General features: G+C 32.6%; 7 protein-coding genes and 2 pseudogenes across 7 annotated transcripts; 4 read left to right on the forward strand and 5 right to left on the reverse strand.

The window, feature by feature from the left end:
* Nucleotides 1-12,085: 12,085 nt before the first annotated feature.
* Nucleotides 12,086-13,704, forward strand: LOC124838354 (protein LIGHT-DEPENDENT SHORT HYPOCOTYLS 4-like). The gene is made up of 2 exons (XM_047313944.2): nt 12,086-12,505; nt 12,676-13,704. The coding sequence occupies exons 1-2, from the start codon at nt 12,258-12,260 to the stop codon at nt 13,067-13,069; spliced, it is 642 nt and encodes a 213-aa protein (XP_047169900.1). The 5' UTR covers nt 12,086-12,257; the 3' UTR covers nt 13,070-13,704.
* Nucleotides 13,705-36,806: 23,102 nt separating this feature from the next.
* LOC124838339 (ARM repeat superfamily protein) lies at nt 36,807-42,089 on the reverse strand. Its single transcript, XM_047313911.2, has 5 exons — nt 41,838-42,089; nt 40,554-40,834; nt 40,232-40,348; nt 38,169-40,067; nt 36,807-37,389 (listed from the first exon to the last, which is right to left on the reverse strand). The coding sequence occupies exons 1-5, from the start codon at nt 41,845-41,847 to the stop codon at nt 37,321-37,323; spliced, it is 2,376 nt and encodes a 791-aa protein (XP_047169867.1). The 5' UTR covers nt 41,848-42,089; the 3' UTR covers nt 36,807-37,320.
* A 25,707-nt stretch (nt 42,090-67,796) lies between these two features.
* Nucleotides 67,797-72,145, reverse strand: RHON1 (Rho termination factor). The gene is made up of 2 exons (XM_047313926.2): nt 71,996-72,145; nt 67,797-69,100 (listed from the first exon to the last, which is right to left on the reverse strand). The coding sequence occupies exons 1-2, from the start codon at nt 72,033-72,035 to the stop codon at nt 68,022-68,024; spliced, it is 1,119 nt and encodes a 372-aa protein (XP_047169882.1). The 5' UTR covers nt 72,036-72,145; the 3' UTR covers nt 67,797-68,021.
* A 1,299-nt stretch (nt 72,146-73,444) lies between these two features.
* Nucleotides 73,445-94,681, reverse strand: LOC124838338 (mitochondrial ATP-independent inner membrane protease subunit 2-like). Its single transcript, XM_047313910.2, has 5 exons — nt 94,506-94,681; nt 92,998-93,167; nt 75,054-75,237; nt 74,276-74,382; nt 73,445-73,946 (listed from the first exon to the last, which is right to left on the reverse strand). The coding sequence occupies exons 1-5, from the start codon at nt 94,575-94,577 to the stop codon at nt 73,865-73,867; spliced, it is 615 nt and encodes a 204-aa protein (XP_047169866.1). The 5' UTR covers nt 94,578-94,681; the 3' UTR covers nt 73,445-73,864.
* On the forward strand, nt 75,271-81,614 carry LOC148194444 (uncharacterized; annotated as a pseudogene).
* LOC148194445 (uncharacterized) lies at nt 83,945-86,535 on the reverse strand. Its single transcript, XM_088097556.1, has one exon. It carries the CDS (start codon nt 85,549-85,551, stop codon nt 84,463-84,465), a length of 1,089 nt encoding a protein of 362 aa, XP_087953682.1. The 5' UTR covers nt 85,552-86,535; the 3' UTR covers nt 83,945-84,462.
* Nucleotides 94,682-102,215: 7,534 nt separating the features above from the next.
* TTN8 (Structural maintenance of chromosomes (SMC) family protein) lies at nt 102,216-119,847 on the forward strand. Its single transcript, XM_088097828.1, has 18 exons — nt 102,216-102,857; nt 104,302-104,538; nt 105,251-105,484; nt 105,837-106,075; nt 106,700-106,966; nt 107,075-107,345; nt 107,951-108,074; nt 109,021-109,131; nt 109,486-109,593; nt 109,665-109,804; nt 115,007-115,096; nt 115,177-115,385; nt 116,176-116,345; nt 116,542-116,651; nt 116,732-117,108; nt 118,833-119,084; nt 119,256-119,483; nt 119,567-119,847. The coding sequence occupies exons 1-18, from the start codon at nt 102,420-102,422 to the stop codon at nt 119,613-119,615; spliced, it is 3,654 nt and encodes a 1,217-aa protein (XP_087953954.1). The 5' UTR covers nt 102,216-102,419; the 3' UTR covers nt 119,616-119,847.
* LOC148194446 (uncharacterized) lies at nt 109,830-114,912 on the reverse strand (annotated as a pseudogene).
* Nucleotides 119,848-125,686: 5,839 nt separating the features above from the next.
* LOC124838352 (patellin-6-like) lies at nt 125,687-127,536 on the forward strand. The gene is made up of 4 exons (XM_047313943.2): nt 125,687-126,660; nt 126,733-126,857; nt 126,939-127,080; nt 127,166-127,536. Exons 1-4 carry the CDS (start codon nt 125,752-125,754, stop codon nt 127,424-127,426), a joined length of 1,437 nt encoding a protein of 478 aa, XP_047169899.1. The 5' UTR covers nt 125,687-125,751; the 3' UTR covers nt 127,427-127,536.
* The last annotated feature ends 3,051 nt before the right edge of the window (nt 127,537-130,587 follow it).

A 130,587-nucleotide genomic window follows, 5' to 3' on the forward strand; every position in this document is an offset into this window, starting at 1 on the left:
TTCAAAATGGTCATACCATTTGTAAAAATTCAGTAAGCCCCATATTTTGTTTAAAAATGTTCAATTCGGTCCTTTTCGTGGACACCGTTAAAAACATAACGGTGTTGATGCCACTATAGCCAAATCTGGGTGAGGTGTTATGTTGGATGATTACGTGGCACTGTGAAGTGAAGTGTGAGTTCTTTTATTAAAATCAAAGAAAATTTCAATCTAAAACCCCTAACGTTTTAAGAACCCTAAAGTGGAAATTAGAATCAGAAACCCTAAATTTGGGAAAAATCCCCAATCTTTTTATGCATTTTTGCCTTCCTTCCTTCTTCACCAACAGTGCGTCGTACATCGAACATGGCTAATCCTTTCACACTTTTAACCCAATGACCATGGGTTTTTCCTCTCTCTATCGTGGGTTTCATAAAACCCCAATCTTGATCCCTTTTTGGTGCGCCGCCATGTTTTCTATCGTGGAGCTCCCGCAGGCAGTGGTGATCATTGAAAACATAATGATTTTTGGTTGCGTTCGAAGTGATGGTGGTTTTGATTCTGGTTTTCTTACAGGTCTGGCGAGGCACTCTATTTCTTCTTTTCCCTAACAGAAGCTCCCTTATACATTCACAGCGGAGCTCTGTTTCAAGCAGTGATGTTCCCTTGTTAGTGGTCTACGATGGAGTCGTGATGGCTGTCTTCGAAAAGCACTTGCGACGGTGGTACCTTCGTAATGAAGGGTCGTTCTTTCAACAACAATCACTCCGGACAACTTCGGGGTGATTTACGATAGAGTCGCGATAGTGAAGCTCGTGAGCGACAACGACTCAAACACATCTTTCTTCTCAAGATTTAGTGGATTTGCACCGGTGGGGTTGCTTGTAACAAAGTGATGGAGATCCTGATGAACAAATCTGGTTTTGGGTATAGTGGCCTTCGTTGTTCTGATTTGGCCACGTAATCATCCAAATCCGATGGGGTTGCTTGCACCAACTCACTTCACTTCACAGTGCCACATAATCATCCAACATAACACCTCACTCAGATTTGGCTACAGTGGCATCAACATCGTTATGTTTTTAACGGCGTCCACGAAAAGGACCGAATTGAACATTTTTAAACAAAATATGGGGTCTTACTGAATTTTTTTAAAAGGTAGGACCATTTTGAACCAAACCCCTAAAAGTAGGGAGCAAATGATGTATTAAACCTAGAATTTATCTGCACACGAGTGTTAGAAATTAAATGTTTTGCAGGAAGTGAACTCTAGTTTTAAGAGAGTGAATCCATTAAATGAAAGTAAGACCTATACAAATTTATTATTCATTAAATGATAGAAATCGTAAAAAACAAGAGTTTTAGAAGAACAAACATGCTCTTTTTAAACCTAATATTTCTCAAACACGCAAATTCAAGATCTGCTACTAACATGAAAACTTGATTCTCGTATTCATGGAACTTCCCCTAAATCATTATAAGTTAAAGTGTGATTCACCTAAACTTTTTATCAAAAAAACAGTAAATAGCTTTAAAATCTTAATGATTTCACTTTCATATTTGTCGGCGAACATGAACACTTAACTGAGACAGAAATCTAATTGCTGCCTAGTGGTCACATGAGCAGAGAGATTCTTTCAATATTCTCCAACAAGATTTTCTTGTTTTTTATATGCGTACGTGTATATATTAAAATTATTTTATCCTACTTCCAAAAGAAAAAAAAATGAATCATTGAAGTGAATTTGTCTTTCTTAAAAAATCATTCCTTATATAGTGTTGGAAAAGAAATTGTAATGAGCATGTTTTTCTTTTTTTCTCAATTTTCTATTGGCACTATAATTATTTACAACATCTTCATTATTGATCTTCACTGCTTCATCCTTATTATCATATCTGGTTTTGAGTTGATAAAGACACTCGACAACAATGGGAGCATAAATAATTGAGGGGCGATGATTGAGGGATGCTAATTGATGACATTTAAGATCAAGAAATCACCATTATTGTTTACATTAAATCAATATCTTACTGATTTCGATCTATATTACACCAAATGTGTTAATCTTAAGTTCATAATGATATACACATGCAAACATCTGTATTAATGAAAAATATACTATTGAAAAATTTTTAAAATATGTATTCAAAATACAAATGTTTAGTATTATAAAATTATATATATATATATAAATAAAATCTTTAAGTTATGTATCTATATTTATAAATTTATATATAAAAAAGATTTTTTGTGTGGTAATATTTATTTTTCAATTTTACTCTTTAAATAAAATATTTTTAAAATTAAAATAATTATTTTAGTGACGGCATCTTCAATTTTAACTTTTCTTTTGATTTGACATTAAATTTAAACTTATTTGTTTGCATTGCCTCCATAGTTTCTAAACATATATGTAATTTAATTAGCATTATAAAAGTTTATAAATTTTAACCCGTTGATAAGTATTAGATTAAATTGAAAATTTTTTCGCAATAGTTGGTTAATTGTTATACATATTTGTTAAAAATTGATATAGTAAGTAGTAAAGAAACTTATGGAGAAAGCCAATTTATTCTAGTGAAGACATTGCATTAAAGTGATTTTTCAGAATTTAAAGGAACAAATTGAAACATAAAATATAAATAAGGCTAGTATAATTTTCATACATAATTGATAGATAATGACTTTAGATCCTTTTTAATCTATGTATATAGCTCCACTAATATGCAATGTTTTATCTCTATAAAACTAAACGTTTTTAACCTAACAATATTGGCTAATAAAAAGGATAACTTGTAATTGTTAAAGCTTATTGTTAAATTACGCTATAAATATTCCACATGAATAAATAACTAATTCCATCGATACTAAATGGAAACATCAATATTTTTATTACAAATTTATTGTATTACCAATAAATTAGAATTGCTTAATTAAAAAAAAATAAAAGAAGAAGTATGTAATTGAAATTTTATAGGGACCAAAACCATTAATTTACTTAACTAGGAGAATTAAAAGTAAATTTATGTAATAGATACTGGTGATCCTTAAATACGTGGTGAGGAATTAAAATTATGAAAAGTACATAAAGAAAAGGATTTGTTAGAAGAGATGAATGTCTTAAATAAATTTCAATAGCCCAAAATTATTTACAGATAAGTTATTTTTCTTAATTAAGCAATAAGGACCTCATACACAATTGTGTTACCTTAGGTAGGTAGGATAGAGAGCATTTGTTTCTTGAAGGTTGGGGCTTGACTTTGTAAGATTCTTTTCCTGGAAAAAAAAGGGAAAGGAAATAATTAAAAGTTTCAAGCCCAAGCCCTATGGCCCGCTAAAAAGTGAAACATTACGTGCTACAGTCAACAAATATCCAATTTCGGTTTCTTGGGAAGTTGGCAACCTAATCCCTTCAATACGTTTCACGTCATTCTTATTCTTTCACAATGGTTAACAACTGTTGCCAATCCCCTCTCTCTCTCAATCATCAAACTCTATATTACTTTAATAATTATTTACATATATATATATATATATATATATATATTTATACATATACTTATACATAACACGACGTAGTTGGGTAGAGAGGAAAAAAGGAGAAAGTGGGTATTATTGGGAAAGACTTTCACAAGGATGGGGTGCAATTATCAAATATACCCCTGTTATTGGGCCATCACCGAATGTGAAAACACGTGTATTTAAGCATAGTGGGCTTCTTCTTACACCTTCAAGCCCTTCTTCCTGCACCTCCAAATTTTGAATTAATGGTAAAAGTACTCTTCTCACTAGATAAAGGATTTTTTTACCTTTTTCTCTTGTTGCTCTCCACCATTGCACCTGCCGCCAAAATTTTTTCCTCGTTGCACTAATCAACCTTCGTTTATTTCACTCTTCATCCTTATACAAGCAACACCACATGTATATATTCGTTTTGCTTTTCGTTTATATCTATTGCTTTACATTTCCATTTAAAATTATTATGATAGAGTATATGGACGTAGAATAGGGGATCATGGGTGGATTTGGTTGAAGCCCTTAATTGGATTTTGAATTGGGTAAAGTCGGATTTTAAAATTCAGTATTTATTTTTTTTAATTTTTTTTTGTGTTTTTATATTTTTATCTATATTTGATATTTTAATATTTTATGAATTTGTTTGTTATAGATATCACAAGAGATACAACAAAGGAAGTTACTTTATATGGACTATATTATCGTATGGGGTAAAGCATTCAATGTTTGCTTCATGTAAGGGTGTTTTTGCTACATATTTCACAATGTGGGTACATATTTTTCAAGTATTACAATATCTTTTTTATAATCTGTTTGTTGATGAAGTGTAACATTTTTATTTCTTTTGTTAGTTATTTTTCTGCACCTACTAATGTCATAATCCTTCTTCAATCAATCAAAGAGAAGAATGTTTAAAATTGTGAATGTTGTTTTGGAATTTCATATTTAATTTTGGATCCTTACATTCCATAAATTAACTTGAGAATTGTTTGGTCTAATATGAATTGTCTAGTATTTGCAAGTAAATTGAATGGATATGAAAAATGGTAAAATGAAATGTATTTAGGCCTTGTATTTGGAAAAAACCCTTTGTTTAGATTTGTTTTAGAAGTTTAGTAGCTTTTGGAGTAAACTAGCGCATGTATATGCACATGAAATGGATCTTTAGAAGCCTTTGAAAGATGTCTCCTTCAAGGGGAGGCTCACGTACATTATATTTGGACGGAACTTGAGGGGTAAGGCTCTCATTCCTCCCCCTTGCCATAGGAAGCTCCTAGTTCCTTTCTAGTTCATTCAATGTTAGCCTACTCCTTCACCTATAAAAGGAGAAGTAACCTTGTATCATTTTTTAGAACTTAGTTGAGTGTAAAGTTACTTTGCTAAAATTGCAAGACTTCTCTTTCTTTAGTTTTCACCTTACAAAATGTCTTCTTTTATACTTTTTCATACTTTCTCCTTCATGGTTGCTCTCACCTCCTAGAAAGACATATACCAAGACCACACAACATCAACATCTTCATCTTTTCATCTCTATTTGTTTTCGCTGCTAACATTGATCACATGGAGTCCTCCTCTTTGAAGAAGCTTCATCAACTTATCTTAGAGATCATTTTATGTCGAAGGAGCCTCCTCAAAGCAATCTCTATTACTTTGTCTTGTAATTTTCTTTTGTTTTGTTTCCATTCATTTTTACTTTGATATGGGAAAAAGCAGCGCAATCTCTACCTTAGCTCACGTTTGTAATAACTTTAACCGTGTAGTGTGAAGGTGTGTTAAGGGGCTCTAAAGTGTCACTTGAACCTTCACTTAGGCCATTTGACAAGTGTTGTTTGCTTTTCTCATTCATTGATTTCATATTCTTTCATATTTTATCTTTTATTGTATTTTAAAGGTTGTGTTTAGGTCTCCATTATAATTAGGGAAGAATATTTTCTCACTTAGTTGTTGACTTTCATTTGATCTTAAGAAAATTCACACACTTGAAAAATTATTTTGAGAATTTTATTGAGAAATTTTGTGAAAGTAATCTAGAGATCTCTGCCTAGGAAAAACTTGGTTTCTATAAGCTTGTCCAAGTGATTCATCTCTCTTTCTTGAGAGTATTTATAGTGAACTTTTAACATCTTTTCTCTTCAAAAATTTCACCCAAATAAAAATTTTCTTTTAAGAATTTGTTTTTGCAAATTATTTTGATTACAAAATGAGTTGTTATTCTAATGTTAGTCATGATACTTTTGGGAATCATGGTAGTTTGCATTATAGATATGGTGAGGATGATTTACATTTTAGAGTTTAGAGTGACATTCCCTTTTTTGGTAGGGAAACTAATCTTATGTCATATTTAGCTTGGGAGAAAAAGGTAGAAAAGCTTCACCCCTTTATTCTTAGTTGTAGTCATAGGACATGCAAGTGAATTGTGGATAAGAAATATAGTGTTGAGAGTAGAAGAAAATCTCCAATTAGAGGTGTGAGCTGAGGACATGCATGAGAAGAAAAATTATTTCACCTTCTTTTGAAAGAAATCAAGAGCTTCAACATGAGATGAAATAACTTATTAAGAGGGGAAATTTTTTTATTAAAAGTAAAAAAGAGTTCTTTCGTAGAGAAAAACAGTTTAAAGAGAAGGTTGAAAAGCTCTTGAAAGATAAGGAGAGAAAATAGATTGAATGAAGGAGGAAAGATACGCTAGGTCATTTAAACAAAAAGATGGAAAAGTTAGAAAACAGAGCAAAAGAGGAGAAAGTTGAGAGGAAGAACAAAAGAGGAGAAAGTTGAGAGGAAGAACAAAAGAGGAGAAAGTTGAGAGGAAGAACAAAAGAAAGAAAGATTAACAAGAAAGAAAGGATAAGGAGGATGATTGTTTGTTCAAAACATTTTATCATTTGTCATATTATTAAATACATCGTTTGATAAAGCATACAACATATATGATCATAATATGAGATAAAACATTAAATGCTTTATCAAAATTGTTTGTAAGTGTAGTGTTTAGCGGTCATATATTAGACAATGTATTTCATAAGACGCTTTGCTTGAATTAACACTGTTTTGAATAAAACTTTCTTTTAGCTTCAGTGTTATCGTGAGATAGACATTTATGTTCATAAAACGCTAGCTCATGAGACGTTTTTCATTTAGGCGTTTAGATGTTGTTTATAAAACTTTATTTGTTGCCCATATCATCTATTAAAAGTTTCATTTAAGAGAGACATTTTCTTTTCTTAGACGGTGTTCATAAACTTTATTCATCAAAAAGTTCAATCTAGAAAACTTTATTATAAGCTTGATTTCATCTATCAAAGATATTAGAAAATATTTTTTGTTAGACACTATTTCTTTAAAACAACTTTTCATACATGTTTAATGTTTTTTTGTTAAATTTCAAAACCATATTACGATTTTGTCTTAACAAATACCATATTACGAGTTCTTACATAAAATATGGTTTTTACCCCTAAATTTAAATGTAAAATTGAAATTCGTCCTTGTTTTAAACTTTGATACATTTTGTTCTCTTTTAAAAATATAGTTATTTTAACTCAACGACGTTAATTAATTTTTCATGTTAATTAATTAATAGAATTTCTATTTACAATTTAACGTTTTAAATATTAAAATAATTTTAAAACTTTTATTATTCTTAATTATATTTTAGGTATTTACAGTGAAACTTGTTTATTAAGAGGTGGAGGTTAAAAAAGTTAATTATTACTTAAGTTTTTTTTTAATTTTGAACGGTAAAAGAAATACTATAAATTAGTGGTAAAATGTTTGTGAAGACCAAACAGTTATATATTGTGTAAATAATTTTATAAAGCATTCAAACAATTATACAAAGTAATGAAAGTAATTAAGTATTAAAAAAATAGAAAAGTCTTTAAAATGGGTGACAAACACTAGCAAGTGATAACAGTAAATTTTTCATTGCGTGTCGGCTAAAAATTTCGAAGAGTTACCGAACAATAAACACGTCTGCATGAGTTGTTTTGATCGAATTGATTACCTATTTTATTTTATGATGTGAAAGGCATTTCATGCATTGTCAAGTGTGCTTGAAAGTTACATTTACTTTGAAATTAAGACATTTAAAAATGCGATATACTCCCATATTCTTAGATCAACTAGCTAGAATGGTCCACGCAGCAATTAAAGTTTTTCTGCCATGTTTATTTTTCAATCTTGAGTCCTAAAAAATATTCAAAAACACTTGGAATCTCCACATACAATTTTGAAATAATGTCTTCCTTGTTTTCTCATTTTGCGGGTGTTCATTTCTTTTATTTGCTCAATGAATATATATAATATTAATGTGGGCACTGTTGTGACTGAAACTAATTAGGGAAAGAGTAACGAATGTAACACTTTGGATTGGGATTTATAGCATAGAAAAATAGTTAAAAGGCAAAAACAGTCAAAGAGCATAGTTCAAAAATTTTGATGACAGCAAAGCAAGAATTAAAAAAATAACGAGAGACAAAAATTTCCCTATCGAAGAGAGAATCATTGAAATTGCCCCCACTTGAATGTACCTCCATTGTAGGAAAATTAAAATGCTGGTGAAGTAAACCAGATTCGTCTGCCATTTCTCTTTTTCCTTTTAGGTGAACTCCATTAATGTCTTCATAAAATCTTCTATCCATAAGATGCACATGTATATTACTTCAAGTCACATTTTCTTTCATTGCCAAAAAACTAAAGTCTCGATTTTCTGTTCAACTAAACTTTCAATTAATTGCACAGTCACATAAGAAGATAGTATTTGAAGACTGATAAATTTAAAGTAAAAGGCATTCATGGCAATAAAGAAGGAGGGATTTTGAAGGGTAATAAAATTAATAGCAAACCAATTCCCTTTGTTATTTATAATTTTTAGAATACTTTTATATAGAAACTTTTTTAAATTTTATATTTAGACAACAAAAATATATACGTATAGTAGAAACTAAATGGGATAGGAAACAAGAGAAAGGTTGTTAAAAATAAACTAACGATCATAATTCTATGTTTTTATTAAATTATTAAGTATTAAACTATATATAACTAAATTGTGCTGCATTATTGTTTTAATACAGCAGTTCAATTTTATACTAATAATGTTTAGTTCAAAAACCATGCCTTTGTCTAAGCCCGACTTTTAGTAGATTGGTTATAAAGATTCTTGAAAGTATGACTTTTAATCATTCAAGACTTACTAATTTCCTCAATAAAAGTTAATCCGAATTTTATAGTATAATGTTATAATATATATTTGCAATTATTATTGGTTGCATGTCATATTTATAAGAGTTTAAATATACGTGACAAAAATGCAATAAAGAATGAACTTTTTAATTTTTCATAACTTCAATATTTATATTCTTTATTATGTATTTTTTAATTTTTTAAAATCTTATTAATAAACTATTTAAAATTAAAAAAAGTTAGTTGAAGATTAGTTGAACTTCAAACAATTCAAACTTTTATTCGTAATTTATTGAATAAATACAGTTCAATTTACTTCATTAAACAATTTATTTAATTGAGTTTGAATAAATTATTTTTCTAATATGATAAATTTATTATAGATGAAGGTGATATTTCTTATTAATGTTATTTAGTTAATATGATCACGGGTATTAAAATTTTTAATTAAGTGATATATACCAATATCAATAATATTTTTTATAAATTTTACAAAAACCTTATGCTTTATATAAGAACATCATTCTTGAAGAAGAGAGTTAGTATTAATTATCTATTTCTTAAAAAGAATATTGTTCTAGTGATGGTAACTCACCAAGCAACATTTGTCTAGATATTTTAACTATGCAAATAATTTCAAACGGTATTTTATTGATATATTATATATTAATTGTTTTATAATAATTTGTATTATGTAATTTTGTTTATAAGATTAATTATGTTTTTTCTCCTATACTAAATTATAAAATATTTAATTTTTACGTTTTATAAAAGATATGCAAAACATCATTTTTAACAAACATGTGAATGTTATATTATAGTTAAAGGGTGTTGCTCCCTCCACCACCACACCTTTCTCCTTCCACCTCCCCAATTTTTTTTAATTCCAATTATATCCTCAGATTAAAATTTTTTACTTTTACTATTTTAATTTATTTCAAACCTAGTTCTCCTATTTTACTCCCTGCACTCAATCTTTCCATCTCTCATTTCCGTTTAACAATTTGTCAACCCCATTTGTCTTCTCCGTTTCACTTCTCCTCCTCTGTTTCTTTCTTCTTCATTTTCCTTACATTATTAAAATACATTAAAAATATATTCAAAAATAATAAATCAAAACATTTAAATTAAATTATTAAAATATTTCCAAAATAAAGAATAAACTAATAAAACAAACCCTAAAATAAAAAATGTAACCTTTAAGTAGGGAGAATTAGGTTTATTCGAATACGCACCTGGAGGAAGAAACACACGCACTGCACCACGAGAGCGACATTGCACCACAAGAGGGAGACTGCTTGATAATTCTTTCCACCATCACTAACGTTTGCAACTTGTAATATCTCACAGCGACGAAAAAAAGAGAGAAAGAAATATAATGTTAAAATGAAAGAAAAATATTTTACTTATGTACGGAGGACTAAAATAAGTTATTAATGGAATAGGTTGTGAATGGGTAAAATTAAAAAATAATAACCCTAAAAATAAAATTTTACTTAGAGGCAAAATAGTAAATAAGAGGTGGAGGGAGAAAGGCGTGATGGTGGAGGGAATAACACCCATAGTTAAAATATAAAATTTCGTTTATTACATGAAAAACGCTTTATGCGTTGTTTGTGGAAAAATGTTTGACACGATTTTTATATAGTATGGAGATCAAATATTTTATAATTTATTTGGAAAAGAAAAAAAATATATATAATAATTTAACAAATACAAAATATATTTAACTCTTATTATATTAATAGTTGATGGAAATAACTAAACATTACAAAGAAATGTGATAAATTTATATGACGTGAGAAATTAGTAGTTATAAAAAAATTATGATGTATAAGTATTAAACTATCATATTCGACGAAATATAAAAAATATATTTACACCATATATATGAAAATATTAGACGGTGATAGTACATGATAATTTTCTATCATTAAGTCGAGGATGAATAATTATGGATACTTAATAAAACATATAAAAAATTATCTTTTTATATGATGTTACTAAATTATATTCAAACAAAGAGAATAAATTATCAATCTAAAATAATAGAATCTTTAAGTTCAAACTTGATGGCATTTTGTGGAAGGTGGTAAAATTTTATATTTTAATTGATGCTTGCGACCTATCTTTTGTAGGAAAAAAATTGACTGAATTGTAATTATTAACAGAATTTTACAATTATAGTTAATTTACGGTGTTTATAACTTGCTCTCACATATAAATATAAATGTTGGATAATCTTCATTGTGGATTAAAAGATGTAATATATACTTATATGATATTTATTTATTTTATTGGATCCTAAATAAAGAGAATTATGTAACCAATATATTTGAAATTATAATAGTAAAATAGAAATATATGGTTTTACAACACTAAATTAACCACGGAAGCAACTAATTCATGGTAAACTATATAATATCATGTATGCAGCGTCCAATATATCAATTTATATGTAGACATATGGTATTGTTTGAATTTATTAGGAGTTTTTGTATTGACATAATCAATTATATATTATGATAAAATGTTCCCTCACTGGGGAAAGGGCATAGCATGGTCTAAATTTGAATGAAAATACAAGAGTAGTGGGAACTGAAAACTTTCACATAGATAAGAATTATTGACTGTGTTTTTTAAGGAAAATTGTCTAGAAGATGATAATTTGTTATGCTTAGAAATGAAAAGGCGAAAAGGGGCATTAATAGGGGCATTGTAGTCAATGAATAAGGAACTGTCATTCAAAGTGGAAGGTATAGTGTGGAGAAAGAGAATCATGTTATTACCTAAATTTTTACCCTTCAAACTTTTATTCTGTCTCCATCCATCTCTTAACCTATTGTACAACACTCCTATTTTTTTCAAAAGCCCTAGCAACCTCATACATCTACTTCTAACTCAAACAACAATATTAATGGAAGCATTAATATAAGAGATGAAACTCTGAATTTGCACCACCCTTTTAAGGAAAAACAAAACCAAAATGTTATCAGTTCCTGAATTCAAAAACTTCTAAAAAAACCAACATTGCCCCGGGTAGCCTTAGTATTACTCAATATATAAAAACTGCAACTGCAAATAGTAGAGAGGAACAGTCCCCTCACACTCCCATCAATCTTATCACATCCTCAAACATAAAAAAAGAAAAATCTTCCTTTGCTTCACCACTTGGAGCTTCACTCTCTCTCTCTCTCTCTCTTTCTTCCAAAAAAAAAAAATTAGAAATCTGTAATATCAATCGTGATTCAGACTTTGTTTCCTTTTCATTTTCTTTCAAGGTTGTTTGTGTTCCTTAACACAAACCTCAAAAACGCAAAGACATTAGAAAAGAATATTTTTTAGAGAACAGCGTTGCTCCACCACTGTTTCCCAGATTATAAGTATAGTAATCCTTTATCCCGTCTAATCTCCATCCATCCATCCATCCATCCATCCATCCATTCATCGCTCACTCTCATTCACTCCCTCACTTCCCTTACTCACTCACTCACTCACTCTGGTCACTGTCTTAGGAACCCTAGAACAAGCAAACAGACAAAACCAACCTTGGATCTGCAAACCCAAAGCCTCAACTTCCATGGATTCAATTCAAGAATTTATGGACTCCTGTAACTCTCACATCACCACCACCACAACCGCTATCACCGCCACCACCAACAGCTTAGTCGGTACCTCCAATTCCCCTTCCGCTTCCCCCAACACCAGCAGCCGCTACGAGAACCAAAAGCGCCGTGACTGGAACACCTTTGGCCAGTACCTCAAGAATCACCGACCCCCTCTCTCCCTCTCCAGGTGCAGCGGTGCACACGTCCTTGAATTTCTCAGGTTCAAACACATCTTAAACATGTCATTCCATTCCAACATCACACTACTTTGCAGATACTCTTGTTTCTTGACCTTTGTGTTGAGTTTACCTGGGTGTATCGTGTCTTGTTGCACTTTTTCTTAATCTCTCTCTTTTGTTTTACTTGTTGAATTGTTACTGTGATGTTTAGGTACTTGGACCAATTTGGCAAGACCAAAGTGCACACTCCGATCTGTCCATTTTACGGGCACCCGAACCCTCCAGCCCCATGTCCATGTCCTCTAAGACAAGCCTGGGGAAGCCTTGATGCCCTCATAGGTCGTCTGAGGGCAGCTTATGAGGAAAACGGAGGGAAGCCTGAAATCAACCCGTTTGGAGCAAGAGCTGTGAGACTCTACCTCCGGGAGGTTCGTGAACTTCAGTCCAAAGCAAGAGGCATCAGCTATGAGAAGAAGAAACGAAAGCGTCCACCACCACCACCACCAACACTTCCACAACCACAACAACAACAATCATTGACTCTTCCTCATCACCACCACCACCATCACCACCACCACCTCCCTCCCTCAGGTGCAACTCAATAAGATTGTGAATAGCCATCCAGCTATGCTCATTCCATGGAAAATCCCACTCATCTGCCTCTCAACGCTTTTCCTGCCATTATTTATGATCTCTATTTTAAGTAGTATATCTAATTTAATTAGGGTTTTCGTTCGTGATTTTTTAGCTGAAAGTTTTCTAGCAGTAGTCCATGTAGACTGCTGCTTGTAGTTTTATCCTGTTTGCTCTGGCAGGAACAAAAAAGGTTAAAGATGAGGGATATATGATGAAGCTGCTTTTAAAGAATACTGTGTGGTACTGGGAGTAGACTACTAGTGGGGGTACCTAAAAAGTGGTAGTGCGAGTGAATGAACGAACCAACGATTGAATATACAAGGAAGCCATCATCGCCACTGTGAGGAACCAAAAGCAACGCATTATTCATAGTTTTCTTTATGTATGTATGTACCTTTTTATATCCTCCGTATATGTCAAGCTTATTAGACTTGCAGACTATATATATATATATACATCTCAGTTCTCACCTTTTGGGTTTTCTTCTTAAGTTCCTACTTTCAATGGTTGAATTATATGTACTCGTTGGCCGCTCTAGAAATTCAATGCCCCGAGTTGTTAATCGGGTGAAGCCATAGAATAGGTAGTGAGTCACTTCCGTACATCTTCTATGACACCTTCCACATTATTATGGTCTTCTACATGTGTCTCATATTCATGCTCATTAATGGTTTCGTAGACACACTTTCAATTTACATTTTTTCTTTCAACTTGACACTTTTTACTGCTTTAATGTCTCCTTGTATATCTGCTCTGGATCCAGAAGAATCATATGGCCCTTCATGCTTCATCTATCATCATCTCTGCGCTTCAGATCACTGACATGTTTTTTTAGGATTTTTCCCTTTAAGACTGTAGCCAACTGCTGACCGTTACCTTGGCCAATTTGATTCATGATATTTGTTTATATATATATATATATATATTTACATATGCAGTAGTGCTGTCTTTTCAACTGAAGGGAAATGTCGAAGAAAAGGAAATTAATGGCAGACAATGTAATTAATTCCTCCATGACTAAACTCTATTATTATTTGTGACCTCTGCACATGATCCTATTTAATCTCACCAGTTACCAAGACTTTGAAATGAATCAAATTTTCTTTCTTGTTCATAATATGTCTTCAATTCTCTTTGTTTCCCTTATAGTTAGGTTCTGTCATATAAATTGGGAAGCCTATACCATACCCTCCTGCAAATATGCATTCTATGGAACTAATTAACAACGATCAGATGTGATTAATTAAATTTTAAGCAAGCACTGCATCCACGAATGAAGTACTCAGCTTAATTAGGCAAACATGTCGGTGAAAGAATACATATAAAGGTGAGGAAGGTTTGAAGGGAAAATGAAAGTGAGAGGTACATAGAGAGAAAGTGCATTGCAAGATCCTGAAAATGTATAGGAAATATTCTTAATCTATTCATCGAGCGGACAAACTTGTCTGTCTAATAAAACTATAGTTTGGGTCATCTCATCTTGGTCCTTTTTGGCATTCTCTGTATTCATGAAGAGGCACCTATTGTAGCTGAATTTGGTGAAGGCTAGGTGAATTATGCCAATAGGACACATTGTGTGATTCTAGTGGGGTATATGAGATGCTATCACTTTGAGACACAGAGGATCTATTCCTTCCTCGAATAATATTTTAGCATATATTATTTGGTTAAGTTTAGACTTTAGGCTGTATATAAAGTGTTTGTGATTGGAGCTTCCCTTAAAATAAAGACTATACGATTAAAGCATTAGCTTTGTTCTCTCATCGTTTATTTGTTTATTAACCGGTAGGTGGATGCTGTTAACATCGTACCATGTTTACGAGGACAACTTCTTTATTGTTTTTATTAGTCTTTGATTCTCAAATCATTATATTCTTAAAATCCTACCTAGCAACTTTTACATATGCTGCTTCATTCTTCTAATTTCTATTTATAAATTCTCAACTGCAATTTCTGTATCGGCTTTTCTTTTTAATATATAAATATGATTTTGGTTAAAGTAAAATCTCAAGTCCCTGTACTGAAATGTTAGAGAAAAAAGAGAAGCTTACTATAATCATTTTTAGCTCTCTATGTTATATATATTCTATCAATCTAATACTTAGATTAATAATTGCGAAAAGTATATGAAGTAAAATAATAATTTACTTGATTTTAAATACAAATTCTTGAGTATTATAATCTATTCATTATTATTTGGTTCTAAGAGCAGAAAATGTGTATTTTTTTTATATTGGATTTTTTAGAATATTATTTATTTTTATTATAATTTTTCTTTTTCTAAAAAACTTATTTAATAAGTATTTAAATAGGTATGAGTGCGATGTATATTCTAAGCATAAATTTTACATCCATGAAGTATAGAAAAACAAGATAAATACGCTTTTACTTGAGAAACGAAAACGGATATGGAAGCCGAAGTTATATAGTTTATATAATTTTTTTACTCTCACCAATCTTTCTACGAAATTTTATAATGTTCAGAGCTTCGAAATCAAATGTCTTTTACTAACACATGTGTTTGTCACCAATATGAATACTTAGGTACTGTGTGAATCTAGAATAAAAATTATTTTGAAATAACAATAACGATATATATTATAGTACTCTATATTCTTTTTCACATTTTTATCTTTCTTTTTTATTAAACATTTCTTTTTTTGCTGTCTCTATATCATTTTCCATTTCTCTTTTTGTTTCCCTTTTGTTTTATCCAAACACCCTTATATACATCACTTTGGCACTTTATTTGTTTGCATAAAAACCCAAGATCAACATTTTTTTACTGCTCACTATTTTGATCCAGAAATTTTCATCTGTACTAGGATTACGAACATGAAAATTATATATATATATATATATATATATATATATATATTCTAAATCTTTTCAACTATTGAGATTATATTAGACCTATAAAAACAAGTTTCTGATTAATGAAAAAAATTATCTTTATTTTCCATTGGCACTATTTCCATTGGGATACCAAAATTATAAAAATTACAAGTAGAAATAAAAAGTAAGCTTTGGTCGAATAAGAAGGTAATGTTATTGAAGTGGGTGATTTATCACTGCCACCAATCCCACATTCTCCAAAGTAAACTATTTTGAGAGAAGGTATTCCTCGTAGCAGAATTCTTCGTTAACGAGTGATGACAAAAAGGACTACTGTACCACAAATGTTTCTCAATAAAATTATTATCAATAGAAGATATATATTTATGTATACTTTAAATCAGTTTTTGTCTACTTGTTTCAAGATGGAAGCAGATATCCGAGTACTGTCTGCTATGTACTTACATATTGTTTTTATTAATATACATGAAAATAATATTTTCATATTTTTTTGTGAAAATAATTACTTTTTTTATTTACTTTAGATAAATATTTTATTTCTCTTTTATATATAAATTGTATTTTTCGCTTTCAAACCAACTATTTAATTTCTTTTGTTTTAAACTATTATGTTTTATAATTTATTATTACTGTTTTAAAATATATTATAAAGCTTTTATATATAAGCTCTCTTTTAATTTGAATATATTATGTACATATATATGCTATAGAACTAGAAGAAACATCATAGGATAATCTTTTTAAGGATAATCTTTTTATTAGTTTTCCAATTCATTGTGAACACACTATTAATCAATTGAGATTAAAACATAGTTTATTTTAACTTCTTACTAAAAATTCTTTCTCAAATTGTTGAATGAACAAAACAATAATATTTGTATAAAAAATATCATCTTCATAATTAGATTTTCTCATAAATTTACTTGTAGTAGTTCTTTTATGTATTTTAATATACTTTGTTGTAAAACATGTAATTCTATAACCTTTGTCATTTCTGATACATTACATCACAATAACTTGGAAAAATTTAATTTCCTTTCTTTGTCTGGCTCCCCACCAATCTATTAATTACAATTAATTGCTATTGTCAAACTAAAGGATTAAAACATTACTTGTAACTCATATTCAAACATTCATAGATTGTTATTACTAAAGGAAAAACTAAATGCATTCTTCTTATAGGTTACACAATAATCATTATTTTCAAAATTAAAATATTGAGTTTTTTAACCAAGAGGTCAAGCAATAATACTAACAATATATAAATGACATATTAGCCATTACCTCACTTTAGCTTTGATGATCAGGAATTCAATTTAATGAAACAATTATTTCAAAACTCAAATACAATTTAAACATAGTAAATGAGTAATTTTTAATATGAAGAAGACAATCTAACTTTTTTATTTCACACCCGACTAATTCTCCTTCCACTATTTTCTCACTTTTCGGGATAAAGTGACATCTTTGACTGCAGCTTCATGCCCAAGTCATCAAGGATCATACCCTGGAACTTAGTTAAACAATCTAACTTCTAACTGCCGAAGCATCACACCATTAGTCTATTCTTATTTGATTATTTAAACATTTGTTTATTATATTAAAAATCATGTAAACTATTGGTAAAATTAAATTACAATAATATATAAATAATCAAATGCAAATCTCACTTTATAAATTAACTTTTTAATTTTAATTAAATTAAAAATTTATATCATAAAATAATATTCAAGTTTATCTCCATGAGATCTGTTAAAGTTATTATATTATCTATTTTCAGACCCTATCAAATCAACAAATATATAAATTTTCATTTAAGATGTACAATACTCGGCCTGAAAATTTCAAATCCACTAAGCACAAACTTAATATTCTTTTTTCATAAACCAAACTAGATATTAATGATGATTGAAAAACTCTAATTCTCTAATTAGCGTAAAGAGTTTATTGATAGATAATTACTATTTTTTTCTATAGAAGTTGATGCAATCACTTTATGTCCACCATTAGTCCATCTTATTTATTTATGGCAACTTCTTTTTCTCTCAAAGTCTTTTTTCCTTTCTGGCTGTTAATTAGAAATAATGCCAATATTTTCTCAAATCAATGTATGTTTTTACAACCTCTAACCAATATTATGGTGTTCCTCCGGGAATGTGTAATTGTTTTTTCTTCCATTATTGTTATTTACAAATAGTTTATATTATTAATTATGAAATATTATACATGATAAATTATTTGTAAGAGCTTAGAAAATTGTTCTTTTTGAATTAATAGTGTGTTGAAGATAGTGAGACTCAATTATTTTAACATAAAAAGTTTAAAGTATAAATAAAGTTTTTATAAACTATTTCATTGTTTCAAAACACACTATCTCTTTAAAATCATTTACTCTAGAGCTCTCTCCCTTCTCTTTAGGTTTTCTCATCGAATGTTCATTTATTTGAAGATCGAAGACCGTTAGGGTGATTCTTGCAGCAAGTTCTCCATTTCTATTTGATTAGTTTCTTCAATATAGTAAATTGGTTTTCTACCCCTTTTTTTGGTGGTATCCTTCTTTCTTTGCATGCGACACTTTTTGGTTCGCATTTAGTGTTTAAGTTTTCTCTGTTAGTCTTTGTTGATTAATGGACCTAATGGTATGCTCTGATCGTATTTGTGTTGTTCCTAGGAACAAGTGGAGCTTCATGTGCGTTAAAGGCGCTTTAAGTATTTTTTATCAGTTTAGTCTGTCTCTCAAGTAAGGGAAGCTAATTACACAATTTTCATGTGATTTGTTCATTGAAATTGATAATTGTATGTTTGTATGATGTTTTGGCTGTATGATTGAGCTTTGTGGATAAAAATTGGTGAGTGGAATTGATATTAAGATTATAAATTGGTTACTTGAATTACACGATGAAATTGAGAATATTGTCTAATTGGTATTGCACATGATGTTGTTTAATTCATTGAATGTGGCGTTAACATTTTTGTTTGCTATTGGACTAAAATTGCAAAGCTAGACTAGTATAAATCTATAGAGTTATGTTCAGCAGAATTATGCAGACTCGCTTGGTGAAGTCAAAGTCAGAGAGGTACTGACTTGGTAGTTGTTGGGTGACAAAATACCCGTTGGCCAAAATCAAAGTCAAAGAGCTCACTTACTTAACAATGGCTGGGAAAGAAAAGTTTTGTTGGGTGAATTATGTGACATTTTAAGCTTATGAGTTCTAGTGATGATCTCGTTGGGTGAGCCATATGGTCATTGGGCGAGTGTGCTTTCTACTCGCTGAGCAAATAGATATTTTCACCAAGCGAGATTAACAAAGTTTAACTCTATTTTTATATGTTCTCTTCTAGTATATGTTTTTAATGTGAGATTTTGTGAATGTTAATATGATGATGATGTTTATCTGAGAACGGTTGGAATCAATCCAAGGATGATTGGTTGTGGCTTTATTAGTGGATGCATTGACATATGGGAGGTCAGAAAGGAGGCATCATAAACTCTAATAACTATTCAAACTCAAATAGAATAGAATGAGTTATGTAGTGAGATTCGCAATAGGTCCTAAGCATTGAACTGTTAGTCCTAGACTTGAAGGGTACTAGCTTTGTAAGTGGTAAGGTGATAACCCCTTCGTTTATGACTCTGTAGAGCATAAACACCACTTCAAGTGCAGGACACATCTACTTTGAAACCCTCTATCAAAGACATGTATTCGCATAATTGAGTCTAATGTCAACTGTTTGTGTGAATATAGGATTTGTTGTATGATATACATAATTAGTTCATAAATTGGTATATTATGATTATAATAAACCAATTCTTTTGCACATGAGCTTGCACTTTTACTCTTTTATGTTTTTGTGCTTTTGAAATGATCATTTCATAGTGTGAGCAGATGTTGAGGTAGGTGACTATATGCCTCTAATGGAAGGTGAAGAATTAGAAGAGTATTTTATAGCTCTCTTTAGTTGTTTTGTATAGGAGTTCTTTATTTTCGAAACACTCATGTGATTTTCAATGGAAATGTATATATTATATTACTATAGTTATGATGATGGATCACTGTATTAATATCTTACATGTTTCTAACTATATGTTTTGTTTTTATCAATTTTATAATATTTTATTTAGAAGTTTTATTCTATTAAATGAGATGCTACATTTTTTGTATCAAAATAGTAGTTCCTTTAGGAGATTTTTCAGCATAGGTTGTTTAGGCTTTATTGTGTGTTCTTTGTGATGTGTTAGTAAGTCGTATGATTGTCTTTTGATAGAATGATGGTTTCTTTTCTTTGTGTGGTCAGAGTTATAGGACCTAGGCCACCTCCTCATCCTCTTATAAACCCAGATATGGCTAATATGGTAAGGTTGATGGAGTCCTTTGTAGTAGTGAAGCAACAACAAAAATGCTTCTATGGTGCAACAACACAATGTAGACATGCAACAAATGGAGTCTGTTAGGCTATTAGCTGAAGTTATGCACAATAGTATCTGGTTGTCACGCTACAGTTGCGGGAAACCCATGTATCAACTAGACCTTGTCAAGCTCAACCCCCTCAAGTTCAAGACTAGAGTTTGGAGAATTTTCTACAACACCATATGACTAAGCTTAATGGGAGAACAAGCCCACATGAGGCGAATCAGTCAGGGAAATCTTTGGTGGTAAAAGGTTTGCAGTAGAGAACATGTTGGCTTATTTAGAGTATATGTTTTTTGGAGAAGCAATTCATTGATGGACTAGTATGAAGATGATAATTAATATCACCTGGGAGTTGTTTAAGAAAAAGTTTTATGTTGAGTTCCTCAACAGTTTGAAATATGCAAAGGAGGTAAAGTTTTTATAGCTTATGCAAGGGAGCATGTCACTATCATAGTATTTAAAGCAGGTCCAACATTTGGGAAGGTTCCAAAGGTTTCATACCTTAAGGATCAATGAAGAATGGAAATGAACAAAGTTTGAAAATGGATTGATGGGAGATCTCAAGTTGAAGATAACCCCTTACTCTATTAAAGAATTCCCTACTTTAGTAGAGAAGGCAAGAGTGATCGAAAACCGAAAAGCTAAAGTAGAAGGTCAACTGAGGTTGTAATAAAAGGTGGAAGGACCCTTTACATCAAAGTCTAGACAAGAGGAAAGGAAGAAACCATATTTTAGGACTCAACCTCAGGGGACTAGAGGGTTTCATCCTCAGTAACAATCTCATCTACCTAGGATCTAGTGCTTTCAGTGTGGAAGGGCACATCTAAGGAATGATTGTCCGTAGTTGGTTGGTCCTAGGAGGTGGTTTAATTGTGGGAAAGAAGAGCATGTTCTTAGAGACTATCCTTCTAACAAGGACACATTGACGAGACCCTTATTGTAATCTTAGTCTCAACAAATAAAAGGAGGTGATAGACCTCAAGCTTCAAGGAGAGTTTGTGCTATTACAAAAGTAGAACAAGTCAAATCAAGTAACCATAATTAGGATTTATGTGATACATTGTAAAAGTTTATTTGTGTTTTTTAATACTAGAGCGACACACTTCTTTCTGTCAAAGTCTCGTGTTCAAGAGTTGATTACGGATTCTCTAAGATAGTGACGTCATTGATACAAATAACCCGCAAAGATTAGTTGTTTGCTTGGATGGATCAGTGTGAGGAAAGCTTTCAAGAATTAAACCAGAGGTTGACAAGTGTTCTAGTGTTGTAATCCCTAATACAAGTAGATCTTTTAAGATGCTTCACATAAGGGATTAGGTTGCATGCTCATGCAAGAAAAAAGAGTAGTTGTTTAAGCTTCAAGACAGTTAAAGATTAATGAGAAGAATTATCCTACTCATGATTTGGGATTGGCAGCAATGGTGTTTGCTTTGAAGTTTGTAGGCACTATTTATATGGTCCACAATTCCAAGTATTTAGCGACCATAAGAGTTTGAAGTATTTGTTTGTTAAGAAGGAGTTCAATATAAGGCATAACAGTAGATAGAGTTCCTGAAGCATTATGATTTTGAAGGAAAAGATAATGTGGTTGTTGATGCTTTAAGTAGGAAGATGATGCATGTATCTTACATGATGATCAAAGAGCTTGGATTGGTGAAAGATTCAAAGATAAGCAATTATAGGTGTTGTAGACAGTATATATTTCATTAGATGTAGTAATGTGACCATATCTAGTGATTTCTAAGTTTGATAAAAGAGAAACAATTGTTGGATCCTAGCCTACAAAAAACAATGGAGTGGCTTGGCACAAAACATGCTAAGGAGTTTGTGATGGGGTTAGACGGTGTTTTGAGGTTTAAAGGTAGAGTTTGTGTACAAGACAATGCAAATTTGAAGAGGTTAGTCCTTAAGGAAGGACACAAGAATTATTTTAGCATGCATCAAGTATGACTAAAATGTATCAAGATCTTAATGAGTCATTTTGGTTGTTTAGTATGAAGAGTGATGTGGCTTAGTTCATGATAGCTTGTTTAACCTGTCAAAAAGCTAAGGTAGAGCCTTAAAGACCTAATGGGATGTTGTAGTAGTTAGAGATAACAAAGTGGAAATAGTATAGCATTTCCATGGATTTTGTTGCTCATTTACCATGGTCAGAGAAAGGTCACGATGTTATCTGGGTTATAGTTTATCAATTAACAAAGGCTGCCCATTTCTTGCCAGTTAATGTGAGGATGTTTATGGTTAAGTTGTTAGAGTTGCACATAAAAGAGATAGTGAGATTGCATTGGGTGTCATCTAGCATTGTGTTAGATAGAGAGATGCGTGATTCACTTCTAGATTTTGGTAAACCCTCTAAGAGGATATAGATAGTAAGTTGAGGATGAGTTATGCCTATCATCTTCAAACAGATGGGCAATCTAAGATAACAATCCAACTGTTGGAGGATCTATTGAGAACATGTGTGTTAGATCATCTAGGAGGTTGAGATGAAGTGCTACCTTTGGTTGAATTTACCTATAACGAAAACTATCAAGCGAGTATAGCCATGACACCTTATGAGGTTTAGTATGGTAGGGAATGAAAAAGTCCTTTATGTTGGTACCAAGATGGTGAAACAATGTTGGCAAGATCTGAGATGTGGCAATAAACCACAAATAAAGTGAAGATGATACGAGAGAGGATGAAGGCTTCATAGAGTAGGCATAAGTCTTATGTTGATAAGATGAAAAGACGTTGGAGTTTGTAGTTGAGGATCATGTGTTCTTTTACAAATAAAGTGAAGATGATACGAGAGAGGATGAAGACTTCATAGAGTAGGCATAAATCTTAGGTTGATAAGATGAAAAGACCGTTAGAGTTTGCAGTTGAGGATCATGTGTTCTTGTAGGTGATATCAACCACTAGTGTGGGAAGGGCAATCTGTTCAAGAAAGCTTTCTCCTAAGTTCAATGGTTCATATCAAATTTTGAGATGAATTGGACTATGAAGTACCGAAAAACAATAGGAGGGGGGTTGAATAGTGTTGAATTTTTCTAATAAACGCTTAGACGCTCAACCTATTAAATGATTATAAAAGATAGTTGCTTTTAACGTGCTATTCAGAATGTACACTTCAGAGTTTGTAAGAACTTCCTTTATTCAAGAATAATCGTTTAATGCGGAAGGTTCTTGTTAATGAAGAATAAGAGTTTAGAGAAGAGAAGAGGTAATTGCACAAATATTTTTCTCATCAGGTTGCACTTTTACTCTTTTTTGTTTTGTTTTGTTTTTGCAATGATCACTTCACAGTATTAGCAAATATTGAAATAGGTGATGATATGTCTCTTTATTTGATTTGTATAGGAGTTTTTTTTTTAAAAAAAAAAAAATTCATATAGTTTTTAGTAGACGTGTATATATTATATTATTATAATTTTGATGGTATATAACTATGTTGATATTGTATTGATATTTTATATGTTTTTAATTATTTGATTTATTTTTTTCAATTTTATAATATTTTATTTAATAATTTTATATTATTAAATGAGATGTTAGATTTTTAACTTTTATAATGATTATTTCAAACGTGTCTTTAAAATAATAATATAATATGATAATATTATGTTCAAAATTAGATAAAGAATAAAACCATAAATATAGTCCTCATACTTTTAATTTAAAATAAGAAAACAAAGGTATGCAGTTGTGCAGCAATTAGCTACATCTACATTTTGGCCTCATTAATGGGAGCTGAAATTATTTGTGTTTGTATTAATTCTTGCCCCGACAGAAATTTATAGAGGGACCTATCAATCCAAGCAACAAATGAACCACTAAATCTTACGAATCTTTTCGATTGACTGCAAATTTGTTACTTCATACAGTTTAATAAAAATATCGTTACATCACATTAATAGTTAAATAAATAAATAATATTTAATGTAATGAATGCCCGAAATCATTGCTGAAATTGAGATTGCTCTTTTACCATTGAGATAGGGTTTGTTCTTGAGTGATATGAGCTTAATTGGGAAGAGAAACTTCATATATTAAATAACTGGGTACAATCAGAACTTCTTCTAAGTGTAATTTTGTGAAGAAAAAAAAGGGAAATGGGTTGAGTAGAAGGATGTTCTGAACCATGTTTGGTCATTTATGTGAAATGTACGAGAAGGTACTTCAACAGAATTCATACCATATAAACGTGATGTTCTGAGTTGGAACATCGCATCCAAACAACCTCGAATTATGGCAAACGTGCTACAGTGTTTGTGTATTAGTTTTGCTTATGTCACCCAATATGTTCCACTGATGTAACGCTGCCCGTCTTACGGATCATACTTTTCAAAAATCATAATAAACTCTAAATTCACTTAAGCGCTATTGTTGGTTTTAAAAATTGGAACTTCTATCTTGAATTTATTTTTAAAAAATATTTCAGAAGATTAAAAATTAAATATATATTTGGATTGTTTTTTTTTTCAATTCAACTATTGTGTATATTGAAAAAATTATTATCCACAAGTGCCCCAGTCATTTAGAAAAACAATAAATAAATAATAGCGTTGCTTATGATATGTTAGATATTTCAATTCAATAAATACAGTTAAAGTATGAAAAAACATTTCAGAATAAAAAGTTTAAACAAAAAAATCCAGTTCTGTTATAAATATGGGAAACAGATTAAATAATATTTTTCAATATTGCGTCAAAAGTTAAAATGTCTTTTTTTTTACTTGAAATTAAATGAATAAAAATCATGCTAACTAAAAGTTTATGTTTTCTTCATACATATCGTTTGAAAGCATTTCATGGTTAAGCTAAATTGTCAATTTAATTGAGATGTCATTATCTCATAATGACACTATATTAAAATAAAAATGTTATTTCTCAATAGAAAGTATGATGGCCAATTATTTGAAGTAAAAAAATATAATATTATTATAATTTAAATATTGAACACCTACAAATTTAGTTTTAATTATTAATAAAAAGTATAAAAATAATAATTCTCTCAAAATAAGAAACATCTATTGGTCACTTATTATTTCATGAATGAGTATAATCCTCGGTGCATCTCAATTATGACAAACTAACCCGTTCCATTCCATTTTTATATAGACCAATGAGACAACAAAAATAAGACAATTTACATGTTTTAACATCTTTAATCGAATCAAAATCATCTGATAAAAGACATTGAATTAACTTTCGTTTTCCAGATTTTATTTCTTAAAAATGAATCGTTTCATTCATATGTTAATTCCTAAGAGTCAAATGTTTTAACAATAGTTTATATACTTATATAGATTAGATAAAAACAAGTAAAATATATTAAAATAAATAAATAATCAATTTGCACGTGAACATTGAAACGAAATATTACTTAAAATAAATTGTTATTTTAATCTCACATGTGTTTTATTTTATAGTATTAATGTAATTCTTCAACAAAATACATATTTACCATAGAACAAAAATTATTTTTAATAAGAAAAAATAGACAATAATTATTTAATTTGAGTTTGATCATGGTGGACTTGTTCCAATAGACGTCTTATAACTAGTAAGTCTCTATCAAGTGAAATCTTGTATTCATCCTCACTTGAGAAAGAAGAAGAACGAGAAGTATGTGAAGGTGAAGAAGGAGGAGAATCATTGGTGATAACCTCTTCTCCTATAATGCACATTGTCTTTTGTTAAGGTATGCAGATACAATATGACCATGTCCTAAGCACTTGAAACATTTAATTTGACTAGAGTGTGAATGGGACTTAGGCTTAGAATGTGCATTATTAGAAGATAGTTTGCTTAGGTTTATTAGAATTCTCCTTAGAAAAATATCTATCCTTCTCCCTTGATAATGACTTTTTGTAAAAATTTTCTTTGGAAGAGTTTAAGAACTTGTTGTGGTAGGACTCTTTTCTTAAAATTTGTTTTTCAACTTTCATAGCCCTATGTACCATAACATCCAAAATTTCATCATCATGGAGTTCAACAACAACTTGTATGTTTCTATTGAGATCACTAAATAATCTAGCTATCTTTGCTTGGTCACTCTCAATTATATTACTACGATGTAGGAGCACCTCGAGCATACTCCTTCACACTTCGTCTACATTGAATAAGCCACTAGAACTTAACCAAGAGTTCCCTAAGATAGCGAAGAGGTACGAAGTGTTCGAACAAAATGTCCTTAAAATGTTCCCAAAAGCTTGCATGTAAGCCCATGGTGGTTAAGTGCATCTTATTTAGCCATTGCATGGTGTACTCCTTTAAAGCTAATGAAGCTAATTTTACACACAAAAAATTATCTACACTATACAAATCAAAAACTTGCTCTCATTTAGCTGGTCAATCTAAAAAAATAAAAGAATATTTTTCTCCTTTGAAAGGTGGCAAGTTCAACTTTGGCAATTGAAGACATTGATAAAAACTTTATCTTCTTGATGCTTCTTGGAAGAACATGACCATGAGGAGAATTTTTTGCTCTTGTTGTCCATATGTTTGCTTTCCTTTTCATCTTAAGCTCATTATCCATCCGCATATTAAGAGAGTCAAGTTGATGCTGAATTTGTTTATGTGTTTTTGCCATGTCCAATTTGCTACATGCACTTCCATTATAATTATCTCCTTCAGAGGAGGATTGCCTTGAACCTGTTGATATGTTTAAAACCCAAAACAACAACAAACTCACAAGGAAACAGGTTAGAAACAACAAGAAAAATCACACAAAATAGCAACACACTCATTTAGATGTTGCTCTCGATTTTGGCCAAAAGGGAAGGGAGGATCACTCCAACTCACTTGCAATCTTCACTCAAGATAAAATTGTCTCTTAAAGTTAGATTTCATAATTCTAATCAATGAACAAGACAAGTGAAAGGATGTGCAATCAACCTACACACATAGACACAATCCAAGAGACATACACTTCTAGAGGCCAACGTTAAAAATGACCGATGGCAGTTTTGTAAATAAATGCAGTTATTAAACGTCGTTTAGAATTGTAATTCGACGTAAAGGGATATAAAATGTCGAATGCCCCAGCGTTAGATGTCAAAAGGTTAGTGAATTCAATAAAAATATGAGCAGGATATTGAAAATTTATTCACCTTACTTAGCGCGCGAGACCCTCTTCTCTTCTCAAACTTTTCTCGAACGAAGTTTGACGACCATCACATGTAATCTTTCTTTCATTTGATACAAATGCATGTTAATTAACTACTTTATGTTTTCGTTTGTTTTTAACGATTATTTTCATGTTCTTGTCCTTCATAGGCGTATTCTGCTTTCTCTCTCACTGGTGACGACACTTTATTCCAACGAACCCACCTTCTGAAGGTTAGTTTTCGTTTTTGTTTTGAAGAACTTAATTGTTTGTTTATTGCTTTTTCTTCTTGAACTTGTTTGTTGTTGTTGTTTGGTTGAACTTGTTTGTTGTTGTTGTTTGATTGAACTTTTTTGTTGTTGGTTATTGTTGTTTGTTGTTGATACTACACTACACATTCATAGTTCATGCTTTATAAAATACCAAAAACTGAAATTTGTTGTTTTTCTACTTTTCAGGTCTCGTAGAATTGTAAAAAAGGATCACAATTATTTAAAAAACAAAAAATAATTATTAACGTCGAATTTTTTAAATTCGACATCAATATAACGTCTTTCGATATGACATCGACCTCGAATTCGAAGTGAAAGGCCCAAAATATTCGATGTTGTACATTGTTTTTGTACTAGTGTAAGGTCACCATGTCTTGGATCAAAGTATACCTAGGGTCCGTGATAGGATGAAATTGGTCATACCTTTTAGCAGCCAGATATTATGGCTCAGCCTACGACACAAGCAACACAACCTTCTTACCTTGTTCCACCTATTTTTCTTTTCTTCTTCCTCGAGGGAGCCCAAAATACAACCCCCGAAGAGACCACTAGAGGAGGAGTGACAGTAAGAGGCTTTGGTGATGAAACCCTCTTGTCAAAAGAATAGGAAAAAAAACCATCACTCATGGGGTAATTTTCCTAACCAACAAGGAGTAGAACCGCCTATATCTGATATTAGGAGAAGAAGAAGAAGAAGACATGCCTATAAGAACAAGTAAACTTGAAGAGAAGACAAGAGACACAGAGGACAAATGTGAAGAGTGCTCGAAGAATGGCATGAAGGACGCTCGAAAGGGATACTTAAAGTGAAGTAGCGATGAAGAACGAAATCTAGTCTAAAAGTGTTTAAAACAAAATAACCTTTAGTAAGATGACACTTCGTTGAATAACGTTTGACGTTTTGTTCTCCGAGTTCAACCACTGTGATGCAACCATGTCAGCCTTGAATTAGAGTCATTTAATGTAAAACGATGTTTCACACTATAAGGCAATGATTGCGACATTTTCAGAAAATCTCTCATTAATACTTCACAATTACCAATAAAGTCATCATCAACTCGATCAAACGAGTAGTTGAGCCTGCCCAAGCCGACAACGCTTAACAAAGTCTGCCAAAGCCAACAACACCTAATAGAGCCTACCCAAGTCGGCAGCCCAACATAAAGTTAATCTAAGGCGACAACACTTGTCAAGTCAGCAACATAAAGCAAAGATTCTCCTTAGACAACAACATTCAAACAAGTTGGCAAAAACGGTCAATCCACTTGCAAACTCTACATGTCAGTCATAGCCTTAACCAAAAGATCAATCATGATCACCTCTCATACAATAAATCAAACTATCGAGACTGGAAGCTTACGTACCTACTATACACAATAGATATACTAAAGAGCACGACCTAACAAGGCCCATTAAACCTCTTCATTTTGGAACAGTCCAAGATATATCTATTGGGAGAATATCGTTGGTTTGACATTGTTTATTATTTCCGGTTTGTTATTATTATCTACTAGAAATAAGTATTATTTGATATCATCACATGTATTTCCGGTCTATGTTAATCCTATAAATATAATTGACATTCTAGGGATTACCCACTCAACTCATACACACTCTCTCTCGTATTCACTCATAGATTTTAAGTACTCTTATTGATTTAAACTTGAAAAATCTTTTAGATATGAATCTTTTCTCGTATTTCAACTTTCAAAGAATACAGAACTTAAAATCATCCACATTACACAACATATAAAAAACCACGTTCAAAACACTGATAAGAACAGGAAAAAATTTATAATTCACGAACACGTTTCTTCATCATAAATTATAAAATATAGCCTGGTATAATGCTATATGAAACAAATGATGAAAAAATGAAAAACAAAAACAGAAAGCTACGAAGTGTTAAATATGGCACTAAGAAATAGTGTGACAAAAATTAAGTCCGGCGAGAGAACTCCGGTGACGTATTCAGTGAAAATAAGCTAGTCTCCCACGCCAGCTTTCACCATAATCCGAATATGACCCGACACTGACCTTCATCACATATTCACAAAATAAGTTTTTCTAATGAATTCAAGTTAGGTTGAACGTTATTCGAATGAACTTGTAATGAAATTACTTCAATGTCACTGCTCCAATGCATCAGAATCTACTGCATCAGAATCTGTGCAAAAGTGGAGTGTTGCAACATTACACCGTAAGTTAATCAAGGAATTCACCACAAAAGCAGCACTTTAGCACCAACATGATTATACGAATGTTTAACATCAAAATCATATATTTATTTGACTTAAACATAAATATTTTTATAGGAAGGAAACACGCTGAAGAAAACCTGGGTTGGCTTGTCAAACACTACACGAGACTAAAAACATCTGCTACAAATATTCCTCACTCTGTATCTTGAGGTGATGCTGAGCGACAATCAAATCAAACATAGTTAGATAGGAATAATTTTTTACAAAGTTGAGAGTATGAATCTTGTTGGGTGTACTACTATGAGTAAAATATAAAATATAAAGTTTATGATTAAAATAAATAAAAAATGTAATGAAGTTTTTGAGTGATGAAGGAGATAGAGACAGAAAGAGAAAGAGAGAGATATGGCAGATTGAGTGGCAGTAGTATGAGAGAAACAGATCGGGCAATAGAAGCCAAAAGGGACAATAAAGCTGCACAAAGTTTACCTTCCCCGTAACTGCGTGATTTAAGCTAGTGACTGCCATTTCTGATTAATGAAAGAGAGTTTCTCCAATCCAAGGGACTAGCCACTGAACCCTGCACATCTCTGAACTTCTCCCACGTTATCAACAGTATTTTGCAGATCCAAACACAATAATTGCATCACTAAATTCACCTCTCTTTCTCTCATCTCAACAAAACAACACACTTACACAAGACGTGAAGAAACTACCACAATACATATATAATTATTATTACAAGCAAGCGTTACCGTATGCTACGTATTCTTCAATCCGCATGCATATGTCAAACACATATGCATGATCTCTCTCTTTCTCTCTCTCCCTCTCACTGCTTCGTTTCATTACTTTGTGTGTACTGGTATGCTAATTGACTAGGCTTGTCATCATCAACTATAGTGCTCCACTACTATACCAAATTCTTTTGTCGCTATTCCTTGCTTCATAGTTTCACGCAAGAATGTAATAATGCCCACGTAATTTCAAATGTATCCCTCTTTCTATCACCAAAAATTGTTCCCTTCACTCCATATTTATCTTCTCTTATAATATATATAGCTAAGTAGGATTTACTCCATTCGTGAACATCTAATACTAAAACACATTCACTATCATAAATCAATCCACTTGGTATCTAAATTGTACAGACAAACCTAAAAAGGTAATAGGTTTTCATATCTCAATATGATCAACCCGTAGTATACTTGGCATACTTTAGGGCATGTTTACCAAATCTACTTCACGAGGAAACCCCTACACACAGACTCGTGTAAAGGTTTCTCTACACTAAATTAATATATGTTATAATTTATACGATGCTTTTATCCATTTAAATTAGATTATCTTATTTATTTTAGATTTTTCTTTCTTGTCTACATGGTATTTCTTTTCTATTGTAATGGACATAATAATCAATTTCTTTTTCTTTATTTTGAACTTTAAAGTTTGAATAACTATTAGATAACGATTTCTTTTATTATCGAAGAAACTTTAAATTTTAAATAAATTTAATGATAGATTAGATTTGTCCTCTTCAAGAATACTTGTTATCTCTAAGTCGGATAAGGTGTTGTGAGGTTTGTAAAAGACCTAAGACAATAAGTGTGTCATAAAGTAATTAATGTTTTAATAATAAACATAATTAATATATCTTGTACGATGTGTTATTTATAGTATTATTCATGATTCTTATCTAAATGAATTGAGTCACATAACCTAATTAATTGTTAATCGTGAATTAATTTTTATTATAAAAAATTACAGAGAATATCAACTTTCTTTTTTTAAATATAAAAGAGGGTTGTATCTGATTTAAAATTAAAGGAAATGCAATATATGCTATTGTTTAATAACATTTCTATTACTTTAACATCTTTCTTCAAATTAATGTTGTTAATGATTTAGTGATTCAATTACCATGACTTTTATTTATTATTAGATCAGTCTATTCAACTTAAATAATCTTTTCTAGAAAATTACCTTTCCAGAAAAATATACATATTTCTTGATTTAAATAAAAACTCTAAGCGTAAAGTATTTCCACATATATGATGTCTTTCTCCATGACATTAAACAAATAGATTTACAACAACTCCATTCAACATCTTCTAAAAAATTTAACTGTTTCCTTAATCCACCAATAATTAACCTACAAAATTATAGAAAAATAGTGCAATGAGCTTTTTATTGGACATCTGGCGGATCAATTCACCGGTGTCAAATCATAATAGGACCAGATCAATGTTTTCACACTTGAAATATATATGTTTAATTTTTCTAACCAAATCTAACCTAAACTCAGTGACCAGGTTATCGTGTGAGTTTCCAATAAGTTCAGCATTTTTATTCACAACCTTTTGTTTTGATTCCTTTCTTATATTAAAGACTTAAATATTGAGTAGAGCTTTCACAAATACTAATATTGGTAGGACTTTAAACCTTAACAATGGACCTTACTAGGATCGCGGGTAGCCTTGACCCACTCAACCCTATGGCTGGATACAAAGTTTTTTACATTTCTTTCTTCAAAAGTAAAAATAAGGTTTAGTATTATTGATAATTAAGGATAATATAAATTCTCTGTATCATTTATTGATGTGCAAGATGAGAATTATACAATGTGAAAGGAAGATAAACTCACTTTGCAATATATAATATATAGAAAAGAAATTTTAACTGTTTCATGTAGAGATTACAAATTAAAATTACGATTAATTTGAAAATATTATTTTGAATTCAAAATTAATGGTGAAGATATCATGATTTACAATCAAGTTGTCTATCGAAATTTGGCAAACATCTTTTCTTTTGAAAACTCGGTTAGATATTTTTCTACAAGAATTTTCCCTCCTATTTCTTCAACTTCTTCACATTTCTAAATGACTCAGAATATTCTCTTTAGTTTCAATGAAAGTACACTTTCTCTTTGTAAGGGAGTTCGTTCTTGACTCTAAAAATTTTGTATTCTTGAATATATATATAAGCTCATATTCATCTAGAAAATGTGTAACGAGGGTTCTTGTGTTGATCTTGATCACCAAGTCTTAATAATGTAAGGCATGTTATAGATAGATGAAGAACAAATTTCAAGTTTTTACAATTTAATAAACACAGTATATTTGAGTTGTAAGCTTTGTTTATTTATTCATTAACTGTGATAGCTAAAGTAATTAGGATACTAAAAAATCTGAATCATATTATAATAAAATCTTGTCCAAATAAATTATCAAGTCTCAAATTTTGTAAAGAAATTAGAAAAAAAAATGAAAATTTCATTGATATCTGAAAAAAAAATCTCGTCACAATGACTAAAGCTTCCTTTATTTATATCAAAATAAAGGGTGCAAAAATCCTATTTTAGGCGATGCTCCGATGTACCAATGCCAGCCTATGATCTGTTGTGCTTGTTAAGGTTGGAGGATAGCAAGAATTATGCAATATAAATGGCTATTATAGCCAATAAATCATGTGAAAATCCAATTTCACCCAAGTAAATTTTTTTTATTCTTTCGTTGTTTTAATAATTTAGTATATGATGATATCAATCATGCCCAATTTAAAATGAATGGAATGGAAACTAGAGGAGATACCACTTTTGTAAAATAATTCATGGCTCTTTGGATGAAATTAGTAGTAAATACAAACATACAAGAATATCTATGTGCTCTTACAAATAACAAAAACACGATCTAAGTATATCGTTAGGACCACTGATCAACAGAAAGTTTAATAGAAGATTCAAACGTCACATGCAACCACAACAAGTTTGCATGCAAAGGAAAAACGAAACAGACCAAAGAGAGGAGTAGAAAATTAACTTACTCTATCTAAGAAGCTGATCGATTTAAATTGAAGAACTCGTCACTAGGATCTGTGATCTCGATTTTTCAATTAGACGAACATGAATGAGAACTCCTAATGAGAAGTAAGATAATCCTAAAAAAGTGATTTTTAAGAAAAAAGAATGTATTTTAAAATAATGAAGCTCATTCATGACAAAACTATCTATTTAAGTTAAAACTTTTTATTATTAAAATAGTTGAGTCTCATTAATTTTTAAATCATTGTCACTTTTAAAATATCGTTTTTTAGGTCTATAAATTAAATTAACGTAATTTTTTATAAAATATGTTCTTAAATTTTATAGTTTTGTATATTTTGTGTGTTTATTACTTTATGTGTATAAATATAATTTTATAGTGATTAGAATATGAAATTACGGGTAAGTGATGCAGTAATGAATTAATACAGAGTAAAAAGAGATGCATGGATACTTGATGAACCACTCAGAACTAGAAGTGGAGAAACCCGTACAGTTATGCGTTTTCGCTAAGTCCAATTCAATTTTATTTTTTTAACCCAAACTAACATTCTAAAAAAATTTATTAACTTAAATAAATATTAATATTCTCTCCCTTCTTTTTCAAATGTGAAAATTTTTAAATTTGAAGATACCATAATTTATTTTTGAATTATATTCTTAATATATATATATTCTTAAAAAAGTTATCTTTTATGTGATAAAAATATATTTAAAAACAGATACTTTAATAAGTATTTTTCTTCTTATAATGAAAAATTATTGAAAACCAAAAATTTAACGACTATTTCTTCTCATAGTAAAACATTTTTAAGGATAATGTTTAATGCTCGTATTACAGACATTTTATTCTAATGGTCTTTTTTTTCATTTATTAAATGATATTATAAATTTGTTTTGCATATATTTAAATGAAGTTATGAATTTGTGAGAACCTAAAATATTAGATGCAATAAGATGTGTTAAATAATGAGATTCTCTTATTTTAATATTAAAAGTTTAAATATATAAATAGAATTTTAATTAACAAGTTTTATTATCTAGAAGAGCAAGATAATAAAACTTAATTTCTTGATAATTTGTTGAGCAAGATAAAGTGTTAGAGCTTTGGCGCTGAGCGCTAGACTTGGTGTTGAGTGTTTTCCTATTGCAAAGGTTGTGCAATTTTTTGTGTTCAATGAATTCTATGTTGTTTGAAGTAGTTTTAAATGAACTAAATGTATGCTTATTTCGAAATTTAGGGATGATTTATGGACTGTGAATATGTATAACATGTAGTATGAGAAGGACTTTAAGGAGAAGTTCTTGTAATGGTTCTATTTAGTGTATATATTGATGTAAGAACTCGGTATTGGAGATTATCTTGATACTTTAATAATCATCCAGTCTCAAGTAGAGAATGATGGAATATGTCGTGAAGAGTAGAAAGAGGTCATTAGTCTAGTGGAAGGTTGTTCCTTAACCATAGATGTTTGACAGATTAATTGTGTGTGTGGTAGCTTGGGTGGACATAGGTGCTAGACTTCTAGAGTTTGACATCAATATATGTATATGGATGGTCAAGTCTATAGTCAATGTTTGTATGCTTACAATTTGTTCGATTTAAGAGTGTTTCATTGCTATATTTATAATTCAGTTATATGAATGTTTATTTGGTAATATTAGTTTATCCTTTTGTCTTTGTCTGTTTGTGTAATTGTATCTCCTTTTTGCAAATATATTTTAATGATTTAAGTAAAGAAAAATGTTTCAATGGAATAGACAGTGGATGTCAAATGTACCGATGCTTAAGATAGTACAATTAGTTTTATGTGTATAGAAATTTTTTGTCCAACTCTATTAAAACATTCAGTTTCAGTATATTAGATATGTAATATTTCTATATTAGTGCTAAAACTATTAGTTGTTATAGATCTTATCTTATATTTTCAAGTGTCTTGATTTGATCTTTCTATTTCGTTATTTCCAGGTGAAAAAAATTAATAAACATGTAAAGAAAAACAAATATTAGATATTATATATGATTAGCTATTAGAGAGAACAAAGAATATTTTTATCTTCAATTAATATAAAAAAAGTTGCTGAAAAAAAAATAAGAGTATAAAAACTGAAAAAACATAATTTAAATTTTATTGTAACAAATCACTCCAACTAAATCAATTTAATTAAAATTGGTTTGTTTGGTTCAAAAAAAATTCAAAACTCAAATCAAATCAATCCAATATGATTAAAAAAGTTTGAAGAATTTTATTTTCTCCCAGAGCCAAACCAAGCTAGGCTTTTACTTCCCGCACGCTCCTTCAATTTCTTCATACAGCTCCTCAAACTTTCAAAATGACCACTTTATGTCCTTGGGAAAAATAATTTCTGGGAAAAGTAATTTCTGGATTATATATTCCAGAAACTTATCAGAATGAGTTTTCCAAAATTCCTCAAACAATAATTCCAGAACAAAATTTTCAGAACAAAATCTTTGTAACATATAAAATGTATTCCGGAATAAATTTTTTTGAAATGAATTTTTTGAAATAAATAAAAAAACCGTTCCAAAACTCATAAAAATGTCTTCAGAAATAAATTTTCCAGAACACTCATATGAAATGTGTTCTGAAAAAAACTTTCCGAAACCATGGAAGATGATTCAGAAATTTTTTTTGAAAATGAGTTTCTTTTCTACATTTTTTCTCTTCTTTTTCCTGTGCAGCATTCTCCCTCTCTTCTTCCTTTACAGCATCAGTGTGACGGTGGTGGTGGTGGAAGCGGTGGTGGTGGAAGACTGGTAGTGGTGGTGTGTAGTACAATAGTGAAGAGTGTTTAAGTCTTTTCCTTGTATTGAGGGGTGCAGTTATTAATTGTGGGGTTGCATGAAGCAATAGCCACCAAGTTATGACGGGTCCAAGCTGTTGCCCCAATTGCACTGAGTAGATGATTATGTCCATTCTACCAGTCTGCAATATTAAAGACAAAGAGCTACAATTCCATAACATTTTTGCAGCATAGCCTATGAATCATGCATGGTAAGATAATGCAAGGGGTCAACCTTAAAGTGTAGATCACAAAGTTGACATGGTTGAATATATAAAAATAAAAGCTCAGCGAAGAGTGTAAGGTACAATGATTTATAGTAGATAACAAAAATCTATAGTATATATACAAATATATACAACACCGACTTGGGACCACATCAGCTATGGTCTAGCAGAATATCATTGTGTAAATGTTGCCAAGCTTAAGCTTCAGAAATGTAGCCTATCTCCTCCCAAGAACAGCTACCAAAGTAAGAACAAAATTAGAAGTCCATACAAAACAAAACTTGGAAAATACTAATACCCCAGAAGAGGGGAGGAAATGAGCAACCAGGAAATGGTGTCCCAATCCTATTTTTTTAACCTGAGAAAAGCAATGACATGCCACTGAAATATGACAAGAACACAGCTTTGCAAATGATACATGTAAAAATCAAAAGAATGCAATGAAACAAAAGTCCTATAGGTCTAGACAGCAGCTATCACATGTTATTAGGCAAGAAAAATGGGGCAATAAGATAACCAAATTTGCCATGTTCATGATTTTCCCTTCCCAGAAGCAGCTATTTCCCGCTGATTGCGAAAATGGCTGAGAAGCTGTTGTGCCTGCATCAATACGTACATGTCAGAATTTTTTTCTCTCGATTTTCAGATTATGCCCATTACAAGGTACACTGCATGCAACTATGATCAAACTTTCTCATGATAGCTATAGTAGTTGCGACTATAGAAATTTTCAAAGTAAAAATAAAAGGGGAAATCTTATTTTGGACAGCAGGGGTTTAGGATGAATAATTCACTTAAAATGCACAAATACAATATTATCCAATCACACTATTATGTATAATAAGTTTGCTAACTTGTATAAATTGGTTAACCATGTAAAATTCTTTACAGTGATACTGTTAGGAAGTTAAAAGTATATGAGGGGAGGAAATTAAAGGCGGGAAAGGAGGATAGTTTGTTGGTAGAAAGAGAGAGAGTATAAATAAGAAACAGAATAGAGGGAGAAGGGGATTATCATATATTTTCCTTTTAGGTATAGAGTGGACATTTTCCAGTGGAGGAAGGAGGCTTCCTTGGGACGTATAATTGTATTTCTCTTAATATACATTACAGATTCAATAATATACATACACATACTTTCATCTTTTACTGTTTAGAGTGTTATTGTGAGAAGAGAGTGTTCTGTTTGGTCTCCTGAACAAATGAACCTAACAGATACTGCATGAAAATTAAAGTCGTAGGAAAATATTAGAAAACAAGGTTGCTGCCCTTAGTTTCAACTTTCAACAAAATGAGTGCATAATTATGATTGACCCCAAGGCTTCAACACAATTCTACCGACAAAGAATTCGGGTAAATGCAGAAAATAAGCTCCATACCTTTTCCTTTGCTCTTGGTGTACCAGATACTGACAATGCAACTAGGGGAGGGACAGCGCCTTCTTGCAAAACCAGATTACAGAACTTAGTACTATGAAGGCATATTTGCAAGAGAATGGAGGCAGCATTTTCCTTTCCCCTCTGAGAACCTGACTCAACAACTTCAACAAGTAAGGGGATACCCCTTTCCCTTGCAATTTCTAATCGGCCCTCTGGAATGGTTGACAGGTTTGACAGAAGAGCAACAGACTTGTCAACCATTCCACCAGCATCATCTAATAACCGAACCAGAAATTTCACTGCTCCAGCTTGAACTATACGAGCTTTATTCTCATGAAATATTGAAAGGTTAAATAAAGCAGTAGCAGCATCCTTCTTTCCTCTAAGAGTCCCTGAGGCAAGAAGATCAACCAAAGCTTTAACAGCCCTGGAACGGCCAATTCTTGCCTTATTGTTCTCAAGTACTGAGAGGCTGAATAGTGTTGCTGCAGAATTCGCCTTGGCATTATCATTTCCTGTCTTCAAAACATGGATAAGAGGCTCTATGGCTCCTGCTTCCATGATCAAGGCCTTGTTCTCTTCATTAATTGACAAGTTTAGTAGAGCTGTCACAGCATGCTCTTGTGTTACCTTCACGTCTGAATGTAGCAATGAAAGCAAAGGCATGGCAGCCCCACACTGCCCTACAATGACACGGTTTTCCTGGTTATGCTTTGTAAGGAGTCTCAATTCTTCAGCAGCAGTAGTCCGTGTTTCAACTGATTGACTGTGAAGGTCTTCAATCAATCTAATGACATGAGATGTGGTGGTCAATTCATCTGACCCGGAGTTTGAAACAGAATGTGAATCATATCTTGACAGACTATCACTATTATTATTATCATTATGATTTCCATTCTCCAACAATCCCACATTTGATCCAGGGTTTTGAAATGTTTTTCCAGATAACCAAGGAGATATCCCTGATTGTTTGTTACCAGGAGAAGGACACGTGTTTGTGATTTCTCCAGAGAGCACCTTCACATTTTGATGCCTGTTGGATATCGACACCTCTTTTGAAACTGCACAATCAGTACTAGAAATTGAACTTGAAAATGATTCACTTCTGCTGTGAGTATATGGGGACTCTTGCTCACACCTTTCAGCTGCTCCACTCTGGCATCCATTGTATTCTCCACATAATCTAAAAGAGTTATCAGCCTTTTGCTTTTCAAATGCATTTTCAGTTTGAAGAGATGATCTTGAAATGGAATTGCTACTAGAGAGAGACCCAACACGGCAATCATGAGTTAAATCTTGAGGCAATAAATTATCCATGGAGGATGTGACACAGGCATATTTTTTGTGGTCAGAGATACCAGAAAGTTTAACATCATTTTCCTCACACCAAGTTGCTATCATGGCTTTGACAGTGTAATTAGGAATGAGATTTGTATGAGTAAGTCTCTGACGAGTTTTGGGACAAACTGTCAGCCCATGATCAAGCCACTTTTGGATGGATTGCCTCTCATATGTTTGACCTGAAGCCACAATAACAGGATCCAACATGAGTTCCAACGATAAAGGACAGAGGAAGTATGGAGGGATTGAGAGACCACTCTTGACTACAGGGCACTCAGTTTTGATCATATAATCGCGCAAACTACGGACAAGATTCACAATTTCATTAATTTCTTCTATGTCCGCTATCATTTTATTGGCTTCAGTGTTCAACCTTTCCTTTTCCACAGCAATGCTTTCTTTTAAGAGCTCCTGATTTGGTTTCAATTTAAGTAACTCGATAATTTCCGTCAGATGCTCCTTGCATGGTTCAATATTGTCTCTTTGGTTTCTCAGTGCTTCTTCTATATGGACCATTGCAATTTCCTTCTTGAGACACTGAAGTTCCTGGATATAGTGCTGAAAAAATTGGTAGAAATTAATTTCATGCTTAAACAGATCAACAAAACACCAGAAAACTGACGATTTTCTTTTCCTGTTTATACTTTTGGAGGGCATATGTATCAGAATAGTGATCAGGAAAAAGAGATAGAGAGTTAGTTAACTTCCAACATTGCACATACCTGGAGATTAGCCAAAACTGATACAGATGGAGGTGACTGTAAGGATCTAACTATCATGTGACAGATATCTAGTGAAGTGCTTTGTAACTTGATCAACAATGTACCACCTTGTAGAACCTGGAAATAGAATAATCCCGGCAAAAAGTTAAGAAGTTGCAACTAACCTCATCCAATGAAGACCAATGGTTGAGATATTGAACTTATTATTGGTTCATTCAATTTTAACTTTCAAATGGAAACAAAGATGCCAACGATCTTAAAGAGGTTGGAAATACAGTTTGGATATGGTATTAATTTGACAAAAAGAATAAGAGATTCTTACACTGTGAATCCTGCTCATCTTTGGACTCCATTTTTCAATGAAATCTCTAGCTTCATTAACTCGCTTATCCAATTCCTCACACTCTTTACATAGATTTACATCTGATGGAATTTGGTGATCCATAACGTCATCAAGCACCGGCTTCAAACGCTTTAACACCCCAACCATATTATTACAGATCTTCTGAAAGGGCATAGGTTTCATTGTTTGACATGAAACCAGATGAATGAATCGAGAAATGCTGTTGATCAGACATTTCACAGAAGTTGTATCTGTCTGACCTGCAAAAGTGAAACCATATAACAAACTAATATTACACAAGCAAGAATTCCAAAGGAAGACTTAAAACATATACTGGGAATCACTTAGACAAAATAAGATAGTCCCCTATTTAGTCCTATTATCTTTAAACAATTAAAGAGGACTCAAGTGCATGGTAGACACCAATATTGATTAATATTTTAACTGCACTACCACAAGCTTCTCTTCAAGAAAAAACACAACATGAATTATGTGATCGAATATCACACAGAAGGAGACACTCGACATAAACTTTGATGAATCCAACAGCAAAAAAAAAGAAAAAGAAAAAAAAACATACGTAGATGGAATCAACTTGCAGGAAGAAGGGTGTAGTACAAAATTGCAAAGAAGTTATTATTGATCAACCAAAGGGTGCATGCCCCCCATCTTTGCTGAAATAGTAACATAGGCCTTTCGCCAATGAAAATGGTGCATGCAAGACAAGTCAAAGTCCACTAAAGAGGAAAGAATTTTTGGTTCATAAATCCCAGTAAAATAATCATGGAAAGACAGCACCGTCAACTTAAAAGACCCTAATTCAACTATAATGCTCAAAAGAAAATTCTTCATCTCCGGGAACCACACAAATAAAATAAAAAATCCAAATCACCCTCTCTTTTAGACAACTTCTCCACAGATTTTCCCCCAAAACCCAAATGGAAAGCATGTATCTTTCCATTAACCAACTCAATAAATCACTAACAAAAAAACTCTAACCATAACATAGCGAAAGTTAACTACTTAAGGAGATTTCATCAAACATTCCCAAATTCATAGCTCCCCAATTAATCCACAGAAACCCAGAAGCCAGTCAAAGCTCAGATTTTCAGTACAAGTGATGATGGGAGAACCAATTCGATCCACCAACAAATCAGAAACAGAAAAGGGCACCACAGAAACCCACATAAAAAATTATGGGAAAAAGAAGCATTTTGCGAGAACGAAATACAGAAGCTTTGGATCATTCGTATGCATACACACCTATATGCATGGTTCTGAAACTCAAACGGAACAGGTAAAATAGATCCTGATCAGCCTCAAACCATAAGGAATGGAATGGAAGGTTCCAAAAGAAAAAGCATGTAGTGATTTAAGAAATTCAACGGTTGTCCCAGAAGAGCATCATCTTCCTCCATTCATTCATTCATTCATCATTCGTCCTGCATTTTCTCCCAACAAAGCTGTCTGAAAAGCCTGGGTGAAAGGAGAGGGTCCAACACCACCAACAACAAGGGAAATTTTTTTTAGAAAAATAAAAATGGGTTAATGTGGTGGGTCCTTGATGTCATGCGGATACGGTTGCAAATTTGTTGTGTTTCGTGGCAAAATTTAATTAACAAAGTACTAATGAACAGTTCCAGTGGTGAGAAACAACAATATTTTTGGGATATAATAACAGGACACTGTAACTCCAAATTTATTTTTCTCGTAAAATTTGAGGACAGTATAACACAAGAAATAAACACCTTTTTCTTCTCTACCATAAAAGACCTTTTCTTTCAACTAAAGAAATGGTTTTTTTATCTGGGCATATGCCAGCTCAAATATGCACCACCATTTCCCATATTTTCTTTTTTAACATTTTTTATTAATTGAAATTTATGAGTTTCACTGTTTTCCTTAAAAGACTTTCACTAATTTGAATTTAAGAATTTACCAGATAAAAAAAATTAACAAGAACAACATAAAAAAATGTGGCTAAAAAGTTATATTAGTATCTCCATTTCTTTTTTAATGATAATATTATTCCTTTGTTACTTCTTTTTTCTGGTTGGAACAACGGTACAATACTGTATCTTCTACCTCGAAACTAGTATGAAAATATGGAATCTGGAATTATTATTTTCTTGTGTTTCTGAAGATGATGAAGGATAAGGGGACTACAAATCCCATTTTTGCATTTTCTACCCAAACAAAACCCATCTTTTCGGCAACCATTTTTTTCTATTCAGGAAAAGTGGAAAATCTCCAAGTACTTGAACTGTATGATACGCTGTCTCTCATCTTTGGACAGTTGCACTGAAAAGGTAAGAGAAATAATTGTTTTTGAGAGAAAAAAAGTGTGTACCTTGTTTCTTTAATTAACTTATTAAATACTGGCATTCGTTTAATTTATATATTCGACTTTCATCATGAGGAATGTGAAAGATGAATATGTTGATGTTTTTTTTCTTCTTTTAACAAAGCTGTACATGGTATTTTGCATCTACTACATAAATCTTTTCAAATATTGATAAGATAAATTTTAAAATATGTATAATTAGAAATGTGTTCAATTAATGTAAACATATTGATATATAAATTTAAATGGAAAAATTCAATTTTTAAAATAATTTATTCGTACGAGTAATTGGCAATAGAAAACTAACATAAAAATAAAAAATACATTACTGTAAATAAAATACTATCAAAAACGTGTTGTATGAAAAGAAATGTAATGAGACCTTTATACATTATCTTTACTTAATTTGAGAAGGCTTTTTTATCTTCATCCAGCGTATATGCAAAAATTTCAATATTTGTAAATATATTTTTCAAAATTATATATATATATATATATATATATATATATATATATATATATATATATATATATATATATAATAACTTGTCATTCTTACTAATTCAACCTTTTGCATGCAGTTGTTAGTCGTTACCACTGATAAATGTCCAATTTACATTATTTGATATAGGCTATTCAAATATAAAATGTGTGAATTTGATAAAATTTAAGTAAAAACACCAACAACTGCTTGCATCATCTTTTGCTCAAGTATATTATACAATCATAATAGATAGATATCACAAACTTACAAAAAAAAATTGGTTTAAGTTAGTCTTTTTTACAAAGTTTTACACATGTCTTCACTACACTAACATTAAGAATTTTCTACACAATCAACCATCATTTAAACATACATGAAAAAATATAAATATATTCTAGACATTTTCGAGAGACATATAATTGAGTTGGATTTATACGAAGTTTTGTGCATGTCATAAACTCTCCTACCCTGTAGAGCCATTGCATTTTGGATAAAATCTTATCCCTATGACAGGATAATTACACGAACTTTTTCATGTTGTCTCCCCAAACAAAGGAACATTCATCAACTCTTATTACCTAAACCTCATTTTTTATGAGAATATAGACATTTAACCGAGTTAGAATGATGTCACATCAGAATCTCTAATCAATATATACACTAATATTATATTATATGGTAATTCTCCTTAAAAAGGACCATATTTACACATATAATCCACATATAAAGTAAGATAATAACAAATTCAATAGATTTATGGCATAAAATGGATCTAGTTCTACTCAACCTAATGCCTAGTTTATTTATAGCATAAAATGGGGTTGACTCTACTTAACCTCATACTCAGGAGATTTGTGGTACAAAATGATCCTAACTTTACTCAATCTCATACTCAATTCCACCAACAAAACTTACTTTTGGTTCTTAAGTTCTTTTCTCGCTTATCCATCAGGAGACTCGCCTGATGCCCTTAAATTTGTTCTCTACTCCCTCTTAAACTCGCTCAACAAGATCATTTTTCTCACTCAACAAGATCATTTTCTCGCTTACTGAGATGTTGATTTTCCGATCAACCCACTCTCCCTTTAACACACTGGTTTTTCATTTTAGATATTCATTAGTAAAGTGTACTTTCCCTATGAATCAAGCACCTATTGAAATTGGTAGCATACAACTCAGATTTTTTATGAAGTCTGATCTCTTTCGAGCTAAGTTGATGATGTCTGAGCTCTTCCGAGAACAAGCAAGTGAGCTCTTCCAAGAACAAATGAATGATGTCTGAGTTCTTCCAAGAACAAGTAAATAGCGTTTGAGCTCTTTCAAGTTAAGAAAGAGATGATCGAGCTCTTCTAAGATAAGAAAGGAATGACCAAGTTCTTACAACCTGGATTAATGATGACCGAGCTACGCAAGCTACACCAGCAATGTCCGAGCTCAATCTAACAACTCTACAACTCAGCAAGACCACAACCTGACAAGGACGACAACCCAAAAGTTGGCAGTGGGAGATTAGCCATGCACCTACATGAACTACATTGGCATATTAGACTGTAAGTCAAACCGAAATATCATTATCAAATTAAATCATTTGAAAACATCTTTGGCACAAAAAGAGTATGTTGTGAAACGCATAATAGTCATATAAATTGTACATACTTACAAAATCAATTAAAACATAGTCAAACTTTTCACAATCTACATTTTTATGTTATTAATCGATTAAGACAATTTCAAAATCGATTAATAACACCACTAGTCTAGGTGTTTCCCATAAATATGTCTTCTCTCATTTTCAAAAAAATCGAAAAAAATGTATTTCAAAACGCTAATTTTGTGGAAGGAGGGATATTTTTTTGAATTCTTGAAGAGTGCAAGAGCTGAGTATTTGGGAAGTCTACCAAGAAATTGTCAAGACGCATTTTATTGTGTGATTTCTTGCTTGATGAAGGCTTGAATAGCGTAATTTTCACTTCAAATGTACATTATCCTTTGTCTTTCTGTATTGTTCATTAAGTATTTTTTTCACTGTGTAAGTGAGTGCTTTAAATGTAACTGTGTGAAACATTACACCTAAATATTAGTTTTTGGGTTTGAAGAGTTTAGGATTATTAAGGTGAACTTATAATTTTATAAACTTTGTGAATATAGTGGAAAATCTTCCAAAATCAAATTGTTTGGAAGGAGACTAAATGTATATTCAAGTTTAATCTTATGTTTCTTGGAAAATTTGTAAAAGTTTAAAGATTTAGCATCTCAACACTTATTTTAAAAAAATAAATTAAATAAATTCTCCTATTGGTTGAGAAATATTAATTACAATAGTTTTTAACAGCATTGGGAGAAATTCCTCGTAAATTCACCATGCAAGGACTTGGCAAATCCAATAACCAACTTCCCCTAAAACTCACTAGATTTTTCAAAAATATCTTCATCGAGCAAGGGGTTCAATCGTTTAGCAACTAAGACACTAGAAATTGGTTTTACCAACTAGCTAATGAGACCATATAAGCATTGATGAGCGTATTTTATGAACTCGTAATGATAGTTTTCTTGTATAATTTTATGATTTTATACTTTTATATTTTATATATTTTTAGTTTTATAATTTTATAATTTTGGTTAACTTTAAAAATATTTCTCACTAAATATACAATAAATCTTTGTGGAAGATTTTTGTTATTTTGGTTTTTTGTTACAAAAATGTTATGTGACAAGATAATTTTCATGTTATATAGTTAATAAAAAAAATCTATCGACAAGAAATCAATTGAAAAGTTTTAAAACTTTGAGAACTCAACTAGAATACAAAATTTTAAAATTTTAAGAGATACTCAATAAAAAAATTTCCAAATTTATTAAAACTCAAAACTTCATTAAACCTTTATTTAAAAATTATCCAATTTAACACGTGCAACACTCATAATTATACTTTTGGAATATAAATATTTACTTATGACAAGTTAAAAGGTAAATGACTTATTACACTCATTTTAAAATTGAATAAAGACCTAGGTATTTCTTTTTAATATGTTAAGACTTTTCCAACTCCTTGCCTCAACACTAATAGCATATCACCCTAACCTATGTTAAACCTAGCTAAAAGTGTAAAGTTAAAGAGTAAGGTTTTTTTTTTTCAACCAAACATGGAATTAGTAAGAACAAGTTATACTTTTAAAATACAAATAGTAAGCAATATATTGAATTACAAAAGGTTAGACTTTGTTCACTTGAATGTATTTAGGGGAGAGTGATTGAATGAATTTGAGAGGATTTGAAGATAATTTTTTTTTGTTTATTTCAGTGGATTTGGAGTTAGGTGAGAATGGATTTGGAAATAAATTTTTTTAATCTATAACATTCATCAAATTATACATTAATTCTCACAAACATTGCTTCCGAATTCATTCTCACTTACCTCCAAATTCACTCAAATAAACAATAACAAAAATTATCTTCAAATCTACTCAATCATTCTTCTCTAAATTTATTCAAGTGAACAAAGGTTAGAGATAATAATATTTTATTTAAAAATGTTATTAAGTACCTTTATACTGATTTGTAACATTTTTTTTATATAAATTCTAATGACAGATTCTATTTTGAATCCGTCGGAATCCAAAAATAATTTTTTTTCGTCTACCTTGTGGCAAGTGAAATTATGAGATAATTACCTGTTATAAAAATAAATATGAATTGATTTTTTAGTCCTGTAAAATTAAGTAAATTTTTTTTAGCTTTTAAAAGTATATTTTTAATCTATCCAAAAATAATAATTTTAAGTTTTGAAAGAATTAAAAATTAAAAATATTTTATATCCAAGATTTAAAACCAAATTTCACTTAAAATAAGAGTTAAAAATAATGTTTTTTTTTTCATTTTAAAGAAACTATTTAAAAAAAGTCATAAAGCTAAAATGAAAACTTATTCACTTCACGTCTACTAAAAATATATTTAAATAATATAAATTTAGATTAATAATTCTTCTTATATAGTTTTTTACTTAAATACATTTTAAGCTTCTTATAAATTTGTGTACTTTTGTTGAGTCTCTATTAAGTCTTGTGTTATTTTTCTTCTCTGACTACGGGTATTAAGAAATATAATATTTTTGCGATTTATATGAAATAATAATACAGTTAATATAAAATGATAATAGACTTTTATATTATTAATCATATTATTTTATATTTTTAATATAAAAAAATAAAGATGTAATATGATGGTCAAAATAATAGTTATATCATTCAATAACAAAACAAATTAAACGATAGAAATTCAATTACAAAAAATAAAAGTTTTAAATATCCCATAAATAAAAAACTTAATAAAAACTAAATTAAAATATACGAAATTGATAAGAGACTTAGGGTGTGTTCGGTTGAAGGAAATTCACTGTTTACAGTGATTTGCGAGCGACGATGGAAAGAGCGAACGTGTTCGTTTGCAGCGATTGTCGAAGACGGAAAAGGATGGATTTGCGGGATGACACGGTTTGATCGATCTTCGCATTACTGAGATGATTTGAGCGGATTGTTACCACATTTACACATTTGTCCTGAGCCATTTCCATAATACCCAGGGAGATGCACGGTCAAAGGTCATGCGAGTGCATGTTATTAACTTTGGCACAGGGATGACTGGCAAACGCGTAACCGATTACGCGAACGCGTAACCGGTTACAAAATATATATTTTTCAGTTTTTTTTTATAATTATTTTAATATTATAATTTAAAAAGATGTACATTTTAATAAAATTAGGTATATTATATTTTCTAATTTATTAAAAATAAGTTGATTATTTAATTTTTATAATTTTTAAACATTAATTTTATAAATTATTCATATTTTTTTTTTCTTTATAAACATTTTTACAATTAAATGTAACATTTTATATTACTTTTATAACTAGGAGCATTTTGGTAATCTTTAATTTCTACCAATTAAACTAATTTTTAAAATCTATCACATCAATCAAATTCTACACTAATTCTCACAAACTTTACTTCCAAATCCACTCTCAATTACCCACAAATCCACTAAAAAAAACAACTAAAATATTATACCCTCAAATTCATTCAAATCATCTCCCCCAAATCATTTCCCCCAAATCTATCCAAAAGAACACGACCTTAAGCTTTTAGAATTTATTTGGTCTTAATTCGAAAACTATGGTTAGGATTCGAAGCCACAGGTAGTATATTGTGGACTACCTAATACCAACTCCAATGAAATGAATGACCCAAATTTCCACCTTTCAAACTGGGTTGGTCAAATAAATTAATTAAATTCATCTGCAATATGTTGTTCATTAAATCTCACTATCCTTTAGCACTGTCCCTTGACATTGACAAATAAAATTTCCATCCGCATACACATATAAAGAAATGGTTAAAAGTTCACTTTAAGATTGCACAAAAAGAAAGTAAAAACTCATAAAAAAAAATAAGGCATCAAAACCAACCTTTTTTTCATGCATAGATACTGACGGAGACAAATAACAACTCCAATTTGGCCACTGTTGCACTGTAATACAACCAAATTACCTAGCTAAAGCAAACTTGGTAACTTTTCCTCCGTTGGTGTCATGTGATAATACTAAAACATGTAAATGAGTACTTTTTTCCCTTTTTTTTTAATTTTCTAAGATATTATTAATGAGTAGTTCGATAGTGATTCGATAACTGATGAAACAATATGCTTAACACGAATCTCGTTAGAATAAACTTTAATCTGATTCGGATACCATGTTAAGAAGTAAACTTTAAACCTAATTCAATCTTACAAAATCGATTTGTAAAGTGAGTTTTACACCCAGTTATATATTATAAATTGATATTTATCTCTAATTGATATAGAACTTATAACCCATTAACTTTCACATTAGTATACGTGTGAATTATTTATCGTTAAAAATAGATATAAAGCATGAGTATATATAAAATTAGTTTTTTCCTTTTCGACATAACTTATTTTGTATTTGATATATAATTACAAATTGAATCAAAGATTGTATTATTAAGATACAGAAAGAAAGGCTACCTATGTCAAATAAAGTTGGTTCATAAGTATAATGAGAATTGAATAAACAACTAAATAGTACTTTTAATTTGAAGTTAGGGATTTTGCATCTTGTATTTGGATATAAAAATGAAAGCTACTTTGTACTAGCTCCATGACATCTTTGATTTTGAGAAATGAATATAAAAGATTAAAATAGAGAAAAAAATTGAAAAAAAAAGATAAATAGATAATAAATAAAAGTAAATATGTTTTTTGGTAATATAAAAACAAGTATAAACAAATAAATGATCGTTTTTGAAATTTTTGTGATTTTTTTTATATAAGAGATAAATAGAAATATATAAAAGAAAATGGAATGATAGATTCCAATTTTTTAAAATTAATTATTCTTTTTGTTGTTCTTCAATTAAATTAATTAAATTATTTTTTCTTTCGTCCTTCTTAATCAAATAAATAATTTTTGAATTTCACAAGTAGACATACCACAAAAAATTGATATGAAACTTGAGAGTGTAGATCTAATAAGTTTTAAATTATGAGTCAGTTATATATAAAAAATCTTAATGTAATCTTTAACAATGTAAAGAAGAAAAAAATTTAAGACAATAAATATAAATCTTTGTTCTTATATATTACTTACAATTTCATCTCTATTTAGTATAAAACTTTAAAATCTAAGATTAAATTCCTCGCGCATTTAAATTAATTTTGAACAAGAGTTTCATATTCCCTTGATTTTTAGTTCTTGAAAGAATATATGCTGATTATTAAATAGATCCGAGTGAAAAAGGTGTTACAGATCCCATCTTAAATTAGTGTGACATAAATTTACGAAGTACTAAGTACCAAATTCATAAATAACGTATATGTATGAATTTAGAAACTTCCCTTTTTCAACCAAAAACGAAGAATGCTTTTATGTGATAGCAACCAATAGAGGTTGTACACGTGTGTTCAAATTCAGAGTTATTTGTGGCGAACATGTGAGCCTACAATATTCCGTGACACTTTCGACAGCTTCATCTTTTTTCTCTACAAACAAGGAGGACTTAAAGATGCCTCTCATTGTATTGTCACTCACTTCAAAATCACTTTATCATAATAATAGTAATAAAAAGTTAAATATATTTTTGATGTTTTTAGTTTTTATTAAAATTGAAACTAATTTATATTCAAGACCTAATTTAATTTTCTAAACTTTAAAAATGTATAAATTTAATTATTTTAATTAAATTTTATTTTGTTTATTTGATGTGTGTATGATAATGTAACACTCTAAAGATATAGCTGTAAATTATATTTAAGCGTACTTACATTTATAATAAAATATAACAGTTACAGGAAAAAGATTTAACTTACAGTTATCATAAAATAACCATAAATTTAAAACTTACTAAAATCCTACACTGAATACAAACCATAAGAGCAAACCGAACGGTCATACAAGAGATGTATCAACCGAACGGTCCTATCCTAAGGGATTGAAGACTCCTCGCTCAACACCTACTCCAGGGAACCCTCTCCGCACTCTGCTCACACTCACAGGGTGATCATTGCAAGGACGTAGATGACCAAACAGACAACATGACAAGACAGGAAAATAAGGGTAAGCTAATGTAATTAAATTAACCATGTTAACATATAATTCAGACAAACATATAATACAATCATACATATATAGAAATCATACGATCATATTACAACCGATCACTTCACTTTGCTCTCAAAGTTCTGCATAATTCTACAGAATTATGAACAACACCTAATTTTACCAAAACTGAATATTTTTCCCAACTTCTAATACCCCATACTTGAATCATATACCAATTTATATTATTCCAAGGATGTCTAAACCTTTATAAACACTTTCTAAAGAGTCTGCTACCAAACTCACGATCCAAAATTGCATCACCATCAACTTAAAGACTCAAATTCGATTCTACTGGTTTTAGCACATTTTGAATGACTTAGGGACTCTAACAGATCCTAAATAACTCCTCTAAGCTCTCCCAACCGGTCGATTTAACGTCTGACCCCAAATTCTCATTTTCATTATCTCATTTCCTCAAAACTCACTGTAAGACAGTACTAGATAATTCTGCAGAAAAGCTTCACACGATCACAGTCCATATTATTTCAAACAACCATACAAATCACCCAATTATATATACATGCAAATCTTCTAAACCGCATTATAAAATATCATAATTCAACAACACATCAATTAATTAAATTAACTAGCTTCCCTTACCTCTAATCGAACCGGACAACTTCCACAACCTTCAAGAATTTGCTCTCAACACCAGAAAATCCTAAGAATACCTATAGTTCACCGATTGGTGATAAAGACCACCCAAAGAACCAAAATGAAGTTAGAAAGGGGAAGAGAATACAGTTAAACACATGCAAACAACAAAGCTTTATTGCATGTACCAGAAATCCCAAAAGTTCACGAGAATTTAAGGAACGACACTTACCCGCTCTAAACATAAAATTGATCGGGGGAATAGAAAGCTTGTGATGCCAGGATCACTCAGGTGCCCCCTGATTGCTGAACAGATGAATTATGGGTGAAGAAATCTAAAGAGAAGGGAGAGGGAAATTAGGAAATAGTGGTTCTAGAGAGATAAACAGTTTTAAAATAATGAACTGAGTATTTAGAAATTTCTATTTATACTGTTGGTATTAGAAGCTCAGTTAAGTTATTTTAATACCTTTGTCTACTCTATTATTCTATTTTATGGGTCTTTACGGATAACATTTTATTTGTTTATGTTTTTACTTTAATATTGATTGAGAAATACATTTAAAATATTAAAAAAATTTAAAAAATTGATTAAAATAACTAAATTTATTTAATTTTAATCATAAATTCTTAAACATAAATTTTATGAGCATTTCCAATGGAAAGTGAAAGTTCTTAGTCAATAATAGTATTATTTTAATATGAAATCCATAAAGATAGATTACTTTTTTTAAAATTAGATGGACTTTCTAAAAATTCATATTGAGCTGAGGATGTTCTAGATATATTATAAAATAGGTAAATTTACTATCACAATGTGATGTTTATTATATTATAAAATAGGTAAATTTACTATCACAATGTGATGTTTATTGTGCTACCGTTATGCTCTGATCAAAGATGCCGACATTTTGTTATTTATCAAGTTTGATGTATTTTTTTATTATTAGGTAGTTGTTTTAATATTAGTTTGATTCTAAACTATAATATTTTTCCAATCTAATAGATAACATTTATTATGTTTTTCTATATGATACCTTTATTTATATTTACTGAAGTTTTACATTTAATTTTTACAAAACTTCTACATTAAATAAAGACACTTTAAATAAATATAATAATTAATATCTTTGACTGTTCTGTATTGAATTAAAGTAATTATTTCATTTATTCTTCAGAGATTATGGGTGTTGCATCGAGTTTTTATTTCATAATTTTCATGATATGTAATTATTGATAATAATAAATAAATAAATAATAAAGATATTAAAGTATAAAAATAATACATATAAAAATTAAATAACTTATAGTTTATAGTTAAAAACTTTTAAAAAATATTATATTAAGGTATCTTACACTTTTAGATAACTTAGATTATTTTATAAATTAATCAAATAAGATAATATCCAACTCGTTACCTTATCATTCGTAATACCTTTTACAATTGCTTTTTGTATACTACATGGATTAAGAACAGCAATAAATATAATATCTTTACAAACTTCTTTTATTAAACAAGTATTATTTTTGTAAATACATTATTTTAAAATAAAAAGAAAAAATAATTAATTTACGATATTATAGGAAACACAATTAGTAGTGGTAGTAGTCGTCGTAGTCGTAGTAGTCGTAGTAGTAGTGGTGGTAGTCGTAGTAGTAGTAGTGGTGGTGGTGGTGGTAGTAGTAGTAGTACAAATTATCACTCATGAACCAGATTGCAGTCTTGAACATTGTTAACGGTCAACGACAAGTGTACAAAATCACTCAGGTAATATAAACTGGTAAGTCAAATATTGTTTCCCAAGAGACTCATGTAATACTAAAGAATTATATGATTAATAGAGCTGTCAAAATGTGTCACCCGACCCGACCTGGCCCGGCCCACCATAAGTTGATCACTTAGTGGGTAAACCCAACACGGCTCATTTATTAGCGAGTCAAAAAAATTCGAAGACTCGACCCACCACGGGTTGATGGGTAAATGGGTTGGTTCACTGGCCCACTTAATTACATTTTTTTAAATAAAAAAATTACAAACTTTCTATAATTCAAATCTAAACAAATTTTACTTCCAAATTTCACTCTCAACATGAGGTGTTTAATTAATTTTGAAAATAGGGAACTTAAATAATTTTTTCAAGCAAAAAAAATAATAAATATTTTTTTATAAAATTAAAATTAAATTTTAATAAAATAAAATTAAATAGGTGGATTGGTGGGCCAACCCAGCCCACCACAGGTTCAACCCGGATGAGCCGGATTTAAATCTGTCCCGCATAAAAAAATAAATTTTTTTAAACCCAACCCGGCCCAAACCCGTGGTGGGCCGGATTAGCCTCCGGATTGTGACCCATTTTGACAACTCTAATGATTAATGACTCATATAGACTAAAGAATATAAGATTATGTGCAAGAAGATAAATTAACAAAGAAATAAAAAGTGGACTAAGAGTTAACTTAAAAGAAAGCATATAAAATGTCATGACAGTTATCCGATCATAACCATAACACCAAACTTTATATACAATGATACTCTAACACTAAGAGTTTCTATACAAAGGCTAAAGGTTTAACTAGAGTTTTACATAACATCTACTAAAACATATATGTTAACACATCAATACAGATAAATCAAACAATCCTAAGCATATCAACATATACTTTAGACTTGACTATCCAGATACATGTATTGATGTTAAACTCTAGCGAGTTCTGGACTTGTAGTGGTGAAACAACTTCTCCACCCAAACTACCACACAAGGTTAGTTCATCAACTACATATAACCAAGGAAAAGGTCATAGACTAGGACCTCCTACTACTTCTCACGATATAACTCACCTTTCTCTACTTGAGATTGGATAGTTATTGGAGTATCAGGATAACCCCCAATATAGAATCCCTACATCAATACATCACACTACTAAACAACAAAAATAACTTCCCCTTGGAATTCCTTTCATAACATTCTTTAACCATACCTACATTCATGTGTTTAAAATCCATAAAGCATCAACAATTCTAAATAAATATGCATTGATTTTATATAATCCAATCCAAACCAATTAGGAATCATGAAATCACAAAAAACATAGACCAACCTTAAAAGAACGAGTGCTCAGTGTCGGCTTGATGCCTAACGCCAAAGCTCTTGCAAATTTTCTCGCCCAGCTAATTATGGAGAAAAGGTTCCAACCCTACAAGGAAGAAATGGTGCTTTGTGCCCAAAAGCACTGTCCAACGCCATGCCAGAAACTTTATTACATGATCTGATTGCACTCAAGATCTATCCAATTGACCAAATTGGTATTCTTGACATTATGATTGATTCAAAAACATGTTTATATTAGATTGAATACCAATTTACTCAATTGGCCATCAACTCAGTCCATCAGATCAAACCAATCTCAACTAGATTCAATACAATAGTTCAACATTCCAATTGACTAAAATTCAGCAATAAGAATAGGTAACCAGGTTCTAAATTACATAAATTCAGACCACCAACATCAAGTTCATTCAACAATCAATTACCACAGAATTTTACATGTCATACCACAAATTCTAGAGCAATTTCTAACATGTCAAATTACATTTGATCATAAGTCTCAAAAAAATTTACAATGATGAAATCAATGCAAACATATATTCAACATCAATCACAACCATCAAATCATGCACACAAATCAAATTACATTATAACTTAAGAACAACCGTATTTAGCTTCCCTTACCTTTTAGAAACTCAAATAGCTCTATAAAACCTAAATTGCTCTCACATATCATAGAACTCTATCTACACCAACAAACCATAGAATCGTTATCAGAGTACACCGCTAGGACAATTGATCAACAAAGAGTCTTATAGAAGACTCAGACAACACATGCAAAACACAATTACCTCACATGCAAGGGAAACAAAACATACTAAAAAAACAGCATAAACTAACTTATTATTTTCAAGAAACTGATCGGATAGACTTAAAGATCTCACCTCAAGGATCACTCAAGCAATCTCTAATCTTCAAACAAATGAACAAGAAGTGAGAACTCCTAGAGAGAAGTCAGAGAACTCCTAGAGAGAAGTTAGAGAACTCTTGAAAAGTGGTTTCTAAAGAGATAATGTGTTTTAAAATTATGAAAATATTTCATAACAAAATTATTTATATTAAAAAAAAAAATAGTCGAGTTTCACTAATTTTAAACCACTATCACTTCTAAAATGTCAATTTCTAAGTCTTTACAAAAATGGTGTCTATTATTATAAACAAAAAATTATAATTGATTTTTGAATTAAAGTCCAAATTAATCTTTAACATTAGCTATCAATGTTTTAATAACTTACTATTACTAATTCTAAATTAATCTCTAATTTTAATCTAAAGACTAATTTAAACATTAATTCCTTAGTAGCTACAAATTTGGTAACTAATATTAAAGACCAATTTAAATCTAACTCATAAATTAATTATAATTTTTATTCATAATAAAATTTATTTTAGTTTATAAAATAAAATCTAAATTAGTCAATACGGCTAATACTTTTTATCTTTAAAATTAATTGTTATTTAATGATTTTGTTGTAATGAATATTCATGGTTAACTTGATTAGGGTCAAGTAAATTTGTTGATTTGAAATGTTTCAATGTTTAATATTGTTTTTTATTGAAGTTGACTAAAGTTTCTTTCATATTAATATTAATAATAATTATTGTTTTTTCACCATTATAATTAACTTTTTTTACTAATGCTAATTAAAATATAAGTTTAAGTTATTTCATGATAAATATTAATCAGTATTTTCTTAGCCAACTTTGACATAAAGTTTGTATAATTTTACCTATGAGACTTTTTTTCAATTGATATTATTAGTATTGTTGTTCTAACAAAGTTAAATATATTTTACGAAAGACTTTGATAAACATTTCAAATGCTTCAAGTCTTCAATTTCAAGGATACTTGTCATCTTTTTAGTCGGATAAGGAATTATATATGTAGAAGATATGTTGATGTTCAAGTCAATCAAGTTCATAAGAAGGTAATTAATATTGTAATAATAAACATAATTAATATATTTTGTAAAATGTGTTATTTATACTTATTGTTCATGGACTCTTATCTAGATGGATTTGGACCACGTGATCTAATTATCTATTAATCTTGAGTTATCATAATTGATTGTGAATCTTATTGTTTAACTTGTACATTAATATGACTAATAATGCAAATGGTATGACATTATCATGACTGAATAGGTATGAGCCGGATATATATCGACCTAGTCGACATATATTTTACTAGGATTAGGTTTTGTATTATCATTGTGAAAAGATACTTGAATTGTATACTGCACAATTATTTTGTGATGAATGAAAATTGTGCTCAAACAAAAAATATATAATAAATTATAGTTGATTTAGCAAGCAAAATATTTTGAAAATGAAAGAACTCAAAATAAATAAATAAAAAATCAACGTGTTTTAATTTTTTGAAAATTATAAAAATTTTCAATTAAAGAAAATTGCAATAATAAAAAAACAAGAAAATGGAAGTTGGTGTATCATAATAGTACTTAAATTGTTTAATTGATGTGCTGATACTGCCATTCTTGGTGTGAAGGAGAATAGAGTAATTTTGATGATTAAATTGGCATGTTTAGATGTGTTAGAAATGTGAATTTTATTGAAATGTGTTATGTGTAGATTTAGTTAAACTCTGTTAAATTGTGAGTTTGATTTATCAAGTTCACCAAGTGAGTATATTTGAGGTGTTTTTAAACTAACATGTAGTTATTTTGATATGAGAAACGAATAAAATGGCTCAAATAGGTAGTCATTTTCTGTGAAGCCAGATCGTCTTTAAAACGAGTTAACCAAGAGTATTTCCACATTTATTCAATTTAGAGTATGCTATTTAGCCACTAAAATTTAAAAAATAATTTAAAATAATCAATTTAAAATATATTTTTTTATAGAAGTGAACGTGTTTTAAGCATTGTTTAAAAAAATAATTTGCTGTCTTAAAAACACTTTTTAAAAAATGGAAATGCTTTTTCGTTAAATATAATAGAGAAGTGTATTAAAAATAACAAAACAAAATAAAATATATTTTATAGTGCCTGTCTCAAGATTATTTGTTTTTTCAACTTAGCATTTGCACTTCTATATTTACTAAAGATAATTTTTAACTTCAAGAATAAGAAACCAGTTCCTTCTAAAGTGGAGAGATAATCGAAGTTAGTTTAGGTTCTCAAAAAATTCCTTTTATATATACAAATAGAAATGTAACCATTTAGCAACACAGAGGGATTGGTTTTACGATAATTATTTTGAATTCACATTAGATACTCACTAATCACAAGCTGTTTGATAATAATTTCTCGAATAATAATAATAATTACTACCGCTTTATCATTTTGTTTATAGCTGTATATCATTCTCACAAAGTTGCCCAAAAAGGTCTCTACCTACTCCCCACAGAAAACAAAAGCCTCATAAATTCTTTTTTGTTTTTTAGGTGAGAAGGTTCAAACATTATAGAAGATAATATTTTAATCTTTATAAAAGCTTCAAATTGATTAATATTTGACAATTATGAGCAGAATTAGGAATGAGAACGGATCAGGTCGGGTATGAATAGTATCTATCTGTAATGTGATATGTAAAATAAAAATTCATCCGCAACTTGTTTATTATTTGTATATATACTTGTTTCAAAAATATTCGTGAATATTTTAAAACTTGTGGATATCCACAAATACCCGCAAATATTAAAAAAAATATTTTATATATTTTTAAAATAAATTTAATTAAAATTAAAAAATATATATAATTAATATAAATAAAATAAAATATAAATTAAATTTTAATTTTAATTAAATTAATCTAATACAATATAAATTAATTTTATTTTAAATTTAATTTAATTAAATATAATATAAATTAAATTATTATTTTTATTTTTTGCGGGATACCCGCTAATCGGGTAGTATAATACACACATCCGATCATTTTATAAGGGGTATTAAAATATTCACTACCTACAACCTGCAGATAGTAAATATCGGTAAGTATCAATTATTCGTCACAGATTTTATTCACAAATTACTCCACCCGTTTATAAATGTTCACAACCCGTAAATAGTAAATATCCACATATATCAACTATCCGTTAGAAATTTTATTCGTAGATATTTCTCTCTAGGAAAATTTTTGCCATTATTCTTAGGCAGAAAATTAATTGTTAATAGCTTGAAGCAAAATACTATGATTGAGGCGAAAAACTAAAAAGTGAAGCATGATTAAGGTGACTGAGATCGTAACATTAATGTGTGAAAGATTGAGTATTAATTTAGGCATATTGTTTGCCGTATACGTTATGGTTTGTATTATAGATGAGAAAATGAATTGTAAGTGTAATTTTGAATTGTGGGAAAAGTGGAATTGGAAGCAAGAAGAAAAAGCATGCACGTGGTGGTGTTTCCATGGAAAAGGAAAGGAAAGTTGGACTTGAATTATGGGCTCCAGTCCAAATTATAATTATGGTACTGCGTTTCAGAGTTGGGTAATGATTATGGGCCTATAACAAAAACTCATCACATTTGGTGTTGTATTTAGATTGGACTACTTGTTGTCTCCTTTTAAAACTAAAAAGATGCTGCCGACATTCTAAACAGTGCTTAGGTTAGCTTAACACAAACAAACAATGCTCTACTTAAACCCTACCTAACTCAGGCTAAAAATATGTTACCTTTATATTTTTCTCTCACTTCGTGTCAGTTAGATGATGTGACCAATTTTCAAGTACACCATATATATATATATATATATATATATATATATATATATATATATATATATATATATATATATATTGAAGTAATGTTCCATTTAATTTTTTGTTTGACAAATATTATCACACTTGCATCCAAATTGGGGAAGGGTATAGGCTCAGATTTTAAATATCCGTTGAGGGAGGAGAAGGCTATTCTAACTTATTAGATTAAAAAATTTAAACGTATCATTTGATTATTAGAATTTTCAAGTCAGAAAACTTTATTACGAAAACTACTGATATTAAATTTATTAAGATAATAAATTTTATGTATTAGAATTTGTTAAAGTTAATTATTATATTTTATGTATTATTTACTTTACAATTTAGAGTTTCATTATGTATTTATTTTTAAAAACTTAATTGGAGAGTTGAAAGAGAAACGCACGTTTTAATTGTCTTTATTCTTGACTTTAAATGATATGAAATTATTAAGGTACAAGATCAAGTCTACAAATCAAAGGATAAGAGAAACATGGATTCATCTTTGAAATTATTTTTCTATTTTTTCAATTAAGGACTAAAAGAATCACACTTCATCTTTGAAACCATAGTTTCATTTGCTTGATAAACAAGAATTTTTCTTTAAAACTAGAATAATTACAACAAATAACGAAAGTATGCTCTACATGTCTAACTTAATTTAATAATAAGAAGAAGAAAAAGAAGATAAGGAGTTAGAAGTAACATTATTCTAAAGATGAAATGATTGAGGTGAACAAGACTTACAAATTTTCAAAATAAAGTCATATTAAACATTACAATGAATTTTGACATCTAAGTTATGTTGACATTCCAAAGTTTATCAATCATTTGTCTTCCTTAAATTGAACTTAACATAAAAGAATTAGGGATTATTCGAAAGTTGTTATGGTGAGAAACAATTTGTTGTAATCCTTGAGAATTATTTTCAATAGAAATAACATCATCCAGAAAAGACATATCAATTAAGGAATCAGAATACACTAGCACATGATTACTGTTATTATCATGATTATGTACAGAAGACCCATCCTCAACACTAAGACCATCAAGATTAACCACCTAGCCAAAAGGTAAACATAGTGCTGCAAAATGGGTTGTAGGCTAAGACTGAGCAGTAGGCAACACCACAACAGGTTGCATCATAATAGACTGAACCATAGCAAGATGCAACACAATAGGTTCTATAACAGGTTGTACCATAGTAGTCTCAACAACAAGTTATATCACAATAGGCTTCACAACAAGTTGTACCATAATAGCATGTTGCACCAAAGAAGCAGGTTGCATCATAGTAGTGTGTTATTGCATCTCATTAGTAGGTTGATGAACCATAAACTACACTATAGGATGCTCTACAAAGTTGTTTTAGAGGCTGCTTAGGCTGCACTACAAGTTTCACCATCACAAGAGTCGAGTCTTGAGGACCATCCGAAACACCAATCATCTTAGGACACTAATGTTGTTGGATTTTTGCACCAACTATTTTCTCTCACTATAATTGATGTTTGCATTTTGTGATAATCTTCCACAATTAGATAGGTCATGACCAATCATTTTATAATTAGAACAAAATAAATACAATTTTTTATAATCCACAACAATAATCACTATAAGAAAAAATTATATTACCTACAACAAAAATATATAAGTAATTCAAAATATTAGTAGGTAAGACAGTTTTACCTATTGATATAAATCTTGCCTTTTCTACTCGAATTTGATTAGATAGATCATATTAGAAATCAATATATACTAAAACAAGGATAAAGAAACTTATTTATGATACAATTATCCAAAGATAAAGATGTAACAATGATAGGTGGTGTGGAAAAAATTTCCAGTTGTCAATACTTTAATAGAAGCTCATGGATATAAATCCGTTTTCATAATTTCATAGAAGCATGAACAAAATCCTTTATCCATGCAAAATCATAACCAATAAACAAATTCCAAATTTCAAAAAGTAAACCCTTCTCATCTCCTTTAGCGAAATGAAATCAATTACAAATTTATTGTTATAATATTTTATATTAATAATGATTTGATATTTCTTATGTAAAATGGCCTGTACAAGTCATTCAATTAAAAATTTTCTTATTGTAATTTTCTCATATTCATTCAAATAATCTAACATGATAAAAAATTTAAATAAATGAATAACTTTCAGGATTATTTTATTGGTATTTTTAAAAAAATTAAAATAAGCGAATCAATTGGGGACATGACACCAATAATTTACTACAATAATTTGTGCATTTGTATATATATCTTTTTTTTTTATGATGAAAGGATATTTTAAAAATTATTGTTGTTATTCTTTGTGATGGTAAATTGTTACTAAAAAACTTTATAGAGAAATTATTAGATGCAAATATTTCTCAATTGGTAAACAATCAAATTATTCATTCTTTTACAAAAACATACTTGCTAATATTATTCTATCAACTTGAGTTATAAGAAATATTTTTTTCACTAAAATCAAGGTAAAAGGAATAGGTGAAAAACTCATACTATACTAACTCATAATTATAAACCAGTTATTACCTTGAATTATAATTAAATTAAAGTTCTACAGAACCTTAAAATAAATTTTCAAAGTTAATGCTAGTTGGTGCGATATTATAGATAGAAAAAGAAAACATTCTAATGAGATATTTAAACTAATCATATCCAATTTGATATTTACATATTATCTCTATACAGTACTATTAATACTTATTCATCGGTATTATTTTATCGTTGAATAACTAGCTATATTTGCGATTTTTAATACAGATGGCGTGTTTTAATGTACGAATTAAGTAGAAAAACTATTTTACTTACAAAATAAAATAAGAATACTTTTATTTTTTTATTTTAATTAGAGATGATAATGTGTGCAAAACTAGTGAATATTTTTTATTTATATATATTATATTTATAAAATATTAAATTGATTTATTAAAATAAAATATTATAATTTAAAAGAGTATAATTTATATTATGTTATTTGAAGAACATAAATATATAATAATATTTTAATTTAAATTACAAAATACTTATCAATTAAGTCTTAATTATAAATTATCAATTTTATTAATTCATCTAATTAAAACTATTAATTAAATAATTCAAACTTAAAAAATATTAATTAAGTAATTCAAACTTAAAAAAATATTGACATTATTAAATATTCTTTTATTGCAATCCTACCATCTGGTTTCAACATATTTTGACAATCATGGAGTTTTTCATGAAAGACAGTCAAATTTCTCTCATTCCATAAACTCCATATCAGTGCACACCACATTAAGTTCCATTCATTCTTTTTAAAACACTCCTCATTCCTAAAATGAGGTCCATGATTGTTGTAGTTTCCTTATCCAACATACAACATGGACATAACCACACTCCATTTTCTTATAGTTGTCAATCTATCTTGAAATATAGCCTTCACATGAACAAAACTACCTTAGAGACGTTGAGCTTCCTTATCTTCCTACACACATTCTCTAGTTGCCCACTTCCTTCATTTTTAAAATACTTTTGTATGAACTCCCTATTAAATATATTTCAACCATATCCTCCTTCCGTATTCGCCACAATCATAATTTGAGATTATATATTTATTTGCATCACCTATATTTGATGTCTTGTCACTATTTTACTGTTTTTAAAATTTTGGGATGTGTAATGCAACCGTTATACTATCGATTTTGTATTAATTTTAAGATTTTGTAAATAAATTTAAGTTTCAATTTTTTTTCAGCAGAGAATATGTATTATATATATATATATATATATATATATATATATATATATATTTATTTATTTATAAAAGAGACATTACGGGGTATTAACAGGAAGAGGAAAATGAAGTTATGTTCAATCTTTATACTAGAAGGAAAGGGAGTATGTTGGCGCTTTGAAGACCAAAAGACAAGATTGTTACCAAGAAGCATAAAATAATTAGATATGGAGCATCTAGTGTCAAGACATCTAGCCCAATCGACATCAGTATAAGAAATAAGTTTTTCAAAAGAGGTCGTATAAAGGTGTAAACCACCTTGTAAGGTATCTGAGCATGTCGCAGAATGCATTTCAATTCTAGCATGTGCTTAATGCAAGGGGCATGCATGTGAAGATAGACCTATTCAACAACATACGAAGCGTTAGGACGAGTGAAGGTGAGATACTATAGGGTGTTGGCAAGATTCTGATACATAGTGGAATCCTTATATGATCTGTTAGAGGGTGTACTAAGCTTCTGCTTTGTATCAACCGGAGTAGCAAAAAGAACTGCAAGAGGTCATGTCGGTACGAGGGATGATGTCACTAGGATAGGTGCTCTAATTGAGGAACATACCACCTACATGTCTTGTCATAGTAATCCCGAGAAAATAACTCAAAGGACAAAGATCTTTCATATAAAATTCAAAGACAAGGAGTGTCATGATAGATTTAAGAAAGTCATGGGATCAAGTGATGAGAATGATGTCATCAACATAGAATAGGATGTATAACATGTCAGAACCACGTTTGTAGATGAAGAGAAAGTGATCTGAAACACTATGTTGGAACGCAATGTAGAAACATAACTAGCACGAGGCACTTGCTTCAGGCCATAAAGAGATTTCCCAAGCCATAAAGAGATTTCCTCGTGTGGCAAACGTGATTAAGGGGTGAAGGGGATCAAAAAAATCGAAAGACTGGTGCATTTATATAACTTATGTAGATCACTATGGAGAAATGCATTATAAACATCTAACTGATGAATGTACCAAAATTTGGAGAGAGTAATGATGAGAATTGTGCAAATAGTCGCAGGTTTCATCATAGGACTGAATGTCTCATCATAGTCCACACCTGCAATTCAAGACCTGCCATCACCTACAAGATGACCTTTGTAATGCTCAAAACAACCATTAAATTTCTTTTTATGTCTAAAAAACCTCATACACGATATTAACATTACAAGATCGTGGAACCAAATCCCATGTTTTATTTTAATTAGAGTGTCAAATTCAGAATGCATGTCAAATTTTCAATTAGGGTCCGATAAAGCAAGGTTGGGATTTTTGGAAAGAGGAATATTGTCAAGTCAACAATGGAAACAAAAAAGGTTAAAGAACTTTTTGGGTTTGTAGACAACAGTCATCCTATGGGTGACCATGGTCTTAGAAGGAGGGGTGAGTCAATGGAGGTGTAGGGTTCGGAGGCAAGGTAGACTAGTCTAAAGTAGGAAAGGTAGATAGGCTGGTTATGGAGGGTGATACGTTGGATGAAGAGGAGGATAATCTTGCAAGTAGTAGGTTAGGCAAAGACTTCAGACCAGGGTTAAGTTAGGGATGAATAAAAGATGAATGTATGTCATTAGTGAAACAATCATAAGTAGAGATATGGAGGAAGGCATATGGAAAAGAGGAAATTGTGTTCCATAAAAAATGACATGCCTCAATATTATTACCTTTCTATAGGGCAAATCAAAACATTTATAACCTCTGTTTTTAAGTGGATAACCTAAGAAAACATACGGAGTTGATCATGGTTGTACTTTGTTAATGGTAAGAGATAAGTGACCATTTGAAGGGCGTGACGCCAACACAAAGGAAGAAAAAATGAATAAACGAGGAGAGTATGAATCATGTTGTTAATGGTTCGAATTTTACGATCTGTTTTGTTGTTTTTAGAAGAAGAACACGACAAGAGAATTAGAAAAGAATACCAATATCGCAAAATCGATGAAACAACGCATTGTCATAATCACGCCTGTTATCAAACTAAAAATATTTAACTTTTTTGCAAAAGTTGTGTTTGAATTTGATTAGTGAGAGATGTGAACCATTTCAAAACTTGAGATTTAGTACCTGAAGAAAAGGTCCACAGGTAATCAGAGTAATCATCCATAAACAAAACATAATAGTGATGATCAAAGGAACTTAAAACAGGTGATAAGATCACTGTGTAAAATATCAAAAGGAATCAAAAAACAATTATTGGATTTCACAAAATACAACTTAACATGTTTTCCAAACACACATGAATCACAAATAGTTTTTGAATTCACATGTTAACAGGCAATGAACCTATTCCTAAGAAGAGACTGCAAAGTAGAAGAATTATGATGGCCAAGACTATTATGCCAGACACTAGAAGCTAGACCAGTAAAAAAATGGAAGTAGTGACTAGATAAAGGTCATTAACATTATCACGTCTCAAAAGAGAGGTCTTCCTCTTCAAATCATAAACAGATAAGCCAAAAGGGTTAAAGGAAACAAATATGTTATTATTAGTAGTGAGTTGTAACACAAAAATTAATTTTTTTTATAACATGTGGTGTGTGCAAGACATGGTTAAGGTTTATGGTGATTTGATGTAGAAAGAATTGTGTGACCAGAGCCCTTAATAGGAATACCTTGACCACTACCAACAATTAGTGTCTGGTTTAAATGGTTCAAATTAGAATAAGACGTACGATTACCTTGTGATGTCGTTGAGTGAGAAGAGGCTCCAGTGTCCATGTACCACGTGTTGTCATAAGGTGTTAGTGACATAGTGTGCATAGAAGTAGCAATGTCAATGGATATTGGGGAAGTTGTGGCGATGTGGGCCTAAGGACGTTGATCCAGAATGTCAGCTTGCTTCGAAGGTCATGTGGGGCGAGTCCATTGAGATGTGGGATAAGGACAAGGAGGCATGCCCCAAGGAGAGAAAGTCCAACCCCAAGGATTCCAGGGAAAAGACTAAGGATTCCAAGAGAAGGATCAAGCTTCAGCCATTGAGATTTCTCTTCATTGGGTATAGTGGAAATATCTTGTTTAAGATTATCATGGTATCCTTCACTAAGAAACCATAACTCCACGGAAGAAAACCAAGATGACTAGTTTTTCCAACTAAATTTTGCAAAAGTAATGGTATGGGTAGCAGATAGAAAAGGTGTTCCAAAACCATAAGTCATTCTAAGGCCAAACAGAAGAGGGAAAAATCTGATTTGGAGGATAGAATTCCTAAACAGGAGCTACTATCAACGAAACAACAAAATAATGACCACATCACACTTAGGAGACTAAGGCGAAATGACGGGAAATGGTGCGGTGATGTTCCGACACAGGGAAGGTGGAGTGCCCACGCGTCGGAGGTTGGCTGAAAGAAGCGACACGTGACATCGCGTCAGGAGGAGAATGAATGGGTCACGCTCGTTGAGGTGCACCTAACCCTTAACTTCGTCGGAGAAAAAGTTGTGACGACGGACAGCGACAACGACAACAGATAACAGCAACGGTCAGCGAGGTTGGCTTTGGATACCAACTTAAAGAGTTGAGAGAGAAACTGAAATTTTATTATTATTGTTCACTTAATCCTAATATACCATACTACCGTATTTATAAGATATAGTAGTTCAACATAGGCAAAACATAAGGCTTCTAAAAAGCCCACTAAAAAATACAATACATTTGAACATTATCTAATTATGCACAACATAATTACATTAAATTAGTTTGGCTTAATCGGAGAAGAATAACATTGTTCTATCAAAACCAAATTAATAGACATGACACAACATGATCTCCGATATCCTATTCCTTCTTTTGCTTCTTCCTATTACCTTATTCATTGTTACTCCAAACAAAACAACCACTTCTTCACTTTGGACCCCTCTCGTATTGCCTTTAAAATCACAAACATCCCCACATGGGCATATTTCTATTCCAAGTATTTCTTCACGTAAGCTCTCTTCCACCACAATGTAACCTTAATTGTTTCTCTCCCATAGATAGTCTAAATTACTAGATTCGATATTATTTTTCTTTCACATGGAATTAGAAAGGATTATCACAAATAGAATTGAAAATGTAGCATATCATCACATTGTCTCTTCCTTTTATGCTCTTAGAAATTACAAGAAAAATAGTTTAAATAATACTTCTTAAAAAATAAAAATAAATTTCAAATAGTTCAAACAGCACTCCTTATTTACAAACTAAAATTGAAAGCCCTTACAAAACACAATTTCAATTTTTTTTTTAGAAAAATTCATCCAAACTTAACACGACTTTTTAATAATTTTAAAAAACAGAGTTATCTTCTAGTTACACAACTTTTGTGCAAACTGAAAATTCAATTTGAAATTATATACTAGAGACAGGACTTCTTTAACAACAGTCGATCTTGACAAGGAGGGCCTACTTAGAACCGATAATACTTTTTAAATCTCTCCATTATGGTAAAATTGGTGTAAAATTACACCATTTTCATAAAAGAACCCTAAAAGACCACATGATCTCATAATGGAAACATAACTACAAATTAAAAAACCCTCCAAGACAAAGATATATCATGAAAAAACCTACCCAGGCAAAGATATATCGTGATTACTTTAATGATCCACAAACTCTCGACCTGAAGTACTTATGAAGAATTAAATTAGAATGCGACAAACAAAAAACACAAAGAAACATAAGATAGAATGTCAAGTCAAAGGCACGAAAAAAATCTAATTTATCATGGCATGTATTGGTTCTGTGGCTTTTTCTTCGCCGCATATCATTCCATCAGAATTAGCTCTCAGTTAGCAATTCCAAGAGGTCACTCTTCTTCATTTTTGAGAACCCTTTCAGGCCTCGAGACTTTGCAAGCACCCTCAATTCAGACAACTTCAGTGCACTCAAGTCTTCGTGTTGAACAGCTGGCTGCTCCTCCACACTCTCATCGTTATTGGTTTGCTCAAAATCATCATCCTCTGACAATGCAGCTATCCCAATGTTTGGGAAGAACAGCTCATCCTTTGAATCAATATCTAATTCAGAGTCAGGCTCTGGTTCGTCATCATGCTTCAAATCTATCTGATCATGATTGTTCTCTCCATCCTCACTACCTACTGGCAAGACATTTATATCATCCTCATTGTTAGAGACGGGCTGGTATTTTACACGAGGAACGGGAGACCTTCTCTGGAAACTTGATCGAGGCCTAGCTACTGAGGAAACATGACCCTCTTGTGGCTCATCCTTGGGGGTACTGTCTAAATCAGAAAATTTGGTGTTTCGTCCTCCGTCATATTGATTACTATCTTGCAACTGATCTGAACTAAGATCATTTCCTCTTCCCCCTCCGCTACTTCTCTTCACCTGCTCGACAGAGTGTTTCTTCAGCAATTTGAGGAGGGAATCTACAGTGCTGTTTTCTTTAATCTGCACTCGAGAGGCTTCAACTTTCTTTTCTTCTTTGGATGCAGCCCTCTCACGCAGCCGAGCCTGGACCTTCCTGAATAGCTCAACAATCTCCTTCTCTCTAGGACCAGGGACTGAAGTGGACTGGAATTTTCCTGAGGTTGAAAGAGACATAGGTGGTCCATTTTTTAAAGAAAACATATCATCATCGAAGTTCTCAAAGCTATCTCTCCCATCGTTGTTCCTGTTCCTGCCTCTGGAGTGCCCATGCTTGTTTTGCCTTGAGAAATCTGGGTTTCTCTTTGCTTCACACCGAAAAGATGCTCCCCGAAAGCCACACGTTAGTCCTCTAACTTTGACATGGGAATGAATTATGTGATGACCTGGAGAAGAGTAAGAATATACAGCAGCAGATCGTCCTGAAACACCTGAACATGGGAGGCACTTTCCTTCTGCCATTCCACAACCTTCAATACCACCAAAATAATTTAGTTCCACGGAGAAACACGTATATGAGACAGAAAAAGTTTTTGAAAAGGTGTTTAATGACTCAAAACAGCGTGTCCTGACAAGTAAACTCACTGGAATGCAACCCACCTGACTTTAGTAAAGAATTAAAGATAGATGTCAAGACTAATCACGGGATCCAACTCTAGAAACCCTAAGCCCTAAAAACAAACTAATCATGTTAAAATACAACCATTGTGACTTAACACTATTCCACAAGCAGCTTGCAGATAAGGCATGCAGAGCTACATTGGTTCGATCATCCTGGAAAAAGAAGACAAACTTTGAGTTTGTTGAGTTCCCCTCTAAGACATCAACAATATAAATCCCGCTCCCCATGGTAAAAAATGATGGTAATATAAAAACTATCAACAATTGCAAAATGCATTGCATGACAAAGATCAAAAAGAGCATAAACAAAGGGTATGCCTGAGTAAATAGCTTAATTCAGGATTTATTCAATAAGTTCTTATCACATGATAGCTTGTGTTATAAATTTGATTGAAACTAAAAAAAACAAAAGAGCTAACTTTGGTAAACTATATCAAGAAGCTTATTAGAGCAAACTGAAAAGGCATATACGAGTAGTGTTAGCAATGCAGCTTGATTTGGATTTTACTTAATAATACATTTGAAACAGACAAAAAAGCTATATACAGGTCATTTTAGTTTGGTTTTGAACATATAATAAAAACTGAACCAAACTAAACCAACTTTTGTAGTTTAGATTAAATCAGGTTTTGTGGTTTTCAATTCCTAGGACTAAAATTTTCTTTTATTAAAGGTTGAAATCATTAAAACCTAACACTGGATACATAAAACATAAAATCATTGCAAGCTGCAACAAAGATAATAAACTAATAAAAACATAACATTATCATCAATTAAACGTCAATTGCAACAGAACATAGTAGAGATAACCAAAGCATCCCTGCCCAAATAAACCTAACCAAATCAAAGCATTACATTAAATCACAGAAAAGCATTACATTAGACCTGTCCAAATAATCCTAATAAACCTAATCAAAGCATCACAATAAACCACACTTCCAAATAATCATCCCAGTCCTACATACACTTCACAAACCTACCATATTTAGCCCACAAATAGAAATGCAGATTTTGTAAAAATCATTTGAACTGGAAGCGATAGACATTTGTACACAAACAATTATATCCTTCCTCGGCTCCCTTCAAACCACGACAAAGGGAAAACATAGCAATTCATTTCATTACTTTACAGATTCATCAATTTCAAGATTTTCATCAGTTGCAGAGCTATGGTTTACTGTTACTAAACATTAAACATTAAAATGCTAAAACAAGTATTTCATCCTAAGAACAGCAACTAAACAATAAATCATTCAAATATCATAACCACAGACCTCTAAGGAATTCATTGTGGTTGAACAGAAAACAAATAAAAAAAGGAACGCAATTCAGCGAGAGATTTAGGGAATAAAGCATAAAAGCTATTCTTTGAAAAGTAATACCCGAAGAGGAACAAAATGCTGTACTTGGTACTGCAGAATTTGCTCAGTTTTAATAATCGTGTTTCTAGAATTATAGAAATAATCTTCCCTTCTTCTAGAGACACTCTAAGTATAAAATTGTCAACTCAAAACAAAATCTACTTATCACATCTAGTCAAACCAGGGTTTTGAGGCTAAATCAATTTTACCTAACAATAGAAAAAAAAAACATAACATTTTCATAAAATCAAGTTTGATGGCACTCAAAATCAATTTTCATCGGTGTACTAGCAGAAAAAAAAAAAGAAGGATTATAGTCAAATCAATTGAAAGAAACACAACTAATTAGATAGAAATTGGCATAATTTTAACTGGGAGATCTAAAGAAAGAAAAATGAACCAAACATAGGAAGAAAAAAAATTCCCAGTAAAGTATGAAGGAACACAGTTCAAATAAGATGAACCTTTTGTGGGGTGATTAATAATGAGAGGCTTCGATCCTATTATGTTTCTGAAGCAAAAAAATGCAATAAAAATGAAAAGAATAAAAATTTACCCTAGAAAAACCACTGTTTTAATGGCCGCTAGCGACTCCACTATTTGAATCCCATTGTAACTGAGGACCACTCCGCTCCAATATTTTGCCTTTTTTTAGTGTCATGTTGACTACTACGATTTTCATAAGTACAAATAAGCTCCTCCAGTCAATCCCCCCACCCAAAAAAAAAAAAAAAATAAAGACAAACAATAAGTGGTTACAAAGAAAGAAAACCTACATTAGAGAAAAGAGCACTTCCATCCATTAATAATAGAAGTGTGCAAAACCCAGTAACCAATAATTTACATTTCCATTACCAAGGGAAATCCTGGTGTAGATTTTCACTTGTAAATGTAACATTCCGTTCAACAAATAGATGGCGGGCAATAGAAGCCAGCTCCAACAAAAAACGAGCAGAACATTATATCATCAACCCAAACTCCAAATACCAATTCCCAAGAGAGTGAAGCCTCGAAGACACTTAATAGCCACGCCAACAGACAAGAAACAAAAGTAAAAACACACATGATGGGGTTAAGAAACGATTAAAACAGAACAGAAAAATAAGACAACAGCGATGGGGAAAGAAGCTTTCTATCATAATTCATGAAGCTACAAATTTCACAGGAATAGAACAGATGATTGACCCAACTAAACACACAGTATTGAAAACCCCGTTGTTTAATTTGTAATTTAAGATAAACGAATGAAACGGAGTTTTGAAGCTGAAGGGCTTAAACGTGGCTAAGGTTTCAGCATGTTTAGTTTTGTGTTCTGTAATAATGAAAGAATAATCATAAAGTCTTAAGAGAAGAAGAGGGAATTAGAGTGAGAGAAACACTAACCAAGCTTATTGGCGAGAAAGGGATGCAGCGTTTGCGACATTGTTTGAGGCCTAGTGCAGAGGAGATGAGAGGGAACTCTCACTCAATGCCGCTTTTCATGCGATTCGTAGGTTCTTTTGTTTGATAAGGGATGTTGTTGGAAATATGTAATATTTTAGAGGCAAAATGGTCATTTCTCTTTCAAACTAACTAAACTTGTGGACTGGATCAACAACATTTTTTATGACTGATCTTCTCATTGCCAACGTAAATTATAAAAAGCACAAGTTTATCTAATATACTAAAAATATAATTCATAAGTTATAAAGTATTTCTTAAAAGATTAAATAATATTCACTTAAAAGATTTAAACCTAAATACTCTATTTTATTTTATCTTTGGTATACAAATGTTATATTATTATCCAAAGAGTTAACATTTCATAAGGCTATAAGAACATGTGAGCAACATGGAGAATCCCTTCAACGCTTCCTTTCAATATCTATAATTATTCATCTCTTAATATTCACTTGGTAACATAAGTATCAAGAGTGTCATGGATCTTCTTTTATTGTGTTGGAGTTGTCCTAATTCATCATTGTTGCTTATAGTTTAACTCATATTTCCAAGAGATTGAGGACTTCACCTCATTAATAGATTGGTCCAAAGATTTTCACTTTCTAGTAAGAACAACTTTCAAGGAAACAGATTTTAAACTAATTAACTTATAAAAGAGTTTCTTATATTAATTTCTTTTAAGATTTTGTTATAAAATGTAACATGTTATGATAACAAGGATTTTTACCTACTGGACTAGTTATGAACATGTCCAGTCTCACAAAATTTGAATTTGTGCTTTTAATTATGATCATGTGGAAACTACTCATAAAAAATTTCTATTTTCTTTGTTAAGCCAAATGAAAACATTTATCACCTTATGGGTCATGAGAGTTCTGAGAAATATTCTTTCATATGTAATTTTTTTTCTAAATAAAAGATTAATATTCTAAATATATGATTTCTAAACAATGTTCTTTAATACTGATAATTTAAAATTAAAAAAAAATGAACGTTAAAACTACACCAAGGGTTAATAATACAACTTATACAACTTCTAAAAGTAATATTTTTTTTTCTTGTTTGGTAATGAAAAAAAATAGTATTAGTATTATCTCTGATACTACCAATATAAGTGAAGATTTAAAGAGCTAATACATTAAAACAACCATATATAAGGTTACATATTAAAAATGCATTTTATTCTCCTTAATGAAGTAAAAACTAAGTTTTAGATGGAAAATGAACGTTTGTGAGTGCACCATTAACCATAAATTGGGAGAAAAAGAGGAAAATAAAATAAAGGAAATAATTTTGAGCGAGTTAAAAACAAGAACATGCTTATGTGCGTGTGATACAGCCAATTTTAACTGAAACGTTCTTTTCCTAAGCTCACTGAGTAGAGAAAATAGATATCAAACAGTATCCCCTTGAAATTCAAAACGTGAGCCCAGTCACACTGGGACTTCACAATTCTACATAATTGTCATCGAGCAACAAAGGAATAGAAAATACCTGAAACCATGATATTTCTAATGGTGCAGCCCTTTGTGGTCTTTAACAAATAGACCAAAATTTAGTCAATTTTAGAGCCAAACCAATGACTTACGAATAGTCCTTGCTTGAACTTAGCTTACAATCATGTTTGTGTTGGGAAGAACGAACCAATCGCCTAAGATGCAGTGCAAAGGATAGCCATATAACATCACCATCCCATTGCAACAATTTTAAAATCATCTACTTTATTCTTCATCTGTGCTTCAAGGAAAATCCACAAGAAGAAACTTGGGAATGCATAAAGTAAAGTAGTTAGTGCTTCCCGGGACAAAAAGCTCAGGTTTTGTGACTCTTTGCCATCTCATCAACATCAAGTTCCACTTCCAACACTGGTGTATCCTTTCGCATGCCAAAATAACTGGTACACCAGTAAAATATGTCAATAATGAGGTTCAGTACATCAGAGGGTCCCAAATTATTTTGGGAATTTCATTTAATTATCCCTAAAGAATAAAAAAATAGTCGGGTCTTTGATCTTGTAAACATTTTGGCATTGGACTCCATAGTTAATTTAAAATGGTTTGAAACTGCCAGAAAAATAACTTCGTGTCAGTTTTAATAACTCCACGAACTCAATTACAAAAATTATAAAAAAATCGAGGACCCAACTGCAATTTTTTTAGTCTAAGGACATAATTGAAAAGATCAACGACATAACAATTAATTAACCTAAGAAATTAAGTTCACCTGTTTTGTACACGGCCATGGTCTACAGCGCTTCGCAGGCAATATATGACTCTTCCTACAATGTCTGTCATCTGAACTGGACCAAATGTTCGACTATCATTCGCTTCCTGCTTTTTGGGTTAGGAGCATTAAAAATTCAATTATTCTAAGTGTTCTACAACCAATTGAGGAGGGAAAAACATTGCAATGTCAAAGAAAAAGGAGTGAATATATGAGGTTTAAACTTAACTATATCCTCAGTTCTCACCGTAACCATACGATGCTACATAGAAAATATTGAGAGTTTGACACTAACCATTAGCAGGAGAACTTTTTTGCCTGATAGAGGTGATTTTGTTTGTCTTCAGGTTACTACCATGGTTATTGTTCAGGAATAAGCAATTTTGGTATTACAAAAAAATGATAAGAATCATCATGAATGAATTAAAACATAGATTGAACATTTCCACTTGAGAAATCCAAGTCGCAAATGATCTCTAAGCTATAGCCATATCATAAACTGAACTGCAAAAGTTACTTAACTGAATTGCCATGGTAAGCTGTGGTCTATTTTCATTATGTTTTGAACAACTATATTATCTACTAACTCATAGAAAATTACTTTAACCAAACCAACCGTTGAAATAAATCTATTTATAATCTAGTTATTAGACTAATTTTACATGCAAATTTCAGAAAATTTAAATAACTACAAGCATGCTCCCATCTTGTTTTCTGCTTTTATATCAATTATAACTCACTGCTTTGACTAAATGATATTTTAATCAAAAACGTTTACCTTCGCTTTCAATTTTTCATTTTCAGCTACAACCCAGCATTGGTCCTTCTCAAGAGTAAAGGGTTCATCATTTTCATCAGTAGAAACCATTTCATAACCTTCAATCGCAGTTAATCTTCTGACTAGGTAGTTATCTGGCTTCTCAGGATCCTTCAAAACCACAACATCTCCTACAAAAACACGCCTGTAAAAGAACCAAGTCCATCACTAACAAACGATGTATATGAATCAAAAAGCTCCAGATGAAAAGGTTCATCATCACTCAGGCTCCATCTTTTGCGGAACTCAAAAAAATAAGAACAAAAACGACAAAGATCTAGTTTCAACATTATGCAAATTGCCAGTCACTAGGCAATCCTTTTGTTTTCCGGAAGGGGTCATCACAACCTAATAACAAAATCCGAAAAATATAAATAATACACATAACCACTCCCCATTATATGCATGAAATTTGTCACACTACTGAAGGGCAACTAATTTATAACATTTGCTAAAACCAACCGAGGCTCTGAAGTATAACTTTACAATCTTCAAGATATCTACATATTCGTAGGTAAAAACCAGCTCAGAACTTTAACTACCAAAGAGTCAGATTGTTGTTACAAAAACATACAGTCAAACACAAACACTAGACTCATTTATCATCTCTGGTGCACGGACACGTCCATCAAGGTAGCGTATCCGTCCTATCTGACACGGATAGGATTACGTATTTAGAGAGTGTCCAGTAATTGGCAATTGAAATCGTGGAGAAAAAGGTGCTTGCACACAATTCTGTTTTCTTTAACCACCGACTTCAGTTTTTCTTTACTTTATTAGAGCGCTTCTATTTTTTTTAGCATCTAACACACAACCACCGAATTTTAATCCTAATATTAACAACCCAGCATAAAATCAGATTTGAACGTTTTCTTTAATTTATTAACCAACGCACGTTCTGTATTTCTTTAAACCGAATTTTCAAATAATAATTACAATAAATAAAAATAATTTAAAATAAGATATAAATTGAAGTTTAAAATATTATTAACAACAAATAAAATATAATAACAGTTTAAAAAAATCATAAAAACTATAAAAATTCTAAAGTTTAAGTATATTTTCTTATTTTGTTTAGGTTGAGAGAATATAATATACAATAAATAGGCAGATAAATAATAACACCCCTACCCTACATGTGATACCACCCTCCATGAGATGCTTATATATGTGACCTATGACTTTTAATTTGTCATTAAAGGTGTAGCAAAGGAAAATTATTTGACGTGACATTCAATTCTTTTATTCTTGTTATTCTAGAAGTGTTTGACGGATTGCATTTATCTCTTCTTTCATCTTCTTTCTAAGGAATTATTTTTTCTTTATTAGACTTTTTCTTCATTATTTTCTACTATTGTTTTTCTTATTATTGATTATTTTTTTACCTCTAAGCAGATGTAGTATTTTATTTATGACTAGGTGAGTTAAAAAATGTCAAAGCCAACACCAAATTCGTTAGTTCTAACTCAAAAATTCAAAGAGAGTTTATTTCAAAAGATGTTCAACAAGTTGATTATGCTTCTTTAGGGACATATGTCAATTTATTAGACAAAAACTGAAGGAGAGGGAGAAACAAGAGATGGTCTTGTCATTTTTGTCAAAAAAAATTGAAAGTTATTACTCTAGAGTAAAAGCTCATTTATTGAAAATTCATGGGTCTGGAATTAGTGTGTGCTCAAACATCACTGAAAAATATTTGGTTGAATTGAAATCGGTTGTTGAATTGGCAGAAAATAGAGTAAAACCTAAGCATGTTCCCATGCCCACCGGAGATGGACAAAAAAAGTAGTTTATTAAAAAGGAGGAAGAGTGGTCCTTTAGAGAGCGCACTCAACATAGAGGACAAAGACAATCTAAATGCTATCATAACTAGAATGTTCTATTCTTCTAGCTGGCCTTTTAACCTTGCAAACCCCTATTATGTGAATTCATACTTGTTTGTTGCAAATCATAATATTAGTGGTTTTATTCCTCATAGATACAATGCATTCAGGACAACCCTATTACAACAAAAGAAAACACATGTTGAGAGGTAACTTAAACCAATTAAATAAACTCGGAACAAAAAAAGGATTAGCATAGTTTTTGATGAATGGACCAATACCAAAGAAGACCTTTAATTAATTTTACAACCACTAGTGAGGGGTTCCTATTTTTTTAAAAGTTGTTGATGGTTCTGATGAAATAAAAGTTAAGCATTACATAGCTAACAAAATGACTAATGTTATTAAAGAAGTAGGGGAAGAAAATGTTGTGCAAGTTATAACAGATAATGCTCCTATGTGCAAAGGTGCTGGAATGATCAGTGAAGGTTTATTTCATTAAGTTTTTTGGACACCTTGTGTTGTGCACACATTGAATCTTGCCTTGAAGAACATATGTGCAACAAATAATATTGAAGGGAATGATGTCATTTATGGTGAATGTAGTTGGATTATAAAAATTATTGACTATGCTTCTTTTATTAGCAACTTTATCATGAACAACTCCATGAGATTTGCCATTTTCAATCGCTTCTCACATTTGAAGTTACTTGTTAATTAAGTACGCTTTGCATCTTTTATAGATGAAAAGATTTAAATTTTTGAAACGTTCATTGCAATCCATGGTTATTAGTGAAGAATGGAGTTCTGATAGAGAGGATGAAGCGGGCAATGCCCAAGCTATTAATGATTTTGTTTTGAATGATGTATGGTAGAACAAAATTACATATATTTTGGCTTTGACTGTGCCTATATATAACATGCTTAAAGCTTGTGATATAGATAGTCCCACTCTTCATTTGGTCTATGAGATGTGGGATACTATGATAGAAAAAAGTGAAGAAAGATATATATATATATATATATATATATATATATATATATATAGGTAGGAAGAAAAGGAAGGAAATGATACATCAACATTTCATGAAGTTGCTTACAATATACTAATAGCAAGGTGGAGTAAAAGTTGCACTCCTCTCCATTGCATGGCTCATTCTCTAAATCCTAGGTAAACGTATCTTATCAATAGTTATTTTTTTTAATAATTCATCTCTAAATTAGAAAGTTACTAATTTTTATAACAATTTTTTTCTGAATTTTTATTCATAGGCATTATAGTGAAGAATGGCTTCAAGAGACTTCAACTAGGATCCTCCCACATGAGGATGAAGGGATTTCTAAGGAGAGGAATAACTGTCTGAAAAAGTTTTTCACAACTATTGAGGATAGAAGAAAGGTTGCACTTGAATATGTTGATTTCTCGTCAAATTCAAATAGCTTTTCTTCTTTTGACTCAATTGAAGATATGTCGATTGGACCCTAAATATTGGTGGGTGATGCATGGTTCTTCTGCCCATCTCCTTCTAAAGCTAGCATTGAAACTTCTTGTGCAACCTTGTTCATCGTCTTGTTGTAAAGAATTGGAGTACCTATTCATTCATTTACTCGTTAAAAAGAAATAAGTTGAATCCTAAAAGAGAAGAAGACTTGCTTTATGTGCATACTAATTGCCACTTTTGGCTATGAAGAATGAAGAATATAACTGTTGGAAGTTCCACATCGACTAGAGATAAGGTCAAATTATAATATATAAGTGAGGTGCAAACCTCACCTTACAAGCCGGTTTTGTGGGGTTGAGTTAGGCTCAAACTCACTTTCTAATATGGTATCAGAGCAGGTTGTCTGAGTCTCTTCTTACTCTGTCTTTGTTGCCGCCGGTGGCGGCGCTGGCCACCGGCGGCCTTAAAAATTTCATCTTTTCTTAAATACCTTAATGAGCAGTCATGTTCTGGTTTCTATCTAGTCTCTAAACCCTAGTTGCTGTCCGCAATTGTCTGGCACTGTTTGCCGCTGTATGGTGTCGCCGTTGCCTGGCGTTGTTTGTCCTTGTCCACTTGGCACTATTTTTCCACTATGAGGAGTTGTCCACATAAGTTTGTCACCATCAACCTTTGTCATTCCGACGTCGTCCGCTAATGCCTGCCACCGACCACCGCCACAGTTTAGTCCAACGACCAATGGATCTGGATCGCCTCCTTGAGCCATGGTCAACCATGCCTGTGTCGAGGGCTAGTTCTCATCCAACCACTGCCACATGCGCCACATCTGTTCAACCTTTGCCGCTGCCGTCTCGTTTTCTCTGGCGAAGTTAGGGGTTTTGTGCGCATCGAGGATTACCCATCCCTGGTTGTCGCTGCCATTTGTCTCGCTGGACCAAAAGAAAAAAATCTCCAAGGAGAGTCAATGCTAGAGACCATTATGATTTTTCACCTTCACGATTTGTCATGGGTGCGTCGTCATTTCCGTCGTTTGGCGTGAGGGGAGTATGTTTCCCACCACTGCAATATGTTTCCAGCCATTGCATGCCCCATCGGTCAGTGATGGTAGTCCCTGCAGTTTTGTCCTTTCAGTCACTGCAAACCCCCATCACCTCGTCAGTCAGTGATGGCAGTCCTTGTAGTTTTGTCGCTTCCAGCCACTACCGGCCCCATCAGTCAATGATGACAATTTAGTCCCTGCAGGCTCCATCAGGCAGTGATGGCAATTTAGTCCCTGCAGGCTCCATCAGGCAGTGATGGCAATTTAGTCCCTGCAGGCCCATCAGTGAGGGATGGCAATTTAGTCCCTGCAAGCCCCATCAGTCAGTAATGGCAATTTAGTCACTGTAGTGAGGGGAGTATGTTTCCAGCCACTAGTTAGACACTAGTCAGAGGCCCCAACAAGTCAGAGATGACAGTCCCTGCTTTTAGCCACGCAGGCCCCAATTAGTCAAAGATGGCAGTCACTGCAGTTTTGTCTCTTTCAGCCACTGCTCAATTAGTCAGAGATGGCAGTCCCTGCAGTTTTGTTGCTTTCAGCCACTGCAGGCCCCAACTAGTCAGGGATAGCAGTCCCTTCATTTTTGTCGCTTTTAGCCATGCAGGCCCCATCCTTACTTAATGGCAATCTAGTCTTTACAGTTTGTCGTTGTCTACCACTCATCATTCACTTTTGATGGAAATCAACTTTGTCAAAGTCATCCTACTTGAAGGTTCATGATGCTAGATGAAGTTTCGTGGTTGTCCAATATTATTCTCCATAAGCTTAAGAGGAGTCTCTTTGGTTATGCTGGTTTGTGAGTCCATTTTTGTTTATAGACATTCTCTTGATGGTCTGAAGCATATGTGCATCTTGTTCGAAGCCAAAGTTACCATGTCTATTGTCTCGACATTCGAGACAAGTTCATTTTGTTGGAGTGAGTTTATTTATTCCAAGCTTGGTACATTACATACAATTTGTATGCTAAGGGGAGTGTTAGAATATTTACCCTAATTATCATGATTATATTGTGTCTAAAGTTAACTTATTTATCATGATTATATTGTGTCTAGAGTTACCCTATTTATCATGATTATATTGTGTCTAGAATTACCCTATTTATCATGATTATATTCCTAATAATCATGATTATATTGTGTCTAGAGTTACCCTTTTTATCATGTATTTTGTATCAATTTATTTTTATAAATAGAAGATTATGAGAGGGCTCAATTAAGCCCTCAAGAATTATTTTATATTTTCAATCTCAATATGGTATCAGAGCCATGGTTAGAGCCTATCCTAGCGAGTTCTAAGTGGGCATTCTATTCTTCTATTCCACCCGCTATCGGGCCATTATCGGACCACCCAATTTCTACTATCACGCACGAGATGTCTATACCTCGGCGTGAAGGGGGTGTGTTGGAAGTTCCACATCGACTAGAGATAAGGCCAAATTATAATATATAAGTGAGGTGCAAACCTCACCTTACAAGCCGGTTTTGTGGGGTTGAGTTAGGCTCAAACTCACTTTCTAATAATAACCAATGGTGCCTCTTCCCCAATATTATAGTGATCAGTAAGGCTATAAATGTTACTCTCTTGATACTAATTTTTCCACTGATGCCATGGTCTTTTAAAGTCTCCCATTTCTATTCCTCATCCTCCTCTGTAGGCCTTATAGGTTTATCATCATAGATCCCACACGACTATTGATGACCCTCCAGAAGCCCCTACTGAATCCCTTTTCCTGCTGCATTGGATAAATATCCAAGAGATAACCTCCCCATTGCCCTCAGAAGGTTCTTGTTATTCCCATTCAATTTATAACTATGTCAATTATCATTGTTTTCTACACCATATTGTGCTCCTGTATCCTCCTTGTAGGTTTTTTTTTCCTAACACTGCCATAGTCAGTTTTACACCCAAGAAATGGTGGAAGAGAACCGTACTGAATGCTAACAGTCCTTGGGAATTGGTCCCTTCTCCTCAAGCTAAATCCTTTTACTTATCATTGGATTTACAATATGAAATTTGGCCCTAGGTGGATCACCTTAAGACTCGTCTGGTTGCTATGGACACTCAAGCTTATGGTCAAAATATCATCCTAATCCCTTTTTTCTAGTTGCCAAGATGCCATTTGTTCACCCATTATCTAATCCATGGCTGTTAAGCGTTCCTGGCCTTTGTTTTAGCTTGATATTAAAAATGCCTTCATAGTAAGACTTGAGATTAAAACTGACAAAATATATTCTTGAGGGCTTGACAGATCCCTCTCATTATCTTCTATATATATTGAAAACGCAAGAGTACATGGAACATCAAGAGTCTGCACTAGACCTCTAGGTACAGAATTAGGTACGACTCATTAAATGGTCTAGCAGACAAGCCTTATTTATTCTAACACTCCCCCTCAAGCTGGAGCATACAGATTGTATGTACCAAGCTTGGAACAAATAAACTCAATCCGAGGTCCCCTTAATGACTTAGTCAACACATCTGCGAGTTGATCATTTGTTCCAATAAACTCGGTACATATTTCTTTTGACAATAACTTTTCCTAAACAAAATGACAATCAATTTCTATATGTTTAGTTCTCTCGTGAAACAGTGGATTTGATGGTGAAGAGCAGCTTGGTTATCACAATACATCTTCATACTCTGGATGTCACAGAAGCTAAGCTCTCGAAGGAACTGCTTCACCCATATAAGTTCACATGTTAGTGACGCCATTGCCCTATATTCAGCTTCAGCTGTTGATCGAGCCACTACATTCTGTTTCTTACTTTTCCATGAGATAATGTTTCCTCCAAGGAAAACACAATATCCAGTAGTAGATCATCTATCAATAGGAGAACCTGCCCAATCGGCATCACAATATCCTGATACCTGAAGGCTTCCTTTTTCTTCATATAATCGTCCTTGTCCGGGAGCCTTTTTCACATACCTTAGAATGTGAATGATAGCATTCCAATGGCCAACACATGGAGCTTGCATAAACTGACTAACCACTCCAACTACAAAAGATAGATTCGGCCTTGTAATAGTGAGATAGATTAGTTTTCCAACTAGCCTCCTATATCTCTCCGGGTCGGAGAAATACTCACCTTCTCCTGTTGTTAATTTTTGATTTGGGTCCATAGGACTGTCAACCGGTCTACAATCAATCATGCATGTTTCTTGCAAAATATCCAAAGCATACTTCCTTTGGGAGATTACAACTCCATCTTTTGACTGAGCTACTTCAATGCCTAAGAAGTATTTGAGGCTTCCAAGATCCTTGGTTTGGAAATGTCTACACAAGTACTCCTTCAATTGAGATATTTCAGCAGTATCATTTCCTGTAATGACTATATCATCAACATATACTATTAAGTAAACACATTTCCCGAGAGACGAATGATAATAAAAGATTGAATGATCTGCTTCACTGCGTTTTAGCCCAAATTTTTGAACAATGGAGTTGAATTTTCCAAACCAAGCACGTGGTGATTGCTTGAGCCCATATAGAGATCGGTGCAATTTGCAAACCATACCAGACTCCCCCTGAGCAACAAACCCAGGAGGTTGCTCCATATAAACTTCTTCCTCAAGATCACCATGGAGAAAGGCATTTTTGATATCCAATTGATGAAGTGGCCAATGACGAATTGTTGCCATTGCGAAGAAAAGACGAATGGTAGTCATCTTGGCCACGGGAGAAAAGGTGTCACAATAATCAAGGCCATAAACCTGAGTGTATCATTTCTGAGAGCAATGGGCTAACCAGAATCATCTTCACCAAGAGGCGGGGCAAGAGGCAGTGAGGGAGAAGAATCTGAAGGAGGAGATCCACCATTTTCTGGAAGAGGACTACCCATCAGGGTACTGTGTTGGAAGATATAAATATGTGGAGAGGAAGGTTCGGGAGGACCTTGAGCATGACTTGGATTGACTGAGATATTGGAGATATTGGACTCAACCACTGGAAGTGGAAGGACCTGTTGGAGGATATGAACATCTTGAATAGATGGAGAGAAGAAAGGTGTCTGTTCAAAGAATATAACATTGGCAGACATGTAGTACTTCTTGGTTTCAGGAGAGTAACACCGATACCCTTTTTGAAGCCGAGAATAGCCTAAAAAGACACATTTGATCGCACGAGCGGAGAGCTTGTCTAGCCCGGAGACATGTCGTGAACAAAACATACACAACCAAAAACTCGAGAAGGGGTGTGAAAGAGAGGATCATTGGGAAAGAGAATGGAGAAAGGGACTTTATTATTGAGAGAGGAGGAGGGCATCCTATTAATAAGAAAACATGCAGTTAAGATGGTATCCCCCTAGTGATGAACAGGAATATGGGCACCAAGCAAAAGGGTACGAGCAGTTTCAACCGAGTGTCTATTTTTTCTTTCGGCTATACCGTTTTGCTGGGGTGTATGAGGACAAGTGGACTGATGCAAAATACCATGGGAGCTAAGGATTGCAGAAAAAGTGGATGAGAAATACTCTTTAGCATTATCACTTCTTAAGATTTTAATTACTTGACCAAATTGGTTCTTGATTTCATTCAAAAAGGATGTGAAGATGGGTAACAATTCAGAGCGATCTTTCATTAGATAAACCCAAGTACATCTAGAATACTCATCAATAAATGTAACAAAATACCTAAAACCAAAAGAAGAGCGCGACTAGGTCCCCAGACATCAGAATGAATAATAGAAAAACTAGAATTACACATTGATTGAGACCTTTTAGGAAAGACAGATCTAACATGTTTTCCTAGTTGACAAGACTCACATTCTAAAGTCTGAAGACCACTAAGTTCAGGACACATCTTTTTTAACTTTGACAAGTGAGGATGGCCAAATCGGTCATGTAACACTTTAGGGGGAAGAGCTGCAACACAGGATACCCGTGGACGAGATCCAAAATGGTATGAACCTCCAGCTTCATATCCTTCTCCAATCTGTCTCCCCGAGCCACGCTCCTGTATAACAAAAGATTTTGAATCAAAAGTTATTGAACAATGTAACATTTTGGTTAACTGACTTAAGGAAATTAAATTGAATGGACAGTTAGGGACAAAAAGAACAGATTTCAGAGTTAGAGAGGGAGACAGGGAGACTTGACCGACTCCCTTTGAACAAGTTCTAGAGCCATTAATAAATGAGGTTTTTCTTGGAGGAAAAGGGTTGAGAACAATGAGGTATTACCAGAGATGTGATCAAAAGCACCCGAATCAATTACCCATGAATTTTGACCTTCCATGGATTGAGAAATGCAAGTTGTGGATGTACTTGGGGATTGAGATGATTGTGCCAAGCTGTTAGACTTTAATCGCAGATACTCTTCATACTCTTCCTCAGTGAACTTGGAGTTGGAAGTGGGAGTTTCAGCCTTAGAGATATTGGCTGTTTTTGAAGGAAAACCATGCAGGGAGTAGCAGTTTTCTTGGGTGTGACCCACCCTCTTACAGTAAGTGTACTGTGGACGTCCCCGACCTCCACGTCCTCCTCCTCTAGTGTCACGTCCTCCTCTTCCTCGCGTGGCAACCATGACAGATGGTTCCATTGTTTCACGAGCTTCCTGAGATTGAGGCACTGGAACACGAAGAAGACATGTGGTCAAGGCTTCCAAGGAAGGGACCTCATGACTTGTCAAAAGTTGATCTCTGATATGATTCAAATTTGGATGCGAAGCACGGAGGATCATCACCATATAATACTTGTCAAGCTTCTTCTTGATGTCTTCCGAAGATTCCACTTCCAAGAACATTCTCAACTCTTCCACAGCTGCTTGGGCTTCAGTCATGAAGGAGACCATATCATGGTCTGTCATTTTGAGACATGCAAGCTTGTTTGTTGTATCATAGAGACGTTGAATATCATTAGCATAAATGCTTTGAGCTTTCTTCCAAAAAGAGTGACACGTTTTGAAGGCTCTAAGAGATATCAAAAGTCGAGGCTCCACAGATTGCCACAATAGGGCACACAATTGGAAATCTGCTTGTTTCCATTGTTCAGCTTTTTCAGAAGGTACTTGGCTTCCATCCTGCTCAAGGTGGTCATAATGTCCTTGACCGAGGAACCACATTTCCACGGCAGCAGACCAAGACAGATAATTCTTTCCGTTTAGCTTTTCGGAAGTAATTGAGGGACTTCCAGAGAAAGAAAGAACACTTCCAGACGCCATTCTTGATAAAAATAGGAGAAGGAAAAGCGCGACAGTGAGGAACCAGAAAACCCTAGAGGGTTTCTTAGGGTTTTCTTCAAGGGGAGCTTCTGAACTTCACTAAGGTAAGGTTTTGAGGGTCAGAACAGAGAGAGAAGGCTCAGGTGATAACTATGGAGGTGTCACGGTGACTTTCCGACGGGCAGAGGGCGGCGCGTGAACAGTACGCGCCTGTTCGCAGCGCACAAAGAAACTGCGCGTGGTGGAGCGCGGAGGAGAATCAGACTCTGGCACCGGTGGGGGTGGTCGTCGCGTGAAGAGACGAACCAGATCCCATGGTCGCCAGACGGAACAGTGACAGCGAAAGGCGGACAGCGGCGGACAGATGCGAGATGGCAGAGAACCAAGTTGAAGAGCTTCAAATTGCAATTGACAGCTGCAGATAGTGACAAGACAACCGCGGACAACGGCAAAGGGCACCAGACAGATGCGAACAACAATGACAATGCTGGTGGACAACCCAGGACAGAAACCAGAGCAGGATGAACCCGCTCTGATACCAACTTGAGATTAAAACTGATAAAATATATTCTTGAGGGCTTGTCAGATCCGTCTCATTATCTTCTATATATATTGAAAACGCAAGAGTACATGGAACATCAAGAGTCTGCACTATACCTCTAGGTACAGAACTAGGTACGACTCATTAAATGGTCTAGCAGACAAGCCTTAATGATGATATATAACAGTAATTATTCTAACAGTAAGTTTCATGAGAAGATTTGGGGAGCAAACTCCAAGTTTTATTTCTCACAATGAGTCTCACTCAGTTTGTAAACTCAGTCACTCTTTTCATAGCATAAAGTAATCTTGTAATCAAATAGTTTCGTACAATTTGAAGTGATTCTATTCGTTCAATCTTTTATATGTATAATTCTCTAAGAAAATGCATCTATTTTGGTTGTTAATGTTAATGACATTTCCATACCTAGAGATGCTCAGAACAGTGCCAAGAATCTAATGCAACACTTATTTCATCGCTTTCAAAACCAGAGATAAAGGCACAAAAAATTTTATGTATTGAAGTAGCTTGGTCTAACTCTATTGTCGTTTTGTTTCTCAAAAAAAAGTATATGACAATGTAATGGATAATTCTTGTGGAACTTTGCCTCCTAGATAATAAACCACCAGAGACTATATTATGGACCCTACTATCAAGCTTTGCAAGTTAAGGGAAGTTGTTGACTGATCCAATAAGGTATCTCTTAAAAAGTAGACTTTAAGCTTAATTCAACCTTATAAAATCAACTAATAAGGTGAGGTTTGCACTCACTTACATATTATAACTTACTACTAAAAAGAAAGAAATATCTGTTGAAAAGTTTCCATACATACCTTTTTGACAATATTTGTTGGACAACATACACCCCCATGCTAAGTACTCTACATCTCAAGCAGAAGACTAGATATTTGTAGGTCGATAGTATCCAATTGCAAGTAGTACTATAGGTCCAACAAACATTGATAAGTTAAGCTCTGATACCATCTTAGAAAGTAGACATTAAGTCTATCTTAGTCTCACAAAATCGGCTTACTAAAGTGAGATTTGTGACCACTTATATATTTATAATTTACTTATATCTCTAGTCAATGAGGGATCTTTGAGACACCCCTACACACCATGGACATCAAGCATGGGAATAGAGGAGAGTCCAAGAGTTCGTGTCATGAAGGTCTAACAAACCTTGACAGGAAAATCATTATGAGCTTTGATACTATCTTATAAAATGAACTTTCAATTTAACTCAACCTTACAAAACAGACTTGTAAAGTGAGATTTTCACTCACTTATATACTCCAAATTTCATCATATCTCTAGTCGATACAAGATCTCCAACAATATCATAGACTAGTTAGTGGTTGGTAAGTTAACTTACCACCTTCGCTCAAGACATTTCCTTTGTTGTTTCAAATTTTCATGATGAGTTAACCTCTGCCATCTCCTTGTGATAATGAATGGGATTCAGCCATTTGCATTTTGAGTTATGACAATGAGTCTCTTAGTCAAGGTTAACTGTATGAGAATATTGGTTACTCACAATAACTCTTACCTTACAAACCAACTTTGTTGGGTTGAATTAGACTCTAAGTCCAAATTCTATGAAATAACATTATATTCCACTGCTTATCTTCATTATATTGAATAGATGTTGATTAGTAACTGCACCAAATCTAAATGCTTCAACTTGAGGGGGATGTTAATTTATATCAGTAGTTTGGGCCCATTAGCACATTCTAAACATGTAAGTATGTACGTACACTGTTGCAATACTAACTATTCAAAATAAATGAAAGTTTTCTTAATCGTATCTATCTCTCTTTCTACCGTCATCATATGTATTATACGTGCCAAAAGTAAATGAAGTTTTGGCAAATGATAATTATACAAGCCAACCTTAGGATATGGCCTTATTTACTATAATTAACTTATACTGAATATTTCCTTAAGATATGGCCTTATTTACTATAATTATTTCCCGCTCATCCTAACTGTTGTCTTAGTTAAGATAGTCACTCTTCAACCGATCGGCTCTAGCTCTTCACCGTCTTCCACCGTTCGGCTTGCTTCCCTTTGCCTCCTACCGTTCTCTCCCTTGTCTCCTACTGTTCGGATCCTCTGCCTTCTATCCTATCACCCAATATCCTATCATTACACCCCGCTGCAGAACAACCTTGTCCCCAAGGTTGGAACCAGGGAGCTTCATCTCATGGCTCTTCTTCAATTCAGGTCTGGAGGTTTGGGTTGTAGCAATTCCTCCTCGTCCTCCGCCAATATCACCACTCTCAAACTCCTGTCCAGGCAGTGGTGACCAGGACCGAAGGTCCCCTACACCTGATACACCTTCCCTCCTCTCTCCGTTTCAGGGCTTCTGAATAAGGCATATTCCTAGTGTTTCTCCCATTATTATCACTACCCTCCTTCCGTACTGACCCCACACTCTTGGCGACTCCCGATCGGCTTGGGTTATAGTGATTGGCTTCGGACTGCTCAGCGAGTCCCGATCGGTTTTCCCCTGCAACTTCCGCTTGGCTTTGGTTATGTCAATCGGTCTCCATCCTCGCTACTGTACCGCTCGGTTTCCCCCAGGACTGATTCTTCCTCATACTTCCGGCTCCAATCTTTGCGCCACCGTGAATCTCCTCCACGTCCCTTGCCATTCTCATGGCGACCATCAGCTTTTGCGGATCAAGCAATCGTACGCAGTTACGAATCCCCTCCTGTAACCCTACCATTAAGTACCCCATCAACTGTTCCTCGGGCACTCCCTTCGTCTGTCCCACCAAGACTTCAAAATCTTGGATGTACTCTTCCACGGATCCCGATTGCTTACTAGTTGCCAACCTTTTGAAGATTGACCCCCGGTTTCTTCCTCCAAATCGTATCATTATCTCCTCCTTCAGACCCGCCCACGAGCGGTCATTGGTCTGCTCCCTCCAAAATCTGAACCAGTATCGGACACTTCCCTCCATACTGATGTAGGCTAGGTGCACCTTTTCTTCCTTGGACACTTCTTGCAGTTCAAAAAATTTATCAGCCCTATTGATCCAATTTAACGAATCACTCCCCTCAAACGTGGGTAACTCTACCATTTTCCTCCAATTTGGTTGCTCTTGCGCATCACTCTCTTTCACGCCTTCATCTTCATCCCGTCGGTCCCTCCTTTTCCCGTTGACAGACCCCTAGCTTCCATCCGATTTACCATCTAGTGATCGGTCTCAGCCCCCCATCATCCTCATCAATTCTTGGAAGTTTTTTTGCATTGTCGCCTCCAACGTCCCTATGGATAGCTCCACGTTCTCCAGCTTCAGCCCCATGCTCTATAGTTGCCCTTCGACTGCATTCATTCTTCCTTCGACCGCATGCATTCTTCCCTCCATGACGTTGTTCACTCCTCTCAACCGGATCCAGAAGTTCCCTCTTGACAATCCAGTAGGTTCTTGATTACTTCTTGATCCCGCAGCGCTCCCTTGACGATCCGACAGTTCCCTCCATCACGCCCTTTTCTCCTCTCTATCGGATCTGGCAGGTCGGACCAATTGTTATGTATCCGAGTGGGAGACGTAATTAAGAACGATCACAATAGGTAGAAAAGAATATGACTGAATGATAATGAATGAATGAATTTCTTTTATTGATGGTAATATCAAAGAAAGTGTTAGAATATTTATCCTATTTATCATGATTATATTGTGTCTAGGATTACCTTATTTATCATGATTATATTGTGTCTAAGGTTACCCTAATTATCATGATTACATTGTGTCTAGAGTTACCTTATTTATCATGATTATATTGTGTCTAGAGTTACCTTATTTATCATGATTATATTGTGTCTAATAAAGTTACCCTAATTATCATGTACTCTTGTATCAATTTATTTTTATAAATAGAAGATTACGAGAGGGATCAATTAAGCCCTCAAGAATTATTTTATAGTTCCAATCTCAAGTGGTATTAGAGCAGGTTGTCTGAGTCTCTTCCTACTCTGTCTTTGTTGTCGCCGGTGGTGGCGCTGGCCCCGGCGGCCTTAAAAATTTCATCTTTTCTTAAATACCTCAATGAGCAGTCATGTTCTGGTTTTTATCTAGTCTCTAAACCCTAGTTGTTGTCCGCAATCGTCTGGCACTGTTTGCAGCTGTCTGGTGTCGTTTGCAGTTGACTGGCGTCGTTTGTCCTTGTCCACTTGGCACTATTTTTCCACTATGAGGAGTTGTCCACATAAGTTTGTCACCATCAACCTCTGTTTGCTGTCATTCCAACGTCGTCCACTATTGCCCGCCACCGACCACCGCCACAGTTTAGTCCAACGACCAATGGATCTGGATCGCCTCCTTAAGCCATGGTCAACCATGCCTATGTCGAGGGCTAGTTTTCATCCAAGCACTGCCACATGCGCCACATCTGTTCAACCTCCGTCGCCGCTGTCGTCTCGTTTTCTCTGGCGAAGTTAGGGGTTTTTAGCGCATCGAGGAGCGTGACCCATTCCTGGTTGTCGCTGCCATTCATCTCGTTGGACCAAAAGAAAAAAAATATTCTTTGTTTCAGCATTGTTCCTTAGCCTCTTTAATGTGTGTTTAGCTTTGCATATTGTAGCAGTTGTGATGTTTCTGATGGCTTGTGAAATTTATTTACAAGTCTCCAAGGAGAGTCAATGCTAGAGACCATTATGATTTTTCACCTTCACGATTTGTCATGGGTGCGTCATCATTTTCGTCATTTTCCGTGAGGGGAGTATGTTTTCCGCCATTGCAATATGTTTCCAGCCACTGCATGCCCCATCGGTCAGTGATGGTAGTCCCTGCATTTTTGTCCTTTCAGTCACTGCAAGCCCCCATCACCTCGTCAGTCAGTGATGACAGTCCTTGTAGTTTTGTCGCTTCCCACCACTACAGGCCCCATCAGTTAGTGATGACAATTTAGTCCCTGCAAGCTCCATCAATGAGAGATAGTATGTTTCCAGCCACTAGTTAGACACTAGTCAGAGGCCTCAACAAGTCAGAGATGACAGTCCCTGCTTTTAGCCACTGTAGGCCCCAATTAGTCAAAGATGGCAGTCCTTGCAGTTTTGTCACATTCAGCCACTGCAGGCCCCAATTAGTCAGAGATGGCAGTCGCTTTCCGCCATTGTAGACCCCAACTAGTCAGGGATAGCAGTCCCTGCATTTTTGTCGCTTTTAGCCATGCAGGCCCCATCCTTACTTGATGGCAATCTAGTTTTTGCAGTTTGTCGTTGTCTACCACTCATCATTCACTTTTAATGGAAATCAACTTTGTCAAAGTCATCCTACTTGAAGGTTCATGGTGCTAGATGAAGTTTAGTGGTTGTCCAATATTATTCTCCATAAGCTTATGAGGAGTCTCTTTGGTTATGCTGGTTTGTGAGTCCAATTTTGTTTATAGACATTCTCTTCATGGTCTGAAGCATATGTGCATCTTGTTCGAAGCCAGAGTTACCATGTTTATTGTCTTGACATTCGAGACAAGTTCATTTTGTTGGAGTGAGTTTATTTATTCCAAGCTTGGTACATTACATACAATTTGTATGCTCCAGCTTGAGGGGGAGTGTTAGAATATTTACCCTATTTATCATGATTATATTGTGTCTAGGATTACCTTATTTATCATGATTATATTGTGTCTAAGGTTACCCTATTTATCATGATTACATTGTGTCTAGAGTTACCCTATTTATCATGATTATATTGTGTCTAGGATTACCTTATTTATCATGATTATATTGTGTCTAAGCTTACCCTATTTATCATGATTACATTGTGTCTAGAGTTACCTTATTTATCATGATTATATTGATTATATTGTGTCTAGAGTTACCTTATTTATCATGATTATATTGTGTCTAATAAGGTTAGACTAATTATCATGTACTCTTGTATCAATTTATTTTTATAAATAGAAGATTACGAGAGAGATCAATTAAGCCCTCAAGAATTATTTTATAGTTCCAATCTCAAGTGAAAGCAAATAATAACTGGGAGCATAACCTCCTTCAGTCACTAGAGAGCATAACCTCCTTTAAAAAAACTCAATAATCAAAAGCATAACCCTAACAATAGCCTTTAGCTTTATTTATACTAATTATTTCCCTAGAATATAATTCTATTTAGTATAATTAACTTATATTAAATATTTCCATAGAATATAATTCTATTTACTATAATTAACTTATACTAAATATTTCCCTAGGATATAATTCTATTTACTATAATTAACTGAATATTTCCCTAGGATATATCTCTATTTACTATAATTAACTTATACTGACTATTTCCCTAGGATATGGCCTTATTTACTATAACTATTTCCCGCCCATCCTAACTGTTATCCCAGTAAGGATAGTCACTCTTCAACCGATCAGCTCTAGCTCTTCACCGCCTTCCACCGTTCGGCTTGCTTCCCTTTGTCTCCTACCGTTCGGCTCCCCTGCCTTTTATCCTATCACCCAATATCCTATCAAACACTATATGTTTTTTTCCTTTCAACATTTAAATTTTAAATATCTATGTCTATACCATTCAGCTGTCCTGGATGGACCCAGCACCTAAATGGTGCTATTTCATGTTGTCCAGATAATAGGGGTAAACTATAATTTCACAAGAAAAAGGTCTTTTAAGAATTCAGTGGATATACGACGGACCAATTGTAGGAAAAGTGGGAGTCTATCTTAACTGACGTTGAAAAGAAAATAAGTGACTAAAACAATTTCTAAGCAACAAGGGTTGCAAAGATATCCAAAAAGATGACACCATATCACGACTCTAAGCAAGGTAAAGCAAATAGTAGCCATTTATGTTATATATCTATTTCTAAAAGGCCCACATCAAACAACTAGCAATAACAGTCAAACAAAAGGAGAGTGTTTTTATATTAGATGAATATGAAATTACGTTGGGTCTGCAGTTGGCAATTTCCGAACAAGAGTTACCGCTTTTCCATCAATAGCAGGGGCCATCTCCTCTCCTTTATTCCAGTGCAAGTACGTCATCCTTCCTTGAAAGAAGTTTTTCCAAATCATGTCCCTTGCCTCTTTGTCTGATATGTTACCTCCTTTATAGTTCTGTTCAAATTAAACATAGAATACAATCGTTCAAAATGATACCCCATATTTAATATCTAAATTAGCTGAAATATGCTTAAGTCTTCAAAGAATTATTTCCCAATTGTCCCCTCAGATAATCATTTTAATTTCAAATAGCATAGGTTCAACAGATACATTGTAAACGGAGAAAAGAGAGAACATGTGTATAAGACTATGAACAATTGTCATGTTGCGTTACAAGACAGTGACTTAATACTTCTATTTTCTTAATATTAAAATTCCACAGCAAATGCAAGAGTGATACAAGTTTCAACTAGAACAAGCCTAACCAAATATTATCCTAGTATTCTTTTAACAGATCCCGAGTAACCCTTGACTATTCTATTTATTATTTTTTACAACGAACAACTAAAAGAAAGAGAGTTCCCCAAGACAGTGACTTAATTGTACCGCAACAATTGTCATGTTGAGGTACAAGACAATGACTTAATACTCCTATTTTTTTCATATTAAAATTCCACAGGTACAAGTTTCAACTAGAACAAGCCTAGCCCAATATCATTCCTTACCAAATATTATTCCTAGTATTCTTTTAACAGATCCCATTTAACCCATGACTATTCTATTTGTTATTTTTTACAATAAACAACTAAAAGAAAGAGAATCCCCAAATCAAAAGAACATAAGGAAATTACATAAATGCAGAGAAATGGATAGGATGAAAAACCAAAAGAATATTCTTTTCAAGATAAAAGCATATCTTGAAAATCACATGTAATCCAACTATACAGCAAAAGGTAAAAAACAAAAAAATAAAAGACAAGGCAGGTTATGATTTCCTCTTATCCAAGACAGTTTAGAGATAAAGGTAAACTTATTCACTTTCTTGTGATAAATAAAATGTAAACTTCTCAGATTTGATATTTCAACTACCATTATATGGTCAATGACAGACAAAATGAACTGACAAAAAGATCTCTTTGCAAATAAACAACACGGGTATTATTAGAAGAATTAAGAGAAGGACATTGTGATAGACCCAAATTACAAAAGTTTCTCGTCAGCATTGCCCAGTTGAAGACTTAAACAGCAAAGTAGTTTTAAATGTACTAGTAACGAGTAATTCCCACTAACAATCACTAAAAGAAACATTCTTGAAATGTACTAATAAGTTCAAGATGGCAGATTTTATCATCATGCCTAAAGTCTACCCATATAAACTCGCATTCATTAACAAGAACCAGTTCTGAGATCACCCTAACATGGCCTACGAATATGATCTGCAAGACTGGACCTAAATGAAAGCATAACAAATACACAGAACATCAGAGAGAAAATGAAAGAGGGAAGAAGGACCTTCCAGCCGAGGGAGACGGAGTAATCGACTTTGTGGGCAATATAGCGAAACCATGTCGATAGCGAAACCATTGCAGGGTGCAGACGGAGTTTAATTGTGTCAGAACCAGAACGCAGCAGAAGAGGCGCCACTGCTTCTCTTCTTCTCCTCTAATAAACCCCAAAAAGAATTTCTCGCTATTTCTTGATATCAAGCATTTTGCATTTACCGAATTTTTTTTTCAAAATAATAATAATAATAACTTCAAAAAAAATAAGAATAACATTAATATATTATTTAGGAAAGAGGACAGTTTTATGATTTTTTTCTTTTCCGTACTTGAGACTAAAATGTATTTCTTTTCTCTTATATAGTTCAGATGTTTGTATTTTTTTTTAAGTTTGAAACGATAGAAAATTATATCTTGAATACATTGTGATTATCAAAATAGTTGAAGAATGAGTATTTCAAATTTAAATAATTATATAAATTATTTTATTTTTATCTTAAAATAAGAATTAAAAAATCTTACACGATTAAATTAGTATTTAAAAAAATATTTCATGTTTTATCTACATAAAATACAAATATTGAAAAACAAATCACTTAAGTCTTTTAAAAAATATTGTAACTAAGAAACATAAAAATAAATAAATAAAAATTAATATTTAATTTATACTTATGTTATTTAATTCATTTTCAGTTATGCTCAGGTCTTCTTTATAGAATTTATAATTATATTACTTAATTTATTTCTATGCATTGTCATATTTATTGAATTTATAATTATGTGTATTTAATTTATTTTCAATTATGCATTTATATATTAATCTTTATTTTTTGTTATTTTATTTGGTTGATATACTCACTCACATCAAATTATTTATAGAAAGTTTTTGTTTTATTTTTATTTTTTGTTGTTTAAACATCTTATTTTATAATTCAAAAAAATACATATAAAATAGTAATAAAATATAAAGTAAAAAATATTTTTTTTATTTGATAAAACTTCCAAAAAAATAAAATTGCATGCTATATTATTATTTTTATATTATTTGTATCTATTTAGATTATGTGTGTAGATTATTAGTCAACACAAACATGACATCATTTAATAGTCATCACGTTATGATCTTTGAAAATGTGAAAAAGTATGTTGTTTGAGAAAGAGTAATAGGTTTTCTTCCAATGAGTTGAGACAAGCTAATGTATAAGTATTTGTGTTTAGAAATTCACAATTTAATATTGTACTGCATAATGAAATGGAAGGTAAGAACCATTGTGTCTAAGAAAATATTTATTAAGTAGTTAAATATCTAGATAATTCAAAGCTTACTCATGTACGAGTGTATGTGTTTTGAAAATCACCAAGTTTATACTCTATTGTATAGTGAAATGGAAGATAAAGATCATAGTGGGGTCTAAGAAAATATTTACAAAGTAGGTAGATATGTAGATAATTCAAAGCTTTTTAATTACTTGGATGTTCTCCACTTTGTGGAAGTGTGTAAAGTTGGTCATCACTTTTAAAAAAGTTTCAACTTACATTATCGACATGTCATTATGTGTGTTTTTTTTCTAAAATAAATTATAAAAATATTGTTGTCACCTATTAGGTTAATGGTGTGACACATAACCCTATCAGTGTCACGTGACAGGATACTACCGTGTGACAATATTAGTGTTTAGTGTCATTGTTTTGATTTGAATTTAGTCTTTATGTATGTCTTTTTTATTTAATTTAGCTCAATTTTTTCTCAAAATGGAATAATATTATCCATCTCCAAATTAAGACAAAATTTATTATTTGTATAAATATTATATTCATATTCTTATTTAAAAAATTTTAACATATTACATTATTGTATATTATTAACCCATGTTTATCAATAATGACTTTAACCAATAAATTTTAATATAAATATTAGTATAACATTTATACAGATAATAAATTTAATTCCAATTAAAAGATGACAAAATTTATTATTTATATAAAATATATTCATTAGTTTATTCTTATGAAAAAACATGGTTTAATAACATATTAGTTTTAAATACTTGTCTTTCTCTTTGTAAAAATATTTATATTTAATTAATTTTAATATTATAAAAAAATATGTTTTTGAGTCAATTATAGTATCAAGGATACCAATTTGGCCATCCGGAAAGGTTTAAGATGGAACCAAATCAGAAAAATCAAAATTGCTGAAAAACTCACTGGAATAATTGATTATTTCAGTAAGAAATTCATCTTTGCCTTATATCTCTCTGGAATAATTGATTACCAATTAAGATAATCGATTATCTTAGAAGATTTTTCGTTGGGCGAGCAGTGTAGCTCGCTGGGAGCCTTGTTTCTAGCATTTTATGTTGTTTTCTTCGTGTAATTTCTTGTTTGAGTTGATTGGTTATTCTGATATGATTTATATTTGTTGATGCTTATAAATATGCTCATGAAATATGATAATGGATGTTATGTATAGTTATTGATAATTATGAATGCTCTATGAATGATAATAGTGGATGTGTATTTTGTTTAAGTATGTGGTGAAAAGAATTCCATGGGAAAAATCCTAGTGTTGTGTTTTAGTGTAATGTATTGTCATAGGAGCTTTGAAATGGGGAAATTTGTTTGACATTCCAATAACCATCCAACCTCAAGTAGAGATGGGTGATTATGTGGTGAGGAGTAACAAGAGATCCTTAACCTAGGGTTAGTTTGACCATAGGTGTTTGATGGATTAATCTTGTGTGATAGTTTGGATGGTATGTTCTTTCACCATACATGCGCAAGTCCCCAAGAGTTCAACATCAATACATATATTTGGATGGTCAAGTCTAAAGGGGAGAATTGTATGACTTAGGATTAATGGTTTTCTTTGTGTTATAAATATGATATGTGATGATTTTTGGTACATTAGCTTACTTTTTCTTCTATATGTTTGTTTTATTTCTTCTTGTTTGCGATGATCACCTTAATGGTGGGAGCATAGGAAGATGTCTCTGGTAAGCAAGTGCTAGGAGGAGATGAAGCTGAGGTATAGTGTAGGAAGTTTTTGTTATGTTTTTCCCTTGATGTTTATAAATATCTATTATATTCCTAGTTTAGTGTAATATCTCTTGGTAGTCAGGATGTATTGTATATATATTGTTTGCTATTATGAGTTATATTTGGATATCTATAATAACATCTTATCTACTTTTTTTGAGTTAACTACTTTGTATTACTGAAGATGTGATGAATCTAGTGGTAGTTGAATACTATGAAAATTGGAATTAAAAAAAAACATACACTATTCATACTTATTAAAATTATAACCTAATTGAAAAAAAAAATCAAATTAAACAAACTCGATAAAATTAAAGACTAAAATAATATTTAACTCAATATTTTAACATTGTAACAAATAATATATACACAAAGTGTTTATGTAGTGAGGTTCCTTTAAAATAATATCTTCGAATGAGTTTTTGATTTATTGAAATATTAGTAAGATAAGAAAAACAAACTAATTTTTACAACATGATGTAGTATATGACAAGTTGAAAACCTATTACATCAAATCTAAATCCTTAACTTTTTGTCTTTGACAAATTAAACACACAAAATTTTAGTTCGTTTACATATGTTGAATAATTTAAAAGATATTAACTTAGTATTCATGTTTAAGTGTGTTTTTTTAAGAAAAAATAAATAAATTATCATAAATATGTAAGGGAACATACATGATACATGAACTAAATTAACTCATTCATGTAAGTTTTTAAATATGATTAAGAACGAAATTAAACTCGTATAATTAAATTGGTAGAGTCGTTGCCTTCTTTATAACATTTGTAACTTGAATATCTTTGTGATTTCAAAAGATATTCCTTAAGTTAGATTAAACTTTATGAATCTTTTTGGCTGAATTTAAATATGGATGCAACATGCAACCTTTTTTTTCAATAACGTGATAACAAGGTAAGAATCAAAATCAAATATAATTATATTTAAGTTATTAAATTAAGCGAAATTTAAGCCTAAAAATATGAATCATAATCTAGCTTCCAAAACTGAATAACTCACAAGTTTAGCTTAAAATCCTCACTAAAAAAAGGAAAAACCACCACATTAAGATAAGGTATTGTAAGCTCATAAGAAAATGCCCTGTTACAATAAGCACCATGTTAGCCAAATTTAAAAAATGTTGAATGTGATGGAAAATAGTTTATATATGTTGTTGTACTTTACATGTTCGAGTATACAGAGTCAATTAAGTCGACATGTATGCGGTCCATACATATTTATCTAAGATGTAATCATACCAACCAGACTGTTAATCATGATAATCCATAATTAAGTTAAGGAGAAAAGAACTTGAGATTAAAAGATAATTTATCCAAGTAAAGGCCTATGAACAATAGTGTAAATAACACGTTATACGAAGTATATTATTATGTTCATTAATTATTGTAACTATTGCAATTTGACGCATTAGGCTAACTTGAGCGTCAAAGTGTCTTCTATAGACACAACCCATATACAGATTGAAAAGGGTGAATACCCCTAGAAAAGAAAAGTACGCTTGAAGAGGACGAGTATCTCGTGCTTGAAGCTACGAATGCTTCAATTTGGAATCTTTACAGAGTATATTCGGCTCTGTAAGAACAATTGGCGTCCACCGTAGGACCGACATATATTATGCGAAGAAGAAGTGTTACATGGTGTCTACAAGGAGCAAGATGGTTAGAGTGAAAGAAGTAGGTTCAAGACCTTCCTCGAGTCACATAACAACGATGTTGGAAGCAAAAATGAAAATGCACTTGGAGTTCATAGAATTCAAGACGAAAAATGCTAAAGAGATAGGTGCCTTAAGGTAGGAGAATGTCAACTCATAAGGAGGGTTGAGGCCAAAGGACTAACTGACAAGGGGAAGGAGAAGGAAATCCCTGAAAATGCAAGGTCTAAAATATTTCATCTTCGCATTGTCCATATAGCTAAAGGGGAAAGCGACTATAAAACTAAGGGACAATAAACAACTCCTCGACAACAATAGGAAATTGTCGACACTTTTTTGTTGATGGTATCAAGGATACCCCACTTCCTAAGCAGTGGAAGGCCTTAACACTAGATCAGTATGATGGCAACACCAATTCAGATGACCATTCCACCATGTACGTTACTCAATTGATGATATTGTTATGTGAAAGGCCTTCCTTACAACCTTGAACGGAGCTGCCCTGGAGTGGTTTACCCGCTTCCCCTTACTTAAGTGATAAAATGTTTCAACATACAGATATAGTTTGAAAGTTTAAGTATATAATTATAGTATGAAAATGAAGAAAAAAAATTAATATAAATTGCAAAATTGATAAGTTGCATATTATTCAAAATGTACCTTCTCGGACCAAATATGTCAAGTAACATGGTTATCAAGAATTAATTATTAAAATCTCATACAACTTTATTATTTTTTATATCGTCATTAAATGCCTTTTTGCTAATAAACAAATTTCTTATTTAAACTACATAAATGACACAGGTTCTATCGTAATTCATAAGGAAGACACTAAAACTCATACTTTTTTTTATACATAAAGATTTTACTCTCTTATTGACTTAATCATAGATAAATATTTTGTTGGTGAATCTTCTCTTACTTTTTCAATTTTCCAAAATGCACCTATGAATTTCTTCAATCCAATTACACGTTGCCACGTGTTAAAAAATCACACTCCAAAATTCAGTAAAAACACAAACCATTAAATTATTTTCTTCTTCACTCCGCATGTAAATAACTCAACCAAATTGCTAATAGGTGAGAGTAAAAACATAGTGAGATTAAACATTGCATCTTTTCCCGCTAATGTTCAACTTGAGTTATTTGTCAAAAACTTCTCTACGAATACTTTTTATTTTTACGTAATTCAAGGATAATTACATAGTACTAGTCATATACAAAAGATTGAAAAGAGCTTGAAGAAGTTAATAAAACAACCTTTGTCCATGAATAATTGAAAAATACTTGCCTTTTATGGAAGATAATGCTTTCCAAAATCTTGTATCCATTATATTCTTAACTCAAAACTTAATTGTTGATGAAAGTTTATGATGTGAACTTGGATATGACATGCATACAAAGAGGAATGATTACAAAAATCATGATAAAAAACAAGAAAAAAATAAATATTCCATAAAGTAAATGATGCAAAGGAAGAATAACTAAAAAACAAACATAAGCATTATTAAATCTAGTTACATAAGTAGATTATTGAATTATCCTTTAGTAGAGTTGATTTCAGTATTCTATAAAAAAACATAACCCTTAACATGCAAGTGAGTCATAGTAGGCCTTTTTAAATACAACTTTTCATGTATTCTCACAAATTGCTAGTCATATAATCCACCTTAGAAATTTTGTGATATTTGATCTAACTTTTTATATTGTACAATTCCATGAGAAGATATTGGATTATAATTCGCCCAACTGTTTATTTATTTATTATTATTGACGTGTCTTCCTTGTCTTTGGCTGCTTGGAACACCTGTCTTCCTTCAGTCTGGTCCGCCTGCTTCTTTATGACCGCTCGGTCTCCTGCTGTTGGTCGTTCGGTAATGGCGCAAAGGGGGAGGTACCTGCAAAAGACACTTCGACACTCAAGTTAGGCGTAGGTTATGGAGTCTTAGCTCTCAAGAAAGTGATTTTGTTATCACTGTGGAGTATTTTTGAGTGTTAGTAGAACGTACCTGGCTTTTAGCCTTGACACTGTATTTATAGCTTATCACAAGCCTAATAAAATATAAACAGAGTTACCTTAAACAGATTTATCTTAAAATCCGGTCGGTTGCTCATAAATAGCTTTATGAATATCTTTAATCAGACATCTTTGATTCTTTTATCTTCTGTTAGATTATTAGTCCAATAACTTAAATGCTGACTCAATTGTGGCTCAACAACTTTTAACCTGGTTGATGAGCGTCGCTAGAGTAGATAAACTGAACTGTCTTGAATGTTAACTCGATTCCTGATTATATACCATACAATATGCAAACATCCTTTTTCAAAATTTCTATCGAATACTTCATTTGAAATAAAAACTATAACATTAGTGGAAACTCCTATTTCGCTCTTACTAGATTGAAGCAACTTATAAACTTAGTGATAATAATAGATCACTTTACACACCAAAATTCTTAATATTCTTTTTAGTTTTTATAGTAGGAAGTATTCTTCGTATAAAACTAAAATCACTTTTCTAAAAAAGACTCATAAATAAATGTTCTCAGCGATTTGTAGTACTAATCTTATCATAATAAAATAAAAATGTCAGCTCGTAGGATAAAATTATGATGAAGTTATCATTCATTTTATGTTTATGTCTTCAATATTGATACAAACGGATTATGTGATTTTAATTTGATTAATTTAAAAAGACAATTTTTGAAAATAACAATTAATATAAATATTTGATTAAATTTATAACAATTAATAATGTTTTATTTAGAAATAACAACTACAGCTAAAAAGTAATAGATGATTTTTTGTACATTTATCATTATATATTATATACAGTATAATAGTAATATACGTAATGAAAATATGTTTTCTTTAATTTTAAACAAACAATGAAACAATAAAATTCTAAACGTTCATTGCTAATCAAACAGTATCTATCCCGCCATAAACAATCGTAATTTTTATTTTGCTGATATTCTAAACTTTGAATCTAAAGACGTTGACGTCGTAATTGAAAGGCGAAGATCCCCGATTTCACTGATTTTACCATTGCTTCTCGCACTCTTGTTTCTGTTACTATCTACTTGCATCACCATATAACGTTCACTCTCGGTTAGGGTTTCTTCTCCCGCCAATTTTCCCCATCCATTTCAATTCCCAAATCTTAACTATTCCTAGGGTTCACAGTTTCACGGTTTCACTCTGAACGCAACCATGCCGTCGCTCCTCTCTCCGGGGAGAATCCACTGTCTGGAGGTGGAGAATTTCAAGTCCTACAAGGGGTTCCAAATTATCGGCCCCTTCTACGACTTCACCGCCATCATCGGCCCCAACGGCGCCGGTAAGTCCAACCTCATGGACGCCATCAGCTTCGTCCTCGGCGTCCGCACCGGCCAGCTCCGCGGCGCGCAGCTCAAGGACCTCATCTACGCCTTCGACGACCGCGAGAAAGACCAGAAGGGTCGCCGAGCCTTCGTCCGCCTTGTCTACCACCTCGCCAACTCCACTGAGATTAGATTCACCCGCACCATCACCAGCGCCGGCTCCAGCGAGTACCGCATCGACGACACCCTCGTCAATTGGGACGCCTACAACAACAGACTCAAGTCCCTCGGCATCCTCATCAAAGCTCGCAATTTCTTGGTCTTTCAGGTTCTGCTTCAATATTTGTCCTGCTTATGCCATTGGTTTCTATATAAGAAACCTCTGGATTAACTTCTCCTAGAATTGAAGTTGCATATGAGTAAATATAAGAAAGTATGGATAAGCAGTGGTTTAAAACCTTAAAATCCCCAAAAGCTAAGGTGCATATATGATTTATTTTGACTTACTTTTTCATAAAAACTTGATACTTCTAAAAATGGAAAAAATAAGAAGAAAACATGAAATGAATTTATCTGTAACTAAAATTATTCTGTGCACAAGTTAAACGTTTTCTTTTTGAAAATTTATATTAGTGAACTTTTCCAATTTAGCTAACTTTAAATTATGGATAAACTCATTTCATTTTTTTCTTATTTTTCTATCTTATAATAGCTGCCCCCAGCCCAGCAGGGATGTTCTATCATATACTACCCAACCTGAAACATTGTTAAGGTTATATAGTTGTGCCCGTAGCCAATCTAGTTAAGAACCGAAATAATAGGAGAAAGACTGGATTAACCTGATTGTGAACATAATATATGAATATTAATATTATGTATAATTAAATCGTAAAATTAAAGAAGCATATGCTTACATTTATACATTTTACAATATATTTCACGATATATAATGCTATTATTCTAATATAAATACAGTATCGTGTTTTCCCAAAATATTGTCTATCAAGTGAAAATATTGTATTACTAATGTATAATTTTTTAAAATATAATACTTTTAAAGAAATATAGGACTTGGGACGAGTCGAAGCACAACCAAAACCCATCTCAAAGTTCCTTGTGTCTAATCTCATAACGGGAATCCATCCAAATTAACTTTGGGTTGTAATGGGTCAATGGACGGGGTCAGATCATAAACGCCCCTCGTTACTGGATCTAAAAGTGGGATAACGGATCATGGGATAACAACTATTCCTAAATTTTCTAAATATAGTTAATGTTTATATTATGTATACTATATGCACATATGTTCTAAAAATAATTAAAAAAATACTAAAAATTCATGACATTTATAAATACTCATAATAAGCAATTAAAAATAATAGGTATAGGTATCTTAAACAAAATATACTACTAAATATCAATAGAAGTCAAATCTAAGTTACTTAGATAGGAATCATCAACTGTCATCTCTTTTAAGTCATTTTTCAAATTTTGTTTTTGAAATTGAAATCCCAAATAGCCCTTAAAAAAATGCCCCAATGCCTTTATTCAAAGGACTTTTAGGAAACTATAAATAGTGTGAGTGTCCTATTAGCAGCCGCCATTAGGTCACTATGGACAGTACACTTAAACCCCATGCTATGGTGGTTCTAGTAGTGGCAGTTCTGCTTCCTCCGCATTATAGCAAGGACGATTAACACTTTGTAGAGAAGTTCATCTAATTATGACTTAAATTTGTTACTTTTCTCAATTGACAATGCTAAGTTTTGCAGGGTGATGTTGAGTCCATTGCGTCGAAGAATCCCAAAGAGCTCACTGCACTGGTGGAGCAGATATCTGGCTCTGACGAGTGCAAGAGGGACTATGAGCAGTTTGAAGAGGAAAAAGGCACTGCTGAAGAAAAATCAGCACTTGTTTATCAGAAGAAGAAGACTGTTGTTATGGAAAGAAAGCAGAAGAAAGAACAGAAGGAAGAAGCAGAGAAGCATCTCCGCCTGCAACAAGAACTGGTAGTGGATCTGTCTCAATGTATGTGTGTTTGTGTGTGCACTATGTATGTGTGTAGGTTGACTGCGGCTCCAATATGACTGTTCTAGCTTGATGTAGTACAGTCTGCTTAGTTTATTTTATGCCTTACTATTCTGTTTTATTGTACTTTTTCTGCTGCATGACTGATTAGACCAAGGCAGGGTGGTACTTCCAGTAACTATAACAAGTAAAAAGTAAGAATTTCACCCTCAGTTTTCCTATTACTGCCTTACGTCAATGCTTCTATGATGTCACTGCTTCTATGATGTCACTGCTTTTCTGAGTTTTCTACCTTCGTTGCTCCATCTGATCTGGTTGGATACTTGATGGAGATAGTTGATTAAAATTGGATCTTTCTCTTGAAGATCCAAAGGCTATTGACAATGAATTGAAGGTGCCACTTTCAGTGGCCTCTATGTTTCCCCTGTTTCTGTTTCCTCGTTTTTGGATTTGCTTAAGCTGACGTAATGGTATTCTTTCTAATTTCTTTGGTAAATTAGCTTCCCATAATTGAATTTGTGGAAAACTGTACCACTACATTATCTTTAATCCAAGTGTCGCTAGATATTATTTACTTTCAACTGAAGAAAAAATATGATGAAATTCCTGGATTTTGTGCATTTTCTGTTTTGATGTCGATCAATCTTACTGTGGCAAGCAAAGTTTTCAAGTATTTGTTTTTTTCTCATGCAGAAATCTATGAAGAGAGAACATTTCTTGTGGCAGTTGTTTAATATACATAATGATTATGTTAAAACAATTAAGGATCTTGAAGATGAGAAGAGAAGTCGTGAAGGTGTTGTTGAAGAGCTGGAAAATTTTGAAAATGAAGCTAGTAAAAAGAAAAAAGAGCAGGCCAAATATCTCAAAGAGATTACACTGCGGGAAAAGAGAATTAATGAGAAAAACAGCAAACTTGATAAGAGTGTAAGTATGTTTCCTACATATGGGGTGTGTGTACTATACTTTAAGATTATGGTCATCATAATATTATCAATTCCAGCTACTGAAAGTTTTACATAGGTTGATTCTATGCTTTACTCATTGAACTTTGTTGCTTGCGGTCATATGTATTTTGAAGAAAACTGGGTTGGAAATTGCAATTTTAAGGTTTGGAATGTGGTTTTGTTAATCTGGGTTTAGTGAGTGGTAAGGATGACAACTCCTGTAGACACAAAAGAGAGGTAAAGAGCTGGGAGTGCCTGAATCATCTAGTTGTAGTCCTATTGTTCGTATTTGTTATGCTCTTAATAGACTGAATTTTATGCTCTCCTAGCAGCAGCCCGAGCTTCTGAAGTTAAAGGAGGAAATGACTCGTATTACATCAAAAATTAAAAAAGGGAAGAAAGAACTTGATAAAAAAAAGGTTGAACGGATGAAGCATGATGCTGATATTGCATTACTACAGAATGGCATCCAGGATCTTACAGCAAAAATGGCAGACCTTCAGGAAAAGGGACGGGATGTTGATGATGAGCTTGATTTGCAAGGCAATGATTTGGATGAGTATTTTCGAATGTGAGTGCTTATTTGTTGTAGCTGTTAGCCAATCTCTCTCTCCCTCTCTCTCTCTCTCTCTCTCTATATATATATATATATATATATATATAATTTTGGTTTTCTTTTTCTAAAATGAGTTTTGGCATGCACTTAATATCATGTGTGCCATATGCACTGTGTACTCATTTTATTTGATTATGCTGGTCTAGAGAGATAATCTGTTTGCTAGACTGTTAGCGATATAAGGTGAAGCTATTTTGTCAATTGTGTATGTTTTTTTTTTTCTTTTTGTTGAAGGAAAGTACTTTATTTCATGTGGGTTGAAATTGGGAATCAGTTGGAACATGTATTCATTTTGATTTGACTGATATCAACCAAATGTGTATGGTGTTTGCTTATGGTATTTTATCGCCTCTCATTAGCAGCTTGGCCATGTCTTCTCAATTAGATCCTCCTGATAGCACATTTGTTCTCATGAGGAATTAAATCTATTTCATTGGACTGAATTTCATCAATTCTATCTTCTGGTAGCATATTTGTTGCCATGAAAATTTTTTATAATATTTTAATATTTAGCAATTGTCATGGATATTAATTTTTCATTTGCTATTTTTTTGTGTGTGTTGGAACTTGTACCTGCAGCAAAGAGGAGGCTGGGATGAAAACTGCAAAGCTTAGAGAAGAAAAGGAGCTTCTAGATAGGAAACTAAATGCTGATAGCGAAGCTCAAAAGAATTTGGAAGAAAATCTTCAACAGTTAAGAAACAGGGAATCTGAACTGAATTCACAGGAAGAACAGATGCGAGCAAGGGGTGAAAAGATTCGTGATAATTCTGCAAAAACTAAAGCTGGCCTTGATAACCTGAAAAAGGAACTACGTGTGATGCAGGACAAACTTCGTGATTCCAAGTACTTTTATTGAATGTTTCTTTTTTGAAAACTGTTAAAGCTTCCTGCTGCATTTAAGCTCATTACTGATGATGTTTTTGAAATGGTGTTGCTCCTTTTGATCTGCAGGAAAAAATATGAAAATTTGAGGTTAAAAATTGGTGAAGTAGAAAATCAACTTCGTGAATTGAGGGCTGATAGATATGAAAGTGAGAGAGATGTTAGGTTGTCTCAGGCTGTTGAGACTCTGAAGCGCCTGTTTCAAGGAGTTCATGGTCGCATGACTGATCTTTGTAGGCCAACACAGAAGAAGTATAACCTTGCTGTTACTGTTGCTATGGGTAAATTTATGGATGCAGTTGTAGTTGACAAGGAGTCAACTGGGAAGGAATGCATCAAGGTCCTAATAAGTTTCCTAATTTGTACCATTGTACTTTTTGTTTTCAATTGCATGATTACTTAGTCTTGTTTTAGAACTCACAGACTCTATTTAATGTTGATAGGTTTTTGTTGTTTTTGATTCGAATGCCCTTTTTTTCTCCAGTAGTGTTGATTACACAACATACTTCAGCTCTGAAAAAAATACAAAAGATAAATATTAAATTTACTATGCACTTCAAAATTTTCATAACAATTTATGTGCTACATAAACCTTGTTGACTGAGGCTTGAGTATTAAGCTTGTTTGGTACCTTCAAGCTGCTGGACCTTCATTTTGTTGCCTTTTCATCCTTGATGACTTTAATAAATTTTGACTTGCTGCATCTTTACTGTCATCCTGGTGGATTTTGTTATAATTGACATGGTTCTTTGGTTGTGGCAACCAAATTGTCTAAAGTTGGTAGAAAATTTGCTTCTTATTTCATTAAGGTTTTGCATAATTGTTGTAAGCCATAATTCTGGTGTTAAAATTTCAGATTTGCTTTTTTGAACATTGAACTTTTATACTTGGTTCCGTTTACTTCACTTTGTTATATTTATTGGTATTGATTTCTTTGCCTTTCAGTATTTAAAAGATCAGAGGCTTCCTCCCCAGACATTTATTCCTCTGGAATCAGTTCGGGTGAAGCCAATAATGGAAAGATTGCGCACATTAGGGGGTACAGCAAAACTGGTCTTTGATGTGATTCAATATCCTTTTTCTCTAGTGACTACCATGAAGAACTGGTTCTGTTTATGTTTGCAAATTTGTAATTTGAATCTGTTCTAACGAAACTGAGCATTTCTTGAAATTTACCTTTGTTATATAGCCTGTCCTTTGCAACTTTATTGTTTTGACTAATTTGAAAAATTAGTAATTTGTGATGTTAACCACATTGCTTGAAATTTTTTGAATGGGAAGGCAAAAAAAGGTGATGAGTTGACTACTCATCAATGCACACATCACCTTTTTATGCAGTCAAATATTTTGTCCAGCCATTTTATACAAAATGCTTCCTGCTTTGAGGTCAATGGCATTGTATGATCCAAGTAGTTGACCATACCTAGTGGGAAAAGGTTGTTATGCTTCATGCTGCATTTGAATTGTACATTCAAAATCCTACAGGAATGTGTAATCTCCTTAGAAAACAAAATCACGCAAATGGCTGTTTCTGTGGATGGAGTAACCTTGTCTGTCATTGTGATGCATAGAGCTGCTACATCTTACCATCATCAATGTTTGCCAGTCATTTGGTTTCTAGTTTCAAACTGTTTACATTGTTCTCACCCATCTTGTTGTGTATTGCTCTATGCTTTTGCTTCTGTTATCCTTTCTGTTTCATGTAGCTCACTAAAATCAAATCCTCTCTCTAATTGGATATATAATTTTTTTGTTAGATTTGCAAATTTTGTTCAGTAGTTTCTACTCATAAAATTACTATTCTATATACTGTTGCTTTAGAGAATTCCTTTAAGGCCAGATGCCATTGTTGGATTATAAGTAGGTGGTCTATTATTCATGTATTTTCTCTTCTTCACCTGCTCGTGAATAGTCCATTATCAAGTGTTTTGTTCATACTTTTCTGTTGATCTAGTTAGTTATACCCCTATAACAAGCTGAAAAGTGGTTTAAGTGTTTTCAACTTAACTAGTGCAAGTTTGATCCCTCCTTGGAGAAGGCAATTCTCTTTGCTGTTGGGAACACTCTTGTTTGTGATGATCTGGAAGAGGCCAAAATTTTAAGCTGGAGTGGAGAGAGGTTTAAAGGTAGGAAGATCTTTTTTTCTTTCTATCCTCTACTGGTTCTTAATGTTCTTACTGATACCGCTTTAAAACTTAAGTACATAGATTTTCCTGTTTGATCCCCATGCACTTTTTTCCCCTGGCTTTTGTTATTTGTACTTTTTTGACACACAGTGTGTAACTTTTAGTTAACTCCCTTGTCTTTGTACTTTGAGTTTGTCTATTTTGTAAATTCGTTTCTTATCTAACAGACCTTCTGGCTTTTGGAGAGTAATCCTTTTGTGTACTTATAATGCATGTTATGTAATCCTGGTTCATTTAATACAATCATGATTATCAGATGGGATATTAGTGAACATTGTTCTATAATTTGCTTAGTTGTAACTGTTGATGGAATTCTGCTCACAAAATCCGGCACAATGACTGGAGGCACTAGTGGTGGAATGGAAGCAAGGTCAAAACAGTGGGATGACAAGAAAATTGAAGGTTTTTTATCATTTTAAAAAAATTTTCAAGTCAAAGCTTGTGCTCCTTCAATAAACATGTTTTTTTTTCAGGACTTAACAAAAAGAAAGAGCAATATGAAGCAGAGTTGGAATCACTAGGATCAATAAGGGATATGCACCTTAAAGAGTCTGAAGCATCTGGAAAAATTAGTGGACTTGAGAAGAAAATTCAATATGCCGAAATTGAGAAGGTACAATCAAACACGAAAGCTGATAGTCTTTTGTTGTTGTGGTACAATCAAGCATGCAATTCTTATTTCATACTTTTTGTGGTTTCATTTCTCTTTTTCTTTGTCCCTAGAATGTTTGGTGTGCTTGCTATATGTGTATTGACTCAGTTGAGGACACAATTTGTGTGACACTTTGGATTTGTTTAGAAAAAAACTTATATTTTGGCTTATCCACAAAATAACTGCACATAAAGCATACACTTGTTGCAATGAGTTTCCCATAACAGCTTATGGAATGTATATATGCTGTTTCAAGCTCATTTTCATTAGCTATTATTACATGTAATGGACTTAGATCCATCTTTGTATTTTCCTATTTATAAATGCACAACCCTATGTGTTTAATACGCATTGGGTATTTAGCCTATGCCTCTTTCTCTCTTTTATTTCGACATGGTATCTAGAACTAGGTTTAGTCCTTTCCTCCTTGTTGAACCCACCATTCACTGTTGCTATTTTTTTTTCTAGCAATATTAGTTTTTTTCTTCTAATGTTTGGTTTTTTCCATGATCAAGCTACCACAACCCAATTTGGTTTCCTTGTGTGATCGTAGTCACTACTGTCGTCACCATTGCTACTATCACTATCACTGCTGTCACCATCGTTGCCGCTGTTGTCACCATCGTTGCCGCTGTTGTCACCATCGTTGCCGCTGTTGTCACCATTGCTTTAGTTACTGCTGCCGCTTGGACTAGTGACACCATTGTTTTGCTCGTCCCGGTTAGGCGGCCATTGTGCAACAAAAATTGCGGTGATCAAAGCCTTCATGCACCTTTATGTGCCACCCTGAGCCAATGTTTCTTTCCTTCTCTTAATTGCTATTTCGTTAATGTCACCTTCACTGAGTTTTCCTCATACTTTAAGTCCAATCCTTCTCCTATTGCGTCTCCATCTAATCAAGTCATTGTCCTAATTGTTTGTGACCCTTTTGCTATGTCTAGTGTATCTATAGATTCACACCTCCTTGAGTAGAACGAGTATTTTTTCTGAGAGTAATGGGCCAACTTGAATCAGCTTCACCAAGAGGCATGGTATGAAGTGGACTATCCATCGGGGTCCTGTGTTGGACAATATCAATATGTGGAGAGGAGGGTTCAGGAGGACTTTGATGAAGACTTGGATTGATAGAGACATTGGAGATATTGGACTCAACCACTGAAAAATGAAGGACCTATGGGACGATATGAACATCGTGAATAGATGGAGAAAAGTAAGGAGTTTCTTCAAAGAATGTAACATTGGTAGACATGTAGTATTTCTTGGTTCCAGGAGAGTACCACTGATACCATTTTTGAAGTTGAGAATAACACAAGAAGACACATTTGATAGCACAAGCGGAAAGCTTGTCTAGCCCTAAAGACATGTCATGTACAAAACATACATAGCCAAAAACTCCAGGAGAGGTCTGAAAGGGAGGATCATTTGGAAAGAGAATGGAGAAAGGGACTTTATGATTGAGAAAGGAGGAAGGCATCCTATTAATAAGGAAACATGCAGTTAAGATGACATCCCCTCAGTGATGGACAAGAATATAGACACCAAGCAAAAGGGTATGAGTAGTTTCAACCAAGGGTCTATTTTTCCTTTCTGCTATACCATTTTGCTGCAATGTATGAGATCAAGTAGACTGATGTAATATACCTTGGGAACTCAAGATTGCAAAAAAAGTGGATGAGAAGTGTCTTTGGCATTGCACTTCTTAAGATTTTGACTACTTGACCAAATTAATTCTTGATTTCATTTAAAAAGGATGTGAAGATGGTTAAAATTCAGAGCAATCTTTCATAAGATAAACCCAAGTACATCTTATATACTCATCTAGGGCCCCAAATATCCTAGTGGATAATAGAGAAACTAGAATTACACATTGATTGAAACCTTTTAGTTAAGGTAGATCTAACATGCTTTCCTAATTGACATGACTTACATTCTAAGGTCTGGAGACCACTAAGTTCAGGATACATTTTTTTTTTTTTAACAAATAAGGATGGCCAAGCCGATCATGTAACATTTTAGGATTAGGAGCTGCAAAACACGACACCCTTGGACGAGATCCAAAATGGTATAATGCTCCAACTTCATATCCTCCAATTTGTTTCCCTGAATCACACTCCTTTATAACAAGATTTGTGATCAAAAGTTATTGAACATTGTAAAATTTTGGTTAACTGGCTTAAGAAAATTAATTGAAAGGACAATTAGGGAGAAAATGGACAAACTTCAGATTTAGGGAGGGAGACAAGGAAACTTGACCAACTCCCTTTGAGGAAGTTTTAGAGCCATTTGCAAAGGTTATGAAATGAAGTTATTCTTGAAAGGAAATGGTTGAGAACAAAGGTATTTCCAGAAATGTGATCAAAATCACTCGAGTTAATTACTCGTGAAATTTTATCCCATGGATTGAGAAATGCAGATTGTTGATGTACTTGGATATTGAGATGTTTGTGCCAAGCTATTAGACTTTAAGCATAGATACTCTTGTTATTCATCCTAGTGAACTTGGATTTGGTAGTTTCAACCTTAGAGATATTGGTTGTTTTGGAAGTAAAACCATGCAAGGAGTAGCAATTTTCTTGGGTATGACCAATCCTTTTACAGTACGTGCATTGAGGACGTCCTCGACCTCCACGTCCTCCTCCTCTAGTGCCACATCCTCCTCTTCCTCGTATGGAAACCATGACAGATAGTCCCACTAGCTAATGATCTTCCTGAGTTTGAGGCACCGGGACACGGAGAAGGCGTGTGGTCAAGGTTTCCATTGTGGGATCTCATGACTAGTCAAAAATTGATGTATGATATGATTAAAGTCTGGATGTAAAACACAAAGGATCAACACCATATAATATTTGTCAAGTTTCTTCTTGATGTCCTCAAAATGTTCAACTTCCATAAACATCCTCAATTCCTCAACAGTTGATTGGGCTTCAGTCATTAGGGATACCTATGATGAGAAATTTTTAGGTAGGGGTGTCATGTGGTCGGTTGCCCCAGAATCTAGTATCCAATATGGGTTAGGGTTTTTATACGAGGCATTAAGTCCAAAAGAAAGGAACTCGCCAAACGTACTTGAATGTGCCAGTGAACAACTACTTGGTGACTTATCCAACTTGGTGAGGAATGATCTCATCTGCTCTACTTCATCCTGGTTAAGTGGAAGCACTCCTCCTATGTTTTCTTCATTGGTTGCAGCACCTATGTGTGCCTGTCCACCCTTTCTAGTGTTGTCTCCCTTTATTCCCCACTCCTTGTCACGGTGTTGGGATCCCCAATCTCTACTAGGTGGCTTTCCGTGCAGCTTCCAACATTTATCACGAGTGTGGTGAGGCTTGTTACAGAAGGTACACCACACTCCTTCACCTTTCTTCTCCATATTGGCTATTCCCCCCTTTTTTTTGGTCAACCACCATGGCTGAATTTTCCATGATTGGAGTTTCTAGCATTATTCCCCTTCTACTTTCTTCACTTTTGACCATAGCTACTACTTCATTAATACTTGGAATTTTTTCTTTTCCAAGGATCTGAACTCTTACTTGATCAAAATCAGAGTTTAGCCCCACCAAAAAATCATAGACTCTATCTTGCTCAATATAATCTTTGAGCATTGCAGAATCATCTGAGCACTTGGCTTTGATTACCCTATAATGGTCTAATTCCATCCATAGGGATTTAAGTTGATTGGCATACTCTCTAACAGTCTTGTTGCCCTGTTTTATAGCAACAATTTTCACCTTCACATCATATATTTGAGCAGCATCTTTAGCTTTGGAGTATGTTTGCTCCATTGCATTCCAAATTTCCTTGGCAGAATTAAGAAACATGCAAGTATCAGTGATTTCTGGGATCATGGAATTCCATAGCCATGCCATGATCATAGAATCCTCTTCATCCCATTTTGTAAATTTGGGATCTTCTTCTTTAGGAGCATCTTCAGTCAAGTGGTTAGCCTTCATTGTGTCGCACACAAAACCCTAGACAGCAGCCTTCATTGCTGCAGTGTTTTTTATTTTTGCAGTACAGAGCCATGGTTAGAGCCTATCCTAGCGATATTTGTTATTTGTTGGGTATATTGTTCCACCCGCTATCGGGCCTCTATGGGACCACCCATTAAAAATGTCTAATCTCACGCTCGAGATGTATATACCTCGGCGTGAGGGGTGTGTGTTGGAAGTCCCACATCGATTAGAGATAAGGCCATTTCATAGTTTATAAGTGGGTGCAAACCTCACCCTACAAGCCGATTTTGTGGGGTTGAGTTAGGGTTAAAGTCCACTTCTAACAATACCATATCATGGTCTGTCATTTTAAGAGACGCAAGCTTGTTTGCCGTATCATAGAGACGTTAAATATCATTGGCATAGGTGCTATGAGCTTTCTTCCAAAAGGAGTGACATGTTTTGAAAACTCCAAGGGACATAAGAAGTCTTGGTTCCACGAATTGCCATAAGAGAGGCACACAACTAGAAATATGCTAGTTTCCACTGTTAAGCTTTTTCAACTAGCATGGCTTCCATCTGGCTCAAGGTGGTCATAATGTCCTTGGCCAAGAAACCACATTTTAATGGCAGCAAACCAAGGTAGGTAGTTTTTCCCATTTAGCTTCTCGAAAGTAATCGAGGGACTTTCAGAGAATGAAATAACACTTCTAGTCACCATTTTTGATCAAGGGAACAAAAAAAACCAGGTAAGCAGAAAACCCTAGGTGACTTTCCACAAGGGTGGCTTTTGGACTTCATGAAGTAAAGTTTTGAGGGTCAGAACAAAGAAAGGGGGGTTCGTCGACAACTTGGAGGTGACGCAGTGTTGTTATGATGAGTGGATGGTGGTGCGTGGACAACACCTGCCAGTTTGCAGCACACAAAGATGATGTGTGTGGCGGTGCGTAGAGGACTTTGCCACTGGTGGGGTTGGTGTGGAGAGGCGATCCAAATCCGGTGGTCGCTAGACCAAATTGTGACTGCAGAATGATAATACATAAATGTAATTATTCTAACAATGTTATTTAATTCCGTGCTTGACAATAAACATTTTTGTGAATCCGTAGTTAGATAAATTATAGTTTTGTCTTGGTATGGGTAAGAATCTTTCTAATCGATGACATTTATTTCTTTTGTTTCATATGGAATATTTCAAGGAATTTTATTTTTATGCTCTTACCTTTTCCAGGGAAGCATTGAAGATAAACTTTCAAATCTGGGCCACGAAAAGAAGACAATCAAAGAAAGAATTGAATGTATCAGTCCAGAGCTGAAGAAGGTTGTATTCACATTTCTTTAATTTGTTTGTAGCAATATCGTTGTATATCTGACTGGTTACTTGATGTTTATGCTATGCAGTTAAACGATGCTGTTAACAAGAGCAATGCAGAAATACGAAAGCTTGAGAGGCGCATAAATGAAATTACTGATAGGATATACAGAGACTTCAGCAAGTCAGTTGGGGTAGCAAACATCCGTGAATATGAAGAAAATAGACTCAAGGCTGCTCAAAATATAGCGGAAGAGAGGCTGAACTTGAGTAGCCAACTTTCAAAATTAAAATATCAGTGTGTTCCTTTTCTTGTACTTAAATTACATCTCTCGCAGTCTGTTAACTTGACCTACATAATTTACATGCATGAAGGTGTTTATGATCTTACATACAAGTAATACGTACGTGCCTTCCTAAAAGTGTTTTAAATACCAGCAACTAGCACAGTATACAACTACAATCAACAGGAAAAAAAGATTGATGGAAATGAGAAAGAGGAAAGAGGAAAAATAGAAATTTTGATGTTCAATCAAGTCTAGGATTCCGAGTTCTACTTTTCTTTCAGTACTGATTACTATATAACTGGGAGATGGAAACGCTAGTTATAGGATTATGTATTGAAGATTAGGTTTGCATAATTGATACGATACATAAGTCTGTAGGTGGTCAGAAAATATCTGTCTGGTACCTATTTCATTGTCTGGATCTATTTTACATAAGTAATTTTAGATTCATAGCTCTTGGGGTTTGATCCATGGCTCAAATAATGGATTCTGCAGTATAGAAGCCAGGCTTAAGTTCTTGTTTGCCGCATCTTAAATAGTAATTTAACTGAAGTTTTTCGTTGTGATATGAATTATTGTCTATGCTACATGTAGTGTTCCCAATTACCGAAGTTTCTTTTACTGCATCTCCTTTTATGTTCAGAAGGTTTTTAATTACCTTAGAAAATTGATAAAGAGCAAAAATCACAAAAAGAAAATATTTGAAGCTTAACTTTCAGTTTTTTTTTTCCCCATCTAGCTAGGTGCTGTTTATTTGATCTATGCTTTCATTTGTTTGTATTTTTTAAAATTATTCTATAGGTTAGAATATGAGCAAAATCGGGACATGAGTTCAAGAATTCTAGAATTGGAAGCTTCTCTAAGTGCTTTAGAGAAAGATTTAAAACGTGTACAGGACAGAGAGGCTGCAGCGAAGGTAGCAGCTGAGAAGTCTGCTGAAGAGGTTAATCAGTTAAAGGAAGAAGTTAAAGGTATATTTGATAACTGTGTTTGCTGTATGATATATTTGTGGCATACTGGGGATGTTGATGAAGTGAAAGCTTGATTATTTCGGTAGCCCTGCGCTATTTCTATCTCAAATTGATGGGAATACAGACCCACTATTACATTATTTTATGTCTTCGTTTGGGATCTTATTCTTCCTCTGTTCTCTTTCTACCCTTGAAGAGTGGAAATCAAAGTCAGAAGAATGTGAGAAGGAAATCCAAGAGTGGAAGAAGAAAGCTTCTGCAGCCACAACAAACATATCCAAACTTAATCGCCTGATACATTCTAAGGTTAGATGTACAATAATTCTTGTCTCTTGTGTAACTTGCATGCAAAGTGTAGATAGCCAACATGTTTAGTGTATTTACAGGAGGCACAGAGAGATCAGTTGAATGCGCGAAAGCAGGAAATATTAGAAAAGTGTGAACTTGAACAGATTAACCTCCCTATCATATCAGATCCCATGGATACTGATGACTCGGTACCAGGCCCACATTTTGATTTTGATCAACTAAGTAGGGCACTGAAAGATAAGAGGCACTCAGACAGGGATAAAATTGAGGGAGACTTTAAGCAAAAAATTGATGCCTTGGTAGCTGAGATTGAAAGAACAGCACCAAATTTGAAGGCATTGGACCAATATGAGGCTCTGTTGGAAAAGGAAAGAGCTGTAACTGAGGAGTTTGAAGCTGTCAGGAAAGAGGAGAGGGAAAAAACACAGAGATTCAATGAGGTTAAGCAGAGAAGGTACATGTTATTTTAGTTCCATTTTTGTCATTACTTGTATTATAATATTACTACGTAGGCAATGGTTTTTAGTGTTTTGGTGGATGGACTAAAGGAGTCTTAAAATTACATAAAAAATGATGTCACAAAATAATTGAATGACTATTTGTTTGAAGTTATTTTTAACAAGTGATATTATACTGATAAAATAGTTAATTACTACTTTGTTGAACAACTTTTATATAGCCTCTTTTTGGTTGTACACAGTCTAGGGATCAAGAGACTTGGGCTGTTCCTTGTTCTGTACTCTTCTCATCTTTTCACATCTATAAAAATTACATCAGCTGAGAATTATACTCACTGATTTTACTCATCTGTAAATTCAAGTTGGATTCAGAGTGGGTAAGGTCCTGCTTTGTCCTCTTTGTTACCATTCCGTCTGCTGCAACTTGCTGCTGGCTGTCACCTTTTTGGCCACAGATATTAGGGTTAAGTGTGCCTTGAGCAGTGTAACCCACCCTAAGAAGTTGCATGACTGTAATCCCAGTCATGTATTCTCATGCCTTGTTCTTCAGCAACTTATCATGCATTGCCCTCCACCTGCCAAAATCTTGTTGGATCACCCACATTTGACTCGTCAGCAAGGTTATCAAACTTGAGAATTTACGTAAACTCATGGGAGTTTCGTAAACTTGGCAAGGTTATCAAACTTGAGAATTTACGTAATGGGAATTTCGTAAATTTGGCAAGGTTATCAAACTTGAGAATTTACGTAAACTCTTCGTAAACTTGACATGGAAGCTCGATTCGTAAACTTTTAAGAGTGTACTTTGTATGATTTTTTTTATGCCAGTAATATGCTAATTTAATATACATAATTGAGCCGAATAAATCCACTATACTAAAAATAAGTTCATGCAAATATTAGAAAACATAAATTGTTAAAGATAAGGATACACTTGGATTGCCCTTAGAATTGTATCCACTCCCAGACATACCTTTGATTGCTCTCTAATTTCAATTTTCAATTACAAAATTAGAAAAACATATTATATAATTAAAGTTTTCTATAATTGAAAAACACCACCCAAGCAGAGAAGGGCATTTAAAATTAACAAAAAAATATTTTATATAGATTAAGAACCATGAGTAGAGAAGAATAGAACACCATGCTAGCAGAAAAGAAAAACTTGGTGAAGAGAACTGCGAGTAGAGAAAACCAGGAGCAGAGGGAACTATGACAAGAGAGAACTGCAACAAGAACCGCAAGCAGAGAAAACTGTGACCACAGAGCATGGTGATAGCTTAGAGCAGAACACACCACCATATAGTCATCCAGTCGCTGTCGTCTACTATTTACCACCCAAGCGTCAAATAATAGAATTCAGAAGAACCTTTTTATCAGCCTTCAAAACTGTGAATGTAACATTCTTTATGTATGAATTTGAACCATGATGGTAACATTACCTAACAAATCCTGAAAATATGTTCTCATGTTAAACAATGCTTACTATAAGGCCAATCTGGTAAGCTTGATATTTGATAATTCACTTACAAGGTTGGGGATAAGTTTCCTCCGAACATCTATTGTCTTGCATTTCCCCTTACAATGCTCTAATGAAGTACAACCTTTTATATTGGTAGTATTTTTGTCTCTACCTTAGAGGTTGTCTTGAAAATGAAATCTTTGTATTTATTGCATTTCATCTGTCTTCTGATGAAGCTTAAGTGTGTATTTGATGCAGGTACCAATTATTCATGGATGCTTTTAACCATATATCTGGTAATATAGATAAAATCTACAAACAACTTACAAAGAGCAATACACATCCACTGGGGGGAACAGCATATCTAAACTTGGAAAATGATGATGATCCATTTCTCCATGGCATCAAGTACACTGCTATGCCCCCAACGAAGCGTTTCCGTGATATGGAGCAACTATCTGGTGGGGAAAAGACAGTTGCAGCACTTGCATTGTTATTCTCCATCCACAGGTGAGTTGTTTGTACAACTTGCATTGGAACAAGAATACTTGATAACTACTGTTTGAGTTTTAATGATAAAAATTCATCTGAGAAATACACTGGCACCACACATAAAACTATTTCTTTGAGATCTGATGTTATGTTCCAATGACATTGATCCCTACTTTCTTCTTGTTTCAGTTACAAGCCTTCACCTTTTTTTATATTGGACGAAGTTGATGCTGCGTTGGACAACTTGAATGTTGCCAAGGTTGCTGGCTTTATTCGTTCAAAATCATGCGAAGGGGCAAGGACTAGCCAGGATGCAGATGGTGGAAATGGTTTTCAGAGTATTGTGATATCACTGAAAGACACCTTTTATGACAAAGCTGAGGCGCTAGTTGGTGTTTACAGAGATTCTGAAAGAGGGTAAATTTCTCGATATGAATATTGATTGATTTAAATATTGTCATTATGTTGATGGCGGTATGTAATGATTTTGCCATTGGCAGTTGTTCGAGAACCCTCACATTTGATCTGACCAAATACCGGGAGTCTTAATATTCTTCCATACGGGGGTAGCTGAAAGCCGCCTGCTATGTACATAGCAGTCAGAGCGTGGTTGCATTTTTATTTCGTGTGTGAAGGTGGACAAACTTATTTGTGTATCTGTTTTGGGCTCCTTTTTAAAATTATTGTAAATAGGATTTAATCACTTTCTATGTAGAATACAGTAGCTAGATGGCCTAACCATCCTTGAATTATTTTTTATTCATTAAGCTCTTTTCTGTAACTTGTCTTTTGCTTTCTTATACGTCATGTGTACAGTCCTCGTAAAACTCAAATGACCGTAAGAACTGAAACATTTTATTAACAAAATGAAAGAGGTAAAGTTTGAGAGGTAATTTTGCAAAGAAACAATTATGGGGCTATTTTCCTTGCATCTTCAGGTTTTCTTCTACAGTTTTACTGTAAAGACAAATTTAACCTTTGTAAATATATATATATATATATATATATATATATATATAAGGTAAGCAGTAATTATTGTTTATCAAATCATATATATTGTGGTGTTTATATTTATTGAACGCAAAGTCATTTGAACGCGTTTTCTCTCGTCTCTTTCGATGTTTTCTTCAACTTTCTTTTTTCGTTTCAGCTGTTTTTTTGGTTGTGGGTCTTACTTTGTTTCCTTTATTTCATTTTGTTCATTTCATCTTGTTCACTTCAACTTGTTTATTTTTTACGTACATGCGTTTTTGTTGGTTAACTTTGAAATTTTATATTTATTTTGTTTAAAATTTATATTTTTATTATATTTTACTTGGATTTGAAAATTCATTGGATTTTAAAATTCGGTTTAAGAAACTCAGAATTTTGAGTTCGATTTAGGAATTTATTGAATTTTAAAATTTGGTTTTGGAATTCTAACGAATTTTAAAATTCAATTAGAAAATTTATTAAATTTCAAAATTTGGTGAAAACTGAAATTCGGTGAACACTCATATTGAATTTTAAAATTTGGTATTAATTTAATTTTTTTTTGTTTTATAACTTTTTCTAATTTTTGTTTAGTTTCTTTTTTATTTTGTTTTAACAATTTCTTGATTTTTAATTATTATTTTATTGAAATTGTGGTGTTATTATGTTTTAAGACACTTTTAAATTTAATAGATTTACAAATAAATTCATGTTTCATGTCATATTTTTCTTTTGTTTTAAGAATTGATAATATTTTTTTCACACATGATGAGTTAATTGGTTGGTTTAAGGGATTTTTTTATTTTGGTTTTGTTAATATTATTATAAGATTTAATAAAATTAATGGCCAACTTAATAAAAAAAATGTTTGCATTATTACGATGTAAAAGGGATAGATATTAAAGGAAACATGATATTTATCCTAGTATATCTAGTATAAGAAATGCGAGTGTCTTTTTAAATTGAGAATGGGTGGATATAACTTGGCATAGATTTTATTTAGTCACTCTTTTGTTGGGAGGTTCAATTCCATTGAATAATAATTTCTTATTAATATGATTAAGAGTCAATTGAAATATGTAAACATTCTTCTTATTTTTAAAGAAAATAGTGTTAGTAATGTGATAACAATCAAACAAGTATATAATGCAAGATACACTTATAAATGATCATTGAAAGACTCAAGAACTGAATTACAATTGATGATGATGTTAGAACCTGGTAAATACATGCATTAAAGTTTATGTGTTGACAAATCTAAAGTGCTACTTGACCTCTTTTGGGTACATCCTGATATATTTAAATTGTTGAATGCATTTAATATTGTTTTACTGATGAATAACATATACAAAACCAATAAATATCAGTTGTAATTACTTGAGATAGTTAAGATCACATCAACAAGGTTGACTTTCTCAACGATTTTGTATTCATATCAAGTGAACGAAAAAATAATTTCACTTCGGCTCTACAAAGGCTAAAAGGATTAGTTTTGACATATGAGGATGATCCATAGATAATTGTTAGCAACATAGACCTAGCTTTGATGAGTGTCATTGACATTGTGTTCCATAAATGTTATAATCTCCTATGTTGTTTCCACACTAAAAAAAATGTGCAAGCCAAGTGCAAAATTCTAGTCAATTCTGTTGAGGCATAAAATGTCATCATGGAAGCATGGAAAATTTTCATTTATTGTGACATGAGTCAATGTTTACTGATTATGTTGATCGTCGTCATCATACTTGTATTTCATGACCTTTATTCTTTTAATATGTCAATGAGTCTTGGATCATTTCATGTAAGAAATACTTTGTAAATGTATGAACAAACCGAGTTATGCATTTAGGAAACACAACATCAAATAGGTATGTTTTAATCTTATTTTATTTAGTTGATTTTGTTATATGTTTTTATGATATTATTCATGTCAATTGTATCAAGGTTGAGTATACTCACTAAAGCCTGAAGAAAGTATTGGCAATGAGAGACTTCTATTCGTGTTGGGATGCAATTCATAATGTCTTCATTTTGCAACATAATAAGATAAAGACATCCTTCAAAAGAAGTATAAATCTTATGAGTGATGCTTTCAAACCAAATAAATATAAAAGATTGGTTGAATGTGTATCAAAATATGTTTTAGGACTCATTGCTCAAGAGTTCGATAGAGTGAAGTATATAAGATTTGATAATGAAAGTTGTGGCTGTGTTTTGAGACAAATATATGGTCTACCATGCATGATATGAATCTAAGATGATTCCTATGTCTGAAATTCATATCATGTGGAATAGATTGAAATTTTCAAATATTTCATCAAATAAGTCGTAGACAGAGTTATGCATTCAAGAAGAACTTGATTTAGTGCTCAATCGTTTCAATTATGTTGACATTACATGAAAAGTGACATTCAAACAGAAGTTACTTGAAATTACTTGTCCTGCTATGACATCAATGGTACCTCTAATGCATAAAGTGAAAATGAAGGGTGCACAAAAGACTAAAGTTTATCGATCTCAAAGATCTACAAAGCGTGACCCTTCATATTTTGATCATGTAGACATTTTACATTTCATACAAGATATTTCTTCAACAAAAAAAGAAATGTAATCTAAGGCTAAATCTGTGCAACAAAGGAGAATGCCCATATTAGATCAGTTCCATCTGATTCATCATTTTTACATTGTCGATGTTGTTGATGTTGTTGTTGATGGTCATTATGGATATGGATGAATTGCTCCTTTGTTAGGGATAAGTGAAGAGTCATGGTCTCCTATCCGACATGATTTATTTAAAGAACATAATTAGTGGCATGATGAATACGCAAGATTAGTTGGAAGCTATGATCGACTATAAAAACTAAGGAAGTCTTTGATAATGGACTCACAATCAAAGGTACGTGTTGTTATAGTTTACACTTTACTTATTATATATTTTTTTTTCATAACAATTTGTTTCATTAATTTCAAGCTAGTATAGAAAAGTGAATGACTATACCAGACATTGACTATGATATTGCTAATCGATATAATGTCATCTTAGTCTGTTTATCATATCGTCAAAATATTATGCTCTTTTCACTACGCATTACACCACATTCTGATATAAAACAACATTGACTAATATGTATAGGACACATTCATGGATATCATTTTGTGCAAGTAAAGTGATTATTGTTTTGTTCCATTATAAAATAAGTTTTATTTGAGTAAGGAAGAGAGAGAAAATTGCATAGATAATTTTTATACTGGTTCGGATCCCACAGATCCTACGTCCAGTTGTTAATCTCAACCAAGAATTAACGTTCCACTAGTACAAACCAACAAACTGTTACAATCACAAAGAAAATAAACAAGTTGAAGGTTGTAACACCTCTCTTACCCCAAGAGATGAAACTCACTTCCCCTGTAACCCATAAGAGATGAACACCTCCTCCGAATGCTTCATGAAGGATGATCACCTCCTTTAAATCATCACAAAGGATGAACACCTCCTTTGAATCTTGACAAAGGATGACAAACTTTCAACTCAGCAATAGCAACAATACTCAATCACACTCCCAGTGAAAGTTCACGCTCTATGCCAACACGTCAAGTTCTTAAAGCCACAACACAAGGGTTATACAAACCCTAGAACACTTATCACCACACAAAGAAGATAAGAATATATGTCGATGTATATTAGAATAAGAGTCCTAATCAAATTTATAGAGATCTCACTCAATGATACCTCCGAAAATTCGTTGTTAGTTGTTTAGCGTGTAATAATCGATTATCCTAATATGGTAATCAATTATGCATCATTGAATGCACAACAGTAAAAAAATTGCTTAAAAATTCTCATAATGGCTCGTGATAATCGATTATGCAAGTCATAATCGATTATTGATAATTGATTATTATAAGTGATAATCGATTATCATGAGCATAACAATGAGGTTTTCTGATTCAAAACGATTTTCAATGCACCCTAAGACAAAAAATACACATAATCAAGTATAAACCACATCCTATACATCAATATACTAAAATACAAAAGCTTTAATATAAAACCAAGCCTTCATGAGGATCTTCCTGGCAATAAGAGCACTTCCTAGTCTCGAATACTATTTGCTCAGGTTCATTTTATTTACGTATAGTTTATATAAGGAAACAATTTTTCTAACCACCAAAATTGGGCTTGAGTAATGATACTATGACACACTTTTACATTCATTTAACAAAAAATACAAAGGTAAAATGATCATGTAAAATGTTTGTATTTTTTCAAGAAAGAATAAAATAAAAAGTAGAGAATAGTAATGTCAAATGACTGTAAAACATTTAGGTGTGTCAAAGAATATTTTTTATGAAATTAAGCTATGAGTTTGAAATGTTTCTTTTAGTTAGAGATTTGAAACATAACATTGATATTCTTGTACTAAGGATGATCATTTTGTCCGTATCTACAGTCTGTGTGGAGATACGTTTTGTATTATTTGCTCTTATTTAGATTGACTGTCATCGTCATCTCACCTGTTCACCATAATAAAATGTACATGATAATCCAATCCCTTTCCCTACTTTAAGGTTCTTGTAATCATTAAAAGTAAATTAAAATAAAAAATATTTCAAATAACATTTAAATAATTAATTCTAAAAAAATTAAAAAGCCTTAATCCCAAACAAGAGCACACAGTAAATAAAAGCCATCAAAATTAAAATTAAAAATATATATATATATATATATATATATATATATATATATATATATATATATATATATATATATATATATATATATATATATATATATACACACACACGTATATATCTATATATACTGAATCCAGTATATTTTTTAAACGGACGAATAGTTAAATTTTTTTTTAAATCTGACTAAAGAATTTATTGGATTTAAAAATCTAGTAGTCAATTTAAATCTAGTACTTCTTTAATCGAATGTTGTAAAATCTATTTTTCCAAATTTGTAATCCTAATTTCTACGTTAATCTACCCTACACTAAACATTTATAAAGAAATGTAAAAGAATGTGTAATCAAGGTTGAACGTTGATAGAAAGAAACAACGGGTGATTTGGTGCAGTGTTTGGGGAGCAAAACAAAAGTACAAAGGGTGTGGTGATATGGCGCTAAGAAAGGGGAAAGTGAGTGTGAGAGTAAAAGCAAGAGAAAGATAGTTCAAACATTTAAAATTGATAACACAGTGCTGGTTTTGACTACGTATTACACGTTGAATCTGATCTCCGCAATCATATAACCTTTTTCCTTTTTTGAATGAACATTTTCGACAGCCAGTCTTAAAATAATTATCAAAGATCCACACTCTTTCATTATAAATATGAAAGAGTATATGTCATATTATTCATAACCGATTCTTTATGCGATTTCAATATGGCCATATAAAGAACTTTCTATAAATGAACTTTTAATCTTGTTTAATGTATATAGAGCCAAGCAATTTAAGGCAGATTTCAAAGAGGACTTGACTAAACCAAATTAAAACATGATTGTTTGTGAAGTGATCTATATTTGGCGAGTGAGTAACCAACGGTTGAGAATGCTCAATTCAGAGAATGGATCCATCATCTGTCAACATTATTGAGTTGGCAGAAACAGGGCTTCATGCATTTGCATGTATAATGTAAGGCCACCTTTCTTCTTCCCTCCCCTCCCCTCCACCGAAGGTGCCAATCAAGGAGGAGGATCGGTACATGCCGGAGAAGAATATCAACGTTTTACTCGCAGCCATGAACACCATAGATGAATGTTGCAATGATGAAAATGGCAAAATCGCTGTTGGGGTGCCCCTACTTTACCATTTCATGGAGAAAAACAATAACGATTCAAGTCTGAAGGAAGACCTCCAAGAATATCATGATTGTGAAGAGGATGAGGATGAAGATGATGACGATGGTGACGATGATATGGAAGGCTCAACTTTTGGAGATGGGAGCCAGAGCCCCGCTGAGCTTAAACTCAAGATAAAGAAGTCGTTGCTTGAATTACGTTGCAAGGTTGAAAATGCGATTCTTGGGAACTTTTTGTTAGGGGAACCCGACAAGGAGCTTGCACCAGAAGACGTGGCAGTGATGAGGGAACAGCTTAGAGAGATTTCTATATGGGGTGTCCCTTTGTTGCCCAGTAAGGCTCATGAGGGCACTGATGTTGTTTTGAGGAAATTCTTGAAGGCCAAAGATTACAAGGTGAACGAGGCCTTTGACATGCTTCAGAAGACCCTCGTATGGCGACGTGAAAACAACATTGATGGGATCACCGAGGAAGATTTAGGTCCTGAGTCTGCAAATGCAGGATTTTTGTGCAGTAGAGATAGAGAAGGACGTCCCGTGTGTTACCAAGTTTGTGGGGTTTTCAAAGACAGGCGCATCTACAAGAAGACCTTTGGATCACACAACAGGTGTGACAGGTATTTGAGGTGGAAAATTCAACTCATCGAAAAGGCTGTGAAGAAGCTAACCTTTAGAGAAGGAGGGGTGGACTCCGTAATTCAGGTTTTTGATTTGAAGAACACCCCAATGCAAGGAACCAAAGAGCTCAACTCACTCAGCAAAAAAGCTCTGATTTTGTTTCAGAATTACTACCCTGAGATCATTCACAAAAATGTGAGTCCATAATAAAACTATGATGATGCAGAACAAGTGCTTGGCTCATTTTATTTCTTATTTGATTTGCAGATCATAGTATATGCTCCGTTTTGGTTCTACACGTCCCAAGTGCTATTCTCAAGATTCATGAACCAGAGAAATAAAAAGAAGTTCATCTTAGCTAGGCCACAGAAGGTCACGCAGACCCTTCACAAGTGAGTCTGTCTTGGTGTTTCATTTTCTGTCTCTTATATATCGTACTCAACCACAGTTTTTTAACATTGTCATTTGTAAAGGTTCATAGCCCCAGAACATCTTCCATGTGAGTACGGTGGTCTCAGGAGGAACAACGATGAAAATTTCTCGCCTGCTGATAAGGCTACAGAGATTAAAATAAAAGGAAACACTGTTTCCAAAGTTGAATTTCCAGTCTCAGAGGTACACAGCATGAAACTTTTGACACTTTTGTTTGTTTCAATTTGTATGTACACGCACGTGTGATCTGATTTTGGGATATCTGTAGCTTGGAGTGACAATAATGTGGGATGTAACTGTGGTGGGATGGGATGTGTGCTACAAGGAAGAGTTCATTCCAGATGATGAAGGGTCGTACACTGTATTACTGCAAAACCAAAACGTAGAGGGTAACAGTACTAGAAACTCCTTTTACATAAGTGAACCTGGGAAGATAGTCATAACAGTTGAAAATGGGACCTACAAGAAGAGAAAAATGTTCTATAGATCTAAAGCCAGAACCACAGTTCCCATGTTCATCTTGTTATAGCAGTAAACGACCTCACTTCGAATCAAGTTATTGTACATTCACACTGTTGCCAACATGAAATTGCTCGCAGCATAGACCCTTTTACCCATTGCTACAGATTCAACGCTCCTAGTTCATGGCTACTATAGAATTTCATTCTTTACACTTCAACGTCTTTTTAATTAACACTTCCAACTCGAAGCCATCAATTTTAATGGAATAGATTTTTTTCCAGAGTTATAGATAGTTGCATTATTCAAGCAATTTTAGTAATTTTAGTAAAATAACACTGTTTTTTTTAATTATATTTAATTATTTTTAAAAATTAATTCAACCATAACCTCTATCGAGGTAAACTCATTTGAACTGTGAGCTAAGTAGAACAGTCCACTTTAATTTAAATCATTTTAGAATTATTCTAGTTGTTTTCCATCAAATTAAAAGAGTAGCTTGTTTCCTAATAGAATTTAAGTATATAGATACGATTAGTTAATCTAAAATTTACATAATTTAAATACGTATGCATAAAGCATAAAATAAAATAAATGATAAATTCAAAAGGGTTTGCGTTGTACACGATGATAAAAGAATGAGAATAAAATAATTAAAGTAGCGTATTGGCTCACCATTTTGTTTACAATTAAATTCTTAGTTAATTATCATATAATTATTATTTACTAAATTTCTAAACAAAATCAAATTAATTAAACAAACATTAATTAATTTGTTAAGTATCTCACATATCTCTAAGCATTTACCACTAAAAAACCCTACATTTATTTGCAATTAGAAACGTTCAAAATTCATCAATTAATGAATATTGACAAACTCAGATTTGTAGATAATATTTTTTGTTAAAAACAATTATCAATGGATATAGGTTCGTCGATAATTATTAGTAGGATAATCTGTCCGTAATTACCGATGACCTATATTTGTCACTAATTACCGTTGATATATCCCTTACCGGTAAGATGTGAAATAGATTAAAGTGCAATGGACAACATTTATTTCTTACTACATTAAACACGGACAATCATAGACAATAAAAATCACAAAATTCATATACATCAAAACATCAATCAAACAATACATTGGTCACAATGAAGTCCATATCCTTAAAAACTTAATAAAATGTCACAAATACAAACTTATAGAAGTGTTTTCAAATCCTAAAATATATACATAAACTAACTAAATATCTAATAATCATTATAGTTATCGTTAAAGTTATTTTCTTCTTCATGTTGTTATTGCTAGGGAGGTGGTTGCACTAGGGAGAATTGATGCTGGGACGATGTTGGGATGAACTTGTTGGACCATAGGTTGTGCATCTAGAGGTAGGAACCTCATGACCAAATTTTGTAAATTCTCAAATTACTGTTTGAGATCATCATAAGCTTGATCACAAGCTTGTAGTTACTGTCTCATCATAACCCTGGCCAACACTGTTGATTACAATTTTGAAGAGAATTAAAACATTTGTTGAACTTAGTAGAGTTAAGAAAATCTAGGCAGCGTATTAGAGGATACCAAAATTGTCTGGGAGTGGTGCGAATACTCAACTAATATACGAAAGGTTATTTGCTGATTAGGGATACTAGGAGTGGTGCAAATACTAATCCAGTCTAGGGTAACAAAAGGTTATTCATTGATTGAGGATACTAGGAGTGGTGTGAATACCCATCCAGTCTAGGGTAAGGAAAGATTATTCCCTGACTGAGGAACCATGAATGGTGAGAATACTCAGTTGTAATCTTATTGAAGATTATAATGGAATCCTTTGTGATAGAGGAGACTGGACGTAGCTCATTTGGAGTGAACTAGTATAAAAATATATGTGCGTTTATTATTTACCTTTACCTAAACGCTTCTCTCATAAAACCTGCAGTAGTACTTTAGTTTTAGAAAACAAGAATATCTTTCCATATTAAACGTTTGTTCTTTAACTAAGAAAGTTGTTATAAACTCTACGGTATACATTCTGAATAGCATGTAAAAAGAAGTTATCGTTTACAATTACTTGAAGTCGAACGTTATAATTATTTGATAAATATCATACTCGACAAACGTAATATATTAGAATGGTTGCAAATTTTTTTTCTAATAACACTATTCAAACTCCCCCTCGTTCGGATGTTTTTTATGTTCTTCAACTTCATCAAAACAAACATGGGGCCATGAAATATAAGTCGCTCCAAAATATCCAAACAATGAAAAGCATGAATGATGCTAATAAAGGACCTGCAAAAATGGAACCAGGAAATTCGCTTAAAGACAAGAACAATGAACTACAAATAACCACAATCCAACAAAAATTAGAAAACCCTAAATCTAACAAAGCGATGAACACAAATCGAACAACGAATCACTGAAACACAACTTCTCTTTTTTCTTAAAACCCCAAAAACAACGTCACTCTCTCACCGTCATTCACACACCATTTGAAACAACCCAAAATTTTCTTCTTACATTACATAACACCCATAATTTCACTAACAACCACAATCTACAAAAACTCTAAACATATATTCTAAGAAAAACGAAAATAGAAGATTGTGATTGTAAAAAAAGAAGAGTTAAAAATCTTTTTTTTTTCAAGATTACCGGAGATTCATTGATACGGACTCATTTGAATGTAAGATTTTTTTGTGTAAAAGTATATTATTATTGTATTAAGAAATCTATCCTTTTGAATTCATTATGTGTTGATGTGATTATATCAGATTGTTTTTTGTGTATATAATATCTATTTAAAAATAAAATAGGAAGAACACATTTAAAATGTAATATATAATAAAATAAGAAAAAGAAGACAAAAATACATGCAAGAGAAATTGGGTAAATGATTATAATACTCCACCAAAAATTCATCTCTCAAATGGAAATATTCTTATTACAATGAGAAAATCACTCATTATATAAGTTTGAAAATATATATAATTAAGTCCGTGTTCAATATTTATTATATGTGAAAAGTGATTGAAACAGAAGCAGACATTTAAATTAATCATTGGTAGGTGGGAGAATTTTATCAAAACATTAATAACAACAGTCACGTGTATAATTTTATTTACTATTTTTTAATTTTTTAATAATATATATTGGATTAGTGTGGAGACTATAGTGACGTTCATTTTTTTATATTGTAGAAGAGGATGCTGTGTTTATAGAAAGTTATA

Source organism: Vigna umbellata, chromosome 8 (assembly GCF_029865625.1).
Source record: "Vigna umbellata cultivar VRB3 chromosome 8, Vumbellata_1.0, whole genome shotgun sequence".
In the NCBI taxonomy this organism is placed as follows: Eukaryota; Viridiplantae; Streptophyta; class Magnoliopsida; order Fabales; family Fabaceae; genus Vigna; species Vigna umbellata.

Excerpts from the sequence above, each read along its gene's own strand:
- LOC124838354 (XM_047313944.2), top strand. The coding sequence starts at position 12,258 with ATGGATTCAATTCAAGAATTTATGGACTCCTGTAACTCTCACATCACC. Across the intron at positions 12,506-12,675 it reads CACGTCCTTGAATTTCTCAG|GTACTTGGACCAATTTGGCA; the intron begins GTTCAAACACAT and ends TGTGATGTTTAG.
- LOC124838339 (XM_047313911.2), bottom strand. Across the intron at positions 40,349-40,553 it reads AGATGAGCAGGATTCACAGT|GTTCTACAAGGTGGTACATT; the intron begins GTAAGAATCTCT and ends TTCTATTTCCAG. Across the intron at positions 40,068-40,231 it reads CAGTTTTGGCTAATCTCCAG|CACTATATCCAGGAACTTCA; the intron begins GTATGTGCAATG and ends CAATTTTTTCAG.
- RHON1 (XM_047313926.2), bottom strand. The coding sequence starts at position 72,035 with ATGTCGCAAACGCTGCATCCCTTTCTCGCCAATAAGCTTG. Across the intron at positions 69,101-71,995 it reads CTTTCTCGCCAATAAGCTTG|GTTGTGGAATGGCAGAAGGA; the intron begins GTTAGTGTTTCT and ends GTGGTATTGAAG.
- LOC148194445 (XM_088097556.1), bottom strand. The coding sequence starts at position 85,551 with ATGGCGTCTGGAAGTGTTCTTTCTTTCTCTGGAAGTCCCTCAATTACT.
- LOC124838338 (XM_047313910.2), bottom strand. The coding sequence starts at position 94,577 with ATGGTTTCGCTATCGACATGGTTTCGCTATATTGCCCACAAAGTCGAT. Across the intron at positions 93,168-94,505 it reads CCGTCTCCCTCGGCTGGAAG|AACTATAAAGGAGGTAACAT; the intron begins GTCCTTCTTCCC and ends TAATTTGAACAG. Across the intron at positions 74,383-75,053 it reads ATGAAAAATTGAAAGCGAAG|GAAGCGAATGATAGTCGAAC; the intron begins GTAAACGTTTTT and ends CCCAAAAAGCAG.
- TTN8 (XM_088097828.1), top strand. The coding sequence starts at position 102,420 with ATGCCGTCGCTCCTCTCTCCGGGGAGAATCCACTGTCTGGAGGTGGAG. Across the intron at positions 109,132-109,485 it reads GAGTGGAGAGAGGTTTAAAG|TTGTAACTGTTGATGGAATT; the intron begins GTAGGAAGATCT and ends TAATTTGCTTAG. Across the intron at positions 115,097-115,176 it reads TCAGTCCAGAGCTGAAGAAG|TTAAACGATGCTGTTAACAA; the intron begins GTTGTATTCACA and ends TATGCTATGCAG.
- LOC124838352 (XM_047313943.2), top strand. The coding sequence starts at position 125,752 with ATGCCGGAGAAGAATATCAACGTTTTACTCGCAGCCATGAACACCATA. Across the intron at positions 126,661-126,732 it reads CTGAGATCATTCACAAAAAT|ATCATAGTATATGCTCCGTT; the intron begins GTGAGTCCATAA and ends TTTGATTTGCAG. Across the intron at positions 127,081-127,165 it reads TTGAATTTCCAGTCTCAGAG|CTTGGAGTGACAATAATGTG; the intron begins GTACACAGCATG and ends GGATATCTGTAG.